This window comes from Chenopodium album, chromosome 21, assembly GCF_948465745.1.
Source record: "Chenopodium album chromosome 21, dcCheAlbu1.1, whole genome shotgun sequence".
Lineage (NCBI taxonomy): Eukaryota > Viridiplantae > Streptophyta > Magnoliopsida > Caryophyllales > Amaranthaceae > Chenopodium > Chenopodium album.
The window spans coordinates 12,719,230-12,862,312 of record NC_137854.1 but is presented as its reverse complement, the minus strand read 5'-3'; the positions used below and the strand labels follow the sequence as shown (position 1 = coordinate 12,862,312).

The window sequence follows — 143,083 nt, the reverse complement described above, 5'->3', positions numbered from 1 at the left end:
TAGAGCTTATAAAAGAAAAGAGGGTTGCCCTGGACCTAATGTAAAAGGAAACATGTTTCAATTGATTGTGTTGGCTTCTTAGAAATTGTTGCTCGTAAAACTGGTGCATTTGCCACTTCAGCTGAAACTGTTTGGGTTGTAGGGAATGGGTTTATTGCTTGGGTTATGCTTGACTGTGCTCATACAGGATGTGGTCTGGAATGTATGTTTAATGAGCCATCTTCTGAGGCTGCTAATCTCCTTGCTCCCCAAGGTATAAGAACAATCAATTTTCTTCTTTAAAGTTTAACATTATCATGACCTTACTAAGCTTATTATATTTTCCAATAGCTTATAGTTTGTAATTCATAACCTTTTCCGAATGTTTGTTTATATTGTGCAGCATCAGTGGAGCAAGACGGTCTAATTGCCTCAGTCAATCAGATCATAGCTTGTACAATCGAAGTGTCATTATATAAGCAGTATTACTATAGATTGTAATATGTAAAAAAAAACAGAGGAAGTATTTTTTTGTGTATATTTCAAACATTTCCAAATAAAGTATATATCACATTGATGTACTTATCAGTTATCACATAGTGTTTGGACTAACACTAGCATAGCTATTAGCACCCCTAGTTCTATCTCCAGTACTATGTGATTGCAGACTCACCTCAGAAGAAGACGTTGCAAATGAGTAAACAAAATCTTCATGTCTAGGTTCTCTACTTAAAACCCTCAAATCATCATCTGAAATAGGTGCTCTCAAAACCTCTGGCAATGCCATCTCTCCATCCAAGTACCTCACTACGACCCTCATACTCGGTCTAAATCGAGGGTCGTCACACGAACACATCAATCCTAGCTTTAATACCATTATAGCTTCTTCACAATTATATGTTCTGCCCAATTTAGCATCAATTACTTCCATTATTTTCCCTTCATTCCACTTTGACCAGACCCAATCAACTAGTACTAGCTCCTCAGTTTTAAACCTTGGTTCTATAGGCCTTCTCCCGCATACTACTTCAAGTAAAAGTGCCCCAAACGCGAACACATCAGAGCTAGTTGTTACATGACCCGTTCGTGACAACTCCGGTGCTAGGTAGCCCAATGTGCCTACGACCCTAGTCGTGCCTAGGTCCGCCCCATGGTCGTGCAATCGTGCTAGCCCAAAATCACCAAGTCGACCATTAAATTCACCATCAAGTAATACATTACTCGCCTTAATATCCCTATGAATAACAACTTTTTCCCACCCTTCATGTAAATACAATAGCCCTGAAGCAACACCCTTAATTATTCTAAACCTCTGTTCCCAATCAAGTAAAGAACCTTGATCAAATAAGTACTTATCCAAGCTTCCATTAGGCATATAATCATACACAAGCAATAAGTCGCCTCTACGTCGACCCCAACCTAAAAGCTGGACTAAATTCCGGTGGCATAGCCGACCAATGCTTGCAATTTCAGCAACAAATTCAGGTAACCCCTGTTTCGATTCATGGTTTATTCGCTTTACTGCAATCTGGGTATTGCATTTTTTAAGACTCCCCTTATACACCCTTCCAAATCCACCTCTCCCAAGTAGCTCCTTCTCTTTAAAACCTCTTGTTGCTTCCTTCAACTCGTGGTATCGAAACCGATGAGGCCCGACTGTTAGCTCCCATTCTTCTATTATTTCGCGGTCTCTAATTCTGATAATCACATAGATGACACATATAATAATGAGAAAGATAAAAATCGATACCGAAATCGACAAAGAAATGGCCATAGTTTCCTTGTGTTTACTATTAGAGGTACTAGAAGGGTGTGGGAGTGAAGGCATTGGAAGAGATTTGGCAGGACCACTCATATTAAAACTCCAACCAAGAACGTAATGTGAGCTTGCTAGTAAACCAGTTGCAGCCGCAAATCCAACGTACATTTCTTCTTTCAAAATTTGGGTAAGATCATATTTGTATGAAATTAAAGGAAAACTTGGTTTTGTAGGAAAAGGTGAAATGGTGACATTAATAAGATGATTTGTAGCATCATAATCAATCCAAGCTTGAATGGTATGTCCATTTTTCATGGACACATTTTGTTTGGTAGAATTTTCCATAATATATGTAGCTGGAACAGAGAAGTTCGACACCAAGCCGTTAAGATCAATACCAACATGATTGTCATTAATATCACCAAACTCGAAATCTTGTACCGTGTCGAATTCGACCGCAAAGATATGGTTGCTGATGTTTCCGATATCGGCTGCATTGAAAAGGCCAAGGTATTGACTAGGGAGGGCCTTAGTGAGTTTGTTTGAAGGGGAAATGATGAAGGCCATGCCATGACCTCCAAGAGTCTTGAATTCGGGTACAGTTCCTATCGTAAACACAGATGAAAATGATAAAACGGAGTCGTTTTTAGTATTTTTGAACTTAATTGGAGTAGAGTAGAAGGCGTGCCCGATCATACGGCTTGTTGTGTTGGTTAGCTGTATGATACTATCATGTTTGACTAGTTTAGCTGCATCTTCTAAGATTATGGTGCTGCCTGCTTTGCTGAAATCTTCATATAAGAATTCTGTATGTTGCGCGAATGCAATTGAGATGATCAATAACAGGGAAAAAATACCCAAAAGATTGAAAATTTTGAACATATTTTCAAATGAATATTTCAGGTAGTTAAGGTTTTAGTGGTGATAGAATGGATTAGGAGGACATGATTTATATTGAGTTGTTGTCTAATAATAATATTGGTTAATGGAAGTGTTAATCTTGCAAATACAAGTTTTGATGATAAATGTGATTGAAAATAAAGGATAGAAAGTATTCAATTTTGAGGGAGGGAGAAAAAAGATATGAGTGAATGATATTAGGTGGCTAAAATAGTCTGATAAGGCATACCAAAGTTGAAGTCTAAAGTAAATAAGAAATAGTGGGGACTTGGTGCATTTTGATATTATTTAGGTCGGCATTACTAGTAGCATTATTGGTTTTGTACTTTTGTAAGTTTGATCAGATGTTGGAATAATTGACTTTGGACTAGTGAGCTGTAATTTAGTCAAAATAATCTACTTTATGAGTTTGAAACTGGAAAATATAATAAGTCGACACCCCTGAATAGAAGATATGGCATGGAAAAGGGCAAAAGGCATATCTCATTCAAAACTCAGTTTTCTCTTTCTTTTTTTTTTTTTTTTTTTCTTTCTTTGTAGAAAGATTGACTGCTTCATTTGTTTTATTTTTATGTAGTCCTTATATTTTATGGAAAAATTAATTTTAATAATCCCAAGTATTTGGGCCAACACAATGTTAGAAGCCCAATACAGCTCAAATGGCACAACTACTCCTCCATAATCTAACTCATCACTCTAAATTGCCATGAAGTACAGATTTACCCTTAATCTGTCCAAAAAATTACAAACTGTAAGGTTGTACGATGATCTAATCATCATGCGTAAACTAAAACCCGCCTTGGACCCGTGTAATAATTCATACGATTAACACATAAAACACGTACAAGGTTACACGTATACCTTTGAAGCGTGCTTGACCTGGAACCCAAGCCAAGAATCCCAAATGTGGCCTCTCGGTTTAGCTTCTCGGTTTTCTCACTATTAGACGGAGATCCCTAGAATCCAATTCTCTTGAAAAATCCCCAAATGCCATGAGGGGTGTTTTGGGTGTTTTTGTCCCTCGAGAGAGTTAGAGCTCGAAGACTGGTTGCACGCGGCATGTACCTCCAGAACAACGAAGACTCCGGGTGGTTGGAGCTCCGATTTACTAACTAATAATAAACAATAAATAAAGGAAAAATAAACAACCTTTAAACAAAATTGCGGAAGCATACACCTAAATCGGAGGTATTACCGCCACACTCGACAACCGGTCAAGTGTTAAGGCATACAAAATCCCAATAATTACAACCCAACAAATCTAGGTGAGCTATTTATACAACTTTACAAACTCGATATAAAAACACTAATCGAAACACTTGAGCTCCTTTAGCTACGATCACTTGATCAACCTGCTTAAACAATCTTGACTCCTCACCATTAAGGACAAATTCCAAAATAGATCGTCGCAGGGCCACCATAAGAAAAAGACATGACCGCAACCACAAGTAGCACAATAAAATAACACATATACGTCAGCAAAAAGCTGAGTAATCATCACATATCAGAGTACAGAGAATAATAGATTAATTATCATTACTAGCTCACTTAAACAATGTAGTTCAAAACTACATTACACATTGTACTCTAGAAAATAACCTTTGTCAACTCAACCTCGAATATTTATACGAACTTTTACTCAATTAACTGATCATACCCAATAAGTGTGCCATGCTCTTTGTTCTATACCTAGCCTTGGACTTGAGTGTGTTCAGTGGTTTGTGGTTGGGGTTCAGAAGTTTTTGTAGGGTATTCAGTGGTTTGTGGTTGGGATTCAAAAGTTTTTGTAAGGGTTAACTGGTTTAGAGGTTTTTGTAGGGTGTTCAGTGGTTCGTGGTTGTGGTTGGGGTTTAGAAGTTTTTGTAGGTTGTTTAGTGGTTTGTGGTTGGGGTTCAGAAGTTTTTTTAGGAGGTTAAGAGGTTTTTGTAGTGTGCTCAGTGGTCTATGGTTGTGGTTCATAATTTTTTGTAGGGTGTTCAGTGGTTTTTGATGTTGGTTCAGTGTTTATTATCGAAATTGTTTTAAGCGGTATCATATTCTAAACACTGTTTCTATTTTTATGAACTTTAGGTTGCTTTAATGAACCTTTCCATTTTACATAATTATTTGTATATGTACATAAGCTTTTTAGAAAATAATTGTACACGTAATTATGAACATTTTTTCCTATATTATTTGAACTTTGTTGTTTTATTTTTAAACTCCAATAATGGTGATTATGAACTGTGTTTTTTATTGCAGTTAGCACGTATAAAATAGTTTATAAGGATCGAAAAGTCTGAAGACATAGCAGCATTCTTTGCAGTGTTTTCAGGGGAGAAGTTTTGTTCAGTGGTTTGTGATTGGGGTTCATAAGTATGAACAAAAGTAGTGTTTCAACATTGATGATTTAATTTACTCCTCAATTTCTTGTTTTTGTAATCCTAATTTTTTATTGAATTTTTTTATACATATAAAAATGAAAAAAAAGCTTAAAAACTATGAATTTCCTACTTGGAATTTCTGCATTTACCTTTCCAACTTCTTTCAATTCATCCGTATCTAATGTATTTTGATCAACAATTGACTTTTCACAACTTTTTATAATTTTATGTGTTGAACACCTGAGCAATTGATGGATATTTGTAGGAGTTTGGGTTCTAAGTTCATGTATATAATTTTAAAAAATCAACAATTGTTGAAAAAAATATCTAATTTATACATGCATGTTCTCATTTCAAAAGTTCTTGAAGTAACTTTTGCATATTTACACACACAAAAAAAAAAAAAAAAAAAAAAAAAAAAAGAGAGAGAGAGAGAGAGAGAGAATTTTAATCCATGAAATTAAAAATATGAACAAAATTATAATTTTTTTTTATAGATTTAGCAAAATAATAGTAAATTCAACAAAATTAAAAAATGTTAAAATAATTTTATCTTTATTTTAAGAATTTTGCTTGAAATTGAAGCTCTTGTAGAATATCCATGGTGGTCTTTGATTTTTTTGTAGAGAGAGAAAAACTGTAGAGAAGAGAGAGAATCATGATCTCGTGTAAGTGGAGGAAAAATAGGAAAGTTACAGTTTTGATATAAAAAGATGATAGCTGAAAAAGAAAACAGGTAGGAATTATTAATTGGGGGTGGATTTTCCTCCGCTTGGGCTGTTATTTGGGCTTGGTACACCTAGTTCTAGGAGCACCATGGTGCATGTAATACTAATTGGAAAAATTTTGTAATTGTCAAAGTTAACAGACTAAAAGTAAATGAAGCCCATGTGTTGGCTATATTTTGTTTCTTGATTGAAAAAAGATACATATTAAGCTAATGAAAGAAGTTGTATGGGATGATATATATAGGTCATTTGAATAGGTCCAGTCTTTGCACTTGGACCATGTCTAAAAGGTTTTTTTTAAAAAAATTTGTATTCAAAGAAATAAGATGAACATAATTATAAAGTTATTGATTTTATATCCATAATACAAGATTACATCAATAATAGGTTATAATTTGACAATAGGTAGTAATATTGTATCAAGTAATTTTATTTATCAAAGGGCCAGATAAAAACAAGATTTGTGTTTCTCAAATGGAGATGCTATTTGGAACTCCTTTACCAGTGACACCACGTTTAGAACTACGCTTCAATAGCTCATAAGGTAAAACACCAACTCCATTTCTATTCTTGAAATCTCTGTTAGCATTCCTTTTATCAATTTCATCTTCTAATGCCTTTAACTTTGAATCAAACCTTTCAAAAGCTTCCATTATCTTGGGTTCATCCTTCCATGATGGTTCCAAGTTTGTGCCCAAATATTCCTCATCAGGCGAATGAGTTGAAAGTGTATCTAAAATCGCCAAAGCAGTTGCAGCCTGCATTTGAGATGGGAAGCATTGAAGGAGCGTCTCCTCAGGATTTTCAGTGAAATACTTCAGGTCATCAACGGGGTCCTCAGTAGGCATCGTTGTCCTAGCGGTCGTAGGCCTATTAGGGAAGTAGCCGGCGTTCGGATACTGTCCGAAGTTAACAGCTGAGTGGTGCCCTGAAGCTACCCATATGATGGTTGTCGCAATGTGAATGAGATCCTCTGGTGTTTTAAGATTCGGCCACCACCGTTCGTCTTTCTTGTCACCATGCCCTACTGTTCTTACTTCTGTCCACCAATTTTGAAGCTCTTTATCTGACTCTATAAGGCTCGGATCTGGGTAGTAGTGGTTCACATATGTTGTAACCCATTCTTTGATTATAGCCCACATGTCTAGCCCGTCTTTTGCATATGGATAGTCATCTATTACTAACTTTACTCCATGTGGTTCCAATGGATCTTCAACTGCCATTCCTCTATTCAATTCCAACAAATAGAATGAAACTTAATACTAATGCCAAACTATAATATATAGTTAGGAGCTAATGAGCTATGCAATGAAGTACCTACACTGATTATTAATTGGATTTTATGTGAAAGCCTACCTAATATAACATATAATTTGTGAGAAATTACCTAATAATTTAAAGGAAAAATGTTGTAAAAAAACTACTTTGGCCGGATTTCAATCTGTGACCGACTTTTCAAACATTGACCTACCATAAAACACCTCCGAAAAAACACCTGCTTTCATCTCAAAACCAACACAACCTGCTTGAAAACCACCCTCTAACCACGAAAACACCTAAAGAGGGTGGTTTCGGGGGTTTTTTTTTTGTGGTGGGTCAATGCCAGAATAATTGGTCAATATAGAAAATCTGGTTACAGGCAATCTTTTACAACATACTTCCTTTTAGTAGGTAGTTTCTTAATTACAATATTTTTTTATTAGGTAATTTCTCATAAGTTTTGGATTTTATTAGATAGTTTCTTACAAAAAGTCCTTATTAATTTGATTTACCTGCTTATAAGGTCCGCTGGTAAGGCTTCTTGATCAAAGCGCCACGCATTGTCATAAATGTAAGAGCTCAACTCTAAGGAGTACTTCCCGGGTGAGAAGGTGGTCTCAATGATACCATCCGCGTTAATCAACTTTTGTCGAGCAAGAGCGTTAATTTGCATGGTGTATCGAAAATGAGGACTCAATAACTTATATATGGGGTGCATTGCACTCAAACATCGATTTGCAGCAATTATGTATGGTTCTGTGCAACAATGTGTTCTAAGCCTGCAATCATCAATTAGGAAATTAAATAAAACTTATACGGAGTACTAAGTAATGGACAATTTTCACCTTAGTTGATAAGCTAGTCATGTGAAGTTGTACAGTTGTACTATGTTAATTTAATACTGGCTCCATATTAACCAAAAAAAAAAATTAAATATTTAATATCTCGTAAATAATACCCAAAGTTGCAACTAATATTTAACGAGAAGCTTAAAAAAAAATATATTACCAGTGGCTGATTAGTTGATGGTAACCAGTGTCATGTGCAAGTACATGAACTTTGGCAAGCTTCCAAAGCCATTCAGAAGTAGCACAAGTTCCCGGTGTAAAAACTCTCTTCCATTGTTCATTCTTTACATCAGTTGGAGGTCGTGTTAACTCAATAGCTAGAGGTTTTAGTGTTTTTCGCTCATCATCTAGGAGAAACAAAGTTCGTGATCCATACAATGTCGTGTTTTCTAGCTTCCGAACTTTGTTCACAAATGGCAACAATGCATCATGGTAATCAATAATAAACAACCTCCTCTCTTTTATAGCCTGCATCATGGTAATCAACTAATTAATTAATCACCTCGAAACTCATGGAAGATCAATAATGAAGCTAAAAAATTGTACTTGAATGTATGATCATAAGATTAACCTCTTCAACAGTCAAGCTATTCATCTGTTTTTCCACCAGTTCAGTTGTTAAAGCTGATTCTGGTTCGCCGTAAATGTTAGGATCTAGGTTACTCTTTAGTGGCCAATTCTGCAAAATTTGCAAACTAAATTAGTTAGAATAATAGTGTATGTACAATGGTATATATGGATTGGTTTATACATTAATTAGTGACCATCTCTAGCAAATAGCAATAGTATTAAAGCTAATAGTACATATATTTATTAGTATCTGTACGATCTAATTATGAAGATCATACCGTGACACGCGTGATGCTCAAAGGATTCATGCTAGCAAGAGTTTGACGTGCGAATTCCTCATCACTTAACCAAGAAAATCTATCACCTAAGTAATCATAAAACCTCGTTAACTAGCTATATATATATATACTCAAAGGTTGTAATAATAATAATCATAATAATTGATAGAGTAAATCAACCAAAACGTTAAACTGATGGTTAGTTTAGTTAATAATAATGATGATGATGATGAGTGAAGTTCATACGTACGTTTAAATGTATCGGATGGCTCAAAACGTAGAATTTTGAACTTAAGGTTAACGCTAGCTTTGATGACGCGATGAAGCCATTCTAGTGTGCCACCTCCTACGACACTCCGCTCATTGTTGACGGGTAGGTTAATTCCTTCGTTATAGAGCAAATCAATGGATGTGAAGAATGGAAAATGAGAATTTGGACTTGCGAATACTTTCTCCTTTATTGTTGGTACAACTGCATGCAACATTGAGTAAATTGTCTTGAACCTGAATTGTGTCTCCTTCAACTGTGAGAAATTTTCATCTCTAGGTACATACGGTGAACCGTTTTCCAATTGGGTCTCAAAAGTTTCGCCTGTACATTAATATGCGATTAGTAGCTAGTTTTATACAACATATTTATGTATTCAAATACTGGCAACAACTTGACTTTAACATTATTTATATATCGATTTTGACTATGATTTTATTGGATTAGTCTCAATGAAAAGATTCATACATTAATTTATCTTTTTTTTTAATTAATACTTCCGCTATTTTTTAGTTGCGATACAATTACATGTCACGTAATTTAATAAAGAGCTAATGTAATTAGGCAAATTCATCGAAATAATAAATACACATTGCCTAGGACAATTTTGCAATGACAACAATGAAATTGTAGTATGGTAACTACTTTATTTTAATCTATGCCATTTCCATGAAATAAATAAATAATGAAAAATATGGTTTTTTTTTTTTTTATAATTATTTTATTTCACAATCGAACCTACAAATGGTTGAGATTGCTTATTAACAATTAACAGTTTAGATTCGAAAACTTCTCATGGCTTTATTGTGGCTAGTGAAAAGTCATCCAGGCCATATTGCCTAACCCATCCAAATATTCTCATTGTTAAATTGTTTTGATAAAAACTTATTTACCTTAGCTTCTATGATCTGATCACCTCCTAAAGTCCGTGTCTTGAGGTTATTATGTAGCAAGTAAATTAAAATGGATGATATAGTACATAATACACAGTAGCATATACTTCATACTTATAAACAAACTTTTTGTGCATTGATATATGTGGCAATTCAGATCACTTTGCTATCGCAAATATTGCAACTGAATATTATGAGATGATAACGTAGCTAGAATTATTTTTGTCAGAAAAAAAAAAAAGAATTATTACTTTTAGGGTATAGATTAATTGAATTATAATTGAATTACCTTGAATTGTAATTTGTTCACGTCCTGTTCTACAACGTCTTGGGTAAGGGTGTTCATTACCACCCAATATCGGTCGTATTAACTCAAGATTTGTTTTGGGATCTCCAAGGTCATTGTATGTATCATAGTCATATATCCTCTCAAAGCTTTTGCGCTCTTCTTGTTCCGCTCCATTTCCTCTCAATTTAAGAAGCTCATCCTTTCTCAATTTCACCAATCCTTTTGGTGTTTGTGATGGCAAGTATGACTACAAAATATTAAAGCGAAATACATGTTAAGATATTTGAACATTTCTTCTTTAATAATTTTTTATGTCGTAATAAGTTATTCTGGCTTATACTCTACGGAGTATCAAAACGAATACAAGAGGATAATGTATTGGTAATTTTAGTTGAAAGTGGGTGTCAGCCCGGCCCTTAAATTTTGATTTTGGAAATGAGATTATAAAATTACAATATAGAGGGTCCATATATAAATAAAATAAAGCATGTTATTCCCGTCAAAAAAAAAAAAAAAAAAAAAAAAAAAGAAGCATGTTATTAAATTAATTTGGAAAAAATAACGTGTATATTACTATATTGTGATTATTAATTGAGCAATTTTAAATTCAATTCCTTTTGTATACCCCCGGTGCACAATAAAAATACTGTCCATCAATAATTATCACGTGCCATTTGTAGCCATAGTGTCTGCAGACTCTGCACTCTGCAGTGCCCAAAATAAAGAGAAAACAAATTTACTTTTTTTTTGTTTGATTAATTTTTTTATCTTAGCTTTCTATCTCCAACCAGAAATTTGTTGAAATTTTCCCAAAAATTATGATTTAATCCAACCTCATAGCTGCTATCTCAACTAGTAATTGAGCCAAATCTTAGCGAAAGTCTGGTGGATTTGTTACAAATTTAAATCAAATCACAATACGTTATAATTCAAGAGTAGTTTATCATCATTCATCTTTCACATTTTCGCTCCAATTGACTGAGGTTTTCGTCGCTTTAAACAAATTGTTAATTTCCTGCTTATATTTAACTTTTGTTTATATTAAATTTTTTATTTAAAAAATAAAATAAAAACACAATAACACTCAAAAGTTACCCTTTTATATACAAAAAGTTACCCTTAAACTCACAAAAGTCACCCTCTATCTAAAAAAAGTTATCCTTAAACATACATAAACTACCCTTAAACACACACAAGTTACCCTTTTATTTATAAAAAGTTACCTTTAAACTCACAAAAGTCACCCTCAATCTAAAAAAGCTATCCTTAAACACACATAAACTACCCTTAAATACATATAAGTTACCCTTTTATTTACAAAAAGTTACCCTTAAACTCACAAAAGTCACCCTCAATCTAAAAAAAGTTATCCTTAAACACACATAAACTACCCTTAAACACATATAAGTTACCCTTTTATTTACAAAAAGTCACCCTTAAACTCACAAAAGTCACCCTCAATCTAAAAAAAGTTATCCTTAAACAAACATATACGAAGCATAAGTTACCCTTAAACATACACAAGTTAATCCAATATAATACAACCAAAAAAAAAAAAGTTATCAAACCTTCATTACAAAACGCTGAACATCATTACAATCTTCAATAGGACACATCTTCACTATAACTTTTTTCTTCTTCAAAGATTTTTTATCCACCAATTTAGTTGATTCTACTTAAAAAAAATTACTGTAACATTAGAAAGAACAAAAACAAGGAGAAGAGGTAAGATGAAAAAGCAATGAAGAGGAGAGAGAGAGGGGATAAGGAGATTATAATTATATAAAGACCAAAATGTAGAAAAGAAAAGAGGAGAGAGAAAAAAATCATAAAGTGTTTTTGAAGGAGAGGACAAAATCAAAGAGGTAAATAAAAAAGTACAGTAAAAAAAATCTCTGGCACGTGAGAATATTGAAGAGGACAATAATTCCTCAAATTGGGCCGCGCGCCATACATTAAATATTGTACAACGGCCTTTTTTAAAAATTTGTGTTTTAAATTAGTGCATATCGTGATTATTAATTGAGCAATTTTAAATTATAATCATTACACAATTATATAAAGCGCAAATCATTTTCAATTGATAACATATGGACATATTGTTTTATCCATTTATATAGGTAACAATATATTAGTTCAGTGTATATAAATTTATTAGGTTTTCACCATATAGGTCACGTTTTATTCACCTTAATTATTTTCACTTATTTCAGGAAAAAGACAGTTTATGTGAATTAATAAGTTTATAGATAAGATAATAAGTTTATAGATAGGATAAATTTAGAAAAAATAAATTTTATATTAGTAAATGATAATAAGAGTTATTCCAGTTCAATTTACAACTAATATAAGCTCTATTTTAAAAGGACAGTACATATTAGTTATGATAATATAAGATAGATTTAGATAATACTAGATGAAGCCCGTGCGATGCACGGGTTGATCTATTTTTTTAAAAAAAATATTTTTCATATTTATGTGATTACATTTGTTATTTTATTAGTTGTACGTAATATATCATTTTTTCCGTATTTGTTTTATAATATTAAATAAAATTCCTAATCTCAAAAGATAATATTTCGTATTTAATTAATGTAACCATTAAAATCTCATTGGTCAATTATGCTTATGTGGCACTTGAATTATTTATTGGATATAACTATAATTTATAATCCTACGTCGCACGTTAACTAATCTTAGGTGGCATAATCCTATTGTAACGTCTTAAAAATATTATTCCTATGTGGCGCTCTAATAATTTTTTAAAAATAAAAATCCTACGTGGCGCTCTTAAATCTCGGGAAAAAACTCCCCTTTATATATATATATATATATATATATATATATATATATATTAGATTAGATATATACTAAGTTCAAATAAATAAAAATCAGATGAATAAAACATATACTAGTATCATACCACCTTTTATTGAAACAATTGAAACAACTAGCTCAAACAAATATTATTTCACAAACTTACTGAAAACCAAAAAAGTGACAATTAAATGCGACAATAAAATGCGCAAAAGTTACAATAAAACGCAAAAATGTGACAATAAAATGCGCAAAAGTTACACTAAAATGCAAAAAAGTTACTCTGACATATATAAGAGTTATTTATGCTTTATTGATAAATTTGACAAAAGTGACACTAAATTTGACAAAAGTGACACCCGATGTACAGTACATTACTGAAAACCGGATGTATACAAAAGTGATTGATATTATTTTGAATTTAACTTGCATGCAAGAAATAAATAAAATTAAGGTTTACTAAGTACCTTGTTAGTGAAGAATACCCTTGGTTCAGGATCGTCATCTTTGGAATGCAACCATGAATTGCAAGTAATTTCAATTTTGCCAGAACGCAAGCCAAGGACAAAATTTTTGATATATATCTCTGACTTCTGTTCATTTGTAATTTTTATAGCACCCACTTCACCAAAATCTTCCGGAACATCAAAATTTGCACTAAATTCCAGCTCGTCAGAGATCATGATATAAGCGTATTGTCCAAGTTCTATAAATCAGCCAGTGCAAAAATAAATAAATAAATAAATTAATTAATTAATTAAAGACGAGCAGAAAATATCCTTGAGTGTACCTTGTACCCGACATATATACATCTACTCACGGTTTATTTTGTCTATTATTTACGAACTTTGAACTTGGGACTAGAGGGGAGAGTAAGAGAATCACTACCCCCAATCAAGCACCTTCACTTGGTAGGATTAAAACCCAAGATCTCAAAGATCTGAGATAAGATCTTTAACACTTTGTTTTTTTATATAATAATTGTGTTTTGTGTAGCCCTTATAAATTACAATAACTAAGAAAAACATGTATACATCGGTAATATTAACTAATGTTTATTCTTTATTAAGATTTTCCTTTACAACCTCTTAATTGTAGTCTTTACTCTTTAAACTTATTATGAGGTGAATCTCTATTTTCTAATCAAATACATCACCAAGTTGGTAAAGAAGAATAATTATTCCAATTAAAATGAACAAATAAAAAGAAATAGATGCAACGTATATGATAGTACCAATTACGTCGGACCAGAAATGCTTCAATATATATTTAAAAAAGATTAATTATACTCCGCAATAAATTTTCCATTTTCTTTGTTAGTATTCTAGCAACTTACTTGTACCAATTACTCTATAGTCTACTAGAGGGAAAATGTTACTCCTCTATCTCTATTTTTTTTATCTCATATTCTATTTTAGACGCCTCATAAAAATTGCTCAATGAGACAAAGCAAATACATCCCTAATATGGAATGCAGGGAGTGGGAACAATTTTGAAACTTCTTTTATATGACATGTACACATTTTGTATACAAAAAATTAAAATGTTAAGTGGTAATTTATTACTCTTTTATAAATACGTTTCCTTTAATGCATATTAACAGACATGTTTTAATTTTGAATAAAAATAGTTATGTGATGAGGTATTGTCTATGCTTATAATCTAAAACATCTCTCATTACACTAGTTTGATCACGTATATACTCTATCTATCTATAAGTCCGTATATAAATTTATATATATGAGAGTGAGGGATAGCTCAAGTGGTTAGAGCTTCCCTCCTGATTCCAGAAGATCTTGGGATCGATTCTCACCCCCGCCCTTTGTGGCTCTTTAAACACCAAAAATAAGTCCGTATATAAATTTAAAACTAAATTGAATACTAGAAGAAGGTATTGTTATGGTGATTTTACTAAATACCTTTCCCATGAACATCCGTAAGCGTCAAGTAGAAGACTTTTTCCTGAACCAACCAATCCTCAATTTTTTTACGAAAAGGTAATTCTGCTGTGATGGTAACCGTCACACTCTCAACTGGTTTAGTAGGATATATTGTTCCTAATCTTGCTGATACTGCCCTAACATCAAGCCCATCCTGCCTTCGGCTTCGGCGGCTAGGCCTAGTTACAGCAGCAGCATCACTATAAAGGCAATTAAGCTGCTTCATAAATAATAATGCATTATTTTGTTTACTATCTGGGATAACAAAGGGTTTGGGCAATGAAAACAATGGTAGGGTTTTGTTGAAACTAGAGGTCGATGTTTTCATCATTTTGTTTTTGTTTTCTAACTATAGATGAAAAAAGAGAAGAGGTTTGGATTGTTTTTTTTATGAAAATGGAGGTCTAATATGTTGGCTTTTTATAGATGGTGATGAAGGGCTTGCTGGGAATTTATCAGTTCTTGGAATTTTGCAATTGTAACAATAGTACAGAAATAATTTAAATTTCAGAAAATAAAGCAAGTATGTTACTCCCTCCATTTCAATTTATTAGTCCCATATACTATTTTGGGCGTTTCAAAAAGATCTACCCATATTGAATGTATTCTACTTTTAATTTGGTTTTTATTTCCTATTTTATACATAATTAATTCTGATTGCTTAGATTAATTGATTGTGAATTAATGAAATGACTCTAAGTAAAGAAATTACTCCCATGATTTATCCAATTATGGCTAATGCTTTCCTAAAAAAAATTAATTAAGGCAAAACTATTTGTGAATTGTTTTTTACTTTAATGTTAGATTTCAAATATTCCTTTTTTCTTATTTTATGTGATTGATTTCATATGGGACTATCATATTGAAACAGAGGGAGTATTTTTTTTGAAAAATCAACTAGGTTATTTTAAGAAGGGACAAAATTGACTAATTTAGCCAAATGTACTCCACCTTATTTCGTTAAATGAAAAAAAATAAATAAATAAATAAATAAATAAATTGTTCCGCTTGATTTAAAAAAACATGTTAGAATATGTGATTCACTAATTGGTTTCCGTCCATCCCGTTTTGTTCGTTGCATTGATAAAATTTACTGTGGCCTTTAGTGGTTCCATCACTTCCATGAGCTCTTTCAGTCTTTTTCTTCGAGAAAATAGTAATGTACTCCGTAATATTATTATACTAGATTTGGGCCCGTGACATGCACGGTAATTTCATTACTTTTAATTAGAAAAGTAGTTAATAATTTTTTTAATAAAAATATCATGAAAAAATATAATTAATATAATTATGAACACATTCAATCTGATTAAGAAAAAAACCTAATAAATTGTAAAAATTTTGATAAATTTATTGAATAAGGCTAATACTTTTTCATGTAGCACGACAACATGACATGAAACATACACGAAAAAAGCGGATTTGTGTCAAGGGTTTTCGACTTGTTAGTTAAACAGGTCGACATGACATAACATGTTCATTATAAGGGTTGGGTTAGTGTTGAAGCTTCCTAACCCGTTTAACTTAAAACCGAAACACAACACGACATGATACGACACAATTGTCCGCTCTAATTTAAAAATTAAAATATACAAGTAAAATATATGAAAAATATTGTAAAATAAATATGGAAAATATATGAATCTAAATTATTATAGTTATATGATATGGTGAATATTTTGTGCAAATTTTATAGTAAGTAGTTGATGATATATATTAACAAAAAATATAAATAAAATAACATAAAAGGAGAAAGGGGATTTTGGAGGGAAAAAACATCACCAGAAATTGACACATGTCAATCCTGGTGTCTGTTTTAATATTATAATAATATACTAGATTAGACCCGTGCGATGCACGAATTATAAAATTTATTAAAATGAATTTCTATTACTTATTTTCCCATATATACTTATCATATATTACATGAGTAAAAAAATCATAGTTACCTAAAAAGTTTAAGCACAATATCAATTTATTTATTTCAACCAAAAATAATATTTATTTATTTATTGACACGGTCAAAAGATTGAAATGAAAATGTTTTTTTATAAAAAAAAAAAAAAAATATGACATCATAAGTGTATTTGGCGGGAAATTTTTTTATGAGATAGCGACACTTATACAGTTTGGGAGAGAGGATGATGTCATCAGCTTTCTGTTTTAGTAATAGTTAATTGATTTTGTATTTAGTCAATTTAGTTATAAAAGCTTTTAGAAAAATTTATAATTTTCAAATGTTAGCTTTACATTGAAAAAGTTTTTTTAAAAAAATAATGTCTAAATAGTAATGGAAGGAAAATCAATAACAATATACTAAAAGATATATCAGCAATGACACATGTCATCTTCTGGTATGTCCTTAGTATAATTTTTATAAAAAAAAAAATAATTAAAAATGATAGAAATATACGCAAAATATCTACTTCCAAAATTTATGAAAAAATTGTAGAATAATATATTTATAAACTTAAATATCTAACTATATCTTTGTATAAATAAATACCTATATTAGTAATTACTTTTTATTGTATAATGATTATTTATAGTGAAAAAAAAATCATGAATATATATTTTTCAACTTAACATAGTTGGTGAATGCAAAATTATCATATTTGAAATATAAAAAATGCCATCAAGGTTCAAAATAGAAGAAAACAATATAATATGTATTCAAAAATAATAATAAATAAAAAATTAAGTAGCTTGATTTGAGATAAAATTAAAAAAAAAAAAAATAGATTTTAAATTAATACTCCATGACAAAGATTGAAAATCGTGCATGACACGGGATCTAACCTAGTTTATTATAAGAAGCTGAAATGTGGATAGTGATGATGTTAGCGGGGATTACTTTAGTATTAGCTATAGATAGATAGGTTAGGTCGCATGTCATGCTCGATAATATTCAATAGCTATTTTAAATTATTGCTTTTAAAAAAAAAATTATCATGAAAAAGTATCACTACTACAAAAAACCCCTATCGAGTCGCCTGTAAATGACCTAACGAGCCGCTTCAAAGGCGTCTCCACAGCCACCGACACAATAGCTTCCAACTTTAGGAGTCACGTCTAAGGCGACTCGATAGCTTTTATATAAGTCGCCTATTAGTTGTTAGGCGACTCTTTTTGTTAAGCTATTGTGTCGCTTGTGTTGAAAGAGGCGACGCGTTCCAGCTATTTTTATTAGCTCATATAGTGTCAGTGTTTATGACACTTGGCATGCTTGATCTCTGGTTCTTTGCGTAGAAGGTTGAAGTTCTTGCCATTATGCCAAAGTTACTTTTCATATATATATGATATTGTAACTATTTTAAATACATTCTTAAAATTAACCTATCGAGTCGCGTCTTACGTATTAGGCGACTTATTAGGTAGTACTCATTTAATAAAACACCGAACAAGTCGGACTTTTAGAGTCGTCTATATATAAGGTGCGACTTGTAAACATATCGAGTCGCCTCATACTTATTAGGCGACTTGTTAACTTGGGGTTAAAATCAACAAAGCACCTAATGAGTCACCTAATATACATGAGGTGACTTGATAGGTTTACAAGTTGCACCATATATGCATGTGACTCTATAACCCGACTTATTTGGTGGCTTAAATTAGATTTTGAACATCAGTTGTATATAAGGTGCCCCTCATTAACCTATCGAGTCGCCTTATACATATTAGGCAACTCATTAGGTGAGAGTCATAGATCACCAAACTCACCTACTAAGTCGTCTAATGTGTATAAGGTGACTCGACGTGTTTTCGAGTCGCACCTTATGTACAAGTGACTTTGAAAATCTAATTTAAACCACCAAATAAGTTGGATTATAGAGTCGCACATGCATATATGGGGCGACTTGTTAACTTATCAAGTCACCTCATATATATATATATATATATATATATATTAGGCGACTCATTAGGTGCTTTGTTGATTATAACCCCAACTTAACAAGTCACCTAATAAGTATGAGGCGGCTCGATAGGTTTATAATTATAAGTCGCACCTTATGTACAGGTTTCATTTATTTAAACACAAAGGAGCATAAATGCACATAGAAGATAGAGAAAAAGGAGGAGAGATATATGTAAGTTGGAATCACTTTTTAATCATAACACTGGAAGTTTATATAACACGGAGTATCATAGGATATTCAGTGGTACTATTAACAACTTAACACCACTGAATGTATGTATAGTACCCATAATTTTAGGATATGCAACGTGAAAATATTTAATTAAATACCCTTGATATGCATTTGCAAATGCATATCTATACACCCTTTAACAGCCTCAATATGATAATCGTACTTAATTGTACATGCATGATAAAAAATCTTAAAATGACGAGTTTGTCCTAATGGAGTTTCGTTATGCATAGAGAAATGCAGACAAAGGGTAGGAGTGTAATTACACGTAATACATATTTTGAAGTTAGAGTGGTGCCATTAGAGGTGGGCATGGGCGCCGCACGGGCCCAACACGAGATTGGCCCAGCACGAGCCCACCAGGGCACGACACGGCACGGTGACCGAGGAGTGGACCATGGGCCGTGCCGTGAACACAATTTCAAGAATTCGACACGGGCATAGCACAAACCCGTGTGCGGCACGGTAGTTTAGCCCGCCAACACGACACGCTAAGCACGACCATAAAATAACATAAATAATAATAATAATAAAGAATTGTAATAATAATAATAAGAATAACAAAAAGAACAATAATAATATAATAATAAAAACATAAAATAATTAATTAAGTTATTTAAATAGTTATATTCATTTTTTAAAAAAAATAAAAAAAAAAACTCGGTGCCCGACACGACACGCCAAGCACGTGGGTTGTGCCGTACTGTGGGCTGGGGTGTGCTAAATGGTGGCCCGACACGCCAAGATGCAGGCACGGCACGAGCCACCACCAAGCATGCCCCGCGGCACCCAGCACGCGCGGCACGTTTCCCACCTCTAAGTACCATTGGGTAATTAATAATACCATTGGATGATAAAATAGTACCATTAAACGGACATTTAGTGGTACAATGTATGCATGTAGTGGTACCATATATGCATTCAGTGGTACTAATTACGTGTTAAAATAGTATCACTAAATAAATAAGGGTATTATATAAAATTTCAGTACATTTAGAAGTTCTACTAAAATGCATTCAGTGGTACACTTACCTATCTCTTTTCTCTTTTCTCCTTTCTCTTTCTTCTATGTACTTTTTAATACTTTTATATTTGTTATGCATTTGCAAATGCATAACAAAACTACATTAGTACTTCTACTAAAATGACTACCATAATTTGCATACGTGGTGCATTTTTATTGGCTAAATTTTATGGTGCATTTTTATTGGCTAAATTTTATGGTGCATATTTATAGACCTCCCAAGTGTCATCACATGTAAGTGTCCCACATTGGTTGAAAAAGAGAGAGTTAATTACTTTATAAGGTTAAGGGACTACTCTTCCTATTGTCATATGGTTTTGGGATGGAACCTCCTTTGATCTTGTGAAGTGGACTCTCTCTCTTGATTTGCGGGTGTGGCCCAGATTCGTATTTAACATTACCTAAAAAATACAGTTTATTGTTTTATTGCATATGACCATATGTAATTTTGGAAATTGACAACAATATGACTGTGTTGCAATTCTATTTTATTCTTTTTTTTTTTTTGAAAGATATTTTATTCTTTCTTAAGCTAGCGAAAGATTATAGGATTGTGGTCCTTGTTCAACACTACACAAAAGACCATCCATTACTTATTTGTTCTTAGAATATAAATATTGGAGGCTCACGGACAAACCACAATGCATATATACATCTACTATTTTGGTTTGATTTTCATATTAATTAGCTTCAAGATTAACTAAATTTGTATTTAACAGGCCACCTTAAAGCAATCAACTCTAATGGCAAGCTCAATGTGATGCATGAGATTACCTTTATATGTCATATAAGATGTCTAAATTGTTTTATATATTATTTTCAGAGGGAAAATATAATTAATTATGATTGATTTTATAATATGTTTGTGTTTAAGGCATTAACTCATACATTAACCGGGAATTACCTGCTATTGGAGTATATTGCTTATTACGGCCATATGTAATTTTGGACACTGCCACAAAGCAAACTATTAGATTATGTTGCGTTTCAGTTTTACAGAAATACTTGCGTGGACCTGGTTCACAATAATATTATTGTGGACCCGAGGTTTATATACACGCAAGTGACATTATATTGAACATAGTGACCTTTATTTTTAACATAGTAACCTTATTTTTAACATAGTAACCTTTATTAAAAGTTGCATAATGTTTAATACTATTGTGAACTTGAAGTACGATGTTATGACACTTATTTTAACATAGTGATCTTTATTATTAATATTTACCTTATAAAATATTTTATTAAAAAAATTAACCTCTTATAGCCTATATATTACCAAAATGACTTTTATTTTCAACATAGTGACCTTTATTTTATTATAGTGACTTTTTTTTTATTAATAAAACAACCATAGTTTCTCTAATGTTAGTGGTCCACAATAAATTAGTGTGAACCAGGTCTATTTAAGAATTTGTATCTGTCTTATTATTTTAAGCTTAACATGTCACTGTAAGATTTATTCGAATTTTATATTATTATTTTAGAAAAAAAAGATAATTTTGAATTTTTTGGAGAATTTAAATTATTATCTTTAATTGTGCTTAATACAGTTTTTTTTTGGTGCGATTTGCTTAATACAGTTTTAGTCATATACTCATATTTATGCTTTATATGTTAATAAATAATTCTGCACATATTTTTTACTTAATAAGTGCTTACATGCTTAGCTGTGATGCCCGTCTATATATATGTATATATGGTAAATGACTAAGTACATTTGCTCATGTTTTTTTTTTTTTTTTTTTTTTTTTTTTTTTTTTTTGGTTTTGTTCTTTTGCTGTTGCTCATGCCTCGGATGCCTGTCAAATGTGTCAATGATATATTTATATGGTAAGTGCATTTCCTTCTTATCAGTGACACATTATCGCTATGGTAATATGCGTCATTAGATTTTTCTTTTTTGGACGACATACGTCATTAGATTTTGTGTACACCCATGATAAAAATCTTTGATACTACTACTATAAATAATATCATGAACATATTCCCTCCATTTTTTTCAAGTGTCTCATAAGAGTGTACGCGGAATTTTAGGCAAACTAGTAAAATAATACAGAGTACATAAGTGGATATGGTTAGCAATAGTCACATACAGTTATTACTAAAACTTTATTCATTATTAACCTAACAATAATTCACACTTCCTCCATTCTATTAATATATATATATATATATATATATATATATATATATATATATATATATATATATATATATATATATATATATATATATATTAGTAGTAAATTCAATTCATTAATATAAAACTTAGATGTTGTACGCTGCTTCAAAAAATTTGTAATGAATAACATAATAAGCCCAATTCCGATGAATAATGAGGAAGTTATGGCCAAAATACTAAACTGGGCCCGTTTTGATCCTTACATACGGCCCAGTGATCTAGAGGAGGGCTTATTATTAATTATCATTCCTAAAGCTATTAGGATTGATTATAGTCTTCTAGAATTATCTAGAAGGTTCATTCTCTTAAATCCTAATGGATTTAGGATTGATAATTATGTTTTAGAGTTTTACTTGGAATAAAATAATGTTTTATTGTATGAAAATACGATTTTAGCCTTCGTACGGGCTTTACAACTCGATTTTATTGATAAGAGGACTCCGTATTGAAAGCGCGTTGAAAATCACTATTGTCGCTGGATGACAGTTTTGTCGCCTCACGACAAAGCCTGTCGCCTTGCGAAAATCTTGTCGCCTGGCGACAAAGCTTAGCTTATTGTTTGCGACAAAATGGAGTTTTATTCCTTTTCAAATTCTGACTATTTTCTATCGATTTCCGAACTATTTTCCTATAAATAGGGTCCCTGAACCTCCGTTTTCGATCATCAATTCTCACAATCAACACTCATAATCAACTCTCAGTAAGAATTACTTAATTCTCTCTCTCTCTTTCTAAACTTGCTTTTACCAAACACAATACCGCATTCACAAGATCTAGAAATACCTAGCCAAGTTCGAAGTTGTCTTCGCCCTAGACGTGAAAGGTTGATAATTTCTGAGGGTTTAGTCCAGTCTAAACTTTTTAACTCTTTCTTTCCATTATTAAATTTAATTATTTGATCTTTTTGGTGACTCAAAATGTTAGTCACATTTGTTTTTTTCAAGTACCATTAATATTATTTTTTTACAAAAATTCTCTAACATTTGCAAAAATATTTTTGCAAATTTAACTTTCCCATGTACTTTAATTACTTTCTCTCTCTACTTTTTTGCATACCCAATGTAAATTTACATTTTCAATGTATTTTCTTTATTTCTCCTTAATTCCCGTGATTTTTTAGCAAAAGTGACCATCAATAGGGGACGGAGGGAGTATGTACTATGCATAGCTTAATTGATGTTATGCCTAGTGTCTATATATATAGCACTCAGTATAGATTACTACTAACTGCCTTCCATGCATGCTTCTTGCCTTCTTAGATATCCTGACTAGTGTCTGTTTTAGACTGAACGCATTTGTAGGTCTCTCCCGGCCCTGACAAAGATGAGCCATATGAGATTGCGGCACTTGCATTGGATAGGTGATCAGCATCAGGATTCTTCAACAACTTTGCCTCCATAGGCTCACTGTTAGCAAAGTACAGGAGAAGCTTATATCTTGGTTTGAGGTCTTCGAAGGCATTGAATATTGTCAAATTCAATAGATGGAGGTCAATGTCGTCAAGGGCATCATTCTCCCCACCTTTCCCTCCATCATTCCCTCCACCTTTCCCTCCTTCACGGTAGTACTTCTGCTTGTCTGTTATAATGGGGGGAAACTGAGCTATCAGCTTCAAATCCACTTTTTTGCATTGTTATGTATTTTGGACTTGATTTGGCTTTTGTTTAGAGTTGCTTCTCGGGATTAATTGGCTTACTTGGAAATTTCTGTGTTTGACTTATCTTGTTGGCGTACTATTGTTTTGTAGTAGCTCTCAAGTTCAGGTTTTTCAAGTTCAGGAATCGCAAAAACGCATGAAAGGAAGATTAACACTAAAGATAAGGAATAAGCCATGTTTGTCATCGTTCTTTCTAATATGTACTGTGCATAGCTTAAAAACTGTTATGCCTAGTGTCTATATATATAGCACTCAGTATAGCTTAATGCTAACTGCCTTCCATGCATGCTTCTTGCCTTCTTAGATATCCTGCCTTGATTCTGGTACTTTCTGTTTTAGTCTTATTCTTTATGCTTTACATTATTTTAATTTGAACAATTATACTTCAAGAAGTATATTTGCAGAGCAGGCATGAGGATGATAATACTAAATGTGAAATGCCCGATAAAGTTGAGATGCAGCGAGACAAAGGAGGAACAACAACCAAACTCAGATTGTAAGAGAGGTTGAGGCCCTGGCCAAAGCAGTTTGATTTGCTAGTGTCAAGTTTGTTTTGCCTCCTACTTTTGGTTTATGCAATTTTACAAAATGATTTTATAAATTTGATTGAAATTTGACAAAAGAAAATAATTTGAAGCATGTAAGCATTTCTTAAAATGACATAATGAAGTTATCAGTGTTTGTTAGTGATTTTGTAGCTCAAGTTTTGGTAATTGTATCATCGATTCATGGGTTAGTATTAGTGTATAGCTTATGTAGCTCCATCACTGTTGTACTCGATCAATTTAGGTTGCACTAGCATTGTGTTCCCATGATGCATATTATTATTAAAATAAGGCAGGGAAGTTGGCGAAGTTAACTTTGTAAGATCATGATTCATTACTCAAGGAAGGTGGTTTTGGTGGCTAGAAGGTTGTTCTCGGGGTTACGTTGCCAACAGTCGCACAGGGGGAGGGAAGGGGGGCGAAGGGTGGCTGGGAGGTGTCAGGACTATGGCTAGGCCTCACTAACGGAAAACTTAACAGAACATGGACGGAGGTACCAAAACCTATAATTTTTAAATTTGACGGGTACCAAAATAAAAATAAATTTTAAATGGGTGCGAAAATTCATTTGGGTCCATTTTTGAGGTATCAAAATTCAAAATTTTCTTATTTTTTTACAAAAAATTCACCCCTTTCTCCCAACTCACCAGCTAGCCACCATACTGCACTCTCCAGGCCCCACCCACGCCGGTACCTTGCCCCTTCGTCACCGTCGCGTCGCCCTCCCCCTCCCCTTGAACCAACTGCACCCACCCTCCGCAACCACCAGCCAACCACCACAATCAATCACCCCTCCGCAACTCACCACACCATAATCAATCAACCCCTGCAAACAATCTATCACCACCGCAATCAACCAATCAGCAACACCCTTCGCAACCACAACCACCTTTCCCTCGCCGTTGTGCCTCTCCTTCCCCTAGAACACCACCCCCTTGCCCGAATCCCCCTCCCCAACATCCCTCAAGTTAAATTTTCCCAATTTGAACCTCCAAAACCACGACCCCTTGCCCATCCAAAACTTGCATCCAAACATTCAATTATGTAGATTAGGGTTCCGGTCGCTTAAAAGATTTGCAAATTGGTTCAAATGTTTGTATTTTTTGATGATGGTGAGGTTAGAGGAAGGAGAGAGGGTAAGGAAAGGTCGCCGATGGTCGACCGAGGATTTTGGGAGGGGGGAAAAATTGTTATGGTCTTCGGGGGGTTGGGGGGGGGGGGGGAGGGAGTTGGTTTCCAAGAGGAGGGGTGCTGGTTCAGGGAGATGGGGAGAGGCGACGACGAAGGCTGGGCGCCTGCATGGGTCAAGGCGGCTAGAGGCTTAGGTAAAGGGGTTTTTTTTTTTTTTTTTTTTTTAAAAAAATATTATTTCTAAACTCATTTAAATATATATATATAAAAAAATAACTATAGTTAAATATTTAGTTAAAATTAATTGTCAATGTTATATTTTACTTAATATAAAAAATTCAAGTTGGTGTTATCAAATAAAATTTCCCTACTTTTTATTAAGGGTAATGCTATACATAGCCCTTAGGGCTAAATATAAGCATTGAATTTACTCTTGAAAAATGTATAAAGTTGGGAATTCAAAACAAAAACACGCGCAAATTGGTGTAATTAGTGTGTTTTTGTCATAATTTTCTAAATTTAAACAATTTTCAAGAGTAAATTAAATGCTTTTCCTTTTATTAATTTTTGAAGGAAAAATATATTTTTTTAAAAGGGAAATGGTAAAAAAGGGATTGTTTAAAAAAAAAAAAAAAAAAAGGGGTAAAAAAGGGATAAAAATAAAAGAAAAAAAAAATTGAAAAAGAGAGAGAAAAATGAAAAATGTGGGTTGGTAAATTGATTTCACCATTTTCCCTCGATCTCTTCTCTAAACACCGAAGTTAGGGAGCGCAAACGCAAGATCGCGCCTTGGAATCTTACCCTTAGCCGGCGGGAATCACCTTTTCCAACCGGTCTTACTTCTTTCTCTCTCCTCCCTTTTTTTTTTTTTTTTTTTTCTTTCTTATTCAATTTCTCATTTTTATCTCCTACAATTAAATTCAGATTTATATAAAATACTTTGATTTTTTCTTTCCCACTTTTTTTTTGATTTTTGTTGATTTTTCGATTTCGAGGTATAATTGCTAGCAAATGTTAGATATGATTTGAGATTCATATATTTTTGAGCTTCTTTATCTTTGATTTCATGCAATTCTCCCAATTTTAGCTGGATTGAGCACGAATTTCGAATGTGGTGAAGTTGAATTCTAGGGTTTTCGTTAGATCCCATTTTCCGATTGTAGATTTTTTGAGCTTAATCTTTTTGTGTTGTTTTTATGATTTCATGAATTGAAAAATGGAAATATGAATGATTGATTGAATCTCAATCTTGTTTCCGCCTTTTGGGCTTTAGAATTTTCTGCCGCGCATTTTTTTTTATTGGTATTTTGAGAAATTTTGGGGGAAATTATTGGACTTATGATCATCAAATCTTTCAGAAATTACAATTCTTGTGATTTATGAAGTTCAATTGTGATATATTGTGAGTTCTGATGTGATTTGTTCTTTTGGGATACAGGAGAACTTTTGTGACAGAATGTCTACAATGGATGAGCCATTGTATCCAATTGCTGTTTTGATAGATGAGTTGAAAAATGATGATATACAGCTACGATTAAATTCAATTCGGAGGCTGTCTACAATTGCTCGTGCCCTTGGAGAGGAGCGAACCCGGAAAGAGTTGATCCCGTTTTTGAGTGAGAATAATGATGATGATGATGAGGTTCTTCTGGCAATGGCGGAGGAGTTGGGTGTATTTATACCATATGTTGGTGGTGTTGAGCATGCCCACGTTTTGCTTCCGCCATTGGAAACGCTTTGCACGGTAGAGGAGACTTGTGTGAGGGACAAAGCTGTCGAGTCGTTGAGTAGAATTGGATCCCAGATGAGGGAAAGTGATTTGGTTGATTATTTTATTCCTTTAGTGAAGGTGAATTTCCTTTCTTATAAGTATATTTTATTACATTATTGGTGCTTGTTTTGCATTAATTGAAAATCGAGGGTATTTGTTATAGGATCTTACTATTTGTTATAGGATCTTACATTATTAGATCGAAACTCTCAGAACTTAATGTTGGAATTGGATTAGGCATTTCATTGAATGATGAATTTGGTGCCGTGCTAGTTAGTGTTTGCTCCTCAGTGTCTATTCTCACTTTTGCTGGTTCAAGATTTTGTTTCATAGATATAACTATCCAATGTTTATTAGTCTACTTCACGCTGAACCCCTGATCATGGCCAAATTTTAACCTTAATGGGAATAATTATATGAGTTCGTAAAATGTTTTGTCTTTCTTTCTGGAAGGGAATAATAAGTTACCCCCGTCATGCTGAATTGAGGTACTTTGAAAAAGAAACGAAAATGCATCTCAACTCTTTGTTTTGAGCTGGTACATCTGTGGTTGCTGTTAAACATTTTCTTTTCTTTTTATAAGTCATGGCATGCACACAGTTGCTTTTCTTATTGATCAATTGTGATGCCTATAGTAGTAAAGCATGGCCATGTGCTGGTGTATTCCTTTGAAACCTCACAATTTAACATTTCCACTTTACAGAGATTGGCAGCAGGAGAATGGTTTACAGCCCGAGTATCTGCCTGCGGACTCTTTCACATTGCTTATCCAAGTGCCCCTGATTTGTTGAAGACAGAGCTAAGGTCAATATTCAACCAGTTATGTCAAGATGACATGCCAATGGTGAGAAGATCTGCTGCCACAAATCTGGGGAAGTTTGCCGCAACTGTTGAACCCACTCATCTGAAGACCGATGTTATGGCAATGTTTGAGGATCTAACTCAAGATGGTTAGTGATTCTTACTTGTTTCCCTCTGCATTGATCCTTTTTTTTAATCAACCCGACATAATGATCTGTTCAGATTCTTTTAATTTTGAAATTAGGGGAACTGTTTGTTGCATAACAAAATGATTTGTTGACTAGAAGTGAGAACTTTTCTTCTTTTTTATTTTTCTCTAGCTGAAGTGAGAACTTTTTAATCAACTTTTCTACTTAAGCTCATTTAGTAATAGAAAGTCAAGGATAAGTGTGAAAGCAAGGTAGTCCATAGGCGGTGATTAGCAAATTACTGAGGTGAACAACGAATAATATTTGGTGTTTTAATGCTATCTACAATTTTAAACAATTATGTTATGTGGCTGTACCTTGGTATAAAATTGTATGAATAGCTAATTTTTGTGCTGTTAATACGGTAATACCGAATAAACCTATATCTTTCACTTTGAAGACCAAGGAATATGTATCACAGATTCTGATAAATCGGCATGATCTAAAATCAAATCACCAATCATTTTGATGATGATAATAGTATTTAGGAATTGCAAGAGGAAGGAGGAAGTGCAATAGAAAGAGTGGGCGATTATTGTAGAACATTTTGTATGGAGGAGACTCTTGATTTGTTCAGAGGATGAGGATAGAGATATTGTTAGACTGAATCAAAGTGTGGGATGAAGCTCGTGCATCACCTCTACAACATAACCCAATTAGAAATATAAGCTCAGATTCTCATAATACTTTTCTTTTTTTTTTTTTTTTGGGGGGGGGTGCTTTTATCTTTTGATATTGTTAGACTAATCAAAGTGTGGGATGAAGCTTGTGCATCACCTTTACAACATAACCCAATTAGAAGTGTAAACTCAGATTCTCATAATAAGGATATTTGAAATGCCAAAGATTAAAAAATTTCCCATTGCAAGCTTATCGTAGTGTAAAGAAAGTCAATTTAGATTACATACGCCTTTTGAGCACAGCCCTACAGCACTATTATGGTTTATAGTTGGAGAATAATGTTAGGATTGAGGATTATGAAACTAAATGCAAATATTTTTGTTAGTTGTAGACATGCCTCGCGTGTCTAGGAATTGACATTGTACTGGATAGATATCTGATCAAATTATAGTAGTTTGGTGCTAATGCCTCTTCATCAAATGCTCCAAAAAGGATAGTATTAGCCAAAATACTATGTTGGCCTGCTACTATGATGATATAGATCCAACAATTCCTAAATACCGAAATATTGTTTGAAATAGATAAAAATAGAAAGCCTTAGAAACAGTTACACCACTAAGGGTAGAAAGATAAACAACTTAAACTACAAACACTCAATATTATTCAATTTTATACATAATTCCACTTCACTTCCCTACCCTGGTTAGGACTATGGATTTTTACATCCTCATTACTATCACTATTTCAACTACTTATTATTTAAATCAATAACAGTGGATGAATAATTTGACTTTGTTGCATCTTGGAAGTCTCTCTTATAGGGATATGGGAGTGATATTCTGTTACTAGCTTGAATAGGATGTAGAATAGGGGTGGTTATAGTGGTTGAAAACATGCTAGGGTTGATAATTATGAGACTAAACTTGTATTTTTTGTATTCGGCAAATCCTTTTTCCTCCTTTTCCATATTCAAAACATCCATATTTTTTTTCTCCTTCTGAGTGATTATTTGAATTTTTTTCAATATAGATCAGGACTCTGTGCGCTTATTAGCTGTTGAGGGCTGTGCTGCACTTGGGAAGTTGTTGGAGCCGCAGGACTGTGTCGCACATATACTTCCTGTTATTGTTAATTTCTCTCAGGTAATTTACTTCCGTTTAATTTATTGTTCTGTATGTATTCCAATGTTCCACTAGCAATATCATTCAACTGTGTGTTGATCATGGTCTCAATTGTGGATATGTGGCAGTTACTTTCACTTAGTTAATTTTGTTGCCCATTATTACCTTTATGGAGAAGCTGCAGTGGAATATACTGTTATTCATGATTGTGCATGTGCATTTGTTCTTTTATCTGAATATTTCAATAAATTTTTTAAGAGATTTTGCAATATTTGTGTATTCTTATATTGAAATATATACTTGAATGTAATTGTTACAGAATGTTGAATGCTGTTTTTAGGTAGAATTCTTATGTACTTTGAAAATATTTTTGCTTTTCAAAAACTTTGTTGTTATCTTGTTGAATGAAGAGCTTGCGAGTGAGTGTATGGATTTTGCTTGTGAAGCATAAGGGTTCGTTTGGCATCATTGTGGTTTTCTGTTTTTTGGTTTTCAAACTCAAATGATATACGTCATATAATAAAACAAAAATTAGACAAACTCATTAAAATCATGATAATATTGAAAACTGACAACTGAATAGTGGAAACACCTTTTTCTTGTTTCCTGTTTTTGGTTTTTTGTTTTCAGAAAAACTAAAACTGAAAACAAAAAACAATGCCAAATAAGCCCTTAGCTTTTCTGTTGGTATCCTTATTCTGTTTTATGGTGCTGGACCAGGATAAGTCTTGGCGTGTGCGGTACATGGTTGCCAATCAACTGTATGAACTTTGCGAAGCTGTTGGCCCTGAGCCGACAAGGTGATTATTGGATCTCAACTGCTCTATTAGTTATCTTGGAATCTTAATTTCAGAAAGCTTTTTGTATAGAATTGGAAGAATATGCTTTGTTGGTTATAGCACTTGGCCCCTATATTTATAGTGCTTTTATTGGGTGACTGAAAAGGGTGTGGTACGTTTACCACTTGACCTATGGAGAGTTTGTTACCTCTCTGATCTTTATACCTTCCAAATTTATTTATTAACTGCATTATCTTTACAAGTAATTCCTTCGTCAGGATTATGGCTTTGAATGGAATCATATTAGCAATTTTTTTTTTTTTTTTTTTTTTTATCTTATTTTTTTTAGGTATTAGGCCCACCTAGATGTGTCTGGATGTTTTTGCTGTGTTTCATTAGCAACAAGACTTGTCTGCAGTCATTTCTATTGTCCGATGCTCAGAGATTATGAGGGTGGTTTGTGAAAAATTGAGTTGTGGAATGGGGTTAACATCTTTAACAAATCGTATTTGGATAGTAATTCCCAGTTGGTTTCGGTGTAGTAAAGTGGAAGCTGCGTTGCAAATTTTTTCTGGTAATTTTTTTGGTATGGCTAATTCTACAGATCTTCCATGCAAGTCATGTTATGGATCCTGTCTTTGGGATTTGGTGATCTCCCTAACTTCTTTTATGACCTTTTTAAATGAGCTAGCTTTCTGATTTTGGGATCTTTAATCGCTTATCATTCAGTGTATTGGTTATAATAATTTGTGCTACATTTTTCCTATCAAAATTGTGACCATAAGTCCATAACCTCATGGAGTCATGGTGATACATATTTTTTACTCCCTCCATTCCAAATTAGTAATCTTTGAGTGAGTCCAAAGTAGTTTTACTTGACCCAGAAAACCTTATCAGAACCTGCCCGGATTATGGAGGGTCTTAAACCCAGTATTTCAACCAATATCTGAAAATAATTAAATTTGTTTGACCCTAAAGTGGCCTGTAAACTGACTTTTACCAAATCTGAATTTACCTGACCTGACTGATATACTTGGTACTTTCAAGGCTATGCGCCCATACCAAGGAGTTAGGGCCTGTTCTCTTCAGCTTAATTTCATTTCAGTTCAGCTCAGTTTAGTTCCTAATTTCCTTCTCTTATAAACAATTCATTTCAGTTCAGTTCAGTTAAGCTCCAATCAGTTCAGCTCAGCTCAACTCAGTACAGTAAATCAGAACAGGCCCTTAGTAGCTATTGGCATCTATAATTGATAAATTTATCAGTTGAGATTTGATAGTAGATTGATGTTTCAAGTGATTCATATGGAATTAAAACAAAAAAAAAAAAAAAAAAGATGCTAATTAGACAGATTTTATGAAATGGAAGGGTGTATCATTAGGGTTTTGTTTTGAAGATATCATATGCACTATCCTTTCAAAGAGAGTGCTAGGAGACATATGAGTAGTATAGTACTCCCTTTGTTTCATTATGAGCTTCAGATTTATTGTGGCTACAGAAGCCAATGGAAGGAGTGAGTGTTCTTTGCTTTCTAAATAGGAGAGCAAATGTGATTGTGAGAGAAGGTGGTTCATAACTTTATGGAATGCCCTGAAAGGAAAAGAGTGATGATCTTTATGGAACATAGGAAGTGCTTATATCAGTTTATTTTATATTGTTGTCTTACTATGCTGGTTCTTGTAATAAGATTTTTGGTGGAGCTATTTATTGGTAATTCTGTGTTTATGAATGTCTGTTGGGATCTCTACGTTTCTCAAATATCAGTGGCAGACAGTTGAGTAGATTAATTGGCTTGAAATTATTTTCGCACAGATAGTAATGATAATGGTCCTGTGAAAAGATTGATAACTTTTGTTAGCTGTTTGGGAAATTGCTGATGTAGCTTTAAGCTAGAAATCATAATCGACTTTTTGTTAGAATTAAGAAGGCATATGGCGTGGATAATTTCAATGCTCTTTCAAGGATGAAGGAGCTACAATGATCTAACATATCTATTGAGGATCACAAGAAAGCTGGACTCCCAGGAAGGCTCAGTTTCATCAGGATGCTCTTAGGTTGAAGTTCACTGTCTTCATTTATCAATTGGTGATTAGCAGGCTTTGTGTTAGTGATCTTAGGCTTGAGAGTGCTTTGTTAGATTTTGGAGAGTGGTCATTCTTGGTGCTAGTATACTTCTTCCATTGTCTTGGGTGTTTAATGTGATACATGGGGCTTGTGTATATTGAGAGTCATCTGCTTTGCTTCTATCTACAATGATTGAGCTTTATTAATTTTTTCTGTCTCCTTTATTCCCTTTTTGTGGCTTGAATATTATGTGTATACATATTTTTTTCTACTCCCTTGTGTTTATTTGTTTCATCTGTAACATGTTGATCTTGGACCCGTCATAGCTTTAATTAACAAATTTCCTTCACCTACATTTATTTTAGGACGGATCTAGTTCCTGCATATGTGCGACTACTTAGAGATAATGAAGCTGAAGTACGTATTGCCGCTGCTGGTAAAGTAACTAAGTTTTGTCGGATTTTGAGTCCTGAGCTCGCAATCCAACATATTCTCCCTTGTGTTAAGGTATATGCCTATTAAATCATTTTTATCTGTTAATTTTTTAATTTTTGAACATTTTTAATAATGGTAGGTATGTCTTTTTTAAAAAATTGTTTTTATGGTATTGTACAGGACTTGTCATCTGATTCTTCTCAGCATGTTCGCTCTGCTTTGGCATCTGTGATCATGGGAATGGCCCCTGTTTTAGGGAAGGTAGAAATATAGGGCATTAGTCTGCTACGCTGCTTACTGTTTTATCTTTCAGTTATGATGGGAGACTAAAGGATTCTGCTGCTTTGTTTCATTTGAGTACTCTCTTATTTAGTACTCAAAATCAAAATGCAATGCGATTTTGTCTCTTTGCTGTTTCTTTTTCCTTATGAAACTCTAGTTATATGAATTAGAGAAATTTTCTGTATGATTCTCCTGTTGATGTGCTTGAAAATTTTACCACTTTCTGAATGAGATTGATTTGGTGGTATTGCAGGATGCTACGATTGAGCAACTTCTTCCAATATTTCTTTCCCTCTTAAAGGATGAATTCCCAGATGTTCGTCTTAATATAATCAGCAAGCTCGATCAAGTAAATCAGGTCTGTTTAATAGTGTATTTATGTCTATTCTTTCCCTTCCTGTTATGTTTGTATAGCCTTTAGACTGTACGTGTGACAAATTTAGACTTGGTAATGGGCTGTGTGATAATTTTGTTTATCTTGAAGAAAATGTTTCACTTTATTTGCTTTGAATTTCTTACTGCCTTTAATCATGTTGAGGCTATTTTGTAGGTTATTGGCATTGATCTATTGTCTCAATCCCTCTTGCCTGCCATTGTGGAGCTTGCTGAAGATAGACATTGGAGAGTCCGACTTGCAATCATAGAGTACATACCGTTACTTGCAAGCCAGCTAGGTGTTGGGTTCTTTGATGATAAACTTGGCGCCCTGTGTATGCAATGGTTGCAGGATAAGGTTAGATTCGAGTTTTCTGACCCTTTATCTAATTTTCGTCTGATTTCATTCATCTTTCACTAATAAGTGAGGTTTTTCTCATCCTTTACATTCCCGCTGAATAAATCTTTAAAACTTCTGCAAGTCACCTAGTTACCTGAATTTCTAAATCTGCTATTCACGAAATATAATTTTAGCTTGATCTCAAGTATTTGAGTGATAATGGACAAGGCCCACATTGTAGGTGTACTCCATTCGTGATGCTGCTGCTAATAATGTGAAGCGCCTTGCAGAAGAATTTGGTCCTGAGTGGGCCATGCAGCATATTGTTCCACAGGTATTGCTTTTGAAATTAATTCTTTCATTCCACCCCACCCCACCCCCCCGAAAAAGAAAAAAACCACACTGGCTGAGTTTATCTCGACTTGGACTTGGCAGTTTAGTGCAGTCCTTGAACCTCATCCCCATTGGTACCTCAACAATTACTCAAAAATCTTGAATGTTCAACATTAGTGTCGAATGGGGAAACTATGAATTATAACGTCACTATGGTTCTTCAAATTTTATTTATTTATTTTTTTCCTATTTTGCTGAGATACTCTTCAATCTGATCTGTGAACTGTCAGGTTTTGGAGATGATGAGTAATCCCCACTATCTGTACCGGATGACAATTTTGCATGCAGTTTCTCTACTTGCTCCTGTCTTGGGTTCTGAAATTACGTGCACAAAGTTATTGCCAGTTGTGATTACTGCCTCAAAAGACAGGTAAGAACTCTATGAATAGTAAAATATTCTCACATTTATTTAGGTGTTGGATTCCTGACGAATTCTTATAATATTTGTTTAGGGTTCCCAACATAAAGTTCAATGTAGCAAAGGTGCTGCAATCCCTTGTACCGATTGTTGATCAGTCTGTAAGTAGATGCACCTCATACCTCAACATTTAGTCTTATCCTACTGAACTGCATACCTGATTATACATGAGGGTTTACTTTTTATGCAGGTGGTAGAAAAAACAATTCGGCCCTGTTTAGTTGAGTTGAATGAGGACCCTGATGTTGATGTTCGTTTCTTTGCAAACCAAGCGCTCCAATCCATTGATCATGTGATGATGTCTAGTTAAGGCAAGCTAGCTGAATGAGGTTCTTAAGGTTGGTATACTTCAGTCTGCAGAAAGGCGCTGTAGTTTCTATAGCATTCAGATGAAACATATCTTCTTGTAATCATGAGTTTTAGGTTCTGCTAGTTGCGTGTCTGAGTATGATATAACCATAGAGAGCTCTCAGAGTGCACTCTTATTAATTGTACCGTTTCTTTTGCCTTCTTTTTCTTTGTTTCTTGTACAAATTATTTAATAATACTCCTAGTTGAAAACCATGCCTCTGGTTTGTTCATGAATTTTGTCGATCTTTTATCTGCACCTATCTTCTCAATTAAGGTGGCCCTGTTTTATGTTGATGAACAAATTTTATAATTCCAATTATAGTACCATAATGTATCAACACCAAGAATATATTTATATAAGTTCGTAGTTCCTACATGATGTTATTGATTGTAAAGTACCTGTATATAATAATCTATTATGCCGTGTTACCTCAATGGAAATTTTCCCTTCCTTTAATAGTAACAAACCTTCTACAATCCAGCTATGTTCCGTTCACCTTATTTGCGACAATGGCATTATAAGAGTAACCAGAACTTGTCCCTCAGTAGCATCTTGTTGCAAATCGGCAAACAAAATACAAAACTGATTTACAGTTCTTTTCTTTATACTTTCTCATCCTTTTTACCTATTTTCAGACTTGATTGGATTAAACTCAAAGATGTTTTAACATAATTAGATTTAATTAGACTAATCCTTTACTAATATTACCTAAATTTTGGTAAAGTTGACAAATGATTTGGATATAAACTACCTTTGAAATTTTGGTAACAAAGTGAACTGAACTAGAAATTGATATTCGTCAGTACTAAAAAAAAATGGTAGCCTATTAAATACTCCGTTTTTTTTTTTTTTTTTTTTTTTTTTTTTTTTTTTTTTTATGCATCACTTTGACCTCGTCAAAAAAAAAAAAATATGCATCACTTTGACAATTGCACTATTCACATACCATGGTTGACTTAATTTTTTCGCTTCTAAAAAAAAATGTTAATTATATTATACATCATTAGATTTGTCATAATGTCTAGTTTCATAATATAATTTTGTTATAATTTATACTAATACACAATTAAAGATATTAATGGTCAAAATAGCATCTCGGCAAATGTGCCGGTCAAACCGATGCATACCCAAAAAAAAAAGAGTGAGTAGTATTAGTATTACAAAGCTTATTTGGTATATAAAATAGTAACCTAACATGGTCCCCAAGGGACATCGTGTGCATAGTATTTATATTTCAATAATTCAACAAAGTTACAAATATACAATACAATAGTGAAAAATAAAAATGAAATTAAAAAAGAAAAAAAGAGTTCTACCCTTAAAGGCTTAAATTTTTGTAAATTCTACTCCTAAGTCCTAACAATAATTGCTGAGTTAAATATCTATTTGTTAATGAAGTCCACAATATAAGAAACCATTTCCATCTTACGATTTTTTGAGAATTGAGAGTCATCCAAAACATGAATTGCATGTCCCACACCTTCAGAAATTAGGTGCTCTACTTTGTTGCCCAAATTCTTAGCTAAAACTGAGCATAATTCCAAATTCCTATCTTTTAGTATATCTTTCTCAGCTACACATATTATTACCCTCATGTTCTCCAATTTTCTTGTGCCATTCCCTAGTGGATTGCACCATGGATGGTCTCGGTCCGCCCCCGAGGACAATGCTAATCGCCAATACGTATCAGATGCCAATAGACTCAATTTTGATTTACGCGATTGTACCTTAATTAACTCGGAGTTAGTCCTAACTTCACCTCCGAAAAATGGTTGTATTAAGATAATTCCCTTGACAATTAGGGGCCTAATATCAGACGTACCAAGTTTTAAGGCCACATTATATGCCAAATTTGCACCAGCACTATCCCCACCCAAATATATGCTAGAAAAGTCACAATTTTTTTGCCCAAAATTCACTATATTGACTCATTGTAGCTTGTTGTTTTACCCACATCAGGGCCTTCATTCCATCTTCATAGGCCGCCGGGAGGCGGTCCTCAGGGGCTAAACGGTAATTTACCGACACGATCAAACACCGTGATTTAGATGATAAATTTCCAAGGAAGTTGTGATAACATTTCCATGCAGTTGAACCAACACAAAACCCACCTCCATGAAAGTAAATCATAAGTGGAAACTTGTTACATTTTTCATAATCGTTACATTTTGGAACATATATACGTGCCCAAATATTGTTGACTTTATCAATAAAAACATCTCGAGCGTTGACTTCAATATCTTGAGCCAAGAAAGGAGAAACACAAGACATAACTTTAAGCGATCTTTCTACACAACCATTTTCATACAACTTTATTAGCCCTTCGACTTCCTCGATAATCGAGCCTCGATGATCATCCTCGGGTTTTGTGCCGTTTTCAAGACTAAAATTGTGATCTAAGGCCATGGCAACCATCTTTTCAAGTTTAGATACAACCATGGTTGTTAAAAAAAGTTTAGTAGTAGTTTGAAGAAATGAAATACGTAGTAAAAAGGGTGTGAAATATGCCTTTATATTTTGTAGGGGAGATGTATTATAAGCTAAGTCAAGAGTAAGCAATTTATATAATAGATGAGTTTGTTAAATATTATCCATTTATTGACTGCCATCTGTAAAATGTTTAGCTAACAATTACCAAAAAAACTGTGGTGAGGTTTCTAGGAAGGTCTTAATTGGTGGGTCGGTTAACTCGGTTTGTTCATTTTTACATGTTTTCCACTTTATACTTTATTGTTTTTAAATTGCATAATTAGTTTTTTCTGATTTGTTCCTATCGTATAGAGTGCTTGCTGTCTTTATCAAACTTTCTACAGATACTGGTAAACGTGAAAAGCATTAATTCATCAAATTATATACAAGTATATTTATTCATTTCAACTCTATTTAGTTCAGTTCAGTTTAGTTTAGCTCTAATTAATTCAGTTCAGTTTAGCTCCAAACAGACAATCAGTTCAGTTCATTTCAATTCAGCTCAGTTTAGTAAATATCAACCGGCCCTAAGTTTAAACTTATGTCAAATATGTGGATTTCAAAGGTGTAAGAAAACTAAACATGTTTAGCATCTTCAATAGCAATTTAATTGTCTAATTTGTCCTAACACATTTAATTTTCTTACAAACAAATTTGTATTGCGCCCCAATGATTAATGTTAAAACCCATTTTAATCTCACTTGTGAGTGTATCACATTTAAAGTGGAGAAAAATGACCACTATCATATAAGGTAGAGGAGTTACTCTTACTATTACTAAAATTTGAATACTAGCAATTAGGGATAAACTTAATTCAATAAAGTTTTGATCAGTTCGAATTAAACAAGAAGAAATTGTATTGTACATGAAATAATCTAGAAAATCCAAAACAAACCGGTTAACAAGATGCCTAATATACGAATTTAAACAAAATATAAATTTTCCTAATCTATCCTAGTATAGCAAGATAAATTAACATGGCTACATAAATTAAATAAAGAAAATAAATCCAAAAGAAAATAATTCTATACCCTTAGGTATCAATATAATACGTATCAAGATTCAGGAACCTCCTTCGACCTTGTTAATAAACTAAACTCTCTTCTTTCTTGATCAGATTCTCAAACTGTTTTGTACTTCTTCTATCTCTAAATGAAATTTCTATTTCCTTAATTTATTACTCACATAATAGAGAGAAATAGGAAACTAATTAAGAGACGGAGGGAGTATTATTTTTTAATCGTACAATTAACAACCGGAGAGAGTATGAACTTAGATTATAAAAATCAACATTTGATTATGACAACTATCTTTCTTAACGACAAATTCTCCCAATGACAAATTGACAATCATACATTAATTTTATGATTTCCTGAGTTCCTTGTTTTCAACCACACGTTTTAAAAAATTAATTATCATATATTTGAGTAGGGTCACAAACTCACAACGATAAGCATCACTCCAATAGCTTGTGTGTTTAGACTTTAGACCCTCTTCAATGGTGAGATTCAAGTGAATATTTTTAGGAGAGAGAGATTTTTTTTGTAATGTATACTAAAAAGTTGGTATCTAAACTTAGCAACTCAAAAAAAAGTTGCTAAGTTTAGATATTTAACTTTGAGTCTTATTTGTCAAAAAGTGTGGGCCCTTATCAGTATTATAATATGTTTTGTAATTTATCTAAGTTTTAATTTTATTTTTTTTCTAAAAAAAACTTATAATATGATTTGGTGGGCTATAAATTGAAAGTGACATTAGTATTCTATAGAAAGTCTCACCATTGGGAAATTCGATTTCACATGAGTCATTGGAAGTAAAAAACAACACATTTTGTATTTCAGTACTAAAAGTTGAGTCTCACCATTGGAGATGGCTTTACATAAATACTGAATACATTTACAAAAAAGTTTTTTTTTTAAAAAAAAAACAAATTCATTAGTACTTCATATTAAGCATTGCTGCATTGGGTCTTTGTTTTTTTAAAAAAAGATGTTGAAAAAGGTGCTATCACGATGTATGAGACTTAGGGGTGTCAATTCGGGTAAACGGTTCAGTTATGGGTTGGGTTTATCGGTTTCGGGTTATAATGGGTCGGGTTTTAACGGTTTAAAATTAACAACGGGTCAGTTCGGATTGGTTTTGAAAATTATCGGGTCGGTTTGGTTTGGTTATATTTATTGCGGTTTTTATTCGGATCGGGTCTTAATCAGATCGGATAGTAATCGGTTCGAGTCATAATCAGTTTGGGTTGAACTGGGTCGGTTTGAAATCAGGTTTTGCCAGTTTATAGCGGGTTTCGGTTCAAAATAGATCGAGTCTTAATCGGATCGGGTTGTTATCGATTCGGGTCATAATCAGTTTGGGTTGAACTGGGTCGGTTTGAAATCAGGTTTTTCCAGTTTATAGCGGGTTTCGGTTCAAAATAGATTGAGTCTTAATCGGATCGGGTTGTTATCGATTCGGGTCATAATTTGTTTGGGTTGAACTGGATCGGTTAGAATACGGGTTTTAGTTTGAAAACAGATCGGGTGAAATTGGTTTGGGTCATTATATTATCGGTTCTGTTCATAATCGGTCTGGGTTGAAATTAATCGGTTTGAAAACAGGTTTCGGTTCAAAACTGATTAGGTGAATCAGGACGTGTCTGTATCGGTTAAGGTCATAATCGGTTCGGGTTGAATTGTGTCAGTTTGAAAACGATTTTCAGTTCAAAACAGTTGGGCTAAAATCGGGTCGGGTCATTATTGATTCTAGTCATAATCGATTTGGGTTAAATTGAAAATATGGTCATAAATCATATCGGCTTAAAATCCGTTCTTATCGTTATCGAGTTTGGTTAATTAGATAATGGGCAAGAATGGGGTAGGTTGTAATTGGTCTAATCATAAACACGTTAGGTTAACTGGGTAGCAAGTTAGGAGGGGTTTAGTCATAAACTCACAATTAATAGGGGTCACAAAGCAAATTGGGTTGATTGAATAGTGCCATAGTAAATTAAACAAATAAGTTCACTAATGATATAATCGAGTCAAGTTATAAAGTATTGGGTTTATTAGGTCATTCATGAATTCAAATCGGATCGAAATCAACTAGAGACTTAAACAAGTTTGAATGGATAGGTATCAAATTAGAACAAGTCGAGTCATAAACACATTGAATTAGGTTAACTATTTGACTATACGATTCATTAATAAAATGGATTGATCTAATAATGTGCAAAAGTGAATCATTTGAACCAACTCAAGTCATAATCGAGTTGTGTCACACTGTCACACAATATGTATCATATCGGGTCAAAATCGAGAAATGACTATACATGTTAAGTTATTCAGTTAATCAATTTGAATCAGTAAGGTTATAATTGGTTGGATCATAAATACACTATAAAGTTATAGGCTTATAGTAATAGGTAATAGTCCAGTTGTACTTATATGTTGTTTTAATTAGCGATTTACTAATTATAGTAAGTTAGTTTCTTAAAAAAGATATAACAAGCTAGTAGTTTTTAGTCATTTGAACTAACTCAAGTCATAATCGAGTTGTGTCACACTGTCATACAATATGTATCATATCGGGTCAAAATTAAATCGAGAAATGACTATACATGTTAAGTTGATCAGTTAATCAATTTGAATCAGTAAAGTTATAATTGGTCAGATCATAAATACGCTATAGTAGTTATTTAGTCATAATCTCCTTATATTCTTTTTTTTTAAATCTCCTTATTAGTTACTTTTTTTAATTATTATTTTTTATTTACGAACTCCTTTTTTTTGACAGAACTTACAGCTTAGCATATTATTATTTTTTATTTACGAGCTCCTCATTAGTTACTTTTATAGTTTCCTTATTAAATAAATTAAAATATGACTTTAAATTAGTTTTTTATAAATATTAAATAGATTAATAATTAGATAACACAAATAAATCAATAAATAGAATGCTTTAAAAAAATCAATAAATAAATTTGTTGATAAATTAATGATTTTAATAAAAGAAAAAAAGTGAGTACATAGTAAAGTTTTGGATGGAGGGAAAATTCCCTCCTAAAATGATCCTACTTTAGTATAGGATGACCCATTTTCCTACATATATATATGGGCCGGTCAAAACCGTTTAGGGGCACATATATATACCCAAAACCCTAAGTAACCTTTCCTTTTTTCCATTTCCCATTTCCTCCTCTCACCAAAACCGTCCAGGGCACCACCTCACCAAAACCATAGATTTTCCCTCTTCTCTCCCTCACCATTCACCACCTCACTCCGTCCGTCCACCACCACCAGTCCGGTACTCCGATATCCCAAGTCACCTTCAATTCCTCACTTGTGTTCGTTCCAGTGTTCGTTCTCCACCACTTCACCGCCGCTCCGTTCCGGTGTTCGATCTCCACCACTTCACCACCGCTCATTTGCGCGCTCCCTTCATAGTTTATATATACATTCATTCTCTCCAACACTCAAAAGTAAGATATCGAATTAATTTGCTTCTTATGTTTTGATTATGCTTGAATTTCGAATAAATTTGCCCAAATTTCCTTTTTAATTTCTGGTATTTACTATTTATTGACTTGAAAATATCTGGGTATGTATCTAATTCGTGTTTGCTAGTTGCTACTTTCCTTGAATTTGCTCGAATTTTCTGGTAATTAGTATTTATTGACTTGAAAATATCTGGGTATGTATCTAATTCGTGTTTGCTAGTTGCTACTTTGCTTGAATTTCCTTTTTATTTTCTGGTAATTACTATTTATTGACTTGAAAATATCTGGGTATGTATCTAATTCGTGTTTGCTAGTTGCTACTTTCCTTGAATTTGCTCGAATTTGGATAAACCCAGTATAATAGCCAAAGCGTGTTATTATTCTTGTTGTTGATTAATTTGGGTCTAGTTGATTGAAATTTGTGAATGATTTTCGGCATTTTTTGAGCTCTTTCGATGTTGGCTCTTGCATGTTCATTTGATTTTATTTTTTTATTTTTTTTTATAATTTTTTTATTTGAATGGATCTGTTCATTTTTACTTTAATTGTTATTTTTTGTTATTAATTGTTATTCTGTCTAATTATTTTATAGTAATGGATGGTGAATTTGAGGAGTCAAATGATGAGAGGGACACATATCTTGAAACAATGGAGTCTCGAAATCAAACAGTTCAGAACCAACCTGCTACTATGACGCCCCCAATCATACGAGTTGCACAAGGCAGTGGATGTATTTCTAAAGGTGGACGAAGATCGGATGTTTGGAGACATTTCACTCTTTCTGAGGTACTTGATGGTAAAACACCAGTTGATAGTACTACTAAAAAAAAAACCACCACCTATGCTACTTGTAATTATTGTGGAGTGGTTATCAAAGCTAACTCAGTCATGGGTACTTCAACATGTAGACATCATTATGATATATGTAAGCTTAAACCTAAAGAAGGTTCTGCTTCTGATAATTCTATCTCTTCTTTTGATCAAAAAGTTTGGTTAAGTAAGTTGGCTAAAGCTATTATTTGTCATGCATATCCTTTACGAATTGTCGAGCATGAATTTTTTAGAGAAGCGATTACCTACTTGAATAGAAATGTGAAACATGTGAGTAGGAACACTATTCTTAGATATTGTATTCGTGAGCATGATAAATACAAAGCTATGTTGTTTGATACTTTGAGTAAAATTGGTGGCAAGGTTAGTTTTACTTGTGATTTGTGGACTGCTTGCACTAATCGCGGTTACCTTACTTTGACGGCTCATTATGTTGATAATGATTGGAATTTGAGGTCTAAAGTTTTAAATTTTAGATATTGCCATCCTCCACATTCTGGTATTGAAGTAGAAAAGTTTGTTTTTAATCTGATTAAAGAATGGAACTTGCAAGATAAAGTTTTCTCTATGACTGTTGATAATGCTCGTTCTATGGATGTGATGGTGAATTATCTTAGAAAAGATGTCATGAATTGTTCCCCACTTCCTTGTGATGGCAAATTTTTCCATGTACGTTGTAGTGCTCATGTCTTGAATTTAATTGTTAGGAAAGGTTTAGAATTTGTTGATGGAAGTGTTGTTAAGTTGCGCGAAGTGGTCAAGTATATAGATGGATCTGATTCTAGGTTGTCTCAGTTTGAGCAAGCAGTTGTTGATGCTGAATGTGTGTTTAATGGAAAATTAAGTCTTGATGTTGTTACTCGATGGAATGCCACGTATACAATGCTCCAAAAAGCTTTACAAGCTAAACCTGCACTGAAATTTTATATCAACAGATTTTTGGGTGTTGATTATAAACTTTCTGATGATGAGTGGGATACACTTCAAGATGTGTGCGACTTTTTGCATCCATTTTATAATATTACCACTCTATTTTCTGGTTCTCAATATCCCACAGCAAACTTGTATTTTGAGAATGTTCTTGTCATTGAGTATTCTATCACTCAAGCGCATAAACAACCTAAGCTTGCCGAAATGGCATCAATGATGCTGGACAAATTTGAGAATTATTGGGAGGATTATTCTTTGATACTTTCAATTGCTGCTGTTCTTGATCCTCGTTTCAAGATTCAACGTGTAAGGCAAATGTTCAACCTGCTATATGTTGGAGAGGAATGTGACAAAAAGGTAAAAAGGGTTCAAGATGCTCTAGGTGAATTGTGTTCTTTCTATTCTGCTCAAGCACCTCTTTCTAGCTCAAAGCAAAAGACTAGCGGACCCTATAATGAATTTGATGATGGCAAAGCTGATGATGGTCGGTCTTTTAAACTATCAACTATATATCAGGTTAATATTTGTGTTTTAGTTTACAATTTAATGATTTTTCAAGTTTGATTATTTGTTAAGTGAATACTTTTGCTATTATTTATCATTAATTTTGCGTGTTCAATTTGATCTGTTTATATTAAATTGTTATTTTTTTTGTTTCTTTTTAATCATTATGTTAGTTATGTGGTGCTATTGATGATGATGATGGTTCGGTTTTAAATCCAACGGTTGTTCTTGATGCTTATTTGGCTACACCTCGGAAAAAATTGGTTGTGGGAGAAAAGTTCGATGTTCTCCAGTATTGGAAATCTGAAGTTGAGAGGTATCCCACATTAGCTCGAGTTGCTAGGGATGTTTTGGCTATTCCTATAACATCTGTTGCCTCTGAATCATCATTTAGCATGGGTGGTCGTATTTTGACCAAGTATAGGGGTGCTCTTCTTCCTAAAAATGTTGAGATGTTAGTTACCACCCAGAACTGGTGTCTCGGTTATGATACCGAAATTGATGAAGATGTTCTTTTAATCGGTAAGGAAGAAGTAACTGAAAGTTGTACATCATCTACTTGAGGTAGTCTTTTAGACAATTTTTCTCTCTCTTTTTTTTTTCCAAATTTCTTATTAATAGTTACTTGCTGTTTTTTCATTTCTTATTGTTATTATGTTCTTGCTTTCAGTTCTTATTAATATTTAATTGCTGTTTTTTCATATTTATAGGACATTTTTACAAGTACAGGGGGCGCATTCGTTGTTCGTTGCTGCTACTTCAACATGGGATTATGGTCACATTTTGTATCTATTAAAAAGCCGTATGTTTTAGGCTTAGGCTTTGTTGTTGAGCTCAAAAGTACATAGAGCATTTTGAATGGTGACTAACTAAATAGTAAATAACTAATTTATCTTTGGTTTTTGGACTTTCTGTCTAGTGTCTACCCCTACTGGTGGCTTTTGTAATTGATATTGAGCTATTTCCTCTATGGTTGCATTTTAAACTTAATTATGCATCATAAGAGATGCTTTTGGTCGTATACTTGTATGAAATGATTTGATTTTCTCCTAGTTATGATATAAGTGTTTTTAGGTATTAATGTATTATCCATTGCTTTAATTATCCCACGCAATAATTTTAATTTCGAAAAATTGTTGTAGTCCGTAAATACTTAGTTTTGTGTCTATTTTATTAAACTTGTTATTGTCAACATATTTAAATATATATAGTAAAATCCTTTTAATGGCCATTACATAGATTGTTTCACATAGCAACTTTAATGGCCTTCTAACCCCAAAAATGTTTTAGTTGATATTTTATACATTTCATTAATAAATAATAACCCAAGTACACTATCTTTGATTTGGTCATAACAGGCTGTAAACAATTCGGTCATAACAGGTTGTAAACGGTTCAATCATAACGGGTTGTAGATTATAACGGTTCGGTTATTACGGATACTAGGTTGTGAGCGGTTCGGTCAGAACGGGTTACGAGTTGTAAACAGTTCGGTTACAACGGGTTTCGGGTTGTAAACAGTTCGGTCACAACGGGTTTCGGGTTGTAAACAGTTCGGTCACAACGAGTAACGGGTTATAAGCGGTTCGGTCACAACGGATTTTAGTCGGGTTTAGCCAGTTTCGGTTTAAATTTGGTTGGGTTATTATCGGGTTCGGACGTAATCGGTTCAGGTTGCTCTCGGTTTCGAGTTATAACAGTTCGATTTGATAACAGGTTTGGGCATTAACGGTTTGCAACTATTCAGTTCAGTTCAGTTATGGGTTTGAAACAATCGGATCGGACTGGTTTTCGATTTTCAAAAAACGGATTTTTAACAGTTCAGTTCCCTTTCGGATCAGTTCGAAACAGTCGGGTTTAACGATTCGGGTCAGAAACTGACAGCTCTAAATTGAGACTTGATAATTAACAATTAATAAAGCGCATGAGACATGTTACATTATTTTTTTTTTAATTTTTTTTTTTGAAACCATGAGACATGTTACATTGTTACTTGCATAGTTGCATTCACGATTAAATTAGGAGGAAATATAATATGCAAAAAAAGTCGAATATTTAACGTGTTTATTCCATGAATACATACTTTCTCTGTTTCTATTTAGTTGACGCGTTTGATTTAGGCACATATATTAAGGAGAGGAGAGAGAGTGATAGAGAATGTGAAAACAAGTGGGGTAGCTTGTAAATGCAAGGTAAAAAATTTACCCGAAAAGGAAACGTGTCAACTAAAAAGAAACTTCCTAAAAACAAATACGTGTCAAATAAAAAGAAACGGAGGTAGTATAATATAGTCAAAATAATAACAGTACATAATACGTCGTATCCTATAAACCTTTTTTTTTTTTACCAGAGATCCTATTGTGTTTGTGGACTTCTGATTATTATCAAACGTTGCTTCGACAAAAACTTATACGATTTGGAAAAAAAAAAATACTTTATTAGTAATGATATAAAAAATATAATAATCACGTGGTTATCAAGTGGTTCATGTGAGAGAGTGATAGCTCAAGTGGTTAGAGCTTTCCTCCCAATTTCAGAAGATTTTGGGATCGATTTTCACCCCCACCCTTTGTAGCTCTCTAAACACCAAAAAAATCAAGTGGTTCATGTGTTTGGTCTATGTTGCGGTATTTAATATATACACTAGTTTTTGGATCCGGATGAATGGGTGATGCCCCAGATTATTGCATGGAACTAATTATTGATATACGTTGCAACTTTTTTTTCTTTTTTGAGGAAGATATACGATGTAATTTATGATTCAATTTTCTTGTAATTAAATTTGTTTTTCATGTTGTCATTTGCTGCATATTAATATTTTGTATTGAATAGATTGCAAAAAAAATCGCATAGCTTGATGGTAATTTATATAAGACACTTAATGCTAGAACTAGAGGTTGTGAGTTCAAATTTTGTGGAGAACTTTTTTTTTTTTTAATTATGAGTGCATGAGATGTAATGAAACAAATGGAAGAGGGAGTCACGTGGCGTTATAAGTAGTTGAGTGGGTGACAGTGCGTAGTGAGGGGAGTTTACGTGACACATGGACGTTGATAGAAACGCCTTTTAATATATTAGTATATATATTAATTTAAAAATATGTTTTAACCATGTTGTTCCAAAACTCAAATATTCAAATTCTTCTTAGCCTTTAGCAATAAAATTAAAAATAACCAGCTTAGTAATTATCCATCCCTACTACACGAGTATATTCTAATACTTCAAATGCTACATTTGAGATTTGCACTATTTGAAATTTTTAGTCTAATATAGAGTTAAACATATTGAATTATTTGTCGAAAGGGAAAGGACCTTGAAGTCTTAATAACTCTTTCTTACATTTTGAATCATTAGCAAGCTTGGATCTTTAAGAATAGGGAGGGGGGGGGGGGGGGGGTGGTGGTGGTTCACACCAAAATTCCTCAGGTTTGATCTCACAACCTCATAATTTAAGAGGCAAACTTTTTTACTACATTAAGCCTTAATTGATTCCCACTCATGAGCAATTAACTAATATATCCCCTGAAGTTTTCTCTCTTGCATGCTATTATCTATATAATCTCACAATCTTATAATTGTGAGATGCAAACTTTCTCACTATAACCTTGCTTGGTTCTCACTCATGAGCAGTTTGCTGACATATCCCCTACAATTTTCTCTCTTGCATGCTTGTTCTCTCTATGATTCCGTCGTTTTGATTAAAGGTTTTCAATACTTATAATTAGTTAGCTTTATTACTCCTACTGTTTCACATATGGACAATCGCTAAGCTAAGGAGTGTGTATCTTGAGTTGTTAGCTGAGGAATATGTTGATCTTGAGCCTCATTTTACCTGCACATAAATATTGTAAACTAAGCTAAGATGTGCCCGAGAATACTTAGTCCCATGCCTAAGATAAGTTAATTGTGAGACAAAAATGTGTATGATCTTTTTGATATAAGTGCATCATTGATTGACTCATTGTGATAAATACGTAGTAGTTGGCTTTGGGCCTCTTGGGCCGTCGGACTTTGACATGGGCCTTTGGACATTTAGAGTCCCAAATGGAGTAGCCATTTGCACGTCAAAGTATCCAGTTATTATAAGGATTTTTTTAATAAATAATCTCATAACTAGTACTCTCTCCGTTTTTTAATAGCTGCTCTATTTCTCCATGCGCGGAGTTTTAAGAGAAAATAATGAAATATGGAGGTAGTGGAGTTGGTAGAACAATAAAAATTTGTAAAAAACCAAAAGTAGTGGAGAGAATTAAGGAAGAGAGAATATGAAATTAATATTGTTGGGTCCAAATTAATTAAATACTAGTGTGTGGCCCGGATGATGCCCCGTGTCATTATATGTATATTATAAATGAGGTTTTAATAAAAATTGTTTGATAAAATACAAAAAAAGTATTAAATTAGTTACAATTGTTGTAAACAAAGAAGTAGTCTAGTACAAATAATATAGAAATATTTAAGTAAGATCAAATAGATAATTTCACAAACCATAAAAAGGCTTCTTCTATTTATAGAGAAACATGAAAGAACATAGAAGAAGAATCCCAAGCATTAAAGGGGAGGTGAATAATCACCTTAAAGATCCTCTTAATGAAGGGTTATGAGAGTTACTTATAAGAGAATATTGGTGGTGATTAATCACCTTAAATATCCTCTTAATGAAGGGTTATGAGAGTTACTTATCAAGAGAATAATGGCGGTGATTAATCACCTTAAATATCCTCTTAAATTGAGGGCTATAAGAATTATTCAAGAAATTAAGTGAGGGAATCCAAAGATCAAAACGTTGGAGTCCAACTATGATATAGCGCCACATCATCTGCCTAGTCATGATGACCCGTGAAGAGCTCATGTTTTCCCAATGAGTTTTAATCCCTACCTTATAAAAAGTAGAAGATTGCGCTTATGAATAGTGCATGGACCTATATGCCCTTCAAAATGTTATTTACGTTCTAACCCTCATATGTTAATTCTTACATTTATGTCCTTCCATATGTACAAATGTAATAATGAGTGTTGAGCTTTCTATCTCCTTACATTTATGCACTTTTTATTTATTTATTTATTTATTTATTTATGCTATAGGTAAATTTTAAAGTTCATCTCTTATGATTGAAATAAAAAAGATGGCTCTACAAGATGGATGAGCTTGAAAATATACAAGATAGCTAATAAATAAATGAAAAGAGAATATACAACCTAATAAACAACCTAAAAAAAAAATAGAACAATAATAACAACATTGATAAATAAATAAATAAATTTAATCGTTAATCTATAAAATGCATTATATATTCCCTTATTCTATGTATTGTTTGTTTTTTACATAAATTTTCACTCAATTTCAAATTTATAACATGTCAACAAACTAAAATTAGAGATAAGTACTTTACATTAATGTATTTAATCTATATAAATTTGATAATATAGATAGTACTACGTATAATTTATATATATATAAAAAAAAAAAAATTCTTTTGAATATCCGAGTGTTTGCTCGGGCAAAAAACTAGTAATTGTATATAAATGACATTGAGACCAATGATCTGATGATTTTGTCGAAGTAGATGTACTAAGAAGAAAGGGAACCTAACTGACTACGATGAAAAGGAAAAAAAAGCAAGAAGGAAGTCAAGGGAATTATCAAGGGTTTAAAGCTATAATTGGGGCTACATAAAACTTTTTCTACTGCATAACCAAATTCACGTTTTTGGAAGAAAGTTGCAAATGCAAGCTGATACTATATTTTCCCTGATTGCCTAAATGTTAATGTTTATGCGAGTTGGGTGTAACTGTTTCTCTTTTTTTAGTTTCATATAGTTAATCCTATATAATTTATGTAGAGTAATTACTAGGTTGGATGAGAGTATATACTTGCAAATAGTAAATGCTCCGAAAAACTTTTCCATTATTATATGCATATGCAATGTTAAATTACTTCTATTTGTATGTAATATGTGCTCTATGATTTTTTAATTATATTTAATCTATTCTTAATTAAGTTTGTAGATGTTTTTGCAATATTGCATTGTTGAATAACTGTATAAATGTTTTTTGAGGAAAAGTTGTAAACAAGTGGAAAAGTTCTGCCGGAAAAACAAAAAGTTTAAACACAATCCAATATACTCATTCCATTAATTTATCAAATTATTTTCTCTAAAACCCCAATGTCGTGGAGAGTTTAAACACAACCTAATATAAACATCAAGAAAGGACAAGCCACTCCGCGCGCATCGCGCGCGTTAGCTGCCCTAGTATATATATAGATTGTAAAAGCTTTCTAAATAAGGAAATGGAGCAAGTATTTAAAAATGACCCGAAAAGAAAAGTGGAGCAATTATTTAAAAAACGGGATAGTACTTTATATTCTTGATCGAACGATATCGATTTCCATAGGTTGACTTTTCTGCGTGACGACTAACAAGATTGAATATATTATGAGTATTGCACCAAGCGAGACATCCATTCATATTCACGTTGAATATCTTCTTATAAAATGTACGAGTACATTATGTCATTATCTAGATACATAGAATTACATTGGAATTTGTCTAATAAAGGATTACTTAAGAAAATTGTAATATCCAAAATAATATTGAATGGTCGTCATTATCTGGATCGATAAGCAATAAGCAATAAGCAATAATCAAATTACTTTAATTCAAACATCAATATTATTACTCATCAATTAGTTGAAAATTAGTAGTTTTAATTTAGATGTGCTCAAAAGAATTTTTCAGTTTTGTAGGTTATATATTTTTTGTTTTGGTAAAAATATCTGTTGAGTCAAAGTGATAGATTATATTGTTGTTTTATGATGATATTGCTAGACTAATCAATGAGTTATATGTCTTTTAAGTTTTGGTCATGTTGTAGCAACCATGTTAATTGCTATGAATTTGTATGGATAAACACCTTTAATTTCCTCAAACTTTTACAACATTAGCAGCTGATTTACTTAAATAGAATTCCGTATTATCCAACATTTTGCACTAATAAATCATTAATTAAGATGCAAAAAACAAGTACAATGGCTATAATTTTTGAGTAACCACCGAAAAATCTTGATCTATGAAATATGTTGCATACATGCATCGCATCTACTTTATAATTACAGAGCTAGCTAGCTATTAGAAAGTTAATTAAATGCCGAGCTTATTATCAATAAAGAAAAGGCTATGATCAAACTTTACTTCATTAAGATCTTTTTCTGATTTCGATTAATGTAAATTGCAATTCTCTTAGTGGTAGCCTAGTCATTGTCTTCATTGGATACACTTATGTGTTATGTATATGTATAAAACCCTAGTTACTATCAAATGCTTAGTCTATTGACTTAGACATTAGACCCGAAAAAAAAAACAGCAACAACAAAATAAAATAAATATCCAACCAAAAAAAAAAAAAAAAAAACAGGTAGTACTTGCTGTACTTCGTATATTAACTTGTTTTGACTAAATTCCTTTATTCCTCAAAATAACTTAATGAATAAATATATAAACACCATTTCCATGGAATTTCGTTACATCCATTACATTATTATATATAAACCCCCTACAAATAACATAACGTAGACTTAAGCTTACAAGCTAATAGGCTACAATTTAATTAGAAGATTTATATTTGCCTAAATTTATCTCTTTCTCTATCTGATATATACAATGAGTTCCTACAACTTTCAAGCCCCTTCTAAGGTATCCCAGTATCCTCCTGAAGGAGAATGGAGCACCGGCTTTAATGATTGTTGCCTTGATCGCGATCTTTGTAATGATTCTCAGCTCCTTCCTCGTTTTATTTGTTTCTCCTTCCGTTATTTTACTTTATTCACTTTTTCTTACATGTGTGATATGTGTAACAAATCGTGTCGATATCAGCTAGTTAAGTTTGTAGTGGGGCAGTCATGTAATCAAATCTCGTCTAATCAATGACTTGTAATTCTTCAATTTTGTAGGCTTGAAGACATGTTTTTGCCCTATGATCACCATGGGAGAGATTGCAGAAATTATTGATGGGGGCACAACAAGTAAGCAATAATTAACATACTAGTTTAGTATTATTTTCTTTGATCTTTGACATTTTAAGTAGTTGGTCACGGTTGCGTTACATCATGCATGTTGTATGCAATGGTTCTTTTTTAATATATATGCCGTCTTTCCCACTTTATTTTTCTTTAATTTGCTATTCTAGCTATCTGTCATAGATTATTCGATATATAATTCCTAGATAATGATGATTTTTAGTTGATTTTGAACAATAGTTAATTACATAACGTGGAAGTCTTGTTGCAAAATTCATCACCTATACACTTGGTCAATAGTCAATGCTCAAGAAATGCTTGGAAGTTGGAACTAGCTCAAATTATTATCTTAAAAAGTATTTGATGTATTGATAATACTTTTTAAGATTTCATCGAATAACTTTTAATTTATAATGGTGTACAAAAACCATATTACACCTCAAGTGCATACACCTCTAAGAGCTCGTAAGGCTAATGTGTAGCATCACACAAAGCGCGTTAATCATATGCTAGCTCTGAACTTCTGAATGATTAACGCGCTTAGAGGTGTATGCACTTGTATTGGAAGTCATTCAACACTCTATATATATATTTTGCAAATGCGATACTTTTACAAGTGTTTTTTATTTTTGTTTTTTTGTTAAGTTTACCTTGATAAATGTATGTTGAATCAAAATACTATTAATACTAATAGTAGTAGCAAAATACATAGCAAATATGTCAATCACAGTATCACTTATCGATAAACAAGACGTCAAGCTATATTATGCCGCACCTTTTTATCACACTGTTAATTTAATTTCTTTTATCTACTAGATTAGCTGGTTAGATTCTTAATTCATAATCGGTGTACCAAAACCATATAGGATTAATTTTTGTCTATGTTATCGTTAATTGTGACCAATAAATTAAATAAATAACTGTTGCTAATGGTTGTATGGTTACTTATATATAGCCCAGCAGAAAGCATGTTGCCTTTATACTTTCCTTCCAACCGGATGGAAAGCAATGTACGCAGCTGGATATAGGAGAAGACTCAGGGAAATGTTTAAATTGCCACAGGAGCCACACAATGATTGTCTTGTTCATGAATGTTGTTGCGTGTGCGGCCTTACCCAAGAGTACCGCGAGCTTAAGAATCGTGGAGCTGACCCTTCCTTAGGTGCGCTAATCTTATACTCCCTTTGTCCTGAATTAATAACCCCTCGTGATCAAAATTATACCATGCTTTTGGTAGTTTATATGTTAATATATTTTATCGAGTATAACATGAGATCCACTGTTTTGATCTCCACAACATTTTTGAATAGGTTGGCAAGGAAATGTGGAGAAATGGAACAGGGAAGGACTCAGAGAACCACCAATCCCAACTCGCATGGCTCGTTGCTAGCTAGCCCTGCTTCATTCCCTAAACATTGTACAAACAAATGTAATCGCGCTTATTACTTGTTTGTTTATGTATAAATTGGTTACTATATCTGAACTAGTTTCATCATGGTCAAACATGAAGCTTAATATTTTGATTGGTTTAATGTATTGTTTGGCAAAGCAGTCATTAGTTGTACAAACTACAAATGTTTATGTTTAATTGTGTATTATTTTAGTGTTAATTATGTATTGTAAGACTCTAATTCTACCAAATGTATGGTGTCTGTTTGTGGCTTGTATCACTATGTTCATTCTATGTGCTTGCATTTTTTCTAGGGATCACAATATCAACCCGATCATTTGTGCACTGGTTAAGTGTTTGTATATAGACTCACACGTTCGTATTTGCACCTAAGCTAATACAGTAAAGAGTTATGTTGAAACTGTCTTAACACCCAAAAATAAGATTGAAAGTAAAGAATAAGAGTAAAAGAACATAAAAAGATAGTCATATACAGATCAAGGCACCGAGAATAAAAGATGCTTGCGCGTTATAATTTTACATTAGTTTTAAAGGACACCCAGGAAAAAAAACCCCAAGACATCATCACTATTTTAGCATATTTTACACAATGCATTGCAACTAATAATAATACCTTACATGACTTGCTTCTTGTTAGCAAGAGAACTTACATAGCCGTATAGTACAGCGTTACATAGCCGTGCACACTAAAAATTAGTGTTGTCAGAATTGATCTAAACACTGCAGAAGCAGCAACTAAGTTGAGTAGCATATAACCCTCAAGTAAGAAGTTGGCGATAGCAGCAAAGGCCAAGATTTAAGCATTTCAGCTCTTAGGACGGGCTAGCCATAGGGAGCTAAGTGCCCTAAGACGTGTAGTATAATCGTGGATAACAATAAGTGCTCGAGCTGCTTGACGAGTTGTCAGAATGCGATGCAGTTGTTGCAAAGTCTGCTGTCGTAAAAGATCAGCCTAACAAAATGAAGAATAAAGTAGAAGTTAGAGCATTACTGTTTACTCTTATCCAGCAATCAATATCTCTTATTTTGTGTCAAAAGTCAAAATGTGTCATCTAATTTAGTGTCAAAAGCCAAAACGTGTCATCTAATTTAATGTCATCTCTTAAATGAATGGTGTCAAAAGTCAAATTGTGTCATCTAATTTAGAACGGAGAAAGTATGAGATTGTATACCTGATGAACAAAGTTCTCTAGTGTGGCAAGCTTGCCCATTGCAATCGCCATTTGGCCCATGTAATCGGCGACAACTCCAGTATTAGTAGGACTGAGGCAGTTTGCAGAAAGTGTATCGACAAGAGATTGTTGCAGCGCTTCCATTCCTTGTGACAAAGCATCCTCTGCTTGTTGAGAGGATTGCTGTAAATTGCATACCCCCAGCAACTGCTGCTCTGTGAGTGGTTCGAGGTGGTTCACTAGTATCTGATGTTTAAAAACAGCACAAACTAATGAATAATTGCACATTAATTTTGCAATGAGATGAAGAGGGGAGAAAAGAAACTAAAGTTTGGGTGGTCAATAACAATGACCTTAAGCAATTCTGAAGAGCGAAATCCACCTAGCCACATAAAACACCTTTCAGCCGGAGTCTGCCACATGCCAGACAGCAAATGAAATATATCTGCCTTTGCTCCTATGGCTTTGATTCGGAATAATTCATCATAGTGTGACATTATACTGTCAACAAGAACTCGGAGTTCATCATCGCACACATGAGAATTTAGAGCTGATCTTGTGTCATTGATCAGCCGTTGATGCTTGTCAAGCCAATTTCCATAATGCACATCAAATGCCACGACTCCTACAGTACAAATAGAAAAGATAAGATGATGAACACAAAGAAGGGAGGTGGCTATTGGCTAGTCATAATATGTCATAGGTTGACTTGTTTATTGTAGGCCGACATTCTTATTAATTTGTTATGGGATAACATTTTCATATGCTCTGTATTGAGTGAGTGACTTGTTCAATACTAACTACTCCGTATTGTTCTGTATATTGCATTTGCAAGGTAATCAGAATTTCGAAAGGAGTATTAACAGGAACTTTACAAGATACATTTGTACAATTCAGTAAAATTATCATAGAAGGTAGTCAGTAATATTATTTACCATTAGTTCCCAGTGAATGGCCTGGCTCACTTGCAACACCCGAGACCATGAAACCCTGCACTAAAAACATCATACATTAATGTATTAAAATGTATGGAGCAAGAATTGGAACAGGACAATTTATAGTACAGATACTGCACCTGTTGGCGAGCTCTTTCGAGCTCTTGTTCTAATTGTGCAAGCTTCAGTCGACTGCTCTCTAATTGTTGAACATATGCCTATAAGAAACCAAGATATGAAAAGCCTTACACAATTCATTATAAAATCCATTAATTGGTAAATATAAGCTGATATAGTCATTAACCATCGCCACTAGCCCCTTAGTAACACTAACATACAATGCCCCCCCGCAGTTGCACCTTCCAGATTTGTACATGAAACATGGGCTGGGGGCAGTTTTCTAATGCTCGAGTATACATGATCATGAATCGTTCACAGCTAATTAAACATAATCACGTCCAGAATTTCACTAACATAAATTTTGAGCGGCATTATATTATTTTACCCTGGTACTCTTTTACTAGTCTGTTTTACCTTATAACCTCTCTGGCTGGTAAATGAAAAAAAGGCTAAAATATGCAGAAACAAAGTACATATTCCCTTGTAAGCTACTAGCCTAACAAAGGGAAAAGTACAGGAAAGTCAGTAGGACAAATACATGAACCATTTTGAAGTTGAGATATGCAAATTTTCTGTACAAAAAGATTCTAATTATGAGTTCTTGGATTTACAGGCTTACAGACAAACTGTATAGTAATGCAAGTGTGCAACAAACCTTGAGGTACTCTTGTTTTGACACAAGAGGACTTCACATGATGGAACAGAATGGTACTTGGAGCATCAAGAATTATTGACAAGTACAGTTTTGTACTATTGCAAAAACTTATTAGATAATTCGGCATTTCGTATTAACAGCATTAAGATGCAAAACATGCCGATTTAATGAATAAGCATTCCGGCAAGAAACAATTCTAACATTTTCCCTACCCTTAAAGGACTATGGGTATAATTTTGACATTAATTATGCACTCTGCAATGCTTAATCTAATTAGTGGCATATTAGTGAAAAATTCAAGAATTACTTTTTATGTTAGGAAATGTGACACAATTTTCAAACATTGGAAAATAATAGTATATGTGACGTAGAGAGTATCAAGCATAACAATTATAGACAGTGAAACAGCAGTGTAATTAGAGAAGATATACAACAAGATTTTAGGATAGAACGCATTCTAATCATACCTTCTTTCTCAAACGACTCTTTCTTGCAGCTTCTCGATTCTGAGCAAGTCTCCTAAGAGTCTGACGAAATAAAAGGGGGAAAGAGGATTAACAAATCCACAATATTATTTCAAAGGTAATTAAGAGTAAAGTAAGACGTGTTTAAAAAACTATGGCATGTTATATCTAGCTATGTAACCTTTTGGTCATCGGTCTTTCCCTTGGATTGATCTGTTGAGTCTACCACTGCTCCATTCTGAATTACTCGATACTGAATCATGGGATTTAATAGAAAAAAAATGGAGATAATTGGTTAATGAGACACATAAATGTGTTAAAACATTGTTGGAATTTCACAATGCATTCATACGGACGTACATGATGCATGTACAATTTAATTACTATAACAATAGCTCAATTTTAAACATAGGGTTATGGACTTATGGATTTGATTATGGACCTAATAAACAAACCAAATCATCTTTTATTAATTCAAGTTGTTTTAAAGAAAATTTGTGACATATTATAAAGGGTAATTAAGGAAGCACGATAATTATGAAGTACAGTAGCTCGCTATCTGCAAGAAATAGTATTAACTTAATACTGGCCTGTAAACAAGCTAAGCTTTGTGGCCTTATTATGGGTCAAGAAGCCCTAATAAGTAGGAAAATCGAACTCCTAACTTTAACGTCACAAGATGTAACCATTGCCAACTACACCAAGCACTACATATTCGAAGCATCAAACAAACATAAATTGTCATATAAATCCAAGGTCTCAGATAATATCATATAGTAGTAAATTTGTCCACCAATGTCCTTAACATAACATTGGAAAAACAACCAAATTAAACTCACATTATTCAGACAAAACAAACATGAAATTCGAGAAACACAAAACCAAGACAAAACACAACCAAAATCCAAACTACTAGCTCAAAAATCTAGCCAAACTTTTTAGCATCAAGTACAATCACAATGAAAGCAACAACACCATAACACATTACATACTTGTATTAATTTAAACTAAGGTACAAAATCATATGACAACAATAATAAAACCAAACACCAAAAACTATGGTTGGTTTAATGCACAAAAAATATTAGAGAATTATAAAAATAATAAAAAATAAAAATAAAAAACCTGATTTCTGTCATCAGTGTCAACATCTGTAGAGGTATCAGTCTGTTGGCTGGTATCTGCCATTGCACCAGACTCACCCCAATACTCCAACTGCCTGTTTCCCACCACCCCTCTTTTTTCTACTACCACCTCCCCTGCTTCCACCACCCGAGTGTTCGCCACCGTCACCGTCGCCGCTGTTGTTGTCGCACTTGCACCCAAGTAATTATTCTGCCATAAAAAAAATTCCCAAAAATTACACAAATTCTCAAAATGAAATTAAAAAACTGGGTATTGTTCAATTTTGCATAAATTATAAGAAATATACAAAAATAATACCGCATTTGCGGCTTCAAATGGTAAACTTGAAGGAAAGGCGATGTTATTTGATCTTAGACCACAAAGACCACCTATGAACAACAGAAACAGAACAATGGAAGTTGTTAGACAAAATAAATATTGTGAAAAGTAATGTTTATTTTATTTTTTGAAGTTTTTTTAAAGAGTTAAATAGAGAAGTAGAGTTTACTTCGGCTTAAATCAACCGCATCTTGTTGGTGGAAAACAACTGGGTGTTCAAGTTCACCTATGTTGCGCGTACTATTTTCATCTCCCCTGTTTTACACACGAAACAGAACACACCATTAACAAATAAAACCCGACCTCTGATCAAATCCCGTCTACATCATTTATCATTTTAATAAGAGAGTAGGGGGTTGAAGAAAAAGACCTGAAAATGTAAGGTGAGTGGTAATACAATTCTCTGAAGCTTTGCATTTTGTTGCTGTTAATTTTAGCTATCGTTGTCAATTTTTGAAAAAGATGGAAGTGTAAATTCAGGTACTTAGCTTGGTTACATAACAATGACATAAAAACTGTGGTATTTAAAAAAAGAAAATAGGGAAATGTAATGATTGAGAAAGGAAAAAAAGAGGAAAGTACAGAAACATGGATAAAGGAAGATATAATTGCATAGAAAAATGTCAAAATTTTTGGAGTGTAAAATCATAACAGTAAAGGACCTCTGACCAGGGGATTGCGTATCAGAACCATAGCAGCTAAGATTGAGGTGGGTCTTTTTAGTATTTAGAGTTTGGCTTATCAAATTCTAATACAGTAAATTATTATTGCAAATCTTAATGCTTGATTTCTAAATACATGCAAGTAATCTATTATCGATGAAAGTAATCCAAATTGTAGGATTCGGAGAGAATCATGATAGAAGATGGGTATAATATTAAAATTGTACTTTCTCCGTTTTTGTATAGATGCGAAACTTTTCTAAAATGAAACAACACACTGTAAAAGGAAGATTTTTAAAGTGAAAATTGTAATAGGATTTTTTTTTAAAAATAACACCACATATTTTGAAAAAAAAATGGGATAATAACACCACATTTTTTCAAATTTTTATTATAACACCACATAAAAACCCAAAAATTGGATTTCACCACCATCTAACAGTATCATTGGAAGGAATCCGTTAGTGGGACCCGATAAGCACACGTGTCATTCATTGATTGGTTTTAAAAAAACAACAAAAATAAAAAATAAAAAAACCTAATCCTAACCTAGCTCCACCATCGGCAACCATGAACTGCCGCCGGCAGCCCTGAAACACTAACCCAGCCCCACTGTCGGCACCTCAAGCCACCGAAAAACCCACCAAAGCTAACTTCAAAACACCCCAGCCACCGAAAACCCACCTAACCCATCCTTGAAACACCTCAGCCACCGAAAAACACCCCAGCCGCCGCTAGCAAGGAATGGGGTCACAAACTAGGGTGGGGATCACGACGGAGATCTGTGGGTTGTCCAGCAGGCGGAGTTCGGTGGGTGCGATTTGGTTGTGTTTGGAGTGGCAGAGGTGGTTGCGCGGGCTAGTTTGGTGTTGTTGGAAATGTGAGTCTAGGTGGGGCTGGGGTAGTTTTCGGGGAGCGGAAATGATGGAGTCGCCAGTTTTGATAGGCACAAAGTCTTATATGTGGCTGGCCACACCGTGTGGCCAGCCACTATAGGGGGTTACTTCACTAGTGAAATGGCGATTACTTGGTCAGTGTTAAAGGGGTTACTTCATCATTATTATAGAGTTACTCGGGTTGTGTTATAGAGTTACTCCGTCAGTGTTACAGGGGTTACTTAATCAATGTTATAGGGGTTACTTTAAATGGCCACACGGTGTGGCCAGCCGCACACAAGACGTGCTGTTTGATAGGAGATCAGGTGGTTCGGTGTTGGGGCTCGGTTGGGTTAGAATTTAGTTTTTTTTTAATTTTATTTTTAATTAATTTTTTTAAACAAATCACTGAGTGACACGTGTCCACAATGAGCCCTACTAACGGATTCCATCCAAGAATCCGTTCATTGGTAGTGAAATCAAATTATCAATTTTTATTTTTTTTTTGTGGTGTTATAATCAAAATTTGAAAATTGTGGTGTTATAATCCATTTTTTGCAAAATTTGTGGTGTTATTTTAAAAAAAATCCATTGTAATATTATCTTTATTTAAAGCATATGATCCACTTGATTATGCTCCTAACCACCTTTTAACCCTATTTAAGTGTATTACATCATGTGAGATCCACTTTTCTTAAATGTCGTGATAAAGTGTGTGTTGTAACTATAAACAAACGGAGGAAGTAGTTGTTTTGACAAAAAAAAAAAAAAGTATAACACTTAGACAACATAGAGGGAGTATTCATCATCGTAACCCCTATTACTCATATTTACCAACATTAACTTATTAAATATTAAATAAATTAATTCAAGGTGTTTGGTGGGAAGCTTATTTAAAGCTTATTCCATTGAATAAGCTCTTTTTCAAAATTTTCAATTAGCTTATTCAATTTTTATGGTGAAATGACACTTATACCCCCCATTTAATTAAAAATCCTATATGAACTACCTACCCCACAATTAGCTTATTGGTCATTTCACATAATCGATCAGCTTTAATCAATCGGCTATTTATCAATCACTTTTCTACAATAAGCTAATAAAATAAATAAGGGTATGTTCTGATTGATTGAACTAAGTTGAACTGAATATTTTATAAAAGAAGGAAATTAAGAATTGAATTGAACTAAACTGAACTAAAAATAATATAAAAAGAGAACAGGCCCTTAGTCAAATCAGTTAATACAATCAGTTAGTTAAAATCAGCTAACACAATCAGCTTCAGCTTTCAGTTTTTCCTCAAACACAGCCATCTTCTAATCTTCTATACATGTCCACCATAATTCTATCTAAGCATGTGTATAATGAATCTGAAAATCCAAAACTCAATCCAAAAACCAAATACTCCCTCCTTGCTCCATTGGGACTTTCTACACTGAACTTGACTTACTTTGACTCGTATTTGTGATTATATATAAGAAAAAAAATATAGTTTTGTGCGTACTGGTCTCATTGAATAAATTATTAGTATTCAATTGTTGCTCGTTTGTTGTTGCTAACTTGTTAAGTATATTTAATTAGCAAAGTAATGTAGACCATTAGTGAACCGAAATTTTCAGTATCGAATAAGCGCTCATCCGTAATTTTAAATCATGTCTTATTAAACTTGAATGAATACCCTAACCTCATTCTCTAAATTACCTTATGAATAATTAATTCACCATTTCACCGCACCAACTCTCTCCATTACACATCAAAAATTAACCATTTCTCATAAATAGTACACATATTATAGTATGAAATCATGGATCCATTAGGTTTTGCACCCAAAAGTTTACTTAAAATAAAAAGGAAAAAAAGATCCAAGAGGTAATTATAATATCAATGCAATAGGGTAAACAGAATAGGTGCAGGCTTTTTATTATTGCCGTCTGACTTGGGAATTTAGTCTTCCAAAAAACTACAGAAAAAACACTCTACTACTTCAAACCCAGATTTATTTAATTTTTGTCTTCTTTTCTTACGCTACTTGCTCCTCTACGAGCGTGCACTTCCTTGTTTTCGCATCGTATTGTGTACCCTGCTCTACTACTACATCATAGATTATACTGTATCTATTTAAACTTCATACTAGCTTGCTTGTTGTTTTTGTTATTGTTTCGGATACGGGGTGGCCGTGCTTCATGCACGGGCTGCTATTGTGGAACTGGAAGTTTCATTGTTAGAAACTTACAATATACTTTCTTTTTTTTTTTTGAAAGAAACTTACAATATACTTTCGTTCTTTTTTATTATTAATATGGAAAAAATTATAAAAATTTAACATGTAAACTATAAAAATCAAGACGAATTTAACAAGATTTTACGTGATTATGTTTTTTCTCAATTTTTTGAAACCAATCAACAAATTTAATTAAACATGAATAGTGTAAAATTCAAAGTGTTGCATTTAAAATTGTACAAATAAAGTATACTCATATTTGACTAAATTTGAAATGACTCGACTCAAAACCAATCAACAAATTTAATTAAACATGAATAGTGTAAAATTCAAAGTGTTGCATTTAAAATTGTACAAATAAAGTATACTCATATTTGACTAAATTTGGAATGACTCGACTCAAACTAGGGATGTCAATGGGATCGAAGGGGGTGGATGTTTGGCTTTGCATCCTTGTCCCCCACCTCATTTTTTCATCATCATTCTCATTGCCGATTTGCCGTGGTGTAACTAAATTGATTCTTGGTACAAATATAAAAATTATTTACACCTTACCACCCACTTCGATGTCCTTACCCACCAAACCCCCATCACAATTCACAAACCTACTTAAAGAAGCTTATACGGAGTATGCAATGTTTTATTTTTAGCGGGAATATGTAATAGTTTATTTTTAAATAAAATATTGATCCAACATTTTTTTTTAGTCCAAACTCAATATATGTGTTGACTCGATATGATATTTGCTCTATACAGAAACGTCATGGTAATCTAAGTTGACCTTATTTTTTCCTATTTAAGATATCATTTGTCTCTATCTCTTTTCTCATCACATGCATTTCTAATTTTGTCTCTCCATTTAACAAAATGTGGCCAGTTGCATATAAGAATTTCTGCACTTTTGACCTTTAACTTTCTCCCAATCTCCTTCCCAACCACCACCACCATCCCATGATTCCCATCACCATCTTCCTCTACATACATCAAGCATGAAAACATATTTGGTTTTTAAACCAAATTTAATTTGATTATTTTGTATAGAGGAATTCAAAGGGGCGAAATCATGGAAGAAAGAGAGCAACAAAGGGCATACGTGGTGTTGTAGTGGTTGTTAGTCGGGTTTGAGATAGAGGAGGTGTGATGTTCCTATAATCCCTTTCTTGAAGGAGTTTGCTCTGAAACTGGATGAATGGAACAAGGAGATATTCTATAACATCTTTCGAAAAAAATCTGAGCTTTGGGCGAGATTGGAAGGCGTGTAAAGAGAATTATCGAAAGGAAGATTACCACACTTAGTAAAATTGGAGGCTGTGTTGCGAACTCAGTTAGATGAGGTTCTTAATGCTGAAGAACTTCTTTGGTTTTAAAAGTCACGCATGGATGCTATCAATGATGGTGATCGCAACATGCGTTATTTTCATCTATCGACAGTAATTCGTAGGCGCCGCAACCGTATTGAAACTCTCAAGGATCACAATGATGAGTGGGTACTCTGATCAAGAAGCTGTGCAAAATTAGTCTTGGATTTTTGGAAAGGGCTATTTCAAGAGGAGAATACAGATCATGGTGATATGCGACTTCTTCATGATTATTTTCCAGAATTATCGAACGCTGACTTGGAGAAGCTTGCTAGGCCTTTTAGCACCTGTCAAGTATTAGCAGCACTAAAAGGTACGCAGCCATATAAGGCGTCAGGCCCCTGATGGATTCCAACCACTATTTTACCAAAAATATTGGGATCTATTGCACCCTAGTCTTGTTGGTATGGTCAAAGATGTATTGGAAGGCAGAATTTTTCCCGAAGGACTGAATGATGCTTTCTTGGTGCTTATCCCCAAGAATGATACGCCGGAGAAAGCTAATCGATTTCGACCAATAGGCTTGTGTAACATCACATATAAGTTGGTAACAAAGGTTATTGTCAATAGGTTGAAATCGGTTCTACCAACATTGATCTCGCCAACACAATGCAGTTTTGTGCCAAAAAGATAGATAACTGACAAAGTGGTGATTATGCAAGAGATGCTCCATTCAATGAAGGGTAAACAAGGAAGAGTTGTTATTATGGCAATAAAGATCGACTTTGAAAAAGCTTACGATCGTCTACGATGGGACTTTATTAGGGATTCTCTTTTGGAGCTTCGATTGCCCTAATCTATGGTTGATATTACAATGAATCGTATAACATCGACAAATCTTAGGATTCTTTGGAATGGTGAGCCTATGGAAGCCTTCACTCCATCTCGGGGAATTAGGCAAGGAGATCCTCTTTCGCCTTATGTCTATGTGATTTGTATGGAAAGGTTAGCCCATATTATCGATCGTGAAGTGAGATTGGGTGATTGGAAGCCTGTGAGGGCAAGCCACAATGGTCCAGCTATCTCAAACCAGGCTTTTGCGAACGACTTGGTGCCTTTTGGTGAAGCCTCTGAAGAACAAGCAATGGTTATTCAATCTTGCTTACGGAACTTTTGTGAGACCTCGGGGAGTCGTGTGAATGCTGCTAATCTAAAGTCTACTTCTCGAGCAACACAAATTTGGACATTAGAGATAAAGTGTGTGAATGTTTAGGTATGGTGCACACTAAGGACTTCGGTTCCTATCTCGGAGTTCCTATGGCTAATGGTTGATCGTCCAAGAGGGAATATCAATTCCTAGTTGATAGGGTGAATGGAAAATTAGCGGGTTGGAAGACCAAAACCCTCTCAATTTAGAGCAACTCTTATCCAGTCAACCTTAAGTACAATTCCTAGCTACTCAATGCAATTTGTGAAGCTACCAAGATCGACTTGTGACGACATTGATAGAAGGAATAGAAAATTCTTGTGGGGTGAACAGGAAGGACATAGGAAGGTGCTCATGGTCTCTTGGGAGAACATCACTCGACCTAAAGAGAAAGGAGGCTTAGGTTTCAATAATATTCGTGACGCTAACAAAGCTTTCCTTGCTAAGTTGGGATGGAGACTTTTGGCTGAACCTCAAGCTCTTTGGTCACGTATTGTTAGAGCCAAATATTGTGACAATAGGTGTGATATTGATATGTTCCGAGAGAAGAGCAATGCTTCGTGTGTCTAGAAGGGTATTATGAGCAGTGTTGATGTAGTAAGGAAGGGGATAAATATGGTAGTTGGAAATGGATCCCGTACTTTCTTCTGGCATCATCGATGGGAAACGGATCAACCTTAACTTGAATTAGCAAACAGAGAACCTCCTCTTCAAGTGCAAGACATGACAGTAAGGGAGATGTGGGATAGCTTCTAGGTAGAAAATTAAACTTTTTGCAGATTATTTCTCTGAGCAGGTTCTAGGGGAAATAACTTCTAATATTGTGATTGAGAATGATGAGACAGTAGATAAGGTTTATTGGAAAGGCACGGCTTCTAGAGGCTTCTCAATTAAATCAGCAATCGAAATCATTAGAGAAGGGTCTCAAATTGACAGTGAAGAGGTAAAAGAGTGGAAAATTATTTGGAGAATGCCAGTACCTCAACGAATTCGCTTCTTTATTTGGTTGGCGATTCAAGAGAGATTGATGACTAATAAAAATAGATTTATTAGATCATTAACTGATGACCCTCGTTGTGAGATATGTGATGCGAATGAAGAAAATGTGATGCACATATTAAGGGATCGCTTGGCTACTGAAATCGTTTGGTACAAATTGAGAGGTAGGGGAGTTGTTCACTCGAATCAAACAGCTATTTGGGATTGGGTGTTGGAGAATATTAAGAGTGGTGATTAGAATAGAGGAGAGGAATGGCCGAGAGTATTTGTCGTGGTCTGTTGGTGGTTGTGGAGATGGCGCAACGAAAGAAGCTTCAATGATGAGCCAAGAGTTCCAATCGATCAGATAAGCTTAATCTTTGCTCGTATTGGTCTGCTAAAGCAAGCTATGGAGAGGGGAATGATGCTGAACAATCAAGGAGGCAAAAGGAAGAGAGAACAAATCTTTATTAGATGGATTCAACCTGATATTGGGTGGGTAAAACTGCATACAGATGGAGCTTCGAAGGGGAATCTCGGTGCTGCTGGAGCTGGGGGTTTGATTCGAGGAAGTTCAGGTGAGCTATTTGAATGTTTCTCGGTTAATTGCAGATTCTGTTCTTGCATGAAAGCTGAGTTGATGGAAATTATGAGAGGATTGCAAATAGCTTGGGATGGAGGTCATCGAAAAATCCATGTTTCGATTGATTCTAAGGTTGTTGCTAATATGTTGGTGGACGATGAGCCGACCAACTCTCCATTCATACACATGATTCGAAAATGCAAAGCTTTAATAGATAGATGAGATTGGGATGTAGTTGTGTCGCGCTGCTATAGAGTGGTCAATCGGGTTGCCGATTGGTTGGCTAATTATGGGATGATGGCAGAGCAAAATCTGATCTTATTTAAGGCGATCCCGAAGGATCTTCATACGATTTTATTGGAGGACTTGGGTGGAGTTGCGCTTCCTCGTATGGTGCCGAGTAATAGGAATAAGGGGTTACTTAGCTCTTGCAAGTACCTGCTGTGGTGCTTGTTTGTTTTCTTTAGTTTTTCTTCTGTTTTGTTTTTCTTTCCTGTCTTTGTTTTTGTTTCGTGTGTTTTGTTTCTGTAAGGGGCCTAGCCCCTCTCCTTCACCAAAAAAAAAAATAAAAACTATATGGCATGTTTAGGGAGGAGGGGATTGAAAAAGAGAGCAAGTAAATTGAGAGACAAGCGTTTGTGTGGGCAACTGGGCAGTGATGTGGCTGCAACTTGTGGGAACTTCATTTCCTGGTGAAAAGGGTTGCTGTGGTGGTGGGTGATATGGTGATGGAATAGTTGTTGGATGGTGGTAGGAGTCTAAGGACATGGGTAAATCGCATTCACCTATTCATATAGAATTAGGTTAAAACTCAAAAAACGTATGTAGTAAACAAAGTGGCTTGCTGCATGATTTCTCCACAGAGACACTAGGTACAAGCAAAGATACAAAAGAGAACCTTGTAAGATTCTTCATAAAAATTTCAGCAGAAGAATTTCCTTGACCATAAAAATTAAAAAAAAAACCTCTAACTGAAAATTGATTAGAACAAAGAACACATACATTCGAACACATTATTGGACTAGATAGCTTTCATTGATGAATCTACGTCGAGTGCACTCAAGTGCAAAGTGTTGAAAACTGAAAGTAGACAATAACAATTAATGAAGCGTGTCTTGGTAAGATATATAGAGCATCTAATTGACGCTGCAGATGACAAACAAACATTAAAGCATACCAAGTATGGAAAAGTCTAGAGCAACATAACAAATACTCTGTATCCAAGTTAAATAAATACATTTCAACTAACTCCAACAAAATGACCAAATCATTGTTGTCCAGGAGCGACGTCATCTTTTGTAGCTTCCTTGATCTCATCGCCGACATCTTCCTGTTTGGCACAACATAGAAGGTGTAAAACAATAGTTGGATTTCCTTTCTAAATATTAAGAAAATATACACACTATAGAAGATGGGGAAGGAGGGAGGAATGTTCAAAAGGTGGGAGAGAGAGTACCGCATTATCAGAAGTCCATAATGTCAAATTGTCGCGGAGGAGCTGCATGATCAAGGTGCTGTCTTTGTAGGATTCCTCACCCAGAGTATCTAGCTCTGAAATGGCTTCGTCAAAAGCCTAGAGTGCATAATGTGGTTAGAAAATTTTGATTTCAGAATGTGAATATCTCTTGAATTCAAAAGCTTCATAATGAACTAATATTAATCCCGGACTTAAATAGATAAAAAAAATAATAAAAAATAAAAATAAAAAATACACAAGCAAAAGAGTTGAAGGATCAAAGGGAAATCTTCAATTTTACAGCTGCAACCACACATACAATCATTGAGTGTCACAACTATAAACATACACTATGTGTCTATGTCACTGCCATGTGCTAGAGTTAACTATTGGTGGTTAACAGCAAAATCTTATTGGATTAGTCAATACATAATGCTGTGTTTATACCATTTATTTCATACCCCCTTTATAAGTGTGCTAAGACAACATGTTAATGTTACTGGATTAGTCAAACATAATGGTGTGTTTATACTATTTATTTCATACCCCTTAATTAAGTGTGCTAAGTCAACATGTTGCATTTACTCTGGGACATAAAGATACACATTTTGCAAGTTTAGCTTTTCCATTTAGTAGTAGAAGTTCAACCTTCTATTTTGATATCTGTTAATCCCTACCTCCCTACAATGAACTTCAACTGATTTTTTTTAATCAATCAAGGACCAAATGTTGATGCTACCATTCTTGATGGTTGATTCAAAGCCGAATGGTGTAATATTGAGGGTCACATGAAATACAGATTTACAATACAAAAAGTTTTGTTATAGATGTGACTTACAAAATAATGTCATACAAAAGGAAGCTGACAACATATATTCCTAACAATAATCAACTCAAGAATAAAGTGCATTCGGTATAGAGCACTTTTATTAACACCAACCTTACTTAAAATAAAATCATACAAAAGGAAGCTGACAACATATATTCCTAACAATAATAAACCCAAGAATAAAGTGCATTTGGTATAGTGCACTTTTAATAACACCAACCTTATATACTTTCAAACATGAACACATAAAGCCAAATATTAGAGAAGACAAAGATTGATTAATAAACATATTAAAGCAAAACTTTTAGCAGGATATTTCTGTATCCAAAGAGCAAAGGTGAAGCACACAAACACACTGCCAGCGCCATTATTCAATGTAGGTAAACAAATTTAAGAGGGGAAAAGTCAATAATTTGTTATGTCATTGAATAATTACATTCACATCCTTTACAGATATAATCTTTCTTCCTAAAAGCCTTTTACATACTTTGAGATTAAAATGCAGAATTAAAATGTAATAACTTCCATGTCAAGGGGTCTTGAGGTATCGGGTTTATTATACATATACCCGATATAGCCTATGCCTAATCTATCATTGCATGCATATCCAAATATAGCCTATGCCTATCACCTCATTAAACATAAAAAATGGGTGTGTGTTGGGGAAAAGGAGGAATTATCTCGCAAATAAATCTTGTTTAATGAAATGCACTATCAACTACCATGTAAATAATGTGGAAAAAGAATTCGAACAAAATGTGATGGCAGAAGTAACCCTCCACCACTCGAGAGGAAAATTAAAATGAGGGAAAGAAGAGGAAAAGCAACAAGGTCCCAAGGACTCCCAAAAGGCATAAGAACCAAACCAGGAACAAGAAACAGTTTGCACGTAAAAAAATTTACAGCTGAAAAAGGGAAAGTTGAAAAATTAATTTTGCATAGTATTTCTCCATGGTACTTGTCATTGAAAAAGTTGCTTTTATAATTGTATGATCAATGCCAGCTACATCATATTTAAGTGCCTGGTATCTTCCAGAATTCAAGTACTCCCTCCGTCCCTTTATTACATGCCTGTATTCCTTTTTGGGGTGACCAAAATTAAGTGCTAGTTTCTATTTATAGGCTGTACTTTTTTACAATATTATCCTCTTTTTGATGATTTGTCACCCTTTTTCTTTTTCTTTTTTGTACTTTAACATCAATTCCCAATACTTTGTCTCTCTTAATTCCCAACCACTTTTTCTCTCTCTATCTCTCTCTAACCCCACATGCATATTTATACTCCCAATTATTAGTTTTAAGGAATCTTTAACTTTCTTAATTCCCGTGCAAAATGAGAAATAGGCATGTAATAAAGGGACGAAGGGAGTACAAGACACTGGTCTATAGGCTTAGATACATCATTGAAAACACACGATAACGCAAATTCCTGACTTGTCAAATATTTACAACAGTTTGCGAATGGTTTATTATTTAAACATCAAAACACAAGAAAACACATATCACATATTAACAAGTACAAATGATTTATTATTTAAACACCAAGCTCCATTTATGTAGAGCCTCAAATTTTTTATTAACTGTATCAAGAAAAGGCTACTTTTTCGATCAGCATCTAATTAATTGATCCACAAGACCACAAGAACCAAGGGCTAAACAACTTTCTCAAGGAAGCATGCACTGCAGGATCAATTGAAACTTATACGGAGATTATGTACAGGCCCAGATATAAGGATAACCATCAAACATACAGAACTTTTTAAAATTTACATCTAATAGTAGCAAAAGAAATCAATCTCAAGGCAGTGAAAAGTGTAAACAGCCAGTCAGGGAGAAAGGATTTAGAAATTGCTGGAGACTCCTTAGCACATGGCTTGCCTTAACATGGGAGACTAAAATAATAGAATAAAATTGGAACTCTTAAAAGGAAAATTTGTCTGAACTAAATCATATAACACTTTTGCAAACCCTTGTACAGCTAATTTCTTATGTTATCACCAGCAATTAACGTCTGCTGTCAAAAAAAGTTGGGACTGACTGGCTGTTATGCTCCCTTACTTTACTACCTTCAGCCTTGTTCACTTACCTCTTCCTTTTCCCTGTTCATTGGCATGCTTATGAGTTATGATTCTTTCATCTCAATGTAACTCTGTCATTCACATTCTCTCGCTTTACCAAGGTTAGAAGATCCCGACATATTATTCACCAACATTATGTCAAATGCTCTAATAAGTGCTTTCAATTATGTCCCAATTTTCTCCTTCCGTATAATTTAAATCCCTAGATTACATTATTGAATGACATAACATTCTTAATATCTTATAAGGTAGTTAGGTAGTTGTCATAAAGATTAGTTGTTTTGGGGAGAACAAAAAAAATGAATGTCTTATGCTTAGCAGTTCACTACAATTTTACAAGGCAATTGTTTGCAAAGAGTGTCATATGTGGAATAATAGGTAATTCTAAGATTTTCCCCTCTTGATATTGCTGCAAACTGCATAGGCAAGAAAGTTTGTGAAAAGAAACTCACTGAGGATGATGGTAAATTCAACAAATAGAGGTGTCCTTATAATTATAACCTTTACTAATATTTTTGTATTATAAATGAAATCCCCCTTCCCTCCATTGAAAGTTAATAATGCTTTGCTGGAGATAGACCAGGCTATAGCATAGGTAATTACGGCTGAACTAAGCAATCATGACATTTTAATTTTACCACCATAAACTGAAAGTAAGACGTTACACATTTTATCCAGAATAATGAAGTAAAATAAAGAAGGAATCGTGCTACAATAACAAAGAATGTTTGAGGTGTACAAACCTGCTTGGCCAGAGCACAAGCACGATCAGGGGAATTCAAGATCTCATAGTAGAACACGGAGAAGTTAAGTGCAAGCCCCAGCCTTATTGGGTGAGTAGGAGGCAGTTCAGCCAGCGCAATGTCCTACAAGAAAATATCTCAGTAATTAATTTTGTTTCAATTATGTAATAACCCATTCTGTAAGTACTACAACAGCAAGCTGATAGACCCACCTGAGCAGACTTGTAAGCCAGCAAGGTGTGCTCAGCAGCATCCTTTCTCTCAGCTCCGGTCTTGAATTCAGCCAAATACCTGTGGTAATCACCCTTCATCTTCAGGTAAAATACCTTTGACTCAGAAGCAGTTGCGGATGGGACAAGATGTGAATCAAGAAGTTTCAAGATCCCCTCACAGATCTTGCTGAGCTCAGCCTCAATCTTCGCTCTGTACTCCTTGATGATAGCTACATGGTCCTCGTTTCCACGGCTCTCTTCCTTTTGTTCAATGGATGAGGTGATTCTCCATGAAGCCCTCCTTGCCCCAATCACATTCTTGTAGGCAACAGAGAGGAGGTTCCTCTCCTCCACTGTTAACTCAACATCGGCAGTCTTCGCTACCTTCTCCATGAACTCCACCATTTCCTCATACCTTTCAGCCTGCTCGGCCAATTTGGCTAAGTAGACATTCTCTTCCCGGGATCCTTCTACTGGCGACATCGTTCCTCACTTTAAACAAAGATCAATTTTTTTGTCAAATTAACAACCCTGATTTATACCAAACAGAACCATCACTTCAAAAAAAAACACCAATCATTGATTTAAAGAACAATCGACAAAGTTAAGACTAACAACCCATTAAAATGACTCATAATATTATTATATAATTAAGAATTAACTATCCAGCCACTTGATTTTTGCTCCTCAAACCACAAACTTAAAAGCAAATCAAATCGTACCCTAGACCCGGTAATCCGGGATAAAATCTCGTCTACATCACTGTCTTTCTACGGATCCTACCAAAGCAAAAGTCAATAAAGTCTAACAACAGCAGTTTTAGCTCAAATTTACAAACCCTCAACTTTCATCAAACAATAAATCGGACCATAAATCAAACAATCATCTACCCATTTACCCATCTAACATACAAAAATCAAAATTAAACAACCCATGAGCAATTATATCCCAAAGTTTCATCAGATCTATATAAAATCAGAAAAGGGTACTGATTTATGAATTAAAAAGCATCGAAATTGCTAAAAAAAACATACCCATCACAACTAACAAAAATACAAAGACATACAAACAATCAAACATGAAAAAACAACTCAAAAAACAAAGATTAGATATTACCAGAAAATGGGGTTTTGGTTTTTTTTTTTCTCTCTCTTTTTTCTTCTATCAAGTGAGTGAAAGAGACACAAAATTGGAAAATAGAGCCTTTCAAAAACCTGAGGAATCAACGGCAAAGGCAAAATGGTGGTTTCCACGTCCCAACAGTCAACCCCCAGAAAGGCACGTGCTGCACGTGAGTTGCTCCTCAACTTGTTGCCACGTTGGTTGCCAGTTTTTGACAAGTAAAAATGACTCTCAAAGTAGTCTCCCTCCTCAAACTCAAAGTAATTGGCTACTTGTATTTGGTAAGAGGTTGCAAATTTGAACACAAATTTGATTTTTTTGGGTTATGCAAGAGATAATAAGTAGATGAATAAAGATACAAGTAACTAGTTTATGATGTTGAGAAAAAAAAAAAAAGTTTTAAAAGGACGTCAAATAGTTACTGATAAAATAGTATGATCTCTTCTATCAAAAATTCTTTCAATTTAAATCCACCCATCAAAAAAGTTGGAAGTCTTGCAACTATTATAATGAATTAATGAGCATATAAGTCCGCATGAGTGTGTATGACATGCACACACATCTAGTGAGAAAATATATATATGACTCATTAATGTATAACCGGGGGCGTAGCCACATAGGGGCCCAGCCCCTGCCCCTGTAATATTTGAGTGATTCAACTATTTATAAAAGGAGTATTTTGAGTTTGTTTTATATTTGTAGTATTTGTTTGAGATAATAATGGTACATGAAGTTATTCTTCTTTCCATTTTATAAGTGCTTCAATTCAACTACAATCATAACTTTTGCAATTATGCAACCGTAAAAGTGCGCATAAAATTTGAAATCTCAATATGTATGTGAAAATTTAGTGACATCGTAATACATTAAGAAGTAAATATTAATCAACCAATATAGTGACCCGAAAACCCACCGCTTATCTCTCTAGGAAACCCCAACCTTCTTATCCTCCCACCGCTTCCCCTGTTCTCACCCCCCTGCTCGCTGGCGATCGGCACCCCTCTCTTAGACATCGCCGGCGAGTCCTGATCTTCCTTGTTTGCTTTATTTCCTAGGGGTTTTTTTTTTTTTTAATAAAAGGAACTAGGAAGTTTACAGAGCTAGTTTGTTCTTCAAGTTCATCGGTGGTTCATCTCGTTTTTTGGTGTCATCAAGTGGTTCTTCTCCAACGAAACAAGGAGCCAAGACTATTTTTAACGCCGCCGTCGAAAGGAATTCCGTTAATTGTTTCTTGACGGTAAAGGTGAAGTTAAGGCTAGAGTTTTCTCGCCTAATTGAAGTCTGATTAAGGTGAGGCTGAAGGAATTATGTCTTCGATAAGTGCAATTACTAGATATATCAAAGGATCACGATTATGGAGATAATTAGTTGATTCTATAGGGTTATCAATGTTTGGTGCTAGATATGACAATTGATCTTTGGGCTAGCTAGTTAAATAGCCCAAAGCCTTATAGAATGGATCCTACGAGGTCACACACAAGAGTATTGGGTTAAACAAGTTAGAGGCCCATCATGAGTTCATGACATGCCACATTGATTGTTGGGCTAGGATAGTAAGATGAGTTTAGATGGTTTTGGTCTTGACATGGATTTATTTAGAGATATGATCTATAAATATAATCCATGCCTAGGGTTGTATGACATAACAATTGACACACAGTGAATTGTCAATCAATCAACCAAAAGTTCCCAAAACCCTAATTCTCTCTCTCTCTCCCCCCCCCCCCATACGACCTTCTCTCTCTATCTCCTCCCTTGACCGTACGACCGCCCCTCAAGGTGGTGCGTGTGGTGGTTGTTCGGGTGTTTTGTGGTGTGCTCGTGAAGGTTGATTGAAGTGTCGGTCAGGACTAACTAGCAATAGTGGAGGTTTAATCCGTACCAGTGGACTTAATAGAGGAATCACACGTGGGGTTCTTGTTCTCCTTATTGTTCTTGCTCGATCATGTGTGGAATCACGCTTCAAAGGTATAATTCTTATTCTTTATGTGTTATGCATGAGATCCTTGGTTTAGGTACTTTATGAATGCGATTCATGTCTATTCCGCAAGTTAGTACCTACAAACTCTTACAAAGGCGACTTTCTTGTGTTGGCATTGACAGTTAATCGAAGTTTTTCAGGTGTGTTTCTGCTAGTGAGGTAATTTTGTTGTTCGCTTTGTTACTTTCCTCGGTATTCCTTTTCCATGTTCTAGTTAGTTTAACCTTAGTTCTCTTGGTCAGTTCTCTGTTTTGCCTTGTTCGAGTTATCTCTTAGTTTTATGTTGTGTTTGCTTAGTTGGAGTTCCTGTGTTTGAAGTTGTTGTTGGATGTCCATGGGTTTTCTTTTGTCTCGGGCTGTATGTGTTTGCTTCTTGGTCTGCTTCTTGGTGGGCACAGGGGCTAAAGGAGGTAGTTTGGGGTATTGTTGTTAGGACTTGGCAAGTGTTTGTCCTTTGGTTTAATTCACAGGAGTTGTTTTTGTTTGTGGTTTTGAGGTTGAGATGTTTTATCTTCCATAGGGTTAGACTTTTGGGAAAGCTTTTTAGCCTATGTCACTTTGCAGATTTGCAGTGTTTAGAATGCAAGGTGTTTATGGGTAGTGTACTGACAATGGTTTGTGGAAGAACGATGGACTGTGTTTTTTGATCTTTGATTGAGTGTAGGAGGGTCGTGAGGGAATTAACAAGGAAATATAATTCCCAATGTCAGCTAGCAATGATTTTTGTAGTCATTGCTCTCAAAACTTTCTATCTGAAAGAGGCTCCCTTTACACAATGTTTGGGGTTCGTAGCACTCTAATAGTTGTGTCTTATCCCATTCGACGAGGATAGACCAACAATATCCTTTCAAATGGGTACTGAGTCACAAGAAAATGTGACTCAAGTTGTGGTAATGAGCCAAGAATCCCACTTGACTATTCTTACTTCGGGTCATTGGAATTGCTTATATTGTGAGCATCAATTCTTGCTCATAAGTATCTCTCATTCAGATCATGATTTCTTGTTCTTTTTATTTTTCCCATGTTTTGTCAAGCTCTTTTGGTGTCTTGTGGTTCCATTTCAAGTATTCTACCCTAGCATCTACACTATTTCCTTCATCAGTGTAGCCAGCAGGTGTTATGGGTTGATGTCAATGCATACCACAGGTGTAGTTTGTTTTGACAATTTTTACCATTACCGTTTGTGGATTTCGTCCAACAATCACGCCTCTATCAAGCGCAAAAGCCACTTTTTACTAGTTGTAATTACTTTGCTTCAATTCAGTTTCTACGAGCTAGAGTTTAGTGTATGTGTTGTGTTTTACTTCCTTTTACTTAGTCTAGGTTGTAATCTTGTTTTTTAGTTAATAGATCTATTTGTCAAAAACAAGAAAAAGGTATATATTAATCCTACAATTTTTTTTTTTATCAAAATTTAATAATTGCTGTATGTACAACTCTTTATGGCTTCCTAAATTGTTTATGCCTCGTGTGTCAGTGCGAGCACTAACTAATACGAAGTACTACGTATATATGTATATGATTATGCTTGGTAATTTATATGTATAAATAGCGTAATAAATAAGTTTGACTTTGACTTAGTATGAACTTCGTTAAAATCCAAGGAACACCTAATTTGAAGATAACCTGACTCAATAAGTTTTGGGTTCTAAACCTAATCTACAACACTAACCAAACCCGATCTAAGTTAGATTTAACTCGCACTTTGTCTAGTTTTGAAAGGGCAATTGATGTAACTTGCCCTGACTTAAACCTAAACTCAACCTGAAAGCTAAACTGATCCAACTCGTCGCGACTTGAATATGACCCAAGACTTGCTATGAACCGAAACAAACCTATCCCGAACATCCGAGTCAATATTTCTAATCACACCCATCAATCTTGCTCTTCTACAATCTCAATCTAAGGTATCCCATTAAAATGTTCTTAATATGTACTTGTATGTTTGATCCATCTTTGTAAAAGACATCCATTCATGAAAAGTGTATTTATTCATAGACCTTGATGTTAAGTCAAGATTGTGTGATCTATCCCACAATCTCAGTATATAGACTATATACTGCCAAAGGAAACTCAACTGGAAATGAGTTGTAAATGTACTAATATTAATAGAAATCATGGTAAGTTAGGTGTACTTTCTAGTACAGGTTGGTATACAAACATAAATCCCCTAGCCGACAACTATGTCTTCAAAAGTAAACTACGTTAACTTAATAAAGTTAGCAGATCACATTGTCTTCCAACAAATATGGGTTTTTCTTAGTTGGCTCTAGCCTACCATTAACTTAACTCATATGTTACACCGTCGAATTATGCAATCCCAACAAAAGGGTTCTAAAAAAAGATTTCATCCCTCCAATTTACGCAAAAGTTTACATGATACTCCAACTCTATTTAAATCACAAGTTTAAAAAATTAAGTTTTAATAAGATCTAATCAATTTTAAATTATAAATAAATTAAGATGTTCAAATAGATGTTAAAGGAAATTAGGGAAGTGGGGGCTATGTTCCAAAGATGTGCAATCTTGAAAGTGCCAAGAGATCAGGTTCAAAGAGCAAACGACATAGCACGAAAATGTCTGTTTCCCTTTATAGCTATTTATAGATTTTTTTTTAAATGTAAAAAAAATAAAAATAAAAAAAGAGTCAAACTCCAAATGTTAACTTTACACTTTGTGAATAAAATCGACTAACTGAGGGGTTCGTTTGACGTTGTTGTGGTTTTCTGTTTTTTGGTTTTTTGTTGTATAAAAGTATATGATATATGTCACATAATTAATCAAAAATTATTTAAACTTATTAAAATCATAATACTTTTGAAAACTGACAACAAAAAAGTGGAAACACCTTTTTCTTGTTTCCTGTTTTTGGTTTTTAGTTTTCAAAAAAACAGGAAACTGAAAACCAAAAATGATGCCAAACAAGCACTGAGTTTTTTATCTTGAACCCATATCTATATTTAACCCATGATTATCCAATTGAGCCAAAATGAAATGGTTCCTAACCCAAATAATAAGGTGACTATTGTTTTCGTAGTAAGCTCAGTATCATAATGCCATCAGAATATGACTTGTTTACTGAATCAATTGAACTTCACCAAAATATGACCCAAACCTATTTGATGTACAGAAAATTCGAAAACTTGCAGCTGATTAGGCATATCTAATTTAGGGGAAGCCAACCTACATAAAATTACAAACACCAAATTGCCAATGCATTACTGCAAGGCATTCATCGACAACATCATATTCATACATACACAGATTTTACAAACAGGGGAGAAGGGAAGGGAGGGTGATGGGAAGCGGCAGCCTTTTTTTTTTTTTTTTTTGACAACACCTTTGCTGCGCCTATACAAGCATCAAGAATGTGTCAATGTATCAAGTCTTATTAACTGGGTATGTGTAAATCATGTGTGTTGTGAGTCAGGACTTGTCGACCCCGTGCACTTCTGTGTTGGAGACGCTGATGAAGCATTTCAGACATCTGGTTAAAAAACTCAGGATCCCATCTGTGAATGAGAAGAGGATCCAGGGCATAACATATGTACAACGATGTAACTGCACCTTCCACCACCACCATTGCAAGTCCAACCTAAAGTGGAAGCAAATGCCATAAGTAATTTATAAACGTGTAGCCTATGAAATTCTAGGTATAGCACGTGTAACATAGACTGATTAAAACCCATATAGTGATGATAATTTGCGATATATTGAAAGAATAGAACGGAGTAGCAAAGGATCCATCCGCATTCATTTAGGGCATGTTCTGATTTACTGAACTGAGCTGAAGTGATTGGAGCTGAGCTGAGCTAAACTGAAATGAGTTGTTTATGAGAGAAGGAAATTAGGAACTGAACTGATTGGAGCTGAACTAAACTGAATTAAGCTGAAGAGAACAGGCCCTTAGTGGTAATTTATAAGTGCCTACATTTGGCAATCATCAAAACATGAGATACAGTGACTTACCAAAACCATCCCCATCAACATGGAGGTGGAGCCTACCATTAAAATTCGGTCACTTGATCTTAGCCACGTCCAGACTCCTGCACATGTTCCGGCAATTAGCCCTCCTAAGATGGTTCCCATCAAAAGGACAGCACCAGAACAATCATACGCAATAAGAGCTTCAACCCCAGTTGACTGAAACAACTCCCAAGCATCTCTTGCTGAATGATTAAAGCTTTTGCCAGAGACTGCAATCTGCGGGGGGTGGAGGAGATAAAAGTTAATGATGCAAAATTAAGCACCGTATCTCCCAATCAGTAGCAGGCTATGTTTCTTTTTTTTTTGAAAGGACATGCTATGAATCTCTTTGTAGGAAATCACTAAAGGTCTTTTAATTACGATAGCCATTTGTGATAAACTGATAATATACTGATAAACTAATATGCTGCAGACCATATAATAACAGCAGCATTTATAGAAACAATACAGCAGAAATATGTTGACATTCCAGAAAGGAACCACAGAATAGCATTTTCATTGTATTTTACATCACAATATTATGAGTGTACACATAGCTTCAGGATGAAGGACACAAAAAGAAAGACATGGGAAATGTTTAACTGGGGTTGAACATCATAATAGGATAGATTGCCAAATTGCCAATTACTTGGATGGATGATAGATTGATAGCATGTGATATACATAGTAGGTTTATTAGGTTCTGGTGTACTCTTCAAGGTGCAGATGAACAGAAAATAACTTCTACTTGCCTTATGGAAAGATATATACTCAGTACATATTATATGAATTATAGAACTTGACAACTTTAAGACTTATCAAACGACAAATGTAATTAAAAGAATTCTAACGTTTTTTTCATGGTAGTTATGGCCAGAATGTCAAAAGATATTCTCCAGTTTCAAATCTTTTTGCATTAAATACACTGATTATATGAAATTTTTTTACAAAAATGAGGTTGATAATAGTTTGAGGTTGTTGTCCCAATACTAACCCATTCTTTCCTCTCAAGGGACTTTTTAGTTCCAGAAGCCATGTTGCTTTTTAGGAAATCAGTCCTACTTAATCTATTTACATTATTCTAACATAAAATTCATTAACACTAACTCCTTATTAATGTTATGCAAAGTCACCATAGGGTACACCAAAAACTCAATGCCTTCTCAGTCAGTAAATGGGAATCAAGCAACAAACTATGTTTTTGTGTAAAGGCCAAAATTAATTCTAGCATCAGGGCAATGACTGGAAAATTATTCTAAAAAGTAACAAAATTTCAAGAGGAAAATTATAGCACGCTAAAAGTGAGAGAAGTTTTTATAAATGATAATATTCATAGACAAACATGAAACTTTTGGTCCCACACAATGAAGAAAATTTCAAACATTCAGGAAATAAAAACTGAAGCTAGAACAGCAAAATTACCAGTGAAAAACTTACCTGTACATATGCGTACTTGTTGAAAAATCTAACAAGTGTTTCCACAATATGGAATACGAAGTCAATACAGCAAAGCAAGCACTCATTATTCCCAATCTTTGCACGGAAGCCTCTTATCTGTTCAATGTCAGCTAAAGAATCACATCAATTACAAAGAACAGAAATATATTTCAGAGTGCGAAACTGAAACTAACAAAATTACCTCCCATCTTAGTGTACGAACAGCAGCTGTAAAGAGAGACCCATAGCAGATGCTTCCAAACGAAGTCGTAACAGCATAACGCAAAGACTTCATCAACGAGTTGGAAGGCATAGATGCTGTTTCTTGGCCACCATGGAAGAGGACAAGAAAAACCATCCCAGATACTATTACATGAACTGTGTTACAGAGAACAGCACCTGTCCAAAATAAACTTATAGAAAGTATCTGCAAAAACAAGGTAGAGGAATGAGATGTTATAGCTCCAATAGCGCTACAGCATTAAGAATAAATCTATTCCTGGATCCATATAGTATAGATCAAACACAGAGCAAACTTGCCCGCTCACCACAAGAAGCCACCATCTTCCACTATCACCAATGCTTGAAGCAACAACACCAGCTGCTCCGAAGGACCATAATGCCATCCATGAAAGCATGACTAGAATGAAAGCATATGCTATGCACATTACTCTAGGGAGGCTCCATGCCATTTTCACAGCTTTCTGCAGCACGAGCATTGAAAATGGCAGTCTGCAAATAAAGTATAGATAAAAATATACTCCATAATAGAAAACCTCTGCATAGGTATTTTCATAAAATGAGTTTAACTGGAATAGTTAGATCGGCAGATAGAATTAAAGTAAATGTATCATTTTCTTGGGCGAATTGTGCAAGGCCCTTATACATATGAGAACACTGAAAAAAAAAAAAAAAAAAAAAATTTCATTCAATTTCAAGACTGAATTACTGAAACAAACAAAGGGCATTCGATACATAAAAATGAATAGTCATTTTATATTATAAAAAGTAATTGAAAAACTCTAGTCTCAAAAGTATGGCAGAGTAGTTTCCTACATAAAACAGCTCCACTTATTTTTTTTTTATTCGTTTATCCCCTAGAGTAGTTTTGCAGTTATTAAACACTGTTCAGTATACATTTGAGCCAGAGATTAATCAGATGAATTTTCTCAACAGTCACTAATGATCTCCTATCCCCTACAAAAAACCCCACCCTTAGAAAAAGTGAGAAGCCATAATGTAAAATTTACATTTCAAACCAAGTAGTCCAAAGCACGTTAAAAAGAATGTTAAATTCCATTCTGTAATGGCATGGTGTGTTAAAAAATCACACCGCAATCTTCGTTATAGACTGCTAATTACCATAACAACTGATATAATTCATTCTTAAAACCATTATAATTGCCCAAGAAAAAATAATTACCATTATAAACACCATCATTGTTTTGTACATGAATTCAATTACTTTCAACTCAATTCCCATCCCTCAACAACTTCTAACCCCACTATGCTATCGGCTAAAAACTGAACTAAAAGACAGCTTGGATGTAATAAAATAAATTGGTTTTCCTAGCTACATACACATCACCTCCTTCATATCTTCTATTCTCTTCCTCATCCGTCCACCAATCTATCTTCTTGCAAATCAAGCATCAATCAAATTGCAAATCAAGCATCAATCAAAGTACAAGTTTCAAAGACCCTTTCCCTGAGCTGCTTTGTGGCTACAAGTCCACACATCAAAGACACTTTAACACCTACTATTTATGACCTTCCATTTACAAGCCAACACATTCAAAGACACTTAGTAATATCCTAATATTATATACTATGTCTAACTAAACATCTTACATTGGTCTTACGTTGGTCTCTTTTCTTCTCTATATAGTGCTAAATGCACTTCGAGCAAAAAGGGCGGAGGGAGATGTGGTTTATCATGGTAATACAAGTCCCTAGCAAAGAAAGCCCTAACTATTGACTAGCCAGTTAAATAAACAATGCCAGGTTGACCTTGTCTGCATTCAGTATGCAATGTATATAGCTGCAGACCAAACTTTCCGAGATTCAGACTCTAATTTAGGCTCTCTTAAGTCCTAAAGGAAGTAGACCAGTCATCATGGACATCAGTGCTATACTGCTATGATGAAAGATCATATCTCATCCTCAAAGGTCAGACTAAAATTCCTGAAATCCTGAGCATCCAGCATCAGATCACACACACACACACACACACACACACACACACAAAAAAAAAAAAAAAAAAAAAAAAAAAAAAAAAACTCGAAAATTTGCTTTGGGTATTGCTAATTTATGGGCTTAGCAGGTTTAGATCACCAAAAGCCTTATTCCGCAAAGGATGGGGTCGGTTGCATAAACCAGGAATCTATCTCATGTGTTCATTTACAAAAACCCACTTGAAAACCCACTTTCATCATGACTTTTTTTTTAACTCCATTTACCCAAATCAAATCAAACTGTTTCAAACTAATTAAAAAAAAATCCTTGCACTAAATATAACATGGTTTCGAGTCCTTCAACTCAACTTCCCATTGAGGCATTAACTAGCTAGTTCACATATACTATTATTTTAAGGTGTACACCACATAAAGATGTACTTCAAATGAACAAAAAAGGGGTGGAAGCAAAAACAAAAAAAAAAAATCACAGATGCCAGTCTTCATCCATTAAATTGATACAAACAGATGGATGGACAACTAATGATATAAATCCTTAGACAGGCCAAACAAAATATCAGGACAAGATTTTTGCATTAAAAATGCAAATTAAGATGCTCTATCAACACTCAGGAAATAGATGCTTTATTTCTAAATGCCCCAGCAATTTGAAGTCTACTTTAATTTGGTACCTCATATACAAGCTACATAATTTCAGAAATTGTAATTTTGATAATAGCAGCAAACTATCTGATATTGGGGACAAAAGGCGGTTGATGAGCAAAGTTCACTCAATTCAAAATTCACAGCATTGACAACCAAAAAGTATTAATTTTAACTTACTAATAAAATGAAGACCACGCCCTAAAAGAGGTGTGAGGGAGGGGAAGGTTCAGAAGAAATAACAAGATTTTAACTATGTATGCTAGTTAAAACACAATCACAATTATAACATAAACAAGGAAATCAATTAAACCAATGAGTACAAAAACAACCCAAGCTGCTGTAGAAATTTGCAGACAAACTTTGATGTAAGATAACATCTTTAAAGGCCAAAGTGAATAGTATCAAGCACTTGAAGATCCAATACATTGTATTCTACTAACTATGATATAGTGCCACTCCCGATAGACCATTAAAAGCATAGGTATCGAGTTTTGATAAAATTAGTGGATCTCCTCTATGGCTCTATCCAATTATGGCCAGAAAACCTTAATTATCATCAATCCAAATAAAGGTTGACCCTAGGGCCTAGCCATTAAAAAAAAAACTGCCCTGTCAAGGAAAAACCAAACTAGGCAATAATTGAACCCAAACGAATACAAAATAAAGACTCTACAGTAAATCAGTAATCAACATGAAGCTCACATATTTCGAATGCATAGATTTTACTTATTTTAAGTCATATTAAATTACAGAGGGAAAACCGAGGAAGAAAATTTGCTTGTGTAATATTTATAATGATAGATCACAGCAGAAGCAGAACTATTCTCATACAGCATGCACACATGCAACAATCATAAAGCCATAAAACAGTATAGAACAAGTGAAGTCTGGCATTCAGAATACCTGTCAATAACTGAGATGACATACAGAAACTGTAAAACTGCTCCAATTGCAAAAGTGACGCCCCAAAAGAACTGCTGTGCCCAAAAACAAAACACACTAACCACAGCAAGATATGTAGTTAAAATGTGAACTGACACTTTCATCATGTGATTGGCCTGATAACCAAGCAGTAATAACCAAGTCCATCCAAGGAAAGTACCAGCCCCAGCAGCAACGGCATACAATGGCCAGTAGTACTCTGTAAGACCACGGTGGTGCTCCAAGAACCCTGTATACTTATCAATGTTCAGTCTATCATTCTTCTTAAATCTATTGAGACCGAGGACAACTAGGAGCAGGCCTAACCCTCCCAAATGCACTATGAAAACAGCTAACCAAAAAACATCCCTCCAGTGTCGTGATTGCTCAAATGACAAAGAATAGGTGCTATTAGTGTCTCTTCGATTAGGTTCGACTTCCTATGCAAAAGAAAAGCTTAAATCAGGTCCAAACATTCTATAAAAAAAGTACTTAACATGAAATCTAGATGTTACATCAAAATGATCACATTTTCCAAGTTCAAGGAAACATATTGCTATCTTCTCCCTCTTGAAACAAACATACTTATAAGAAGACAGGGAAAACTAGAACCTAGGACCTTACCATATACAAGACCCTACTACTGTCAAGTCTCAACCACTTTGGACAAACTTCGTTAAAAAGAACGGAACATAATAATATAATATAAGGCCATACTAAACTCAATTGAGTAAAACTATAGGAAGATTCAATCCATTGTTCGAATCAATAGTCTTCACATTGTTCATTCGACAAAAGTAAAAGCCTTTGTGAAGAATGATCATGATACTTTATGAAATTAAAACTCATGATCAATGGAAGAAAAATATCACTATTTTGTTCAATAAGATACATAGTGATTGATCAACTAATTCCCAAATCCGTATATCTTTACTTTATTGATAAGACAAAGTAAATACTAAAAATTCTGTTGATTGGTAAATGTATAGGAAGAATATAGAATAAATGAAAAAAATTCATATTGTTAACTTTCCATTTTCTTTTCCTCCTCAAATTCCACAAATTTGGTAAAAAGTACAATAATACTTTTCTAAAGAAAGATATCTAAATGTCCATTTCCAACATAACTACAAAACTTCACTAACCACTAACCATAAATTACAACATGGTATAAATAATTCAAGAAGTCCACACTTCTCTTACTAAAGACAAACCACTAGTCATCCCCAAAACTCGAATAATCGAAAATTTCACCATTATTACTTGGGTAAAATTTGCTTATTTAATTCCATCCAACCAACCAATCACCCTCCTAACCCACCTCTAGTCAATAAAGAGGGCAGTGATGTAGACGGGATTCATATCAAAATCTAAAGTAAACTATCAATATGACATGACTGTTCATCGGTTTTCTGATTCCGATTTTAAGATACTTAAGTCATACTCCGTATAGTTCTATTTAATTTTTTTTTTTTTTTTTTTTACAGTTTCTTCAATTTGCAACAGATAAACTCAAACTAAAAAAACCCACTAACAAGCAAAAAAAATCAAAAACAATAGAAAATACATTGACCCAGAAAAATCAAATTTAAGATAACAAAAATTAGAAAATTATGGTATGAAATTTACAATAAACAGAAAAAAGAAGGGAAAAAACCTGGTCAGGGACAGAAATGGAGGCGGAGTTGTAAGAGGAAGAAGAGAGGCTTTGAGAATCGTTCATGGTTGAATTGAAGGGTTTAAGGGGTAAGAGATTAATGGAGGAAAGAGCGGCATTTGCAGAAAAAATGGTTAGTTGAATGATCGAAAAGGAAGAAGGAAACTGTTAATGAAGAACAAGAGTGGGAGTGTGGGACAGCGGTTGGTCTGCTTTTGAATCATTTTTGCAGAAACATGAGAGAGAAATTTTGAAAGAGAGAGAAAATAAGAGAGTGTGTATAGTGCCCAAATGTCCTTTTTTAAGCACAGCCGCAATAGACACAACACACAAGAACTCTATTTTTTTTTTTTTTTTTTCTTTTTTTACAACAGTAAAATTTCAAGTTGTAAAGTTGGATCAATAATTTGAAAAAAAAAAAAGGGAAATCTTTTCCTAACAAAAAAAAAAAAGAGTTTAGTAATATACTATGAGAGATATAATAATTGTATAAGGTCTATGACAAAAGGTAGGCACAGGTCGTGTGCCATGTAGTTTCACGTGTTATGTCAGCGTGCCTCGTGCAAAAGAGTTTTGCTTAGAACTGTCTAAGAAGTAGTCGTCACGTGCTAAGTCGTACCATGCCAGTAGGTCCCTTTAATATTTTTTGTGTTTTAGTCAAATTGGTCAAAAATATGTGGTTGAGGTTTAACTTGTCGTACTCATGTCGAAGTCATACTTAACTTTGAAAATGATGTCCATGTACGACCCATGACCCATTGTTATGCCTCTCATATTTTGTCGAATCAGACCATTTTCTTGTCATGCCCAACCAAACCTCATTACAGCCCAACCCATGCTATTAACAAAAGTGCAATCGGGTTTCAAAAAAAAAAAAGTGCAATCACACTAGCTTTGTGATGGATGGATATAATGAGAGGTGACAGTGTCAAAATTTCGAAGAAGTTTATTTATTTTTTGGTGAAAGAGAGGGGTCAGACTTCAAAACAAAACAAAGCAAAGCTAAAGAAAACAAGAAAGCAAACACACGAAAAAAACAAAGCAAAACAGAAAATAAAAAGCAAAGAAAAACAAAAACTAAACTACGAAGCCACCACGAAGACCACTACCATTACATCGGCTCCTCAGATGACACCTTCCTCGCCCAAGCCACGCCGCTCAAGCCCTCCAATAAAATGGGCATGAAGGTCATTCGGGACCACTTCTAGAAGGACCAACCTCTGGTCCAAAGTCACTCCATAGTTAACAAGCCAATCCGCAACTCGATTGATCTCTCTATAGCAAGGACAAATAGCAACCTCTCAATCCCTTTCGTGAATAAGAGCTTTGCATTTTTTATTAAATGCTTATGAGGAGAGCTCGAAGGTGTATCACCTTCCAGCAAACACACTACGGCCTCTGAGTCAACAGTTAGCATAATCTTGCGATGATCCCCATTCCAAGCTATGGATAATCCTCTCATAACTGCAGAAGCTCAGCCTTAGTACAAGAGCAAATCCCACATTTTGAAGCAAACATCTCGAATAGCTCACCATTTCATCCTCTCATCAAACCTCCAGCCCCTGCTTGTCCAAGATTACCCTTTGCTGCCCCATCAGTATCAACCTAACCCACCCCACATTAGGAAGGATCCAACACACCAGTACTTCTCTTTTCTCTCTACCACCTCTACCATGCTGGACATCATCCCTTTCCATAGCCTTCTTCACCACACCAATTTGATTGAATATAAATGTCGCTTGATCAATCGGTACTTGGTTCATGGTTGAAGCTTCGCTCATTCCTGCATCTCCATAGCCACCAACATTAATAGCAAAAGCTCTTGGCCACTCACAACCCAAATCATTATCCTCTTCATCTACATTCGCCAGCAACCAATCCTTGAAAGGAGTGCTATTGATGATTTTACTCATATCCACACCCAACTTTTGCCACACAATTCTAGTTGCTGGACAAAGACGCAAAATATGTTCGGTATGCTCCTCAACTTCACCACATACTAGACACCTCGGATCATCCGTTGAGGTTCTAATAAATCGATTACCATTTGTCATTAATCGTTCTTGGATAGCTAGCTATAGGAAAAACCGAATTCTTTGCGGAACTCACACCTTCCACAATAACTTCCATCTAAGCACACTATCTAAAGTGGCAGCTTCCTCATTCTTCATTATCTCAATGGCTTCATCAACAGCATTATCATCATCAATTACTTCATGTGAGGCTATTTCACTCAACACCGAAGCTAGTAGAAAGTCTGCAAACTCCTCGAACTTCCAACCTAAATTCGCACCCCATAATTCCTTCACTGTCATGTCTTGCATCTCTAATGGAGGGTCTTCACTCACATAGTGCAATAAAGGTTCTTTCATCGCCCAACGATGATGCCAAAAGAATGTTTTAGCACCATTTCCCACCGCCATATTAACCCCTTTTCTCACAATGTCGACACTAGACATAATACCCTTCCAAGCATTCGAAGCACAAGGTTTCTCCTTAAACACATCAAGATCACATCGATTATCACAATATTTCGCTCTTAAAACACAAGAACACAAAGCTGATGGTTCCGCAAGCATCCTCCAACCCAATTTTGCCAAAAAAGCACGGTAAGCATCACGCATAGAACAAATACCCAAGCCCCTTTTAACTTTCGGTTTGTTTATGCGTCCCAAGCCACAAGGTGAACTTTTCTTCTTCCTTCTTGTTCACCCCATAAAAAACTCCTAGACTTACTGTCCAACTCATCACATGTAGTCCTAGATAGCTTTGTGGACTGCATATTGTACAGGGGAATTGAAGACAAAGTCGACTATACCAATGTAGCGCGGCCTGCCAATGATAACGTTTTGCTCTTCCATCTAGTTAACTTTCCATTGATCTTACCCACAAGAAATTGATACTCACGCTTAGAGGTTCTTCCATTGATTGTAGGAACCCCCAAATATTTTCCAAAATCTTCTGTTGGATCCATTCCAAGGCAAGAACAAATTTCAGCCCTAACATCCAAATTTGTATTATTCGAGAAGTAAACCTTGGATTTCTCAATGCTAACTTTATTTCCCGAAACATAACAATGCAAAACATATTCAAGCACTTTTGCATAACTCTTGTTTGATCAATCGAAGCCTCATAAAATAATATCAAACCATCCGCAAATGCCAAATTTGATATTGAAGGGCCATTTCGGCTTTCTTTCACGGGTTTCCAACTTCCCAAACAAACCTCCCTGTCAATAAGATGCACAAGTCTTTCCATACAAATAACATAGATATACGGAGAAAGAGGGTCTCTTTGTCAAATTCCTTTTGTCAGACTAAAAGTTTGTAAAGGCTCTCCATTCTAAAGAATCTGCAATTTTGCTGAGTTGATGCATTGCATGACAATCTCAACCATGTTTTGTAGAAGATGAAGCTCCATTAAAGAGTCTAGAATGAAGCACCACCGAACACGATCATAGGCCATTTCAAAATCAATTTTGACTGCCATGTACCCAACCTTTCGTTGTTTATGCCTCATCGTGTGAAGCATTTCTTAAACAATTATCACATTATCTGTAATCTGTCTCTTAGGCACAAAAGAGCATTGCGTTGGAGTGATTAATGTCGGAAGAATAGGCTTCAACCGATTCACAATAACCTTAGTAATCAACTTGTACAAAAAATTGCACAATCCGATTGGACGAAATTGATTAGCCTTTTCAGATACTTCAGTCTTCGGAATAAGGACAAGGAGCACATCATTCAATCCTTAAAGGAAGTCTCGAACTTCTAACACATCACGTACCAATTTCACCACACTTGGGTTAACTGTATCCCAAAATCTCTAATAGAACAAAGGCTGGAACTCGTCTGGGCCTGAGGCTTTGAAGGGCTTCATAGACTTCAATGCTGAATACACTTCACAGTTGATTTTTTTAAAATAACTAACTAGTAATTAACTAGTATATTGGCCCGAGCAATGCCCCAGGTCATATACATGTGGTTGATTATTAGTATATTATTAAATTAATGATTAGTTTTTTTTAGTTAGATTGTTTTTCATATTTTATCTACTACATAATAATATTTTGTATCTAATAAAGAACATAAAATGTGATATAGCTTAGTGGTAAGGGAGTAAGGCACTCAGTTTTAGAGGTAGATGTTGCATTTTATTGATAATTTTTTTATTTTATAATGAAGACATGCATGCAATAGAAAACAAATAGAGAAATTGACATGTGGCGCATGCAATGAGAAACAAATAGAGGAGAGTGTCCCGTGGCACTAAACATTCTTTGGAATGTCTTTTAATAGCTAATATGGATCATAGCTTAAACCAGTTTGAAGGGAGAAAAGTGATACATTAACAAAGAGTCATACATACATTATATACACGGGGCATACACTAGTTTATCGATGATAATACTAGCACTACACCGGTATACTACACTAGGTAAAATAGAGTTTTTTCTATTTATACGTCGGTCTCTCCATCGTCCACAACCACTCACACGAGCAATTTGGAATCTCTTCAGGTCGACAATGGCACACAACCTCATTTCAAGGAAATACACATTCCCATTATATATGTCTAACAATTAATTACGGGAATCAACTTGAGATTATTGACCACATGTTATTACACTACTTTCTCTCTCTTTGTTGTTGCAATTACGTAGATGATTTTGTTAGTTGTTGAAAAATTGGTTTATGAGTAGCTTTGAAAATAATAGTAGTGCATACATGAAGCCTAAACTAGTTAAGCGTGTGTTAGAAACTTATATGTTGGACATATTATACAAATAAGATATTCATAATTATACTTACATTTTAAGTTGAACCACCGAGTGGCTGATTTGTGCAATACTCCTTTCCAGTGTCATTTTCATATGTTGGCAATTGACCATACTTCATGTAATCGAAAATTGGTTGGTTCTAGTGTTATCATTTCCATACGTTGGCCATACTCCATGCAGTCGAAAATTGGCTGGAGGAGTAGTCTTGCATTCTTGTTTAATTTCATGGGTCACTAAAATGCTACTATTGCAAAGTCTTAAGGGGATGTAGGTTAGCAGTATACATGAGATATAAACATTTTAAACACAAAAATGACATGAAAATAAGGAAAGTGTTCTATTTTGTGACTAAAAGTCTATAATGTTATCTCACTAAGCTACTAAGGTCATTAGACCAATTGCAATTTAACACACATACATAATATCTTCATTTAGGGAAGGAGTAAAATTTAAAGCAATATAATATTGACTACAGTTATTTAAAAAAAAAAAAATAATGTTACAAAAATTTTAAAAAAATAAAGATATAGTCATTTAAATTAAATTATGAGAACAACATATGTAAATTAGAATTTTCTTTTAATTTAAATATAACATAGTTACATGTGCAATATATATGTAATATATAAATAATATAAAATATATATAATATAAATATGAGTATGTAATATATATTATAAATTTGTTTGAGATTTTCAAGTATTACGAAAGTGTATATGAATGTTTCTTTTCACCATTTAGAATAATAAATGCTATAAATATGAGATCAAATTAATATCAGAAAATATATGTGTATGTACGCTAAATTGATGAGCGCGAATTTTGTATAAATACTAGTATTTTAATTGATCAATAATAAGAAAGTTAACTTATTAAACCTTTATTCTAAATTTTTCAAAAGCCCTATTCGATCCCATTTTGAAACAAAAACTTTTGTATGCATTTAATATTACTGTATATCGAGTTAACTTTTGTTGAATTTACGGTAACTTTTATCCTTAAAGCTTAAATAACTTTTATTATATTAGAATAACTTTTGCTCATTTTTAAGGTAACTTTAAAGCGCATGTATAATATTTTGCTGTACATCCAATTTTTTTTAAATGTTTGTCTTATTTTCTTAGGCATAATAAAATGGGTAGTAAACTATATGATGATGAATAATTCCTAGCCCTTTATTAGTCATAATTCATAAAATTAGCACTTTGAAATGTTTTGGCAATGGTGGGTATTTAATTTGTTGTAGGATGAGATTTTTTTTTACCCTTGTTTTTTAGTAATTAGGTGTCGTTAAGTTATGAGCATTTTCGATGGTTAGCTAATTGTTAAAGTAGCTTGTCATGCCACATATGATTTTAAGCTAATTATGTTTGTAACTATTTCTGTACCCCAATGGTAATTAGCCTTATAAATTAAATTATTTTAATATATTAATCTCCAAAAATTTTGGAAACTTTTTTCTCAAGCAAATTAGCTTATGACCAAGCTAATTGTATTTTTTTAGCTCCAATGGTCAAACTAGTAGCTAGAGATTTTTGAAAATTGCAAGCAAGTCCATAGGTACAACTATTGGAGTTGCGTTGAAGATTTTGGAAGGATAATATATATATATATATATATATATATATATATATATATATATATATATATATATATATATATAGTTTTGAGAGATTGCTTAGAAAAACAGAAACCAAAGCTATAAATTGTTAGCAAACGAGTATAACTCTCAAACTTTGTACACAAATGATACGGATTTGCAATTTTATGAAGGCAGATTAAGGATTTTATATCCAAGATACAATTCATAGACAGCAAAAAAATCGAACTAATGTAGTTACTTGGAAGTGTAACTTCATGGAGTGTAATTCCAATGTGTGTTTTATAATCTATCAAAAACTCCACTCCATAAGAGAGAGAGACTAGAGCCTGCAACTTTCGCGATGCTCTTTCAGTTCCCAATATGCTGATTCTATAATACATCAACGTGGAACAAAAATGCCAACATAATTCACAATCACACAGGCAGCGTTCATCACTTTGGAGTGCAACGAAAGGGTTGCGAGCAGATTGTAGAATGAAGACCCAATGAACTAGAAAAACTCCAGTAGAAGACCATAAAAGACTCACAGAACACAAAGGAATCTGAATCATCAAAGAAATAAATCCTCACCAAAGCCAATTGTCATTTTGCTGCTGATGGAGTCAAAGTGTCAAACCTTGCAAAGGTCTAGCATGGGGTAGAAGTCGAGTGCCATATGCTGTTAGCAAGTTTACTGATGAAAAACTAATAAGCATGCCTCAGTCTTGGTTTTAATTTATAGCAACCTCAAAGAAATTAATCACCAGCTTCATAAAATCAAGCAATGTCACTGCGATCAAGCATATCGATCAAAGTCATCCGTCTAGGAAATCTGGGCGGCAACCTCAAGTACATTGCATCATCAATCTTGATAGGCAGATGAGTTGCCACAAACACAATTCCTCCCTTCTTTCGATGCTCAGCAATTATATACTCCAATAATTTTACACCATCATCATCCAAAGCAACAGATGGCTCATCCAGCAACCAAATAGGCCTATCAATTGCCAGCAGCCTAGCAAGTTGAAGTCTTTTTCGCTGACCCATCGACAGCATCCTTGCCTTTTCCTTTGCCAACCTTCCCAAACCCATAAGCTCCAAGGCTGGAAGAGATCTTCCTTCTTTTCCTTCCAGAAGTTCAAACCACTGAATATTCTCCAGGACTGTAAATTTTTCCTTGACAGCATCTTTCAGAGAAACCCATCCAAGCTGGAGCTTATACTGATGAAATACTCCTGACTGCGTAATGTCATGGCCATTCCAAAGGATCTCTCCAGCAGAAGGCTTGGAGAAGCCAGCCAACATGCGGAGGAAAGTGCTTTTGCCTGAACCATTGCTACCTGTCAGCACAAGTGCACCGCCATCATGAACAGAGGCATTAACATGGCGCAAAATTTGTTGGGCATTTCGCATGCAAGATGCATTGTTGATAAGTATGCGAGGAAGTGGAGCTTTTCTTAGCGACATCTATTTAAAGTAAAAAGGGGAGGAGTTAAATAAGAAAAAACAAGATTTATGCAGGATGCACAGAGTGCTATCATCAATCTGGCAATCTGCATAATCAACTATCACATATTAGTAAATTCATCAATAAACTTCCACTGCATGCAGATAAGCAGTCACTTGGAATACAAATTAAAAGAGAATACTAAACACTTATTCCGAGGAATCAGCAATATCACAAAGTAAACCCATGTCTTCAGAAACTGATTTCACCTCTACTAAATAAGTTCAACTATTCGAGTTGAAGCATGGAATTAAACTGAAGTTTGAATATAAAAAATAACTCTGATACTAAGGTATAATGTATATTGATTTATCAAGGGCGTACAACCATTCAAAATTTAACCATAAGTTATTCTTGCTAAGAATCATCTATTTTAAACATTTTACTAAGAAAAATGTATGTAAATTATTCATTAAGTACACACTTATAATCATAAAGGTATGGAATTCATAACCCTATTTGGCATGATATACTCTTTAGAGGATGCAGCTAAGATCCATGACATGGATACTAACCTAAGGTCTCATTAAGATTCTATAATCATTAAACTAGACCATGGTTTCAATCTTTAAACCCAAACCTAACTAATACTTCCTTAATTGATGCTAATATATTAGAAAATTAGTTCGAATATTATTTCAGTTCTTAAATTGGTAAAGCAAATTCATATTATAAAATGACTCCATCACTATATATAATGGCATATGGATCTAATATTAAGAGCAAGTAGTCTATACTTAATAATCAATAATTAAGCATCATAGTAAATCTGATTTTAATTAGTTCACCATAATTATCTAGAACCCACCTTGCCATTATAAGCTTACTTAGTATTACCATATTCATGGTATGAATTTAGGTAACAGAATGACAGTCATGACCCATTTGTAAATTACCCCAAAAAGGGTACTACTAGCACATAACAATTCACCTTTTGAATCATAGTTATGAGGAAAGAAGGGTTTAGTGAATTAGGCAACGCTGAACTCACTAATCAATACAAAGAAATATTTGTTGGAAACCAAATCAAGTTTACTAAGGGGGTGTTTGGTTAGGAGAGGTTTAGAGCAGAATGAAAGGTTTGAATAACTCAAACCTCTAATAGAGTGTTTGGCAGAGATATATTAGTTTTGATTCCAAAACCTAATTCCAAAAATGCTAGCTAGTAAAATGATCAAAGTTGAGGTTTGTGGTAATTGAGGGGAAACAACTCTCCCATCCCAAAGTTGATCAAATGTATTACCCTCTACCACGTTTGATCAAATTATGCATATACCCTTATTGGTCATTTACACAATGTAGCTATTAGTTAACAATTATGTACCAAACACTTATACACAACAAATTTATACAATCATCTAGTCAAACCCGCTTATATAAACAGCTAACAGACTAAGTGGATTTATCTAGTAAATTTGAGGGTTTAATTTATCATGTTAGTGGCTGTAAGTGGTAAATCTGAATACATGTCTAAAGATGGAAGGCTGACTAGAAAAGGAGAGGAGGGGAATGGAAGGAAAATGACAAATTGTGTCCTTCAATATTTAAGAAATTAATCTCTCCAAAATTGGAAAGAAAATGGTAACAATCCTCACATAAGATCTGCCTCATCTCTCTCCCTTGCCTCTATTCTCACCTACTTTCCCCTGCATCTTTGCCCAATTTTCACCCCTTTTTACTTCCTCTCTTCTTTCCCCTTTTACAAACTTCCCTCCCGTTCCCTCCTATTCTCCCATCATCCAAACAATGGAATTAAATTTATTCCTCCGTCCCCTACCCTTCTCTCCCTTCCTCTTCACTTCCTTTCCTTTTTAAATTTTTATCCAAACACACTGTAATGAATTAATTATCCTTTTTCTAGCTTTTGTACGAGTTAGGTGTGTTTTTAGTTATTGATTAGTGCTGATCTTATGTTCTCTAAAGATTTGGCACTTTGGCAGGGATCTCAAGTGTATGGGTTATGAAGTCTGTTCGAAACTTCACAAATGTTGATGACAAAGTTACCTAGCAAGCTGCATTGCTATGTGCTTATGAATTTAGTTAAGCATCTTCATTTTGGTTCTTATGATTATATATTGAATACTTGTGTTTTCTCCTAATCCAAACTTCCACCCTCCAAATCTTCCTTCTACTACATAGCATATGTCTGCGATTTCTTTGTAATGTTCAAGTTCTCTTAAAGCTAAAAACAATACAGCAATCACCATTTTTGTGCTTCAATGTAGTTACAGCTTTGACTTAATATATGAATGTCATGTACCTATTGATTATACGAAGTATAATACCGAGTATATGAACATGTAATTTTCCAATTCTGTAGATAATTTCCAAAGCCAACGAATTAGGCTCCAAAAATGCAATTCATTAGCATCCATTCTTCACTTAATCATCAAATTAAGCTTGAGAAATCACATATTAAGAGTATGGAATTTCGAATTCTATAATAAATTGCCAGCGCCAGCGAATAATGTTTAAGGATGAAAAAATTAGCAAACAAATTTCACTCAATCATCAAATTAGGCTCGAAAAATCACATAAAATTCATCTCACTTAAGAATATCAACGTAAATTAATAACAGCGCACAACAAAATCGATCAATAATCTTTCATAACTTAAGTATTATAATTAATAGTTCAATAATCCACCTTAGAAGAACCGAAGAACCCTAATTGACCGCTGACGATGAAATTAATAACAACAGCGTGAAATTAAACCCCGGAGTATAAAATTGATACACTATAACCCAAAGAAATGGAGAAATATTTTACCTCGGAAAATGCTTCAATAGATTCAATGGAGGATAGAAAGCTCGGAAGCTACTTCAATGGAGAAGTCAGAGTAAGCTTCAATGGAGGAGAGAGAAAGAGGGGTGCAGCGTAAAAGAGCTCCAAAGGGGTGAAATTGAAAACAAGGGAAAAAAACAGTCCGTTTATTATAAAAAGTTGTGGATTTATTTTGAAAATACTATAAAGCCCTCGTTTACTTCAACTTACAAGTATTTTTGCTGAATTGAAATTATTTTTGGTGAACAGAAATTATTTACAGGGTCTAAGTCTAGGGGTGCTTATGATGCGAGTCGAGTTCGAGTTTGGGGTAGCTTGACTCGACTCGATGACCAATCGAGTCGATCTTTGATCGAGTCGAGTTTTGACCGAGCTTTGACCGAGTCGAGCTTTGATTGAGTCGATCTTGAGTAGCTTGCAATTTGATTTGTCTTAGTAAAACTCTCGATTTGGTGTAACATCTTTTCATTCTCTTTAATTTTGTCGAGTACATAAATAATTTTTATTATTAATGTATAATCTAAAATAAAAGTTTTTTTTTTTATAAAAATATATTTATTTTTGTATATATAATATTATATGAAAGATTTCGAGCTTCTTACGAGCTTTCGAGTCGAGTAATGATCAACTCAACTCGACTCATTAACAATTCGAGTCAATCTCGAGTTCGAGTCGAGCTCACTCGAGTCAAGTTTTGACCGAGTCGAACTCGAGTTACTCGCGAGTTGTCTCGTCTCATAAGCACCCCTATACTCTAAGTAAACGTTATTTTTGTTTATCATACATTCATACGATAAACTAGTTTTTCTTGGCTTTGTTGGTTTGCTCCAAAATCTGTTCTAGAAGTAGGATTCTAGATTTATATATTTTGCTCTGATCTCAGCAAATATACTGAGTACTTTCTTTATTTTGCAGGATAGAATACCAACTACCTAATCTGTTCTATTATTTAGTAACTATTTCTGCAATTTTCATATTTTAAGTTTTCTGCAACTTTATTTTTTTAGTCAATTGATTCCTAATCAATGTTGTTATAGATGGAAAATCATAGAGGTGTAGTCTGAGAGGATTGATAGAGAGAATTTAAAGTTATTCAGCACAAGGGAGAATATGAAGTCTCTAATGCCCCCGTCAATGAAATAGATGAGCAGTACAAAACCAACTTAGAAAGTTAGAAGTGCTTCCTTATCAGCGTAATGTAGACCAAAAAACTGTTATACAGCAAATCGTTGCAGACACAGCCCACACAGGTCATCTAGGACCACAGTATCAGCCACTCTCTTCCATTCCCCGTGCCTTGGAAGGAAAATTTGGTATACAAACTTGCATTTTTCTTTTAACACTTAAAATCTCATCAAGATTATGTTGTACTTTCTGCTCTGTGACCTTATTTTGAACTGTAATATTGCAAACATTGTTGCAGTGGTGCTTGAAAGAACAGCCACGGCCTGTTGTAACTATGCATGGTCAACAACGTCAGCCACTGACCCCAGGTACTTGAGCACCATAGAAAACAAACAGTGATAATTTTACAGGAAGAGATTATATTTAGTTTGCTTGGTCCTTTTTAAGTTTGATGTTTGCAAGTTCTTTGTTCGCGTGAAAGTTGAATTATGATGTTCAATTTTATGTGTTGGGCTGATGTTTAACTTCCTGTCTTACTTTGTTTTCTCTATTCATTGTTGCAGTGCAGATATGTTTTCTTCACTGAAGTAGTGTCAGCTAGCTAACTTTGCTACTCTGCCTTGCCATGAATGCTTCACTTGAGCTGAGACAAACGATGAATGATGTATGAATGTTTGCTTCACTTGATGATATGGCATTCTATGATATGTTGCTTTATGAGAATGGTGGTATTTTTCAAGGCAACTATTACTATATTCAGTCACTGCACATTGTTATAATACTTATGTTTCTTAGAAGTCGTCTAATCATTATTGACTTATTGTTCATATTTCAGTCAATTTTGGCTTATGACTATTGTCCTTGATCTCATCTTTCCTAATCAAGTGCTCTACAACTTTTGTGTTACATTATTTGCTAAGATGCAATAATATTAGGTAATTAAAGGTGCAACCTATGATGATAGAAGAAAAGAACTTGATTCAAAGGTATCAATTCAATTGATTGGAAATTAAATCATGCAACATAAGAACATGATTGATTACATGCAAACACAAGTAGCTAAGTTCAGATTCAAGCTAATACAAAAATAAAAATAGTAAGAGTAATTGATCTAAACTTGAATTAGACCCTGCCTAAAGAGGTCATTGTAGGTCTTCTTGTTGTAAACGTTACCCTCTGCATCCTCGTATTCCTCGAGTGCATCAGGCTGCCACAATGACAACCCTTTCCTGAGCTGAATCTGCTGCCACAGCTCCTTGGCATCATCGATTCGAGTGATCTCATGAAAGGTCTTGGTGTTGGGTATACCCAAGCAACTCATCCCATGCTGATGACGCAGTCCATGGAAGTGGTTTTCAAAATCCCTTCGGCCCTTGTAGGTGAAGTTGCCACAAATCTCACACTTAAATTCTTGGTTAAGGCCGTGAAGCTTGTAGAGCCAGTAAGGTATAGGCTTCCCATCCCAACCCAGTGGCAACTTAAGCGGATTACAATCTGTTTTGTCGTCGTAGTCCTCTTCTGCATCATCACTTCCTATGTCATGTACTCGATCACGAGCTAACTCATCGGAAGTCATCCCCTGCCTGTTCCTAACACGTTCTCTAGTCCGCTCAAGAACGTCTTTTAGAATCTCACACAACTTCTTTACTTTGGCTTCAATTAGTCCAATTTCGCCGCCTTTTAACTTCTTGAAATGCTTTCGGTCAATCATCTCTATAGGCGTATTCTTGACATGTAGAAGTCTCTCCGCTCTTTGGTAGAGCGTACCACCAGATTTAACCCCCAAAGTGTTCAACGCCTCGTTAAGCTTCATCGGTCCTAACTCAATTAGACTCTCAACCGTGTCATATCCATCAAACTGCTCGATCACATCATTGACCACACACATTGGCCTAGGCCGCTTTTTACCTATTTCAAATTCAGATTCGACGATCTTAAATACCCTGTCTAGGAACAACAATGGTTTCGTACGATCCAAGAAAGATGTCAAGTACGCGAGCACACCCTCCATATACTCTTTGTATTGTGCAGTAGCCTTGTATTTGGAAGGAATCATATCAATTGTAGGAAAATTATCAAGATAAACCACATATTTGATAGGATGACCGAATTTAGAATTAATATACCTGTTGTAACACTCGTGTAAATCGACATATTGTCCGAAACATTCTTCACCACTGAAGGGTATCTCCATGTTTTGTAAGTTAGCCAACATCTGCTCGTACTGCTCTCCATCACGGACCACCGTAGAAGCCGCCTCGGGGTTTCGACGCCCGGATTCTCGTATCATCTTTAACATGTCATAAAACACGTCAAACACCTTACTATTATTGTAAACATCCATCTTACCAGATTTTCCTTGATTATCAAACAAGTTTCAATTCTCTCGTAAACTAATACTCGTACAAAGCTAATGACATATACTGTATGTTTTTATTGAAACAAAGCTACATATGTATTTATATTATTGCTGTGGGAGGCCATCATCAAACCGACCTAACATTGGTTTTAGAAACCGATCTAATCACATATACTTGATCATCACGAATTCTATTCTAAATTGAATTATGCTAGATTTTAGCAAAATTTATATTTTTGGTAAGTATTGTTATATTTTTTTTGATGGAAAGTATTGTTATATTTTTGGCAAATTTTACCTAAGCTCTTAAAAAAAAAAAAAAAAAAAACAGTTAATAATTTTTTTTTTAAAAAAAACCCTTACAACTGTAATTGGATAAGCTTGAATAGAAAACTGAAAGAATTTAATTCCGTGAGCTTTCCATTATCATCAAAAAAAAAAAAAAAAAAAAAAAAACACGAATATATATTTGGGATATATTTGGGTAGAGTTTGGAAAAGAAACACCTAACTTAATCCCTTAATATTTGGGATAACTATTGACTAAGGGCCTGTTCTGATTGACTGAAATCAACTGAACTGAACTGAACTGAACTAAACTTATTAATTAGTGATTTTTAATTACGGATTAGTGGTCTCTGATTATATATTACTATACCTATGTGTATATACAAATGTACATATTAAAATTCTTACGAAAAATATACTATATAATTATAAAATTTATGGAAAATATATTAAAAACTTGAAACCTCTAAATATTTTAAACACATATACTATTTAATTTTAAAATAAAATAGTATTATGACAAAAGAACACAAAACACTTACATGTATCTAACCCATTTTAAAAAATTAAAAAAAAAATTAAAAAATTAAAAAAAAAAAGAAAAGAAAAAATACGATCCTAGGTAATGGAGGAGAAAAATAACACAAAACACTTACATGTATCTACAACCTAAATTGATGCCGCAAATGGAATTACGTTTTCAGTTGCAAATAATCGTTGTTTGTTGTACTCTACACAATTTTATTCGTTTATATGAACTAGGGATTCCATTCACGCACCAAGTTGAAGTCATGGAGCGAAGAGAAGATCATACTATGTACGATCCTAGCAGAAAAGCAGTTATGGATATTGTACGACAAGAAATAACTGATCAGATATGGGAGTCAGTTTAGAGGAATGCCGAGGTAATGGAAGAGCTTGGTGGACAAGAAGAAGACAAAGAACTAACTGACTATGAAAATTAGTTTAAGTTGTGTAGTACTCTAATTTTCTCAATAAGATTAACAATAGAAATGTGTATCAAAAAAATAGAACCATTTGAACAATGAATTGTATCAATATTATTATTATTATTATTATTATTAATATTATTATTATTATTAATTATTATTATTATTATTATAATTAATTATTGATTATTATAATTAGTATTATTGTTTTGTTATTATTATTATTATTTATTCATGATTATTATTATTATTTATTGATAATAATAATAATAATAATAATAATTATTATTATTATTATTATTTGTTGTTGTTGTCGTCGTTGTAATAAGAGCTTAAAAGAATGAAATTTGGCTTTATATCATTAGCAATATCATTAGACATAAGAGCTGAACTGAACTGAGCTGAGCTGAACTGAACTGAACTGAATTTCAACGGAAGAGAACATGCCCTAAAGCTACGCCTAACCCCTATACAAAGATATATACAAAATATATGATACATACGGAATATAATAGATGAAGCCCGTGCAATGCACGGTTTGTTTGAATTTTTTTTTTTTTTAATTTATGTGCTAAAATTGGTTATATATTTAGATAAAATTCCTAATATCTAAAGATAATATTTTATATTTAATTAATTTAAATCTAAAAATCTTATTCGCCAATTTTGTTTACGTGGCATTTGAATTATTTAATTATAAAAGTTTATAATAATCTCTTATTTAATTGGCTACTACTAAGATTTATAACCCTACGTGTCGCACTAAGAAAATTAGATCCTACGTGGCTCTCTAAAAACTCGGGAGAAAAACTCTCCTTTATATATATATATATATATATATATATATATATATATATATATATATATATATTAGATTGTATTTTAGCTGAGAAAATTCAAGTGAGAATTGGAGTTTCCTTGGCAATATAATGCTAATCGTCATTCAAAGACAAGTAGAGTAACAACATAAGATGTGCGATAACTCAGATTTTACCGATGGAAAGCTCTAAAAACTTTTTAATTTCTTTATTTTTTCGTCTGCTAAGGATTGAAAATATAGGGTTTTATAAACTTCGTAAAAATTTCGGTATCACATGAGTATTTTCACCCAAACAACTATGCATCAATGAATTTCAAGCCGAAAATTACATATTTCGTCCGCTCCAAAAGTCTTGCAACAGTTTGCTGACGGACATGCTTGCCGATGCACAATGTAAGTTTAACATTAAATATTTATAAATATGTATCAACAAAAGTTATGAAAAAAAAAAATTAAATAAATATTAAGACTAATTCGACAATATTTGCGTTTTATTGTTCTTGTTTAAACACTAAAGAGTCCCTCGAGTAGGGTTCGGGTGCTTTGCTAGGGTTTGTTCTGTAAGTTCGTTGTTCTTGATTTTTGCATCAATTTTCATATCTTTTTCTCACAAATTTCACTTGTCGATTGTGTGCCTCTCTATTTGTTTGCAATTATGGCTGATGATCTTGTATAAGAATGGGAAAAACTTCGGTTGATAGAGGAAGAGTACAAGGTGTACGGTCAGGACTTTTAGGAGCCTAATGATACGATTTCCAAGTCTCGAATTGAACTCTCTTTGGTTGGAAAACTGCTAACCAAAAAACCTTTCAATACCAAGGCTATGATTAGAGTATTGAAAAACGGCAAAAACCTATGGCGTTTCATTGATAATGTGGCGTTTGTATGATTGAAACAAACTTATTCGTCATACAATTTTTTGATGAGGATGATAAGAAGAGGGACATGGATGGAAGACCATGGGCTTTTGATAACCAAATTCTGCTTCTCCAAGAACTCAAAGGCGACGAACAACCTTTTGAGGTGTCTTTCCAATAGTCTCCTTTCTGGATTAGGGTGTTGGATGTACCGTTTTGTAGACGTACCTTGGGCTTTGCTAAGGAGATAGGTGATAGCTTTGGTGGCTTCTTGGAATTTGATGATTCCGACCCATTGGGGTGGGAAAAATTTATGCGTATCAAGGCTATGATTGATGTGGCAAAGCCGCTAAGGAGAGGGATGAAAATTGTTGTTGGTGATGGAAAGACAAAGTGGGTCGGCTTCAAGTATGAGCGTCTAGGGGATTTCTACTACTATTGTGGAAGGCTAGGACACGCGGATAAAGAATTTTGCTTCTTTGAAGAGAGTGAGGATGAAGCCACGGTGGTCAATATGGCCCTTTCTTAACAGCCTCCCCAATGCAACGTTCTAGAGTCAATGATGCTGATAGAGAAAAAGAGAGACAGTGGGTGGAAAATCTTGCTCGAGGAAAATCAACGCGTTGATTACTATACAATGACCCAAAGGCTATACGACTTGGGCCTCCATGTGTTGCACGTAAGCAGTTGTTTAACTCCCCAAGCTCCTATAATTCTGACTCTCTTAAGACTAGAGAAGCTTCATTGAGAGTGGTAACTGATCCGAGGACCAACAAGGCTGTGCTATGACCATTTACGGTTCAAGAAATTGCCGACTCACCAAGTGAGGAGGCAAGTAATGTTGCTGCTACTAATACTCTGTCGCTGCCAGACGTACAAAGCCACGGGGAGGTGTCGAATTCCCAAATTTCTCATACAGGAGTAAAACAAAATAATAAGTGGAAGCGTGTGGAACGAATTACTCCTAATAGTGAATATGATACTATGATGTCTGATGTTGAAATATCTTTGGTAGGGGGGGAAAAGGAAGGGGGAGGGAGTTTTATGTGATAATAATTCACTACCACAAAAACTAGAATAAGAAACGCAAGATATAGAACGGTTGACTTAGATAGGCGATCTCCAGGATCATATAGAACGCTTATCTAAGTTAACCGTTCTATTTGATTTATTTATTATTTTTATTAAATTACAAATTTAATTCATAGAACGCATATCATAGCTAACTGTTCTATTTGGTACATCCAAATTTTACACTTACAATATAGATCGCCCCTTTTCGTTAACCGTTCTATATGTTTAACATTTTTTTTAAAAAAAAAATAAATAAGAAAAATCTAACATATTAAAAGGCCCAAAATTCTAACCCTAACTCCTCTTAACTCCTAAAATAGCCGTCAATCCCATCATATGTTCCTTCATAACTTCATCTTCATTTCCTTTGCTTTCACTTCTTCCCTCCTTTGAAATCCTAACTCCTTTCTCTTCTACCTTCATCCCTCAATGCCCAAAAAACTCCGAGCTGCAAATCCTCCTTTCTGTCTTCTTCCTTTGTTTACAACTGTCTTATCTTTGCATCGCCGTTGATGTTACGGAGAATCTAGAAATAAATCGAGCCTTGTTTTCCAACCCCAACCCGATGCAGTGCGGTGCGCGAAAGATCGAACCATCGAATTTGTGTTATTGCTCTGTTAATGGTAGCAAGCCTGTTGCGGGTTGAATGGTATTCACCTTTACGGAGGTAGCTTGTTTAATTCTCAATAATTAAGTATATATCTACAACTTTTATCAATTGATTTTTTGTGTTATGATTTGGATTAAATTCTAATTTTTCATCTTTGCTTTGTGGGTGTTTGGTGCGGCTTCACTATTTGCGTGACTATTGGTGGCAACGCTCCGGTGGTTGAGGTTTATGGAAGCGCTGGCTCCGGTGGTTGAGGTTGGTGGAAGCGCTGGCTGCGGTGGTTGAGGTTGGTGGAAGCACAATAGAGGCTACTGTTGAATTGTTCAATAGGATTATTATTAGCATATTGATAATTATTAAGTTAAATTAGATCATTGTATCAAATACATTTGGATGTAATATTTTTTTTGAACCATCAGATGTAATTACAAATTACTCGCAATTAAATATAAAGGATAATAAATAAAGGTTGTTTGAATTTGGCATTTGATTTCTACTTTTACAATTTCAATTCAATTTATTTATAGATTAGTACTCTGTATATAGGCAACATCCATGATGCAAAAATTATTTATTTTTTTTAAAAAAATAATGACAAAGAGAACGGTTATCTTTGCTAACCGTTCTCTTTTATTCATTTTTTTTATAAGCTTATGAAATAGGAAAGAGAACGGTTATCTCTACCATATAGAACGCCTCTTGCACCCGTTCTCTTTTCCCTTGCATATAGAACGCCTCATGTACTCGTTCTGTAAACTTTACACATCGCTTAGCAGAAGAACGCCTCTGAGGCGTTTTATAAGGCCTATTTCAACCGTTCTCTATTCCATTTTTTGTACTATAATAATTGTATGGGGAGTGGGGAGGGTAGCAAAAAAGCAAAATTTGTTGAGTCTGATGTTGTGTGTGATGTGAATGTGCAAGTGGAGGGTCTTGGTGTTGACTAAGCCCTCGAAAAACAATAAAATATTAAGTTGGAACTGCTTCGGGCTTGGCAACCCAAGGTCAGTTAGAGCCCTCAAAATCTTTATTGGAGGGATAGGCCAGATTTAGTTTTTGTAATGGAAACTAAAGTTCATGAAAGCAGTCTTAATAAAATTAGAAACCGTTGTGGTTATACGAATGGTATTTGTTTGAGTATTTTTGGAAGTTCGGGGGGTTGGGGCTTTGGTGGAATGACATGAAGATTGATGTAGTATCATATATATTCATTACATCATTTTTATGTTAATGTGCGTGATGCTAATAATGTGCCTTCTTGGAGAGCGGTGGGAATTTATGGTTGGCCGGAGCAAGCCAATAAGCATCATACATGGTCTCTTATGTCTTCTATTATAGGGCTTGATTCCTTGCCTTGCATTATGTTTGGTGATTTTAATGAAATATTGAGTATGAATGGGAAGGAAGGTGTGGTCCCTAGAAACGAGAGGTTGATGGATGCTTTCCGGGAGACAATTGATAGGTGTGCCTTACGTGACCTTGGTTATAAAGGTAATATCTTTACGTAGGATAGAGGCAAATCTATGGCCACATATGTTCGAGAGCGACTAAATCGCTTTTTGGCAAACGATAGCTGGTGCAATTTGTTTCCAGAGTACACTGTTCGTCATCTTCCGATCCTTAAACCCGATCATGCTCTAATCTTACTTTCTACAGAGAAAAACCGGGCTGAAGATGGTGGTAGTACGGGCTTTAAATTTGAGCATTTTTGGCTTGCAAAAGAAGAATGTGGCGAGGTGGTGGCTGGGGCGTGGTCAGGGGCAGATGGTCTTGGCTTACCTCAGAAATTAGCGGTTTGTGGGGAGAAATTGGGTAGCTAGGCTGCTCTCACCTTTGGGTCCATAAAGAAGAAGATTAAAAAGGCAGAAAAGGCTCTAAAAATTCTGAAAGAGGGTGCCATGGATGGCGAGAGACTGGAGAGATGTAACACTCTTGTGGCAGAGTTAGATTCTCTATATTTGCTCGAAGAATCTTATTGGTTCATCCGTGCTCGTGCTAATGAACTTCGTGATGGGAATAAAAATACAAAATATTTCCATCACAAAGCAGTCAACGTAAAGCACGGAATAGGATTAAGGGCCTATTTGATGATAATGGAGACTGGAAAACGGATCGTGTTGACATCGAGAGACTTATTGAGGCTTACTTCTCCAATTTGTTTGCAACTAGCTCCCCAACTGGTTTCTAGGGAGTGATGGAGGGACTGGAACTGATGGTTACTGCAGATTTGAATGGGATTCTTGACAAGGAACCTACTGGCGAGGGGATAAAAAATGCTCTGTTCCAAATGCACCCAAATGCCCTGATGGTATGCACGCTTTATTTTATCAGAAATTTTGGCATGTTGTTGGTTCGGATATAATTGCTTATGTTCAAAATTGGTGGAGGGGTGACATTGATATTTCGGGAATAAATAATATGTGTGTTGTCCTTATTCCAAAATGTGATGCCTAGAAGATGATTTCGAAATTTAGACCAATTAGCTGCTGCAATGTTATTTATAAAATTGTCTCAAAAGTGCTTGCGAATAAATTAAAATTTTTTTTGGGTGATATTATATCCTCGAATCAGAGTGCTTTTGTACCGCAGAGACTGATAACTGATAATGATATCATAGCATTTGAGATATTTCATGCTATGAAGAGGGGCAGTGAGGGGAAGGATGGTAACATTGCATTGAAGCAGGATATGAGCAAGGCTTATGATCGTGTTGAATGGGTGTTTCTGGAACAAGTTATGCCAAAATTGAAATTTTTGACCAAATGGATTCATCGGGTAATGTTATGCATTAGTAGTGTTTCTTTCGCTTTCAAGATTAATGGTCGAATTTATAAACCTCCTGTCGAGAGGATTACAGCAAGGTGACCCTATCTCTTCGTACTTATTTCTGTTATGTGCGGATGCTTTTTCGACGTTGATTACCAAGGCAGCCAATGATAATTTTATTCATGGTGCTAGGATTTGCAAGGGTGCTCCAAGAGTGTCTCATCTATTTCTTACCGATGATAGTATCCTTTTGCCAAGAGCCAGCACGCTAGAATGCTCGACTATAGCTAACATTATTAGCACATATGAGAGAGCATCGGGTCAGAAAAACAATTTAAGCAAGACTGGGGTATTTTTTAGCAAAAAGGTTTGCACAAGTCGAAGGCAAGAAACTATCGAGATTTTGGGGGTCCGGGAGGTTGAGAGGCATGAAAAATATCTTGGTTTGCTGACTATTATAGGGAGGTCGAAAAAAGCTGTTTTTGCCGGATTGAAGGAAAGACTATGGAAAAAATTGCAGGGTTGGAAGGAAAAAATCATGTCTACTCCGGGCAAGGAAGTTCTTATTAAAGCGGTGGCCCAAGCAATCCCGACGTACATGATGAGCATTTTTAAGATTCCCGATGGCATTATTGATGAGTTTCACGTTATGCTGTCTCGGTTTTGGTAGGGGTCTTCGGAGGGGCTAGTAAGCTCCATTGGCAACGATGGGAACTTCTGTGTAGGCCGAAAGCTCAAGGAGGTATGGGGTTCTGTGATCTGAAGTTATTCAATCAAGTTCTCCTAGCCAAGCAAATTTGGCGCTTGCATCATAACCCGAGTACGTTTATTCATGTTGGTGGCTCTCTAGTGTTGTCACACAAGATAAGCACGTCGCCCGCCTGCTGGCCGGGCGAATCGAAGTCCTAAAGGCCAAATATTTCAAGAATAGTGATTTGGTGATGGCTAGTAGGGGGTATGATCCGAGTTATGGTTGGAGGAGCATATGGGGGGGGGGGGCGAGAGAATTGCTTCTTGAGGGCCTTAAGTGGAGAGTGGGGAATGGGAGTGACATAAGTGGATGGAGTGATGCTTGGTTGCCTGGGAAGACCTCAACACTTGTCCCAACACCGACAGCTACTGGTAACATGGAGCTACGAGTGATCGACTTGATTGACCATAACTCTAATACATGGGATATTGATGCTATATCCAGTAACTTTTGTGAAGAGGAAATGGCACTGATTCTCACCATCCCTTAATCTCCAAGCAGACCGAAGGATGTGATGTTTTGGTAGTTGTCGAAGGATGGAGCATATAACGTAAATCGTGTTATTTGCTGGGAAAGAAGGTGATAAATTCAACTCCAGAGGTGGACTTGGACGTTGTCTGGAATTAATTTGGTCCCTCACTTGCCCACCAAAATTGAAACACTTCCTTTGGCGAGCTTGCAAAGGATTTCTCTCTGTGAAGGAGCGTCTGGCCTACAGGCATATAAGGCATGTTAAATCTGTAACGCATTGGAGGAAACTATAATTCATGCCTGTTATGAATGTACATCAGCTACTGAAATTTGGGGAGCAAGCTCTTTTGTTCAACAAATTCAGCAGGCTCCCTCTTCCAGCTTTGTTGAACGTTTTCTGTGGCTATCTAAAAATGCCTCTCGTGCTGATCTAGTGACTATGGGCTACTTTGTCCTGGGCTTCGTGGCATTGTAGGAATAAGGCTGTCTTCGAGGGTGGCTCGTTGAATGCTGTAGAGGTAGCTAAAGGCTTTGTGAATTTGGTGCGTGAGTGTGATGATTATGCAGGCAGAGTTCATAGCATTCCAGGCCATGTGGGATTTCCATCTGCCAGTTCATGGTGCCGTCCGAGCTAGGGGAGTGTTAAAGTGAACTGTAATGCACACTTGGGTGTTAAAACTGGGCTTGGAGTGGTAATTAGAGACGCTCAGGGTGCTGTACTTGTTGCTGATGTTCGACAGGAGAATGCAGGGCTGGGATGTTGCGTGTGCAGAGGCTGCAACTTGCTGCTTTGGCTTGAGGGTTGCTAGACGCTTGGGATTTGAGCATATCCACTTGGAGAGTGATGATATCAATGTTGTGAAGGCTGTCAAGGATAGAGCAAAGGGGTTTGCACCGGTCTTCCGATCCTTCTATATGATGATATTGCTAGTTTTTCTATTGTTTTTAGTTCCTTTGTTATTTCTCATATTAAGCGGGCGAGTAATACTCTAACGCATAGTGTTGCGAGATGGGATACTAGAGGGTGTGATGAGTTTGTAACTCTGGGTCCGTTTCCTCAAAATTTATCTACTTTGGCGGAAATTGATCTTATTTATTTAATATTATCCGCGGCGTGCTTTCAAAAAAAAATATTTGTTTTTTATTTTTATATACATGGTAAAAAAAAAATATAGTCAAAGTTATGAATAGTGTCCAAGTCAAACCACTTACTCTCAGCTTCATCCCCTACCTCGCATTCTCTAACTTTCAAACCATTCCACACCCAAAATTCTCCCTTACTCCTTACCCCTACCATTTCACCAACTTATTAATAAATAATACGGAGTATAAGGTGCTTTCACTGTATACACTATTATTGCTAGCTATTTTTGTTCTTTGGACTCTATCATAAGCAAAAATAATTTAAGTTCAGTAAATATCAAGTGCAAAAAAAAAAAAAAAAAAAAAATCTTAAAGTAACGTAGAATATTTAAAACATCTACGCTGATAAAATATATAGTACGAAGTACTTGTAAATAACATAGATAACCATAAAATGTCTTGAAATGGGAAATATATCTGCGATAAGCCAACAAGTAATATCACTTCTAAAAGTAAAGGCTTGACAACAAGTCTTTCATAAAGAGAATAAAATTCTACGTTTAATACTAATGAAATCATCAAAACCATAGACATAAGACAATTGTTCAAAAACAATTTTTATTGGATACTGCTAAAACTTGTGCAAATCTCAACCAAATTTAGCCGGCCTCTATCCCTTGTTACCATTAGTGAAAATCATAGCCTTGCGCCTTAGCTGTTGAAAAGAACCAATCAAGCACAATTATCAATTAGCTTAGGGCCTGTTCTCTTACGTTGAAAATTCAGTTCAGTTTAGTTCAGCTGAGTTCAGTTCAGTTCAATTCAGCTCCTAATTTCCTTCTCTTATAAAATATTCATTTCAGTTCAGTTCAGTTCAGCACAGTTCAGCACAGTTCAGCTGAGTTCAGTTCAGTTCAGTTCAGCTGAGTTCAGTTAATGAGAACAAACCCTTAGTATGAGTTAAAAAAATGTTCATAATTATGAAAAAGGGTTTAGTTTAATTATTGGATGAATTTTGTAAAAGATGGTAGCTATACCTCATTAGAATGTCCACATTTCTTCTTGCGGCAATTAGTAGACCTCAAAGGCAAGCGAGCATAGCACCTGTCACAAACGTGTCAAAATTTTTGCATTGACAAGAGTAAATTTAACATGGGTAAAGTAGTGGTTTAGCAATGACAAAAAGCAAAGATGCAAAATCTTACTTGCGGCAAATCAACTTATCCTGGTTAGATTTACGAGCCAAAGCCATCAAAGATGGTGGATAACTTAATTTTCCAGATCCTCCTCCTCTAAGTCTCAACACAAGGTGAAGAGTTGATTCTACACGGTAGCAAATTAAATATATATATATAAAAAAAAAATTAAAAAAAAAAAATCAATTAAGAACAAATAAAAGTAAGGCTAAGAAAAGAAATTAATTAAACACATCAAAATAATCTTAAACATGAGGATGTCTAGTTTCTCACGTTGAATTCATTTCTAAGGGGCATTTTTGTAAATAAATCAATAACTTTTTCAATGATGGAAGGAAAATAGATCATTCATCTATAAATTTGTAAAATTATGCACTAATCAAATTAAATATTGACACACAACGCAAGCCATCAACCACTTAAAATTAAGGGTATTATTATATATGAACAAGTGAACAACCATACTAATAATATACCTTTCTGGATGTTGTAATCAGCAAGAGTACGGTCATCCTCTAGTTGCTTTCCGGCGAAGATTAATCGCTGCTGGTCCGGTGGTATACCTTCAAAATTATTTAATATTACCGGTTAATGCTCTTATTCACTTATTTATATTAGTAGATTCATATACAATTGAGTGTTGTAACATATAACACATCTTGTCATTCTAATTATTTAACATTTACCTCTCTTGTTATGCATTAGCAAACGTGAAAAGAGAACTAATTCATGTAAATAAAAACGGAAAAAACATACTACCTCCTTTTTTATTTAGTTGACACATTTTGACTTTAGCACTATTAACACGTGTTTTGTGCTTTATACGTAATGAAAAATATAGTGATGTAGGATCTTGTTAGATTCGTCACGTTATAAACTTTCAAAATATCAACTTTTCATAATTTTTTGTAACACCCCCAAATCTCCCTCTACGGAAATACTAGTATACTACGTATAATTATACCGTAGAGATAGACTTAAGCGTATTACCGCCGCGTGATTACGCAAGGCTACTCATCTTACTAAAAACAACAATACTTTGCAGCGGAAACTTCAATACTCTTCTTTATTAATAATAACCATAAATAGTAACCAAAGTTATGAGTACTTAAAATAGATACAAGACCAAATTCCTAATTTAGTGAAAACCAATCCCGGGACTCCAATGCATCATTTATTGACTCCAACCTGAAAATAAGCGACACTGCTTACCATTACGGTAAACAGGGCGAACCAAAACAAATAAGAAGTACGGGTTAGCAAAATATGCTGAGTACGATAGGTGCAAGATAATTAAACTCAATTTATTCGCAAACATGCTTTAAAACCAATTTCCAATAAATGATCCAATAATTCCAAACTCATGGTTTAAAACCAATTCTCAATAATTCCAATATCAATAATCAATAAAACCAATTCCAATTATTTAAAACCAATTCCTTATATTAAAACCAATTCCTCTCCCAAGTGTGCACACCCCCCAAGCTAGTCTCCTTATATTACAAGGCTATTCTTGAGGAAAGACTAGGTCATACAAAGTCCATAGTCTTATCAATAAACCAAATCCGCATAGTGGGATTACTAACATGCTTATAAAGCATAAATAATAATAAATCCATGATTCAATAAATCCTCTTTTAAATCCAATAATTCAACCTTTAATAATAATAATTCAAACTTCTTTTAATAAATTCAACATGCTTTTAAAATCAATCCCTTTTAAACATGAATAATAAATAATCAAAACATGTAATAAAAATTCATACTCCAATTTAATTATTAAAACCAATCCTTTAAACATACTTTTAATTCATAAACCATAATTCAATTCAATTTAATTCAATTCATCATTCAAACATGTCATTCAAACCGATCACTTTCAAGGTATCTAGCCACCTAACGTACCTTGATCTCCACTTAGCCAACAACACTTCAAAAGAACTCTCAAGTAGCTTGATCAAAAACACCCTACAAATAAATATAACCTTAATCAATATAAGGTTAACAAATAATCACAAATAATTAAATTAAACCCTCCCAACTATATGTACATGAACCTCTTAAATTAATTCGACATGAATATTATTAAAACATGATTTTATATAATTAAAACTACTCATAATAATTTCATATTAATCTCCCATAATAATAATAATAATAATTGAATAAAAGAAAAGGAGAAGAAAAGAATTGGATTTGCGCAGGAAATAATAGGCAGAACTTTCAGAGGCTATAACTCCTTCAATATAGCTCCGAATTGAGTGATTCTTGAGCCTAACCTCAAGGATTTTTCGAGAGGAACAACCTTCTGTGAAATGTCACTACCCCAAAAACTGACCAGAAGTGCCCGAAAATTGGCTTCAAAGATGGACGGGATGATTTGTGTAAAATTGAGGAGAAGAAAAGAAGAGAATTTGTGTGAAGAATGTGAGAGGTATGAAGGGGTATTTATAGGCTAGTATGTGCATGAATTATGGTAGGAAAATGTAGGAATAATTATGGTAATTAGGGTTTAAGAGATTACTTGGAGAAGTAAGCAAAGATTTAAGAAAGGTTTTGATATTTGAAGGGATTGTGTATAATTGAATATGGAAGGTATGTATGTCATGAAAAATATTAAGGAAATTGGAATTGCTTGGGGAATAATTAAGAAGAATGAATGGAAACAAAATATAATAATTGGATATCAAAAAGATGGAGAATTAGAATTATGGAAAATAGGAGATTTTAGGGAGATAATTAAAAATACAATTTACCAAAATATTTTCCCAAAATCTTTATGGGATGGCCGAAATTATTGAGCTTTCCTAAGCTCATATTTTCAGCCTTCCTATTTAGTATTTAGGAATATATTTTGCTCGTTTTAAGGAATTAAAAATAATTGTGTATATAATATATATTGTAATAAATAATTAAATAATAAAATACCAAATATTTACCAAATAATTTAACTTATAAAATCAGATTTTATTCATAAGAAAATCTGAAATTATTAGCTAAATAAATTATATTTTCGGACTTATTAAAATAATAATAAAATATAGCTTTTGCCTTAATTAAAATATCCGAAATATATAAATAATCCGGTTTTTAAAATAGGATAAATGGATAATAAATCTTATCCAAAATAATGATTAGTTTTCAAAATACTTTTGGCGCCAAAATTCAAATATTATTTTGGCTCCAAATAATAAATTTACTAAAATACCCTTTTTATAAAATAATTCCTAATTAATAATTAGGAAAATACGTATGAAAATACGGGGTATTACATTTTTGCTTATCGATAATTACAGATATTAATGATTGAATAAGTACATTGGCAAACGTGACTAAAGAAACGTGTCAACTAAAAAGAAACGAGGAGGTATATAAGTATACAAATTATAATTAATGAACCCTAGCATGCAATGCAAATTGCAATGAAAAATAAAGAAAGAAAAAGGATAGATGTAACACTAACCTTCTTTGTCTTGAATTTTGGCCTTAACATTGTTGATGGTGTCGCTGCTTTCGACCTCGAGAGTGATGGTCTTGCCGGTAAGAGTTTTCACAAAGACTTGCATTTTCTTTGATCTCGATCGAACGCAGGTTACCTTGGTGTTATAGGAGTATCAATGTATGATCATCTTTGGGTTGTATTTATAAATTATAATGGTGATTGGATTAAAACTAATTGAATAAAATTAATAGCTACGAAAACCTCTCCCCAAGGCAATAGTTTTTTTCCTTGAAAAGATTAAAATAAAAAAATAATTAACAAGGAAAACCTCGCCCCAAGGCAATAACTTATTTTCCCTCAAACGAAAATATATGGGCTTTTCTTTTTTTTTTTTTTTTACATAATTAGCCAAGTATAAAAATTTTCCTCCAATTATTATGATGGAAGGATTTGGGTTAGACACTTAGACGAGAAAGAGTGGATGGAGTTAAAAAGGGTCACATCTTATTAGGTTAATACAGCGAGTTGATAATGGACCAGATTAAAAGAAGGTCACAAGTAATTTAATTTACATTATCTATTCTATAGTATTAAATTGGCAAACATTCTCTAGCCATGTATTGACCATGACTAATAGGGTCATGTTCGAAGCTTGTAACCTTAGCCCAAACTATCTACGAATATATGCCTATTGGGTTACTTTACTCAATAACCAGGTCTAATCAAAACCACCCTATTTTGATAAAGTGAATCATACATTCGTAGTTTCATACTACTAATATATTTGAAAGATATTCAACATAAAATTGAGATAGAGATTAACTCAATTAGTTCATTTTTCATAACAAGACGGAAAAACTATAATCATCATTGCATTTAAATTATGTCCAACATTACATGACAATAATATAAATCCAATTCGTTCATTCTGCTCAAAAAGTAAATTTGCAAGGTTTTGATATATACCAACAAAAAATTATCACTCAAATTATAAATAATACTCTTGAATTATTAAATTTTCCCTTGTATCACAAACCTTGAAATAAATAATAATACACCTTGCTTCAAAAAAAAAAAAAAAAAAAAAAAAATAATAATAATACACCTAAACCTAATTATAAAAAAAATTAGCATTCATTAGGCTCAAAGGTAACTAAGGAATAAACAAGATTAAACCCAATACGTATCCCTTCTTGTTGTACATTCCCAATTATAGACATTGATGCTGTTGTTGGTGCAAATGCTAAGCAAAACGTCCCTTCTGTATCCACCGGAATCACGTAATTTTTCGCCGGCAACGCCAAACTCTTTCCACCGGCAAAGTGAAACTCCACCGCCGGAACCTCCACACTTTCTTGTCCTCTAAGGTTGTAACATGTATCAAATATTGCCACCTCATCTGCCCTTGGTAGATGACTAGTCCCCTTACGAAACTCGTCTCGTAGCAACTCGTACACCCGTGATTCCAACCGTGTCACGGCTGTCCCGGTGTCGATGATCACCCCTCCGCTCCCGTCCTTGTCTATTACAAATGATCTAGTAGGGATTGATAATGTTGTACCGCCTACGCTTAGGCCCGTGAGCCCGAGGTAGTAGAAGGTTTCGGCTGTAGGGTTACTTAGTAGTGGTGCTGTGATTAGGGTTGGATCAGCTGGAAGTATTGATGCATTGGTGTTGAAGTTTAGGGAGGAGGTTGAGTTAGATTCACGGTCTACCAGACAGTAGGAGAATGACGTGGCGTTTATTTGAGAAGGTAATGACAATGATGGTGAAGAACCCGTCGTTGTTGTGGCCACATCCGATTGCGACGTCGTGGATGGTGTCCCCACCGTCGAAAGTTATGGTCTCGGTTATGAAGTCGCCCGTGGTGTAGGACCCATCCCCGTAAGATACCTCGTAGATGCAACTCCCCGCACGACACTCGGATTCGTCTAGGGCGTTGCATATTGTGGAGTTGCATGGGAGGGATCCAAATGAGGTGGATTGGGTCGGGTCAAAGATCGGGTCGGGTTGGGTGTAGCATTGGGTACAAGGTTGGCATTGTACCCAACTTAAGTCACTTCCCGTGTCAATGATTACATATGCTTCACGTGGTGGGTTTCCGATCCCCACACGACTAAAGTACTCCCCACTCCCTCGGCTTACACCCGAGACAATGGGGGCTCTTAGATTCTGTTCAGCTGCAAGACTGACTCGCGTATGGATCGAACCAACTCGAATTGTGTCATGAGCTAGCCGAGTCAAAAGAAGTGGTCTGTAGTCGTCATGTTTATTTTGGTACACTGGATGACGTGAGTGTAACTTTAAGCTAAAAGAAGAGTTGTCGGTGCTTTGAAAATGTTGCACATTAGACAATTTATAGGAATTTGGAGCTATTTTTTGAAGGGAAGTTTTGACATTTAAGGTTTTAGTTTTGGACCTAAAAAGTGAATAATCCCTACAAGAAGCTAATAATGGTAATGAAAAAATAGTAAAGATTGCCAAAACAGCAAAATTACATGAATTATGGGATTTTTTAGCCATTAAGAGAAATTGGAGTGATTTAGGAAGGATTAAGGTTAGAGTTTTAAAGGAGTGTTGTCCGACAATAATTGAACTTAAGACATAATTAAGGAGGAGCTTTAGATGATCATATATAAAGATGTATAGGTAATAAGCTGCTACTACAAATTAGAAGACTAGGATTATAGTACCCCCCAACAACTTTTGTAACATACTACTATCATTTATTTTGTACCATTATTCATGATGTTTTTGTGACACTTTTTTGTCAATTTTGTGTTTGGATATGAAGATGAGAGTCTAGAACAATGTTTTAATCTTTTGCTCGTATCAAATTATGGGATTTTCTAACGCGTATCATTGGCACACAATAACACTTAAAAAGATTATCTTTCAATCAATTTAATTATTAACTCCATTTCACACCTAATTAATTTGAAATGGAGAAATTTTTTTAATTTCATACTTGCATTTACATAATTTATAATGCAAAATAAGATTAGACATATCATCAACAATTAGATCAGCAGATGCATAATAAGTCTCTAGTGCTATATGGCGACATCCGAGGCAAAGTAAGCAGCTACTAATTTCCAAAAAGGAGTTACTCATATTAGGTAGTTTTTAGAAGTACGTCTTCACTTCATATGTTTCTGGTAATGTTAGGTAGAATTAAGATTAGTAGTACTACGTTTGATTTATTATTATTATTATTATATTAATTTCAGCTGATTAAAGTTGATGTAATCTTTAGCACTGGTTCTCCTAGTCTCACAAAAACATACTAATTAAGATGTGTTTCTTCACTTGACTTTCATTTCATTACTTATTTTCAAATTTTATTTTGTACCCTTAAGGCCTTATTTGAACTTTATTTTATTATTAATTTTATACCTTAATTTTCAAAATAAGTGAAAATAAGGTGAACGAAATACGACTCATAAAATACTCATATTACTCCATATTGAGTTAGACAAACGAAAGGCATAATTGAATTGGGCCATGAGGAAGTTTCCTCCTTTCATGTTCATCAAGTGATTGAGACACCTCAGATCAATAGGGAGTTTGAGCTTTTTCTAGTATGGCAGTGTCTAACCACTACCAGTGTACACTGTACAGTACGGGTAGCAATTAATTTCATTATGGAAGTCCAAATTGGAAGTTTCCATTGTGCAACAAGAAAACAAAACCATGATTTGTTGCTGAGCTTCAGCCTTCATGGAGTCATACTTACTTCGTACTCTGTAATGTATTTTTGTTTATTTAATTTCATTAAGACGAAGTTGACTCTTTGTAAAGAAAATGATAAATATAGTTCTTAAAAAGATGTGAATAATGAAATATAACTAGAAATATTAAGGGGCCGTTTGGTTGGGGTTAATCATCCAAGGAAAAGGGTATTTTCCCTTTGTTGTTGTTTATTTGTCTGTTTTTGTCATTCTCTTTCCCCATTTTTATTCCAAATTGATTCCTACCCCCCCCCCCCCCCGCCTTTTGCATTCCCTTTCCCCACCCACCACAAGCCACAACCTTCTAACCTACCTCCACCACCCAGCCCCCTACCACCGCTACTCCCTATCCCACCGCCGCCTCTCCCCTTCCCACTACCGCCTATGGACTCTCCCCTGCCCACCGACGCCCCTCCCCGGTCCACCGACACCCCTGATAAACCCCTATCCCTTCCCGAAATTATTCACCCACCACACAACCACCCCATAGCCGAGCCACCCCACCTCTCGTCGCCCCTCACCCTCGCCGCCCCTCCTGTCCATCCCCTAAAAATTAATTCATGAAAAAACCTAAAAACCCCTCCACCCCGCCCAAGGGTTTTGAGGGTGAGGGGAGGGGTGGCCGACTGTTTTTCGTGGAGGTGGAGGGGTTTTTAGGGTTTTTTTTGTTGGTGGGGATGGTTTTTCGAGAAAGAAGATGGGTTTTTTTGGGGAGAGAGGGGCGGTAAGGGGTCGGGGAGGGGCAGCGAGGGGTGGCTGGAAAAGTGAAAAAAGGGAAGGTGTCGTGTTTGTAGTGGTGGTGGTGGTGGTGGTGTAGTATTTAGAATGGTGGATGGATTCTCTTTGTCTTTTTTTTTTAAAAAAAATAAAACAAACAATAGCAATTGGAATTGTTTTCATTCCATTCTCTTTCATTCCCATTGTTCATTCCATTCCGTTTACCCTCCGTGAATCAAACGACCCCTAAGTATAATTATTAATTAAGCATTAATAGCACCGATCAATATGTAAATATATTATTATATATTACTAAATTGATACGAAGTATATGCTAGAGTAAAAGATATCAATATTAAAATCAAATGAACAATTAGAGGTGGGTATCGTGCCGTGCCAGGCACCACGGGTCGTGCCTGGGGGTGGCTCGTGCCATGCCGTGCCTAATTTCTGACGGGCCGTGCCGTGCCACCTTTTGGCATTCCCCAGCCCACGGCACAGCACGACCCACGTGCCTGGCGGACCGGGCAGTGGGCCGCCCCAGTTTTTTCAAAAAAATTCTAAATAATAATAAAAAATCGATATATATTTTTTTGAACAACTTTAAAAATGAGTATAATTAAATAATTTTATTAATTTATGTCTATGTTTTTGTATTTATTATATTACTCCGTATTATTTAGCAAAAAACAACAATGCACGCACATAATTAAAAAATTTCGAGTGCGATAAGTCAATAACACAAAAATTGATGAGTAACTTATTTTATTATGTGCCGGTATGATAAATCGATAATACAATATTTATAACGATAATTCAAAATCGTACAATAATTGGTGAAAAAAAATTGTACAATAATTAAAATCATGCCGCCCGCTGTACGCGTGCCTATTTTTTTAAAAAAATTGTTCACGGCACGGCCCATGGCCACAAGTGGGCCACCATGTCGGGCCCTGCTATTTTCATGTCGCGTGTCGGCATGGCCCAATGGCCCATGCTCACCTTTATGAACAATGACTTCTAGGCATGTACACTTTCCTATAAATGTACTTTGCCTTATATAATTGTTAATTTGTTATGCAATAATTTATTTCAAAGAGTTTAGCTTGTATTTATTTTCTAAGATAAGGGGACAATTATATTTTGTGTACCTTTTCAATTCTAAAAGAGTTGTTATACAACTATCAATTACATACTACTAAAAGCAAACCTAAAATGACACTTGGCAATGTAATATTAAAAAAATTCCCGCCAAAATTACTTGCTAAAAAAATCATTAGTTAGTATATAAAAATAAGGTTTTATTTTATATAAAATCTAAAGTAAACCTCCTAAAGTATCAACTTGCACATTATTTACATATTATGTAAAGACTTTTCCTAACATGTTTTTATTGTTTTAATACCGGGTTAATCGATTATATAATTTTATTTTTATTTTAATTATTCAACATCCGTGCATTGCACGGGGTTTAACCTAGTTCATGTCTAAGATTAATGACACACAACTCACTCCTATACCCAACCTTTAACATAGCACCTCCATACTAGTTATATGGTTTCACCTCCGCCTGAAAATAATGAAAATCAATTTTGAAATTCCTCGACTAGTACCTAAACAACTACATGGATTTTTGAAATTAAGTGTGTTTAAAATGTGTTTAAAACTAGTACATGCTACGGAGTAAAAAATTAGACCAGATTGAACAAGGCTAAAGAAAACCGATTTAGTCTTCAAGTAGAGAAATTTTAAATACCAGTCTTCAGTCTAATATGGTCCAAAACCTAATACTATGTATATAATAATAATAGTTCGTATGTAGTAGCATTAAAAATCATTTAATTCACATTCGATTGGTAAGGAGATAATTAAGCGAATAATACATATGTAGATTAGTAGTGGGACGAGAATAATTTAATTTCTGAACCACTAAAACAAGTATTAATTCTAAAGTTTTCACCCATCACAAATGACAGATCAATAACCATTCGTTACCCGTCTCACAATTTCGCCCCGTTACCAACCCTAAAGTAAGACCACCCAATAAACCAACAGAGAGATCAACCAAGAAGGAATCCATCCAAAAGAAGATCTCAAAAAGTTAATAGTATCATTGACATTATTACTAAATTAATCACCTAATTAGACTAATAAACAACCACAAAAGGTGAGCTAAGCTTCACTTCACCTTCAAAAACATCACATTTTCTCTCTCATCAGCAAACCCTTATTTAAAACCCAAGATAATTGGGTTTTTGGGCAAACCAATACGCAAATCAACTTTGAAATTCTTAATTTTTTCAACTTCTGTCGCATTCACCAAACTCTCATAACTCAAACTTCTTCTTCTTGCTTATTTCTGCAATACAAGAAAAAAGAAGAAGAATTTGAGGTTTTTTCTAACCATAATTTCTTCTTCTTTCACTCTAAAAAAGAAAAGATGTCTCTTTCTGTAGTTCAGGTGATTTTTTTCAATATTTTGTGTAAAATTTTCATTGGTATATTTGATTGTTATTGGATTTTGAATTTTTATTTTTGTGGGTTGTTTTTATTTTGTAATTTAGGGGTTTACCAAATCATTGGCCATGACTGTGCTTTCTGAGATCGGTGACAAGACCTTCATTGCTGCGGCGGTCTGTAATTTTTTCTAATTTTATTAATTTTCTAATTTATTATTGGAATGTGTTGAATGGGTTATTTTTTATGTGGGTTAATTGTTAATTTGATCTTTATTGTGTTATATTATGTTGCAAGAATTGATTTTTCTTATATGTTTATGTTGAATGGGTTGATTTTATTTGGGATGTTGTAAATTTGAGTAATATTGTGTAATTTAATTGCTAAGAGTTGATTTTTATTTTATTTTTAAAACTGTTTATGTTGAAGTACTGTATCTTGTTTGTAATTGAAGGGGCATAAGTGCTCTTTGATTGATTGTTAGTGCTTGAAAAGAATTTGGTTCTTTTGTGGAATCTAATGCATATAATTTTTATACTAAAGACATGTGGAATCACTAATTAGTGGGAGGATATGGGGTTATTTGGTTTATTTGGAAGAATAAGTGTTAGTGGAAATGACCTTTTGCTGTTTCAACAGTTAAGGATAGATTGATAAATGATACTCTCAGCTTAAATGATGGGAATAAGGAATTAATAAATAAAGAAAATTACCTTGGTCTTAATTTTTTATTTTATTTTTTATATATACTTTTTATTATTTTGATTGTCTAATATACTCTCTCTGTCCATATTTGTTCGCCCCATTGTATTTTTTGGTGTCAAATTTAGAAACTTTGACTAGAAATGCTCACTAATCTATAAAAGATGATATAGTCAAGTTGATTTTTTTTTTTTAGATTGGTTTAAATTATCAAAGTTATATAACTTTTGCACGTATAGGATTAGAGATATATGTCTTTTAAGATGTATCTTGAAGACCATGAAAAGTCAAATGGGGCAAACAAATAAGGATACAAAAGAGTAGAGAAATAGTTGTAAATTTTTTTTGGGAACAACTTGTAAATTGTTTGGAACTATACGCGGCCCATTCAATTGAACATGGCCCATTTAATTGAATATCCATTACCATTGACCATGCCGTAGGTTGAAGCTTTGTTAAAGACATTGTGGTCATGTTATAAATATTTGCTTGTTATACATGAAAAAATGATGGAAGTAATTGAGTAAGATAGCATGGATAAGCCACAAATGTATAGTTCCTAAATTTGCGATGTAGCTGGATACTGATCTTGTGAATGAAAAGATAATGATAATCAAGTGCCTTTAACCTTTGTATCATTATTATAATGATACCCCTGTATGTCAAGCCCTCCTTCCCCAAGATGTTTACCTTTTAGTCAATGCTTCGCCATATACATATATTGCTGATAGTTCTGCTAAATCTTGCTTTTGATGTTTTCCTTTATCCTTGATTCTAGATCTTAGCCATGCGTCATCCAAGAAGACTTGTCCTTTCTGGTTGTCTTTCTGCTCTGATAGTAAGTACAACCTTTTGCCTACTTATTTTCATTTGTACACATGTTCTCCAGATGCCTGTCTAACTTGTCTGATTAACTTTCAAATTAGGTGATGACCATTCTCTCTGCTGTTGTTGGATGGGCTGCTCCTAATTTGGTAAGGAGTTCTTGTATATAATTTGACACCCTTGGGGGCCTTATATTGGGATTGTTTGTTTTACATCCCTGAAAATGTTTTAATGATATCTCTGCAAGCTGTATCTTCTAATGCATTTGGCTAGTTGGTTATAATACTTCTCATTCTCTTGAAGTCTTAATTAATAAAATAAGATACCATTCTTATTTATGTCCCTTTTTGCATTTTTCCATCTGATGCATTGTGTTTGCAAATTACTCAGATGTCTCGTAAGCTGACTCATCACGTTGCAACATTGTTGTTCTTTGGATTTGGATTATGGTCACTATGGGATGGTTTTCATCAGGAAGGGTAATAATTTTCTTCTTGGTCTTTGTTCAATTTGCCTTCCTTAGTGCTTCTCATGTGAAAAAAGCAGTAAAGTTCATCCTGCTGAAAGCCAGTAAAATTTCATTGATGCAGGGAAGCTGGAGAGTTGGCTGAAGTTGAAAAGCAGTTGGTTAGTATTCTACTCATTCATTTCTTGAACTTGTACTAATTTAGGATATAACTCTAATTCAGGCTATAACTCAGTTCTTATGATTTGACTAGGATGCTGATTTCAAGGGCACTACTACAGCTAAAGTGAACAAGGTGAGATTCTCTATATGTGCACACTTGTAAATTTTCCAGTACTCTTATTCTTTGTGGCTCTTGATGCCTCCATCTCCTCACTAGTTCTTTCCTTTTTATATCTTCCTTTTCAAGGTTATCAATGTATTTGTTGCATGTATGTCCTGCATATGTATTTTCATAAATTCTCTTGCATTATCAAGGTTTCTTAACCAAAAAATGAAGAAAAATGTACGATGTCAAATGTTTGGAGTTGATCTGGTAAAACTTCTGCTTTAAAATGAGAATGAGGTTATTAGGCAGTGAGCCTGTGACCATCAATGGCATCAAGAAAAAGAATTCCTTTAGACAATTCATTATTTGCTGAAGCAACCATAAAATTAAATTCTTGTTGATCTATTGAAGCTTGATGGATCTATAATGTGAGAGCAAGTCGAATTTCACTTTTTTTTTTTTTTTTTTTTTTTTTTCTGCTATTTATTCCTTTGCTATCTCTTGTTAAGCAGTTAATACAAGAGTTACCTTAACCATTGAAAAGGAAGAAGGCCTTTACTCTGGAAATACTTTGTACTCGTATATAATTTAAAAGATTTCCTTTTGATCTGGATGCTTGTAAACTGGAGATACCCAATATTTTTTGTGCTATAGGATGATGATGAAAAGAAAAAGAAGACGAGGCCATTTCTTACACAGTTTTTCTCACCAATTCTTTTAAAGGTAGCACCCTATTTGTGATTTCTATGTATATTTAGTTCCTGCTGACGCCTGACGCTGTTCATATTTTCTCACTTTATTACTGTGGTTTTGCAGGCGTTCTCCATTACTTTTTTTGGCGAATGGGGTGATAAGAGCCAGGTGAGGTTAACAGGACCTTCATGAATGTGTTTTTGTGATAATTTGTATGTGATTATCTGTATATATTAATATGCCATCCTTTGAGATTTAATATGCTGTGTGTTAATTCAATTCACATTTTCCATTGTAATACTTCAGCTTGCTACCATTGGTCTAGCTGCAAATGAGAACCCATTTGGTGTTGTGCTTGGTGGAATTCTGTAAGTATCATTACCTATGGCCTTCCTCCTGTGTTCTGTAATTTATTCTTATGGTCAATTGTGGAGAAGCAATGGAGATGAGCTAGTTGTATTTTGTAATGTAAAAATCTAGTGTAAGAATGCACAATTCACGTGGAAAGTGCAGACATTGGTGCAAAATAAAACTGTATTTGCAATAAGAAAATAGAGACCAAAAAAAAGAGGGAAAGAAATCAATTTAGGGTAAGAGAGGGAGGAAGGGGGGCGGTGGGCAGGGGGCGGGGTGAAGGGTGAAGGGTGCAATGCTCACCCCCCCCCCCCCCCCCCCCAACCCATCTTGGCAACTGTTCATTTTATAGTTGGGCTAGAAAAGCGACTTCTTTAGGTGATTTCTCGACACTGTCAATCTGTCAAATGGTACTCTTTCCTTAAATTTTCTTCACATGTGGATTATCTACTTCTAGTTGTGGAACGAAATCTGGCAGCCAATCATTCTCTCGACTCTGGCTCCTATCCCTTCATGTAGGATTCGCAAATGAGAATGGCAGTCGTCAAAGCCCTCTCTCGCAGGTCTATTCGTCACCAAGATTTATAGTTTTGGAAGTGGATTTTGAGAGAGGAAATAAAGTGCAAAGAATTGTCGGCTGGCGAGTCTATAGGAAAAAGGGCTGATATGATGGAGAGTGAAGAGTATTTCGGTGGCTGTTGTTACCTTAAATAAAACTGTTAGATAATTCAAAGATTAAAGTGTAAGAAAATTTAGGGGCGGAAGGTTATGTCTTTTTTTTTAATTGGAGAACTAAATTTTTATTATTTGCTTCCACTAGGTGCTATTTTATCTTTGGCTAGTTCCATATAGTTAAATCAGAATCTAGCTTAACTGATATCACTTATATACAATCTGTAGAGGACAAACATTGTGTACCACAGCTGCTGTCTTGGGTGGAAAGAGCTTGGCATCACAAATATCTGAGAAAGTGGTACGCATTAAAAAGCTCATGCCTTCTTCCAATATTATGCTTTTGGCTACTGTGACAATAATTAATTGCTCTCGTCTTGCAGGTTGCCCTTTTTGGTGGTGTTCTTTTCATTATTTTTGGGATTCAATCCTTCCTTTCTCCAGTCGACTAATCCCCTTGTAAAGTTATTCAAGAGGTTTGTATATATTGCCTTTACAATTTCTTGAAAAGCTGCTTGAATTCCATGCATGCATCAAAAGCATATCATACTCATATACAAGCCTAGTCAACATGTAGAGGTGTACAACCTGTGAATGCCCTTTAATGCTGTTGATGTGGCTGAATCATGAGCTTTCTTGTCTGAATGTATACTACATAATTGTGTCTCAAAAGTAGCTTGCCTCATCTTTTCGGAGAAAGTGTAAAATCCACCTATCAAACAGAGCTTTAGAGCTTGGTTTCTGCATTTTTTTCTGGATCAAGAATCAGAATCTGATCAAATGCTTATACATTTGCTTGATGCAGCGATTAATGGTCGGCCAAAGCTCCAAAACAGATCAAACAATAACGTTGCAGTTCTATAAGGGAGCAAGAGACTTCTGAAATGACAAGTTGCTTGCTGCTCTGCAGCTATAATTGTAGAATTATTCTCATTTTTTGCTGGATCTTGTTATTTCATACAGAATTATGTTTATAGGATCACACACGTTTTAAAATAGGAGTCAGCATTAATGTTGGATCATTTTGTACTGAATCATCAAATCCCCAGTCAAAATTTTCTGGGTAAAATGCTGCTTGATTTGGCACTGAATAATAGCATCTCCCTTTAGATGTAGTTATAGTATGCCTCTTTATAAAAATTAAAACTAGTATTAAGTATTTTGCTGTGGATTTGCATATAATCTATTGAAGAATACTTCAACTCACTCTACAATTCAAAGAGTATTACACATATACCTCAATTCAGAGGGATTATGCTTTGAGTTTACAATCTACAATATATCAAGCAGAGTCAGGTTGAATATGATTCATCTGCTTGAGGGGATTAGACATTTTCTCAATGCACTCTGTAGACACAGCCAACGATCTGCATAACGAATTATTGATACTAAACATTTGCAGCTGGAAATCATAAAGTAATAATATCCAAATTGTCAAGTAAGAGCATTATTATGTATTGATAAGATAAATCTTGTCTAAATTTGAGCACAACAAAAACCAAGGTTCACATGGGCAATGGCTACCAAATATATACACATGTAGATGTAATTTATAAACATTATACAACTATGTTGGCCTTCCCACAACCACAAGGCCTCTCTTTCTCACTTTTGCAATTCAGCATCCACTACCTGCAGGTTCAATAGAGCTCAGCAGCCCGTTGCCTCTCAGCTGCATACAATGGTCTTCAGCATCAGCCTGAGCACATATTATAACCACTGACATGCCATTGATGTGTGCCTCTTGCATGATGTTTACAGCATTATCGACTGTCATTCCGGGTATAACCTTCATCAGTACTTGCACAACATATTCCCTTTTGTTGAAGTTGTCATTGTGCAGTAATACACGATATGGAGGAGCTATTTTCCTCGTTTTCCTAAAACAAAACAGAATTATGGGATTTAAATCTTGTCAACAGAAATATTTTCAAGTCTCGCAAGTTCAATTCAGCAGATAGGACAAGAACCTATGGATGAGTCTCATATATGATAACACAAGTATATTCAGTATAGAAAATTGGTTTACGTAAGGACAAGAACATAATAAACAGATTTTACTTGACCTATAAAATATTACCATTATTATTAAAGAAAAAACACTATAATATTAGCTTCTTATCAGAGTGATCGACTGACTTCAAGAATATGCTCTTACCCAAATTCAGCAGTTTGGACTAGAACCTACAGATGAGTCTCATATACGATAACAAGTATATTCAGCATAGAAAAATGGTTTAGACAAGGACAAGAACATTATAAAAACGGAATTTACTTGACCTTTAAAATATTACCATTATTAAATAAAAAAAGACACTATAATATCAGCTTCTTAATTGAGCAATCGATTTACTGCAATAATATGCCCTTACCCAAATACACAGAGATCCTATTTGCTAACACTCCTTCCCTGCCACCAAATAGCAAGGCCAGTCTTTTAGACCCTGAATTAGGTATTTTATTGAACTTCCTCAGTTTTTTTTTTCATCTTACAAACCGTTGAAACACAGACAAGAAATAAAAAAAAGTTTAAACAACAATATTATCCGGAATGTTACAGTTTTTCAAAAGAGCAGTACTTATTAAACTATATCTAACAAAAACCTTGAAGAGGGAAGGACAACAAAAAATTATCAATGAACAACCTTAAGCAATCTCTCTCTCAAAAGGTCAAATCGCACGAAACCATCCCTTACTCTCCAGAGTTGCAGCACCTCTACATGATTTAAGAGCACTTCTAAGGACAAACATAAACCTTATTTTCTTTCCATTCTAACAGATTGTTCAACACATATAAATAACCAATCAATGATGAGCCTGAAAGGCAATAGTATACACCAGCTAAGGGCTATAGTCTACTCCAAGAGTAAGGAAAGAGTAGACTAGATGTATCAAGTCACTCATTGCTCCTTAAAAGTGGAGCCCAATTATAGAAGACAGAATAAGCTCTAGTTATTTCCATAAAATAAAACATAGTACTTCAGACTCAAAGTGACTGTCCACTTTCCTATACAGTATGTCCCATTAACTTGTTTGAATATAATTTGTTTTTTTTTTTTTTTTTTTTTTTTTTTTTTGATTCATATGAGCCACAAGGGCGGGTACAACGGGGGGCGGGGGAAATTCCAGCATATGCTGGAGGCAAGGATCGATCCCGTAACCTCGAGGTTACGAGATGGGAGTGCTACCATCAAGCCAACTCCACATCCTTTTTGTTTGAATATAATTTGTGATGTAATAACAATTAGTTATCCTCCACTATTCTCAATATACTAAATCAGTATTGATGTCCATCAAATGACCCAAAAGATACACTTCTTAAGAGGGATGAAAAGTTTACAAGGTTCATCACTTTGCAATGCCATTTTGCAACTTACATGCAGCCAAAACCCCAAAATTCACTTCTCTAGATTTGCATCTTTCTGTCGTGTGATAACAAGACATTGGTGATAGGCTTCAAAATTAACTCCATGTGAGCTCACCTAAACATAAGTCATATATATTTCCCTCCCAACAAACAATGCACAAATACAAATAGTAGATAAACTCCATTTTTGTGTTAGAAGCATTTCTAATGTTATCAAAGATAAAAGGAAGGTATTATTAGTATTAGCACCTCAGATCAAACTCAGATTCACGTCCAGGGGTAGTTTTCTCAATTACAGGTCTGTCTAATACTCCTCCCTTAGAAGATCCAGTAGCTGACACAGCCATAAGGAATCCGCGGTGGTGGCACAATCCTTTACAAAAATAATGCTTATCCCCTGGGCATAAATCCAGAAAGATCATTCCAGTAATAACATAACACATAAAGCACAGTCAACTGCTCCAATGAGTGAAGATAAACCAAACAATCAAACATCCAAAAAATATCAAGCACTGAGTATTTAAAGGGGAAAAGGACATCCGAAGTTTGCATCACTAAAGCAACCAAGTGAAAAAGATCATAATCCTTACCATACAATTCTAGACCAATGTTTCAAAGAGATTGAGAACACAGTCACATATAAAAGCCTTCCTATAACCCAATTCCCTAGCAACTAAAACACGACAGACTACTGATCTGCATAAGCTTACTATAGATAAACTAGAAAGAAAATGCTACCGCAAAAATTATTAATTTATTTTAAGTCACAAGGAAAAATAATGCATCCAAACAAGGCGTCTTGGGCCTAAGCCTCTTTGTATGTCCTCTTTTAATGTGATATTTCAGCCAAAGAAACATATTTCCTTTCTTCTTTTCCCTCCAATCTTCTATAAGATAATTACAGATTTTCTGGATTGTTTTTCCTTTGCTAAATGGGTTAGATTTCTAATTCATTCACACCGAGTCCATAATTTTACAAAAGATTTCCAATCATTAGAAAAGACTGTGGTGCGATATTGGCATATTGCTATAAAGAAACCTGAAGTTAGAACTTAGAAACATCTCATGGGTGATATGCCATGCATAACAGTCATTGAAGCACTGATTGGCTATTTGAAATATATTCACTTCATCATTGTACTGAGATGAAATAAGAGATTTTATACATTTATTATGCCAATTTAGAGTTTTTATTTTTTATTTTTTTTTTATTTTTTTTATACACCTATGTTACATTCAAGAGCAAAAAACATTTTATAAAGGCGATCTAAAACAGAAGTTTAGATTTATTTTTATAAGAAATACATGTTAGGGCTTAACTTTTACACTATGTTTGGATTGAAGGAAATGGAGGGAAGGAAAATGAAGGGATGGGAGGAATAGAAATAATTTGATTGATTCTCTTCCTCCCAATTTTGCTATCCAAATGGAGGAAAACTCATCCCTTTCCCTCCCCTCCCCTCCCCTTCGCTCCATTTCTCTCCATCCAAACAAGCTGCTAGTGGAATGTCAAAGAGTAAAATCATCACAAAATGGCTTAAACGTGACCAAACGCTTGATTCAATTCTATGTTTACAACAAGGCATTACATTTGCGGAATTCATTACCTTAAGCAAACCCATTGTAGAATCACCTAATAAATAAATATAAAGTTCCAATTTAAAACAAATATGACTATCAGATTAAAGCATAACAAATTCATAAGAAAGGTAGCAGCAACTAGCAAGGTGATTCTCCGACTAAATTACCGCACCTAAATCCCAAGAATCATTTTATAAACACGAAAATCCCAATTAGAAACTCTAAAGAATTAAAGAAAAAGGGTTAACAAATTTACAAACTAAAGAAAGAAAAAAGTGAGGAAAGAGAGAAGTGCAGCTCTAATATACTAACTGCAGCATAAAAAAAAAAAAGGTTCCAAAAAGTTAATCAACAACATAAAGTTAATTTTGAATTTTTGATATACACATTTAATTGTAAACATTAAATAAATTTCCTAAAATGGTATTCCATATAATTTTTAGTAATTTATGACAAAAATTACGCATCGATTAATGATATACACGTTCAATTAACCCTCAATGTTTACTTCAACCTTCTTAATTAAGGGTAACGCACTAACGCATATCATTTTCCATCAAAAATAAAAAAAAAAAAAAAAAACGCAAAATATATAACATAACCCAGAAAATTAAAGTTCATTCAATCAACATACTAAAGTCAAACAATAAATTCCAGAAAACAAAAAATTGAAGCAACAAAGTTAAATTTGAATTCAATCAAATTGTGGAGTAATGTAAATAGCAATGCAATTACAAAAGAATCAATAACTGTTAGATTTTATGAAACTCCTCAGATTGGAGTGTTTTCCATTAATCAATATATATAGGGTTACAATCCTGAGTCCTAATCACGTTAGGAAATCTCAAGAGATAATTACAGAATATCTACAAAATATATCCTTCCATAACAGAGTACAAAGAATATTTATCCTATATTCTATCAATAACTATAAGCTTAATTAACAAAACAACAACAACAAAAGTGATGAAATATAAGAGAAATTACCGGAAATAGGGTTAAGAACATGGTTGGGAGAAAGAGCTAATCTGCCAATAATTGCAGTCTCCATTAGAGAGAAGCTTTGTTAGCTCAATGGAATTTTCTCTCTCCTATTCGCAAGTTCACAGTGTTTGTGTGTGTCAGATTTTGTGTTGAGAATTTGTGTGTGAATTGTGATGGCCGTGCTGTGCGCGTGTATGAGCCTCAGCCCTTTGCCTTTCATTTTTCTCATTTGTCCACTGCCCCACTTTTTGGATTTTTTTTTTTTTTTTTTTTTTTATTTATATTTTAAAATTCACAATGAGAATGCAGGATATAAAGCGGATAATTGGATATACAATAAATATTCGACCGATTAGCCCCTAATTGATTGAGTAAGACCTCGTTCTTTAGAGCTGCTCTGCTCTGCTGAAATCTGTTCTGCTCTGTTCTGCTTCAATCTGCTCTGCCCTGCTCTGCTATGCCCTGCCCTGCCCTGCCCTGCCCTGCTCTGCTCTGCTTAAAATTAATACTTAATATTGAATTATTATAATAATAATAATGTATATTTAATAATAATAATAAATAATTAATACTTAATGATAATAATAATTAATATTAAATAATAATAATAAATAAATAATATTTAATAATAATAATTAATATTTAATAATAATAATATATAATTAATATTTAATAATAATAAATAATTAATATTTAATAATAATAATAAATAATATTTAATAATAATATTAATAATAATATAATTAATATTTAATAATAATAATATTAATAATAATATAATTAATATATTTTTTTTGAAACGAATATAATTAATATTTAATAATAATAATATTAATAATAATAATATAATTAATATTTAATAATATTAATATTATTAATAATAATTAATATTTAATAATAAAATTTAATGATTATAATAATAGTAATAATAGTAGTAGTAGTAGCAGCAGCAGTAGTAGTAGTAATAGTTGTAGTAGTAGTAATAATAATAATAATAATAATAATAATAATAATAATAATAACAATAATAATAATAATATATAATATTTAATATTTAATAACAATAATAAATCATTACTATTATTATAGTATTAGTAGTAGTAGTAGTAGTAATAATAATAATAATAATAATAATAATAATAATAATAATAATAATAATAATAATAGTAATAGTAATAATTGTAATAATAATAATAATAATAATAATAATAATGATAATAATAATAATAGTAATAATAATAATAATAATAATAATAATAATAATAATAATAATGAAATCTGCTCTGCTCGGCTCGGCTCCGCTTTGCTCTGCTTCAATCTGCTCTGCTTTGCTCTGCTCTGCTGAAATCTGTTCTGCTCTGCCCAGAAGCTCAAAAGAACAGGGCCTTACTCACTAACTAACTCCTGAATAGGTAACTCTAGTCACACAATATGGCCACTCACATATAAGGGCTTGTTCACTTTAGCTTAATTTTAGTCCAGTTCAGTTTAGCTCCAATCAGTTCAGTTCAGTTTAGCTCCTAATTTCCTTCTCTCATAAAATATTCATTTCAATTCAGTTCAGTTAAGCTCCAATCAGTTCAGTTCAGTTCATCTCAGTTTAGTAAATGTGAACAAGCCCTAACTTTATGATAAACATTGTGTAAAATATATATATATATATATTTTTTTATTTTGGTGTTATTGTGTAATACTTCCTCCATTTTTATTTAGTTGACACGTTCAATTTAGGCGTACATATTAAGAGAGAAGAGAGAATGATAAGCAAGTAGAGTATATTAAAAAACAAGGTATAAAACTTACCTAAAAAGAAAATGTGTCAATTTAAAATAAACTTCTTAATAAAGAATATGTGTCAACAGGCTTTCAAAAAAAAAAAGAGGTAAATATATTCTTCGTCACAATTTACTAGGTTAGTTGCTCTACATTTATGCTCCATATTGACGTATTTATAAAGTAGTTTCAATTACCTTAATCATTTTTGCTTATAAATTTACTCTTTTTGAATTGTGTCTCTCACACAATCAACTTTTTTTTTAAAAAAAAGTACAATAAAATTAGAATTCTCAACGAAAATAACTAAGCTACTATTTAAATTGTGATTTGGGCCTTCATGTTGCAATATATTTGTCGCCCTTCATGTTTTGATGATAACACAAGTCAAATAAATGGACTAATGTTTTGATAAGTCTTGCGGTTTGTTTCTATTAAGTTGCAAGATTGGCTCCAGGCCAGGCAAAGGAACAAGATCTAGAAGAATAAAGAGATCAGTAGCAGAGTTCCTGTGAAGGAACTAAAGCTTCGGAGCAGAAGCTAAGGAAAGACGACTCAGAGCAGAGGCTTCTTAGAGAAAATAAAGTTTGGAATATCTTATATTTTAGGTTTTATGTAAGTGAAGTTAATTGGGAATTGATACTTAGTGGAATGCGTTTGAAAAGATAAGATTTTATTTGCTTGCTGAAAAATAGGAAAGTTTGTTTGGAAAAATATCTTTTTTGATTTTATCTTTTAAGTTAATATTTTTGTTTTCAGAAAAATATCTTTGAAAAACTAACTTCCTAAACTTATGCAACTAACTATTGATTCAGTCCTCACCACTTGCATATAAGCTGCTTCCTTAAGGATCAGCGTGCCTTGGTTTTAGGACACGATTGAAAAATTGGGAAGTGGTGGAAGGTAGTGGCGTTGATATGCAACAGTGGTGGTGTAAGTGGTGGGAGATGTGGCGTTTTCACCAAGCAATGTTTTCCTATAAATATTAGAGTTATTCTTGGAATAACTTCACCTTGCTGAAATATATCTTTCTATCTTTCTTGTTTCAAATAGAGTCAAGAGTCGCATTCCACTTAAGTATTTTTCTTAATTACTTTTACTAGAGTTTTATCTACTTGAGTTGTAATTTAGGAATTGGGAGTTCGAGTGAACTCTGAGAGAATTCAGTAGAGAAAGAGAGAGAAGAGAATAGAGAAGAGAAGAGTGGCAAGTAGTGGGACTTGCTGTTGGGAACTTCAAGTTCATAGAGGAACTTGAAGATTGATTCTTTAGTTTGTAATAGGTTGTTTGCCCTTTTATAGTGAAGAATTTTTCCTAAAATTCCAAGTGGTCGTGGTTTTTCCTCTTGTTAGGGCCAAGAGGTTTTCCACGTAAAGTCTCTCTGTGTTAACTTTAAATTCCTGTAGCTTTGTTTTATCAATTCTGCAAATATTTGACTCAATTCTCTTAAACTACAATTCAACCCCCCCTCCCCCCCCCCCCCCCTCTTGTAGTATTCTTCTAAAGTAACAATATTGGTCACAACAAATGTTTTAAAACTAATTGCGCTCTTATTGGTATGTGGTTCGACGAGCCAATCCCAAGCAATCAGGCTGATTGCCAAAACTTTGTCAATCAGTCGTTTAGATGGGCCCCACAGTGTACCAGATAATATTATTGTATTTATGTGAACATCTCCTGCTAACGGACGGAATTGTCCCGTTATGTGGGCCACACCACTGGGCATTTAACGCCGTTCGCTTCTTACATTAACGGAAAAATCGCAAATTTTTTTCAATCCGAACCTTTATCGTTGTTGCTTACGAGCAGACGCCATTGTCAATCCCATTTCTAATTTCATTTCAGATCTAATGGCCGATCTTTGTCTTTAATTTGTCAGTTTTGTACATGAAATAGGGGATCATCACATTTCTTATGACATTCTAGTTCACGTTTCAATCAGATCTGTATTTTATCGAGCAAGACAAATCCGTGTAAACCCCCATCCGTATGAAGTTATTAATTTACCACAACAAGTTTGTGAAAAATACTGAAAATGCCACCTGATGTGCTATGGAAGTCAATCAGACTTATGCACTTGTATTTGCTCGTGGTTCGACATTTCTTGTGTTTAAAGAGGAGACACTAGTGTTGTAAAGGCCAATATTAGCTTCACTATGGACATGCTGAATGTCGTCATATTGATTATGTCATGAGAGTTGGTTACTTGGTAATTATTTAATCGTTTGGTAAGTGAATTGATGATGTATGTGAAATTGAATCCATTGGTAAAGAGTAAAAAGATACAACTTCAACAAATATACTACTCGTAACTTGAACATATGTTCTTGATCAATTTGACAGCTACGTTCCAACTCTAAATTTTTATCTTGAAATCTATCAGCACAACATTTGTACTTTTCTATATCAAGATAATCAAGCAAAATGATCGTCTGAGTACGATGATGGATCATTTGCTAGCTTGGCTTCGCTCTAAGTAACTAAGTTACAGTCTTACAATGATAATGTTTCACTTAGGAGTAGAAGCTGTAAGAGGAGGAGTCCATAACGATGTTTCGTAGGCCTCCGATTGTTGATGCCAGCATGATGAACACCCCAATGATTATACATGCCTGCAAAACAATACAAATGAAAAGAATTAGTTTATCCAATGATTTAATCTTGGATTTAGCATAATATAGCATGCAATTATCAATAAAAGGGCATACCCAGTTGATGAACCAAGAAGTGCTAAATCTCTTTGGTTTCTTGATTATGAGCCAAATGATACAAGGAAGCTGCAAAGATGTCCCTCAGCAAAGTTAAAACTCTGTTTTTTAACATGAAGAAGATAGGACATAAAGAAGCCATGAAGAGCTTACAAAGTACGACGTTGGAGCAAAGCCGAACCCACCAAAGAAACCGAGAAGATCTCCAAAGAAAGGGAAGGTCACTCCGAGAAATAATGTTAACCCTGCAAGGCATGTGTAGTGATCAATCATCAGTATGGTCATAAAGAAAAAATTTCTTGAAAAAAAAATTGATCAGGTGACTTGTGAAGATAAAAAAATTTGTTAAATTACCAACGTAGATTGTTCGAGTAATGAGTCGAAGAGTAAGTCCTGGTGGGAATTTTAGTTTTTTTACCATCAAATTCTCGAGCATGTCAAAGATGGGCATTGCATAGACCTGCAGACATTCATCTCGTCTTAATAAAGTCAGACTTACAACCATATGACTAACAAAGTCGTTAGCCTGATGAATAAGTACACAAAATGGTTTACCTGATAGCTGCCAATGACATGGATAACAACCATCAGATTAGCAGAAGCGATAAGCCAACCAGGCTTCTTGAGTCCTACTAATACATTATCATCAACATCTTGGCCAAATGCCCAGTAACCTATAAATGCCACAGGAAAATAGCAGAGTGCATTTACGAAATAGGAACCTAAGGCGCCTTTCCACATCGATACCTTTGATGGATTCTCTGGAGTGGATGGCATGGTGGCCTGGATTTCAAGCACAACTGCATGTCCAGCATATGCAAATGAAATTTGTCCTAGTGCATTGAAGACTCGGAACATGAAGTCAACGTTGCTTGTGTTTTTGTAACCATAGTTCACATTCTCAATTTGACCTTTGGCTAAGCAACCTACCCATGCTATTGTTGAATAACTGCAAGTTTCAATTGCAAGATCATATCTTCAGCAACGTAACAGTGAGATGCTTATCAATTAAATTTATATATACAAAGTACAATTTAATCACGAAAATGAGGCCCTAGCAATAGCAATCCCAATAAATTGATAATATAAAATCATAATTGTGGATGTCAGCTAGCTTAGTTGGTAAAGTCTTGAAAGTGATATTCAAAATTAATGGTCAAATCTTGTCTATATCATTAACAATATGAAGCTAAATAAGGCTAATTTGGTCATTCGAGTGCGACAAGTGATAGTTTACCTTCCTATAGCTGGTTTTGAGTAAGTTATCTTGTTAATTAAGCTACTCAAAGTGACAAAATTAGCTTTCATCAACTAAGAATCTTTTATGTATCTATTCTACTTTATAAAAATTAAGGATTCCAAAATCTATGGTAATCAACTAATCATAGTAAAGTATGGAAACCAAATTAAATATTTGTTTGACATTACAAATTAAACCAAATAAATAGTATAGTATAAAATACCTGAGTGACATAACAGCAGCAGCTAAAGAAACAGCAGAAACAGAATTGAAGTTAGGGAGTTGAGAAAGGAAGAAATGGATTGACCCAAAAATGATGATCCAATAAGACTGCCTAAGCTTAACACAGTTGGTGCATGCTATCTCCATGAAATTCTTTAGGCACTTTCCTCCAGTGACCATGTACACAATATCACATCCCACTTGAACAATCAGCTGTTGAGGGAGCACCACCCAAGGGCCGAGCTTCGGCCCGAACGCGTATTTTCCAAGGTCGTAGTACCGGTCAAAGCGTGTCCCGGGAACACATTCATGCAGCTGTATCATTTGCCACATTGTATGCAAAGTGATACACCATGATAGTATCATAACTACAGTGCCTGGTCCCCTGTAACAGCATTTAAAATTGAGGGCTTGCATAAGGAGTAAACCAATGAATGAAAAAAAAAAAAAAAAAAAAAAAAAAAAAAAAGTCTCAGAACTAAATACGGAGTATATACTTTGTATATCGGGTGATTTGTCTATTTTAGTGGTTGTTTGGTTGAACATGGAAACAGTACTACCCAATATAATTATTATTTTTTTTTTTTTTAGGGAAAACAATTTGTGATAGTGCCACAATCTAAATTAGATTTTGATCTTGTCTTTTTTAATAGTTATCAACTTATCATTTCTATTGTAATGTTATGTCAATCAGTTAAACAACCAATAACTAGTCTTATATAAGTATCTAGAAGTTATTTTCGATATACCAATATGTCAATTCCTATTTCCTATATAGCAAAATTATATGAGTACCTAATATGATGTTTTACACTTTTACCTAATTTACTCTTGTAGAAAGATAAAAAAGAACAAGGGAGTACACATGATTAAACATTATCAATATATCATGTAAGGGGTAGTATGTATTTATTATCAATATTCTTTTTTAGTCTTAATGTTTGGTATTTTATACTATTCACACATATTTCTTTGATTGTCTTTTTGATTTAACGTTAAGAAAAATATACTCATGTGAGGTCTCGTTAGATTATATAGCCATGTAAAGTTATTTATTTATTTTTTATTTTATTTTTTGGGTTATAGTATTGCAATACTTTTTAAACAAAAACTAGTGTTTAGCCCGGGCGATGCCCCGGGTCTATACGTTAAAAATTAATATATTATATTTTATGTAGATAAAACTTTACTTTTAATATTTTGTATGTACATGATAGTGTTAAATATTTTTTATTTTAGATTTAGTCTAAAAAAATTTTGACATGTAAAAGTCCAAATAAAAACACTCTCATGGTCTACATTAAATATATTTAAGAAGAATAAGTTAACCATATTATTAGATAGCAAAGTTGGTATGACTTCTTATTTATTTTTCAATGGACTCAAGTTCGATTCTTGACAAAAACACTTTTTTCAAATGACACGTGGCATTCACATTTCTAATTGGATGATGTGGCATGCTCTTGGTGGAAGAGAGGGGTGACACGTGGCGTGTATACTTGATTAGGAACACCTTTTAATAGATAGTATAGATTAATGGACACGATTCCCAAGAAATGAAGGGTATGATTTAACATATTTACAACAGCTACAATTATGGTGACTATTGAAAAGTCCTTATTTCAATACATGTTTTCTCATTAAAAAAAAAAAAAAAAAAAAACCTTTGCTTAATGAGAATTAAATATGTTAATGTCAATTTTGTGTCTTATAGACTGCCAACAACAAATGAAAGTTATGGAACAACTGATTTCAGACAAATAAATTAAAAAAACAAATAAATAAAATAAAATAAAAAGGGAAATCAAATTCAAGTAGTAAAAATTACCATCCCAAGTAAGCCATGGCATAAGGGAGGCTAAGAACACCGGCACCGACCATGGCGGTGACGGTGTGGAAGGTTGAGTACCACCATTTGGCTCGACGAGGAGGACCCTTATCCTGACACACGTCAACAGAAAATACATCCTGTACATATATTAAGTGTTTTACGACAAATGTTAGTATTCATAAAATTCATCAGTTGAATAATAATTAAAATCATGCATGCATGCATAACCATGTTAAGATTCATAAATTCAACTGAATTACATATTTATATATACAGTATATAATATGAATTGCTACATAAAAAATGCATGCGTGTTATAACCATTATCATACCTTAGGTTCAGGAGAAGTAGAAACCATAATTTGGACTGACCTTCAAAGAGATGAAAACAATATTGTAAAAGTTGATGAGTTTGTTTGGTTGGAGTGGATTATTTTTTAGTAGCTAATAAAGAGTAATCATAATTAAGAGACTACTTTGCAAAAAGATTAGTGAAGCATAATGAGGCATAATAGCATGAAATAAAGAAAGGTAGAAAAGAGTTTATTGGAAAATGGTAAGCACTCAATTTGGGACAAAAAAACTAAGATAAGCAGCCGAATATAGAATGAAGCTAATTGATGGGGGTTTTGCTTTGGAGCTGTTTTTTTAGCCCAAAAAAAGGGGTGTATGTGTTTAAGGTGTGGGGAGGATTCGGAGGAAGGAAAATTGAAATTTGGGATCCTAAAAGTAGTGGGGACCCAAAATTTAACGTTTTTGCAAATGAGAAAATTTTTTGAATTTTTTTATTTATTTTTTATTTTTTAAGATGTAATATAAACAGTTCATCCGAATACACAATGCTCATGATACACATGGTAATAAATATTACTATATGTTCTTTTACCTTATAGGGCATGCTTGGATTGGGGGTAGTATATTAAGGGGGTAATAAAAATCAAACTTGAAAAAACAAAAGTAATTAGAGGTGTTGTTGTAGAAGCATGGTACTTACAAATGAAATAAACTAGTTGTACCATGAGGAAAAGAGAGGGATGGAGGAATTATTACTCTCATAATGAAGGTAATAGTTACCCACCCTCCCCCTAGTGTAACTATTACCCCCCAAAATAAGGGTATTGATTCATCTTTCTTCACCTCACACCATACCACCACTACATAATCTTCTTACAATTACACCATCACTATCTCCTTCCCTATTTTCACATTCATTTTGCTTAGTTTGACTTTTATCACCCCCTTAATGTATCGTATTACCCCCAATCCAAGCATGCCCATACTTGTATATTTGTACTACCTCCGTTACATATTATTTGCAACGATTTGACATAAAGTAGAGAAAGAAAATGTCTAATCGATGCAAATAATATGTAATGGAGGTAGTAAATTATAACGCGGATTTTGTTCTTTGGGGAATTTATCTTATGCATGAAGATTAGAGGTTTTTTTTATTTTTTTATTTTTTTTGAAGTTAACCTATCTGTTATTTGTTTAATTTCTTGAATTTGGAGCTTTTTCTTTTTAATGGTTCAAGCTCTTTTGATTTATTTAACCGTGTTTATTTATTCTAATTACTTATATTTTGAAATATGTATTCGGTTTCTTTGAATTAAACCTTTATGCTTTTCTGAAATACGTTGAACATCGAATAACAAAGTGCACAAACCTAGCTATATAAATATGAATTGGCTAGCATGGTTATTATACACGCGAGTGCATCTCTTATCTCTAACATACAAACCCATGTAATCTACATAGTATTTGGTATAAACTATGTCAGCAGTAATACTACAGTCCAGCCATGTGGTCATTAAATTCAAAGCTATCATCCTGATTTCTGCAACAAACATAATCCCATATTCCCATAATACATCCTTCTTAATTTCCCATACTCGCGATTCGTAAATCGTAAATACTAACAACTTATGTTGCCAAATGTACACAATTAGCTTGCTATACCTTTAAGACCGGAAACTCTGTGAGAGTGTGAGGTACTGAGGTCCAAATGTTAAGAGGGATGAGTTAAGAATACAAAAAACTTTGAAAAAAAACGGGTATACGTAGTATAATAAATATTACTTGTATAAGACGAATGTAAATTTTAACTTCAAAATGAACAAAGTCTTTTCAATAGCTGGTTTTCTGCTACATCTAAAATAAAAGTTACTTGTATATTTTTTTTTTCCTTTTTTTTTTTAATAACAATATACTTACTAATGTTTTTCATTGAATAAATTGCTCTCTTTGCAAAAAATTACCACTTGTAAATTAGATCATGTATGTTTAATGTAACAAGTTCGTCATATCACTCTTTAAAACTTTACCAACAAAAAACTCACAATCTAATGTACAATTTAATACGACAATACTCCATTTTTGTAAAACATTAAAGTATATTTGTTGCCCATTTTAATTACGGCCATTCTTTTTTAAATCAATGTCTTGTTTCTTTGTTCCATTCACTTCACCCTTTCTTGCCCAATTAATTATAACTATGAACTCCCAATAGTTGCCCTCAAATTTTGCCCCATCACAGAGTCAACAAAGCAGAAATGACAGAAATACATTAATTTTTATCTGACTAGTGATTAACTAGGTTATGTTTATTACTTACAAGTTTGGTAGATTAAAGTATATCAAATTAATCCAAAGGGTACCTAGTACCTACCTATCAACAGCATTAAAATTTTAAAGAAATTTCTGCTTAAAATTTAGTAGAATGTTAGGTAAGTAGGGTAAGCAATAATTAGTGATTTAGAAGCTGATTAGTGATTAGTCTACCAAGTAAAAGTTGGATTAGTGTCGCTAATCGTCAGTCAAAAAATCTATCATTGGAAGTGTCCCCCGTTGATTGTATAAACGCGTGCGGGTAATTATCAAGTGAAGCAATAAAAAAAGTACACTTACTCAAAATTAAGACTTCAACCAATGATAAGCAAAAGTAGCACCAAAACTTGATGATTATAGAGCCCCTCTAAGTCACATGTAGGAGTGATATATAATCAAGTAATCATATTCAAGATTAAAATTATTACTCACTCCGTCTCTTAAATTTTGCCCCACAGTGTAATGTAATTTATTAATTTTTGGTTGGAAAAAAGTGATGAAAGAGAAAAATGGTAGGGTTAATGAGGTGGTAAATGATTGTGAGAATAAGATCCTGTTATTTAGAGTTGTGCTCTGCTTTGCTAAAATCTGTTATACTCTGCTTTGCTGACTCAATCTACTGTACTAACACAAGCTTTGCTCTGCCCATAAGCTCAAAAGAACAGGGCCTAAAGGTGTAGACCCATATGTCGAAAAACACAGTTACTTTTTGGTGTATAAAATTCATTTTTGGTGTGCCATGATTTTCAGATTTTGGTATAGAATTCATTGCCACCCCGAAGTAATTCGATACCCAAATGAAATCATGGTGTGACCCAACACCATGATTTCAGTATAGAATTCATTGCCACCGTACTACATTTCTTGGTAGTACCGTAAAAAAAATTTTGAAACCTAAATGTTCACATCAAATACGACTACAAAATGTCAAAATCCAATGTCTATAATTGATACTCCCTCCGTCCCTAAATTACATTCCTATTCTAGCATTTATTCCTCACATTATTTTTTGGTATTTAGAGAGCCACAAGGGCGGGGGTGAGAATTGATCCCAAGATCTCCTGAAATCGGGAGGGAAGCTCAAACCACTTGAGCTATCCCTCACTCTCACTATTCCTCACATTATGAAATCATGTAAATCTATATCAAGTGAGAGAAGAGAAAAACAGTCTTTAAATTTAAAGTTCAACTTTCAGAATAATAATATAGGTAATATTATTCTCAATGAATATAATGAGTTCATTATTCAAACTTTTGGGTGTAGTAGCTAATCTAAGACTGCTAGCCCCGCTGACGTTGAGGAGCAGCAGCAGCAGCTGATGCTGCTCCAAGCTCTGCTCTTGTTGCAGCTGGCGACGGACTTGAGGTATCAACACCCTGAATTTAAAGAAAAATAATTG

General features: G+C 34.1%; 13 protein-coding genes, 1 long non-coding RNA gene and 5 pseudogenes across 15 annotated transcripts in view; 5 read left to right on the top strand and 14 right to left on the bottom strand.

The window, feature by feature from the left end:
• Positions 1 to 389: 389 nt before the first annotated feature.
• LOC145601374 (L-type lectin-domain containing receptor kinase S.4 pseudogene) lies at positions 390 to 2,833 on the bottom strand (annotated as a pseudogene).
• A 3,366-nt stretch (positions 2,834 to 6,199) lies between these two features.
• On the bottom strand, positions 6,200 to 15,118 carry LOC145600432 (linoleate 13S-lipoxygenase 2-1, chloroplastic-like). Its single transcript, XM_081656329.1, has 9 exons — positions 15,035 to 15,118; positions 13,420 to 13,620; positions 10,157 to 10,382; positions 8,936 to 9,277; positions 8,686 to 8,771; positions 8,409 to 8,516; positions 7,998 to 8,305; positions 7,502 to 7,768; positions 6,200 to 6,956 (listed from the first exon to the last, which is right to left on the bottom strand). Exons 1-9 carry the CDS (start codon positions 15,116 to 15,118, stop codon positions 6,200 to 6,202), a joined length of 2,379 nt encoding a protein of 792 aa, XP_081512455.1.
• An 11,168-nt stretch (positions 15,119 to 26,286) lies between these two features.
• On the top strand, positions 26,287 to 35,749 carry LOC145600193 (uncharacterized). Its single transcript, XM_081656094.1, has 13 exons — positions 26,287 to 26,415; positions 27,021 to 27,431; positions 28,057 to 28,303; positions 29,993 to 30,105; positions 30,805 to 30,884; positions 33,291 to 33,432; positions 33,541 to 33,621; positions 33,896 to 34,000; positions 34,193 to 34,375; positions 34,599 to 34,691; positions 34,981 to 35,120; positions 35,203 to 35,269; positions 35,359 to 35,749. Exons 2-13 carry the CDS (start codon positions 27,039 to 27,041, stop codon positions 35,476 to 35,478), a joined length of 1,764 nt encoding a protein of 587 aa, XP_081512220.1. The 5' UTR covers positions 26,287 to 26,415; positions 27,021 to 27,038; the 3' UTR covers positions 35,479 to 35,749.
• A 955-nt stretch (positions 35,750 to 36,704) lies between these two features.
• LOC145602851 (putative carboxylesterase 6 pseudogene) lies at positions 36,705 to 37,986 on the bottom strand (annotated as a pseudogene).
• A 14,399-nt stretch (positions 37,987 to 52,385) lies between these two features.
• On the top strand, positions 52,386 to 54,218 carry LOC145600431 (protein PLANT CADMIUM RESISTANCE 7-like). The gene is made up of 4 exons (XM_081656328.1): positions 52,386 to 52,501; positions 52,689 to 52,760; positions 53,710 to 53,918; positions 54,018 to 54,218. Exons 1-4 carry the CDS (start codon positions 52,399 to 52,401, stop codon positions 54,216 to 54,218), a joined length of 585 nt encoding a protein of 194 aa, XP_081512454.1. The 5' UTR covers positions 52,386 to 52,398.
• Positions 54,219 to 54,961: 743 nt separating this feature from the next.
• On the bottom strand, positions 54,962 to 59,392 carry LOC145600430 (transcription factor TGA2-like; annotated as a pseudogene). The gene is made up of 11 exons (XR_014104290.1): positions 59,346 to 59,392; positions 59,161 to 59,230; positions 58,955 to 59,068; positions 58,637 to 58,846; positions 57,693 to 57,764; positions 57,515 to 57,574; positions 56,413 to 56,490; positions 56,273 to 56,327; positions 55,691 to 55,962; positions 55,338 to 55,583; positions 54,962 to 55,117 (listed from the first exon to the last, which is right to left on the bottom strand). The product of XR_014104290.1 is annotated as a transcription factor TGA2-like (transcript).
• Positions 59,393 to 67,872: 8,480 nt separating this feature from the next.
• Positions 67,873 to 73,379, bottom strand: LOC145601308 (14-3-3-like protein). Its single transcript, XM_081657305.1, has 5 exons — positions 73,234 to 73,379; positions 72,118 to 72,609; positions 71,906 to 72,028; positions 68,256 to 68,372; positions 67,873 to 68,129 (listed from the first exon to the last, which is right to left on the bottom strand). The coding sequence occupies exons 2-5, from the start codon at positions 72,598 to 72,600 to the stop codon at positions 68,067 to 68,069; spliced, it is 786 nt and encodes a 261-aa protein (XP_081513431.1). The 5' UTR covers positions 72,601 to 72,609; positions 73,234 to 73,379; the 3' UTR covers positions 67,873 to 68,066.
• Positions 73,380 to 78,184: 4,805 nt separating this feature from the next.
• Positions 78,185 to 86,196, bottom strand: LOC145602112 (uncharacterized). The gene is made up of 7 exons (XM_081658269.1): positions 86,042 to 86,196; positions 84,367 to 84,824; positions 81,172 to 81,355; positions 80,826 to 81,050; positions 80,624 to 80,740; positions 79,190 to 79,423; positions 78,185 to 78,815 (listed from the first exon to the last, which is right to left on the bottom strand). Exons 1-7 carry the CDS (start codon positions 86,105 to 86,107, stop codon positions 78,612 to 78,614), a joined length of 1,488 nt encoding a protein of 495 aa, XP_081514395.1. The 5' UTR covers positions 86,108 to 86,196; the 3' UTR covers positions 78,185 to 78,611.
• Positions 86,197 to 87,272: 1,076 nt separating this feature from the next.
• LOC145600428 (uncharacterized) lies at positions 87,273 to 88,095 on the bottom strand. Its single transcript, XM_081656326.1, has 3 exons — positions 87,688 to 88,095; positions 87,595 to 87,646; positions 87,273 to 87,505 (listed from the first exon to the last, which is right to left on the bottom strand). Exons 1-3 carry the CDS (start codon positions 88,093 to 88,095, stop codon positions 87,273 to 87,275), a joined length of 693 nt encoding a protein of 230 aa, XP_081512452.1.
• A 4,476-nt stretch (positions 88,096 to 92,571) lies between these two features.
• LOC145602567 (ABC transporter I family member 1) lies at positions 92,572 to 96,813 on the bottom strand. The gene is made up of 2 exons (XM_081658754.1): positions 96,680 to 96,813; positions 92,572 to 93,870 (listed from the first exon to the last, which is right to left on the bottom strand). Exon 2 carries the CDS (start codon positions 93,868 to 93,870, stop codon positions 93,181 to 93,183), a length of 690 nt encoding a protein of 229 aa, XP_081514880.1. The 5' UTR covers positions 96,680 to 96,813; the 3' UTR covers positions 92,572 to 93,180.
• Positions 96,814 to 98,930: 2,117 nt separating this feature from the next.
• LOC145600427 (splicing factor SF3a60 homolog pseudogene) lies at positions 98,931 to 100,163 on the bottom strand (annotated as a pseudogene).
• A 4,412-nt stretch (positions 100,164 to 104,575) lies between these two features.
• Positions 104,576 to 105,254, top strand: LOC145603096 (uncharacterized). The gene is made up of 2 exons (XR_014104686.1): positions 104,576 to 104,833; positions 105,001 to 105,254. It is a non-coding gene; the product is annotated as an uncharacterized LOC145603096 (long non-coding RNA).
• Positions 105,255 to 106,970: 1,716 nt separating this feature from the next.
• On the top strand, positions 106,971 to 108,212 carry LOC145600426 (uncharacterized). Its single transcript, XM_081656325.1, has 3 exons — positions 106,971 to 107,084; positions 107,348 to 107,637; positions 107,735 to 108,212. Exons 1-3 carry the CDS (start codon positions 106,971 to 106,973, stop codon positions 108,210 to 108,212), a joined length of 882 nt encoding a protein of 293 aa, XP_081512451.1.
• A 2,264-nt stretch (positions 108,213 to 110,476) lies between these two features.
• LOC145601752 (ubiquitin-ribosomal protein eL40 fusion protein-like) lies at positions 110,477 to 114,652 on the bottom strand. Its single transcript, XM_081657820.1, has 5 exons — positions 114,507 to 114,652; positions 111,520 to 111,606; positions 111,053 to 111,170; positions 110,885 to 110,951; positions 110,477 to 110,562 (listed from the first exon to the last, which is right to left on the bottom strand). Exons 1-5 carry the CDS (start codon positions 114,607 to 114,609, stop codon positions 110,518 to 110,520), a joined length of 420 nt encoding a protein of 139 aa, XP_081513946.1. The 5' UTR covers positions 114,610 to 114,652; the 3' UTR covers positions 110,477 to 110,517.
• Positions 114,653 to 115,214: 562 nt separating this feature from the next.
• Positions 115,215 to 117,008, bottom strand: LOC145600425 (protein ASPARTIC PROTEASE IN GUARD CELL 1 pseudogene; annotated as a pseudogene).
• A 4,069-nt stretch (positions 117,009 to 121,077) lies between these two features.
• Positions 121,078 to 126,529, top strand: LOC145602982 (GDT1-like protein 5). The gene is made up of 13 exons (XM_081659116.1): positions 121,078 to 121,394; positions 121,498 to 121,566; positions 122,871 to 122,930; positions 123,019 to 123,066; positions 123,308 to 123,396; positions 123,508 to 123,544; positions 123,637 to 123,678; positions 124,306 to 124,374; positions 124,468 to 124,512; positions 124,651 to 124,712; positions 125,599 to 125,671; positions 125,754 to 125,846; positions 126,176 to 126,529. Exons 1-12 carry the CDS (start codon positions 121,374 to 121,376, stop codon positions 125,820 to 125,822), a joined length of 684 nt encoding a protein of 227 aa, XP_081515242.1. The 5' UTR covers positions 121,078 to 121,373; the 3' UTR covers positions 125,823 to 125,846; positions 126,176 to 126,529.
• A 266-nt stretch (positions 126,530 to 126,795) lies between these two features.
• Positions 126,796 to 131,464, bottom strand: LOC145602983 (ATP-dependent Clp protease adapter protein CLPS1, chloroplastic-like). Its single transcript, XM_081659117.1, has 3 exons — positions 131,306 to 131,464; positions 128,987 to 129,134; positions 126,796 to 127,250 (listed from the first exon to the last, which is right to left on the bottom strand). Exons 1-3 carry the CDS (start codon positions 131,367 to 131,369, stop codon positions 126,989 to 126,991), a joined length of 474 nt encoding a protein of 157 aa, XP_081515243.1. The 5' UTR covers positions 131,370 to 131,464; the 3' UTR covers positions 126,796 to 126,988.
• Positions 131,465 to 135,588: 4,124 nt separating this feature from the next.
• On the bottom strand, positions 135,589 to 139,435 carry LOC145601399 (lysine histidine transporter-like 6). The gene is made up of 8 exons (XM_081657411.1): positions 139,409 to 139,435; positions 139,074 to 139,213; positions 137,247 to 137,630; positions 136,339 to 136,732; positions 136,138 to 136,243; positions 135,937 to 136,028; positions 135,784 to 135,852; positions 135,589 to 135,687 (listed from the first exon to the last, which is right to left on the bottom strand). Exons 1-8 carry the CDS (start codon positions 139,433 to 139,435, stop codon positions 135,589 to 135,591), a joined length of 1,311 nt encoding a protein of 436 aa, XP_081513537.1.
• Positions 139,436 to 142,861: 3,426 nt separating this feature from the next.
• LOC145600424 (mediator of RNA polymerase II transcription subunit 25-like) overlaps positions 142,862 to 143,083 on the bottom strand; it is an 11,340-nt gene continuing 11,118 nt past the window's right edge. Inside the window, exon 11 of the mRNA XM_081656324.1 lies at positions 142,862 to 143,060. Coding sequence (XP_081512450.1) covers positions 142,862 to 143,060 — 199 coding nt within the window. The remainder of the gene's footprint in view (positions 143,061 to 143,083) is intronic.

Excerpts from the sequence above, each read along its gene's own strand:
- LOC145601399 (XM_081657411.1), bottom strand. The coding sequence starts at position 139,435 with ATGGTTTCTACTTCTCCTGAACCTAAG. Across the intron at positions 136,244-136,338 it reads ATGTCATTGGCAGCTATCAG|GTCTATGCAATGCCCATCTT; the intron begins GTAAACCATTTT and ends GAATGTCTGCAG. Across the intron at positions 135,853-135,936 it reads TTGCTCCAACGTCGTACTTT|CTTCCTTGTATCATTTGGCT; the intron begins GTAAGCTCTTCA and ends ACATCTTTGCAG.
- LOC145600432 (XM_081656329.1), bottom strand. The coding sequence starts at position 15,118 with ATGAAGCAGCTTAATTGCCTTTATAGTGATGCTGCTGCTGTAACTAGG. Across the intron at positions 9,278-10,156 it reads AAGACGTTGTAGAACAGGAC|GCGAAACTTTTGAGACCCAA; the intron begins GTGAACAAATTA and ends ATTAATGTACAG. Across the intron at positions 6,957-7,501 it reads CCAGCGGACCTTATAAGCAG|AGGAATGGCAGTTGAAGATC; the intron begins GTAAATCAAATT and ends GGAATTGAATAG.
- LOC145600431 (XM_081656328.1), top strand. The coding sequence starts at position 52,399 with ATGAGTTCCTACAACTTTCAAGCCCCTTCTAAGGTATCCCAGTATCCT. Across the intron at positions 52,502-52,688 it reads TTGCCTTGATCGCGATCTTT|GCTTGAAGACATGTTTTTGC; the intron begins GTAATGATTCTC and ends TCAATTTTGTAG. Across the intron at positions 53,919-54,017 it reads GAGCTGACCCTTCCTTAGGT|TATAACATGAGATCCACTGT; the intron begins GCGCTAATCTTA and ends TATTTTATCGAG.
- LOC145601308 (XM_081657305.1), bottom strand. The coding sequence starts at position 72,600 with ATGTCGCCAGTAGAAGGATCCCGGGAAGAGAATGTCTACTTAGCCAAA. Across the intron at positions 72,029-72,117 it reads TGGCTTACAAGTCTGCTCAG|GACATTGCGCTGGCTGAACT; the intron begins GTGGGTCTATCA and ends ATTTTCTTGTAG. Across the intron at positions 68,130-68,255 it reads TATGGACTTCTGATAATGCG|GAAGATGTCGGCGATGAGAT; the intron begins GTACTCTCTCTC and ends TGTGCCAAACAG.
- LOC145602567 (XM_081658754.1), bottom strand. The coding sequence starts at position 93,870 with ATGTCGCTAAGAAAAGCTCCACTTCCTCGCATACTTATCAACAATGCA.
- LOC145600428 (XM_081656326.1), bottom strand. The coding sequence starts at position 88,095 with ATGACAAATGGTAATCGATTTATTAGAACCTCAACGGATGATCCGAGG. Across the intron at positions 87,647-87,687 it reads GTGGTAGAGAGAAAAGAGAA|GTTGATACTGATGGGGCAGC; the intron begins GTACTGGTGTGT and ends GGGGTGGGTTAG. Across the intron at positions 87,506-87,594 it reads TGGACAAGCAGGGGCTGGAG|TTATGAGAGGATTATCCATA; the intron begins GTTTGATGAGAG and ends GAGCTTCTGCAG.
- LOC145602983 (XM_081659117.1), bottom strand. The coding sequence starts at position 131,369 with ATGGAGACTGCAATTATTGGCAGATTAGCTCTTTCTCCCAACCATGTT. Across the intron at positions 129,135-131,305 it reads TGTTCTTAACCCTATTTCCG|GGGATAAGCATTATTTTTGT; the intron begins GTAATTTCTCTT and ends ATTTATGCCCAG. Across the intron at positions 127,251-128,986 it reads GAATCTGAGTTTGATCTGAG|GAAAACGAGGAAAATAGCTC; the intron begins GTGCTAATACTA and ends GTTTTGTTTTAG.
- LOC145602112 (XM_081658269.1), bottom strand. The coding sequence starts at position 86,107 with ATGAACGATTCTCAAAGCCTCTCTTCTTCCTCTTACAACTCCGCCTCC. Across the intron at positions 84,825-86,041 it reads CCATTTCTGTCCCTGACCAG|GAAGTCGAACCTAATCGAAG; the intron begins GTTTTTTCCCTT and ends TCTTTTGCATAG. Across the intron at positions 80,741-80,825 it reads TTCGTACACTAAGATGGGAG|ATAAGAGGCTTCCGTGCAAA; the intron begins GTAATTTTGTTA and ends GACATTGAACAG.
- LOC145601752 (XM_081657820.1), bottom strand. The coding sequence starts at position 114,609 with ATGCAAGTCTTTGTGAAAACTCTTACCGGCAAGACCATCACTCTCGAG. Across the intron at positions 111,607-114,506 it reads CAAAATTCAAGACAAAGAAG|GTATACCACCGGACCAGCAG; the intron begins GTTAGTGTTACA and ends ATAATTTTGAAG. Across the intron at positions 110,952-111,052 it reads GATAAGTTGATTTGCCGCAA|GTGCTATGCTCGCTTGCCTT; the intron begins GTAAGATTTTGC and ends CGTTTGTGACAG.
- LOC145602982 (XM_081659116.1), top strand. The coding sequence starts at position 121,374 with ATGTCTCTTTCTGTAGTTCAG. Across the intron at positions 121,395-121,497 it reads TGTCTCTTTCTGTAGTTCAG|GGGTTTACCAAATCATTGGC; the intron begins GTGATTTTTTTC and ends TTTGTAATTTAG. Across the intron at positions 123,545-123,636 it reads CTGAAGTTGAAAAGCAGTTG|GATGCTGATTTCAAGGGCAC; the intron begins GTTAGTATTCTA and ends TGATTTGACTAG.
- LOC145600426 (XM_081656325.1), top strand. The coding sequence starts at position 106,971 with ATGGAGGGACTGGAACTGATGGTTACTGCAGATTTGAATGGGATTCTT. Across the intron at positions 107,085-107,347 it reads TGCACCCAAATGCCCTGATG|AGTGCTTTTGTACCGCAGAG; the intron begins GTATGCACGCTT and ends TCCTCGAATCAG. Across the intron at positions 107,638-107,734 it reads GTCGAGAGGATTACAGCAAG|GATTTGCAAGGGTGCTCCAA; the intron begins GTGACCCTATCT and ends TCATGGTGCTAG.
- LOC145600193 (XM_081656094.1), top strand. The coding sequence starts at position 27,039 with ATGTCTACAATGGATGAGCCATTGTATCCAATTGCTGTTTTGATAGAT. Across the intron at positions 28,304-29,992 it reads TGAGGATCTAACTCAAGATG|ATCAGGACTCTGTGCGCTTA; the intron begins GTTAGTGATTCT and ends TTTTCAATATAG. Across the intron at positions 34,692-34,980 it reads TGCAGCATATTGTTCCACAG|GTTTTGGAGATGATGAGTAA; the intron begins GTATTGCTTTTG and ends GTGAACTGTCAG.